Source organism: Chelmon rostratus, chromosome 17, assembly GCF_017976325.1.
Source record: "Chelmon rostratus isolate fCheRos1 chromosome 17, fCheRos1.pri, whole genome shotgun sequence".
Classification (NCBI taxonomy): Eukaryota; Metazoa; Chordata; class Actinopteri; order Chaetodontiformes; family Chaetodontidae; genus Chelmon; species Chelmon rostratus.
The window spans coordinates 16,484,299-16,612,762 of record NC_055674.1 but is presented as its reverse complement, the minus strand read 5'-3'; the positions used below and the strand labels follow the sequence as shown (position 1 = coordinate 16,612,762).

The window sequence follows — 128,464 nt, the reverse complement described above, 5'->3', positions numbered from 1 at the left end:
ACACACACACACACAGACACACACGTTGGTGGTTAAAATGTGAGCAGGAGGATGACAAAACTGTAGTGTTGTAAAAAAGTGAGTCACAAGAGGGCGGAAAACTAGATGACTGTATGGTTACAGCACTGCACTTGGTAGAGAGGGAGCACGCACACACACACACACACACACACATAAACATAAACATGAACATGTTTGCACACATGAAAAGTAACACACGCAGCAATCCATGCCAGACCAGGATATGGGTGGGCATGTGAGGGAGGCGGATGATTGGCTGATAACAACTCTCTAGCTACTAATGGAGGGGGGCAGAGGATGCCAGGCTAACATCTATTCCACTGTGGGCATCCCAGACCTCCCACTGACACCCAGAACAATAGCGTGTGTAAGCGTGTGTGTGTGCGTGCGTGTGTGTGTGTGTGGTCTTGTTTTTCCAGCGGAAGCCCACTCACAGCGTGGGGTCCGACAACTTTAAGGGGACCAAAATGCTGGATGCCATAATGTCAATAATTGAATTTTAAGGTGAAGAGTTGGAAATGAATGGAAGCCTATGTAATGCACAACACTGTGTGTGTGTGTGTGTGTGTGTGTGTGTGTGAATAAACAACCACAGATGTAAGATATTGTTATATGAATCTGAAAACTTCAAACAGCTTGATCTCCTTGGATAATTGCTGCTCATGCTGGTTGTTCCTTACCTTCATTGCTCCATCTTTCCTCCACCTTCCTTTGATCCACCCTTAAGCTTCTCCAACAGCAGTTAGCGCTGAAGTCAGGCAGGTCGGAAGTTCAGCTCTATGTGCTCAGAAAAATTGCCGAAAGTCAAGCATCTGAAATGATCTTGCAGATTATCAAAAGGTATCTTAGACATCTATATATGCATCTTAATGTATTGCAGTGTCACTTCTCACTTATTGTAACTTCAGTGCTGAGAAACTCCAGTGGCTTAATTGGCTGCTTTGAAATGCACTTCAGGCAAAGCGGTGTCAAGTCTTGGTTCAAGTTTTCATCCGTTTTGATTGACGTCAGTGTAATTGAGCAGCTCGTGGGTCAGAAAAACAAACTCGTCCTCTGCAGATGTTTATGAGAGCCATTTCTTTTCAAACTCCCATCCAAACAAACTGCAGCCTTCTGCTCTGCTGCGTCCTGTTATCCCACTTTCTCCACCGTGCATAGCTTCACCTCTGGCATCAGAAGAAGTGGAAGATTAGGGCTGCACACACATGCACGCACACGCACATACACACAGACATGCGTTCCCCCCTGAATCCAATGCTATAATGTTGGACTGTGGTTGGAGGGAGTTTTGCCATCAGGCAGCCTGAAGTTACTCTGCAGATGCTTTGATGCACAACAGTGGGGGGTCTGCTTATGATGTGGAAGTATGTTACTATTTGCTCACACACACACACACAGGGAAATGCGTGCATGCATAAATATACACAAAAAGTGAACAGGGATTTATCGTGAAACACAGGAGTGCACAAATACACATAACTCCTGCAGGGGACAGAGAGTTAAGTCTTCACATGCTGTGTACGCTCAAGGAAGCGTTTCTTTTTAGCAAAGAAAAATCATCCGGAAACGTAGTAAAGTAGATTGTTTTATGATGGTCATGTCTCTCCTGTAATGCATCACCACAGCATGCATTTAGCAGCTGTCCTGTAGCTTTCAGTCATATTACTTCATCTACATCAATCACATCATGGACCTGTAGGTGCAGAGCGCTATAACGACCTATGAGAAATGGGCAAACGCCAGCTGCTGATGAGCACCATGACTGAAAGCTCCAGAATGTCTAACCCTCTAAATACCAAATGCGTTGCTGGTCTTTGCTCATGACGGAGACGTATACTGTATCTTTTCTGATCAGACGCCACTATCAACAGGACGACGTGACCATGGTTACAATAATAACCACTTTAACAACTACACGGTTACAGTTAGGAAACGACCACAATTATGGTGAAAAGATAAAAACCCTGACCCCGTTGCACCTCTATCATAATCTCTCCTGACTTCCTCACATGCTCCCGTTGGAGAGGGGTCATAACTCCCACGGCTGTCAGCGGACTTGAATGCATCATATTTGTGTTCTGGGGGTTTGCTGAGGTGACTCTCGTCTTTCTTGGGAGGCCGTTCGTGGTGAGTTTGTTTGCGAACACTCAACATTCTTTAATTTCTGCTTCCTTTGTCCAACAATTCTGAATATGACAATCAGTATGAAGAATTTTAAGGTAGCCCGCCAAACTACTGATGCGAAAGCCCCCTGCAGTCACAAAGCAAACAGCTATGTGACCGGGTGCAGAGCTGCTGCTGTTCGTGATTAGAAGCGACAGTCTTTTGAAAGCTCAGGTTATTTCAGACTGCGCATCATGACACCTCCATGGCGGATGAGAATGTGAAATTAGTGGGGTGGGGGGCGAAGAACATCTGCCGAGTGAAGCTGCGTCCTTTCAAGCTGTATGAAAAAACACACAGGAGCAGAAGAAAGGGGGTCTGACAGAGAAATGGCAGCATGGAGGGAGGAGAAGGGAGCTGAGCACAATACAGTACAACATGTATACTTAGCAAGATCCTCAAGGTCAACGCAGGCTCGCTCCAGATGACACATAATGCTAAATCTGGACCGCTCTAATGGAAACCTGCTGTGATGAAATGTTCACACACACACACACACACACACACTCAGTGAAGTGGCAGGATTCAGCTCCAGCTGCGTGTACGGACAAAAATGCTGACAGCAGCTGTCAGAGACACATGTGGATGAGTAAAACATGGCTGCAAGCACACGGACACACGCACAAACTATGAGACACACAAGCATGCACGCGTCTTCTTGTATTTGTTGCATTGTTGATAACAGCCAGTGGAGGCCTTCAAAGTGACGACTGAGGTCTTGCAGCAACATTGCAATTTAGCACTGGATGCCATGATAACACACTGTGGTCATGAAGAAGAGCTTATTCATTGAATTTCAGTGCATTGAAAGAGGTCACAGTCACTGCAGGGGTAACAAAAAAGAGTCAATCAAATTTATAATGTGCGGCAGCTGATGTGTCCTCGCTCTCATCCATATCAATCAGGTGCATCCCTTACAATCAGGCCTATGTGTTTCTTAATTAGCTTAATTAGCTGAACCACCACACTGGGCTGCAGGCTTCATTTGACCGCGGCGTGACTCAAGTGACAAAAGGGAGCAGCCAAATGCCACATGCTGACACAAGCATCACTGATGGCAGACATCGTTTCATTATGCGACCATCTATAACAAAGCTCTAACTTTAACAACGATCTAATGTGTAACGTGAGAGGTGTCACCTGCAGCGATGAAGCCACAGGGAACGCTCACCTGACTCTGCAGCTCGGCTCGGCTCTACGAAGCATTTTAGCATCCTTCTCTCTCGTCTTTGTGACTTCATTGTGTTTGACTCTCACTGCTGCCATTGATATCCTCTTCACCTGCAGCATGCAGCAATCTGACACCATCAGCTACAAGCTGGTGAACGCAGTCGAACATTTAGCAGCTAAACAACCAGATATTTCCCTCAGGAGTTGGTGGAGATTAAAACAGAGCCAGTAAGAGAGTGAATATTGGGCCTGCGGTTCTCAGGTGGACGGGAACATGACTCTAATATTGCTCTGGTCCGGCTGGATGTGTAAATTAGCATCTCTTTCCTAACATTGATCCTAACTTATTGGGTGTTTACAGCCTCATGACCTGTGCCAAGTGCAAAAAAAAAAAAATCAGTCAGTAGGTTTAAGTTCCATAAATTTTGGCATCGTTCATCAAAAACAATGTAGTGAAATTGTACATTTTTTTACACTACATTTTGTGAGGCTTTGAACATCTCATGTTAGAGCAGCTGGTTCAACAGTCGGTATTGGTGCATTTATTTGCGAACAGCTTATTTTCTGCACACCAGTGAGGCTGGAAGGCTGTGACATCACCTCCAGAAGCAAACACGGATGCAAAAACAATCTAATCTATATCAGAACCGCTATCTACCTCCCCCCGCTGCAACGAGGAGGCCCCGACTGAAGAACGTGACGTTGCCTTAGGAATCCAACACACGAGGGGAACAAAGAAAAACGCAGCTCAGAAGAGCGGAGCGCAGAGAGATGAGATGTGAGTGCATTGAGGAGGAGTGAAGGGGGAATCAGGGGACAGGGGCGCATGTGTTGGAGCGTGCACATGCGTGTGCGTTTACTCCATTTCCACCTGGACCAGAGTTCGGCATTCGACAGGGAAGAAATATGGAAGCAGGAGACACTGAGAGAGAGAAGACAGAGAGTTGAGAACAGAAATAGCTGCGACCCATTATCATCACCTCTACCTGTCTGGCTGTCGCACCTCTAATTACTGCTGCCACACTGCTCCCAATGGCACACAATGAGGGAAGCGTGTGTGTGTGTGTGTGTGCATGTGTCTGTCCCTGTGTAGCTGTATTTGTGCATGCTATATATTAATGTACAGGATATGATTCCCCGCGTTTTTGTGCCTTTACAAGACAGTTTCTGCACGTTGAGTCGCTGTTGCAGTGCCTGTAATTCTTTTTGTGTGCTTGTCACCGTGTGCATGTGAGTGTGTGTGTGTGAGAGAGAGATTATACCTCTCCTGTTAGCCACCTGGAGAGAGGCAGCCTGGTGAGAGAAGCTTAAGGAGAATTTAATCCATGCCTTAATGTGACAGCAGCATTTTCTGTGAAACTACCGTCATTACTAAACTGTTGAGCCTTGGTGTTAGTGTGTGTGTGTGTCTGTGTTTTTAAGCAGGCCATGTACACACACACACACACACCCTTGAAAGCAGACATTCTGCAGGAAGATAGAGTAAGTGTGACTTCATGTGTCGTCTTAAGCACACTGTGAGCAGCCGATGTAGGTCAGGCGTATTGCTAACTGAGTCCCTGACTGTTCTCTGACTTATGCTTGAAACCAAATGCTACCAGGGGGATTATACAGAGACAGTGGCAGGCCACCCCCCACCCCCCCACACCGCCCACACACACACACACAAATGTGCATCACACAAGCACATAAAGGGCCTTTTGAATCTAGGTCAGCCAAGTGGTGGAGACAGTGCTGACCTTTACCGCACACAACACACATTACCTGACAAAAACTGCAGGTTTGAAGAAGACACACACACACGGGGGGTTAAAAAAAAAAGGTTTGTGTCTTTTACGTCTACCTCCAACCACGTGTGTGAAGATTTGCTGTCCTCCGGGGGTCTCCGTGTCCTCGCCATCAATCTCTCCTCCTGTCCCCACAGTGTAAACTGCAGAGGCGGCGTCGTATGGCCCCTGACAGCTTCCATACTTTCTCCCTCCGCTCAATAAAACTGCTGAACCTTTGCCACAGAGAGAGCAGAGGGAGAGGCAGACAGCTCTGCATCGGGCTCCCATCTGTTTGTGGTGGTGCAGTTTTTCTTCTGTCAGGTTTATATGTCTGCTCTCATAAGTGGGTATGTCCATCTGTACTTCTGCCATGTGTCTCTGGACTGAAAACCACCAGTACATATTTACCTGTGTACTGTATGTATTAGTTAGTATGTTTGAGTAATTTCCTTGCAGCGACCCTGCTCTCATAGAGGGGAACTGGACCACAGGAGGTTTAGGGCCTGTCGTGTAGCCCCGCATGGCTTTGGCTGCTGCTGTCCTCCTGGTGCCGCCATGTTTACAGCATCTTCTGTTGTAGTGAAGTGTATTTGTATGTGGCTGATGTGACCCCCCCACCCCCCACCCCCCCCCTGTTCCATCAGCTGCGTGGATATGAAGTGTGCGGTGCATGCTTTTTGGTGCTTGGCCTGCCGTCTCCCTCTTCTGTCTCCCACAGGTGCCAGGTGGGCGGCGTGCACGATCAGACCCGACCGTCCAGCTTTGAGGAGAGTTAATTTTGTTCTCTTCCATCCAGTCGGTTTGTCTCGCTCAGACATCTCATGCCTTTGGTGTTTTAATTCAGATTTTAGATATATATGCTATTTTTGGAATAAAATTCACCTTATTTTTGCCAATTTATGCCTCCTGCTTATTTTGGCTGTTGGAGAAGCCACAGAGTTGGGCGTATGCTCCATTAATGATAATACTAAGAGTTTAAGGGTTCCTCCTGCCCCTTAGCAGGAGCTGCTGCTGTCAGGTATGGAAGGCTATTCTCTGCACTAAGTACATACACTTGTTGAATGATCACCAGTAGCTGACAGAGCATTTGTGTAGTCGTATGCAGATATTAGTGTAATGCCTGACACTGTGACTCGAGCAGGCGCCTGAGACAGCCCAGGTGAAATAATGGCTCGCTCTGTGTAATGCTGAGCGTGCACTTTCTGTGTGAAAGCCCTGACAGAGGGTCAGAATACAGCAACCTTTCTGCCGCAGTTACTGTGCATACGATGTGAACCGGCTAGTGGCTTGTTTAAGAGCAAGTCCTGGACTCAAATTTAGATTCATCAGTTTGCAAAATGGGACTCACTGGATCTACAGTGCAACCATTGGTTGAGATGCTCTGCTTTATGTGAACCCCACCTCGTGGTTTATCATAAGAAATGCAATTTTTTTTCACATAGAAATCCTGCCTAGAGCAGTTCTACATGTCATCAAGATTTTAAAAAATTGGTGCAGACTTTATTAGTATATGCAGATATGCATTCCTCCAGCTCGAGCTCTCCTTTCAGGGCCACTGTTTTCTCTCCAGCCTATCTGTCATGTGACGACAGGTGAGAGCTCCACGATGTATGACGCAGATGCAGGTGCCTGCCATGACCTACAAAATTACTAGAAGCAGGAGGAGGCCAGGGGAAGAAAGAGTGGAAAACACTGTCAAATTACTACAGTGGACAGTGCGGTGGATGCTTTCACTCGCCTGTGTTACCTGAGACGCAGCAGACACATTACACCACCCTACAAGCAGGTGTGCTTTGTATGGGGATCCTAACTGAAACCCCGTGCCTCAATCTGCTATCTGCATCTCTTGCTGTCCACATTCTTCCTGTCTGCATCGACAAACATCTTCCCTGATTCCACAGAGCACGGCAGCTTTTGAACGAACACAGAAGCCAAACAGCGGCGTGATAAGAGTTTCTGTTTTACCCGCAGTCTGCCCACATGCTCTGAAAACCCTCCAACACCATCAGTGAGTCAGTTTTTTTTCCCCTGTATTCTCAGGCAAGCATATTAGCAGGCATTTGCGATATTCCCAAAGAGTGGAGATCAAGGCAGAAGGGCTTATCCACCTCCTGTTCGGCAAACCACACATTTCCCATAACGACCGCAAGATCTTATTTAAATCTTATTCTCTCCCTGATCTCTTCTTCCATCCACAGGCCAAAGTTGTGCATCCTACCAACAGGGCAGCTAGCTGTATAGCTGAAGCAGTCAGCAATATTCGTGCATTAAAAACTGCACATATGTGGAGCCGTTCCATCCCCTCTCCTTTACTTTTATCCCTCCCCCAGTCTCTCTCCGTTCCTCTCTGTCCCTTAGCCTTCCGCATTTCAGTCATCCTCTCCTTTCCCTTCCCCCCCAGCCTAACTCTTCCTCATCCTGACTCCTCACATAAACCTGTTTCCACACACGGGCCCAAGAGGAGGCTGTTGCGGGAAGCGCTGCTCAGAGATTAGAAGCTGTGACTGAAACAATCAGAGCCACACGACGCAGACTTGGCTTGTTCTCAGCTCTCGTAAGAACTCACACGCTGACTTTGCAGCGGAAACAAAGTGGCACTAGCTGCCTGATGTAATGGCCTGTTACATTTTGCAGACTGTGCCTGCAAAACTAACACATGCAGTTATGAGCAAATGCAGTCTTATGATTAAATTGATGATGATGATGTAGTGGTGCACACAGTGTATTCCCCCCTCTGGGCAGGAAGATTTACTACATGACAGAGATTTGTATCACTGTACATCTTGCAGGGTGAGGCTAAGAGCATTCATGTTAGAATGTTTCATATTTGTTCCCTGACTTTTCCCTTTAATAGAGAACTCCACCAATACTGGATTGCACTACTTTATCATTGTTTGGCTCACGGCTGACAGTTAGATTCCTTTTTTTCTTTTTTTAAATAAAGACCAAAATCGTTGCTGCAGAACCAGAAATATTGGCTCTTTTATTCCACATGTTCTTCTTCCTTGTCAAAGCACCCACATTACCCACAAGCTCCCTTCTCTCTAACTCCGCACCTCAACGTACTTTTTATTTTCTAACTTGTCGTCTTCACACCCAGCCGACTCTGATTCAGGTCACATCACTCGAGGCGATCTATCAGATTTCGTGCAGCTCCCTCTGGAGCCACAAAAGCCTTTATACAACTTTTTCCCTCCAACTTTGATGTATAAAATCAGTGGAGTTCCCCTTTAAGGCAGATCCTCCTCTCAGGAGACACAAGTGCAGCCCGGAAACAGCACCGGGCCTGGGCACAATGCTCAGGATAACCTCAGAGAGCAAGGGTCCCTTCTCCTGCTGTGGCTCCGCAAGCCACGAGCTAACACACACAAAATCAAGCACACAAAAGCATTTTATTTTATTTACAGCACGTAAACAACACCTATGCAGCATTTTACTGTGGAAGTGTAGATAACTTTTATACAGCTGCTGTTGGGAAGATTAATTCTTAACAATCCATCATCACGGAAAATTACGATTAGTTTACATTACTATAGTTTCCTCTCTCGATGTGCCAGTATACCCACCCGCAGTACCAAAACACCACTGCACCACTGGATGATGCTAAAAGTACCAGTCTGGCTCATTCATCTTCATTATGATGTCAGTCATTATTCACGTCTTTACCTTTTATTCCCTCCTCCCTTCTTTCACTCTCTCTACACCCAGCATCCATTTTCTGTTTCTTCTTCTTCTACAAAAAAACTGCCTTTTCACACAGCGAACACCTGCGGAGTCCAACGCTTCCCCAACAACACACTGAGAGGATTTCACAAACGGGGGAGGTAATGTGGAAAATGGGCTACAAGCTGCAGCGATGACAGAGATGAGGAGAAGGTGACATCACAGTGCATAACTCTGCTTTGGGCTACAGCTTTTTCCCTAACAACAAGGAATGTTGACGATGTGCACGCACACACACAGATCAAAGCTTTTCCCTGCACCAACCACAGGTGGTTTAGCACGAGGTGATGCTTAGTATTGTGTTGACACTTGACGCATTTGTTCTCATTACACTGGATCCGCATGACAGCTCGCACATAGTTTTGTAAGTCTTCTTTAATGTCTGCACCAGCTATGAAACTGTCAGACGACACATTTTTCCCCAGCTCCTTAACTTCTCCTTTTTTTTCTTCCTGCACAACTGTAGATGATCACATGTGATGCTGAACAGATACGGCGTCGTCAAAAGTCTCGGCCACAGTGGCGTATTTAAATCCCTTTGTCGGAGATAAGACAGAATACTGTCGGCGCTGGGAAAGAACAGTTGGTTTGAGGAGGGAAAGAGAATTATCTGGACCGGAGTCATGACGCCTTGTTCAGCGCGGCGAAATCACTTATCAGGAAATTGAGTTATTGTTGAGAGGGAACTGAGACAGAATCTAATTAGAGACTGGGAAAATTTGAAGTTGTTCTCTATGCACAGAGACCTCTTGTAGACACACACACACACACAGGAAGTGACATTTTTTTGCTTCGTCAGCTTTTCTTGAACATGATGTGTGTCTGTGCTTGAGTCCTATAATGAGTCATCAGGTTTGTGAGGGCTGCGTGTATCATTCTCATCTAATTATAGGACATGGAGAATAAAAAATATGGCGACGCTCAGTTTGTACTGACTTAGTTTGGTCACCAGACTGAACAACAGATGCTCCATCTTTTTGTGAATGAGTTTCAGTTTATTGAAATTTCTCTCACCCGTGACACCCAGTGACAGCAGCTTCCTAACATGAGGAGAGCTGCAGCGCTTTGTTCACCTCTGCCTGCATGCTGTGGGCATACAGCAGAATCAGATCATGTTTTCAATTCATGCATTTAGGACGAGTTGTTAATTACAGTAATGCATCGTCATCATATCTGTCCTCAGTACAAAGGTCAACATGGGAGGCTGCAGATTTTGCTGTGAAAGAATAAGGCTGGAAATTGTTCTGTATCCCACAACCAAAAGACCAAAAGCAGTAATAAGCTGATCCTGCTTTACTAACAAGTATCAGGCAAACGTGATATAATGCAGAATTCCACTGTTGTCCATGAAGTATTAACAAGGCTCAGCTACAAGACTCAGTGTACAGCTACGCTGAGGCTTTGCTTTGAGCTCAATGCTAAATACAAAGTACAGCTGAGGCTGATGTGAATGTCATTAATTTGGCAAGACTCATGCTTGTGTGCTTGACCTGGTTATGCTGCTGCATGCAAAGTTACGGGATCACTAAAGTTGTTAGATTCCCTCTTGAGGGAGACATGAACGTGTGCACCACGTTTTATGTCAAATCCGTCCGAAAGTTGTCGACACACCAAATGTCTCCCTCGTGCTGCCGCTGGAGGAAAAGTCCGTAGGATTCATCCACTGGGAACCATGAATGTCCAACTTTTCAAAGGTTCGGTGTGCAAGTCGGGACAAAAGTGGCAGATCGACCAGCTGCCACTGCCATTCATAGATCCCCACATACACCGTCCTGTGTGATAGTCACCAGCGCACCATCGCCACAGCTGGAAACAGCCTCCAACACAGACACTATTTACTCCTGTTTAGGAGTTCATTACTATTTTTAAATGATACAATATACATTTTCTGTCTTAGGCTCGCTGTGTGCCAGAGACAGATTGGGAAAGTGAGAAAATATGAGAGATGGACTAATGCATTGTTGATTTTGGTCTTTTCTTGGGATTTGTTGGTAATAACAGAACTAAAGGAAATCTGCTGTGTCATCCTTTAAGACAAAATGTGCTGTAGCAATCTGCAAAACCTACTATAACAAATAATTACTAATAATTACCTAAATCTTCTTCTCTGTGCAATGTTCATATGCTTCTTCGTTATGCCATATAATGGCATCAAATTGATGGGCTCATGACTGAAAAGCCAAATTCGGGGCCACTGATAGATATCACAGATGTGTCTGTTTAATACATTTAATTGCATATTAAAACTTTTAACGGAAATTAAAACAAAATTAATTGGAGACTGATTTTATCAGATTTTTTAATCCTCAGTTTTGTGAGACAGAAACACCCTCCACAACTCATTGAGATCCCTTAGCTTTTATTTCCTGAAATAACATATATTACTTTGCCCCTTAGGGAGCCCTGAGAGACAAGAAAGTTAGAGTGATCCATTTTCTAAGTCTGATTTAAATTGTTTTATCTCATATGTGCATGACTTAAGAACTGGTGAATTTATTTAATCTGTTTTTGTCAGGATAATTTTTCAGTGTTTATTGTTGTAATACTCGTTTCAACCAGAAGAGGCTGAAGTGCAAAATTGATATTTTTATATGATTTTTATATTTTCATATTCTTAAGCGGTCCTTCAGCTGACAGCTGACAATAGAATCTCAGTAAAGACCAGCTTTGATCATAACATATTTCGAGCCAAAACAGAAGACAGGACAGTAACATTACATCGCTCGCTAACACGCAATACATGTACCTACCGTGTGTTTAGGGTGCATGGAGAAATTAAAACTGTGAGGAAACATGAATGCTCTAGTCCTGTTTAGAACATGTGGCAGGGGAGCACTTCAGCCCCTTCTGGCTGAAAAAAGTATTACAACAACAAACACTTTAAAAAACATGATCCTGAAATAACCAATAATAATGCAGTTGGTGTTGAGGGCAACAGGCCAGCCAAGGAGAGAAGCATGGAGCAGAAAGCTAGAGTTAAGTGGCCGAGGGCTAATGATAGCAAAGAGTGGGAGGCAGTTGATAGAGATTTATCAGTCATATTAAGCAGGCTTAGAGGAGATGTAGTGGAGAAATTGGATAAAATTGGAGATGTGATCTACTCCTATGGTCGAGAGAGATTTGGGGTGCTTGTCAAAAGGAAAGGCGAGAGGGTGCAGGTCGGCAAGTGTAGGCGGCAAAGAGAAATAGAGAAGTTAGTAAAGGAAAGGAGGCAGTTAAGAAAGCAGTGGAGGAAGGCGACAGAAGAAGAAAGGGAGGGAATTAAGGTGTTGCAGGAGGAACTGAGAAGCAGGTTAGCAGTACTCAGAAGGGCAGAACACCTTAGGGAGAAGAGAAAGAAGAAGGAACGTGCAAGGTCAGCATTTTTTAGGAACCCCTTTAATTTTGTGAAAGGCTTGTTTAATCAAGAAAAAGGAGGGCAACTTAAGGCAACGAAATCAGAGATTGAACAGTATTTGAAGTCGACGTATTCAGATTCAAAGGAGAATAGGAACATAGGTCTTCCACCTGACATGCCACCATTAGGGGAAGTGGAGCAGGAGATGGATGTGGGCCCACCTAGGTGGAGAGAAGTGGTGGAGGTGGTTAGGCGTGCAAAGGCTTCTTCGGCCCCAGGGCCTAATGGAGTCCCCTACCGTGTCTATAAGAGTGCACCTGGCATCTTAAGGACACTATGGAGATACCTGAGAATAGTTTGGGAGAAACAAAGTATTCCAAGAGCATGGCGCAGGGCAGGAGGTGTCTTCATCCCTAAGGAGAAGGAGTCATCGGACCTTAGCCAGTTTCGGATGATTTCTCTCCTAAATGTTGAGGGAAAGATTTTCTTTAGTATCGTAGCACAGAGGCTGGCTAAATACTTAGAAAGGAATGGTATGATAGATACGACAGTGCAAAAAGCAGGGATACCAGGATTTGCGGGATGCTTAGAGCATACTAGCATGATTTGGCATCAGATTCAGACAGCTAAGAGGGAGAAAAGAGACTTGAATGTTGTATTTTTAGATCTGGCTAATGCGTTTGGGTCAGTGCCACATAACCTTATTTGGAGTTCCTTTGACTACTTTAAAGTGCCGGAGATAGTTGTTAACTTGGTGAAAGCATATTTCCAAGACATCAGACTGTGTGCAAGTATCGCAGAGCTCACAACAGGCTGGCAAAGATTGGAGGTTGGTATTATGGCAGGATGTACAGTGTCCCCGCTAGCTTTCACAATGGCTATGGAGGTAATTATTAGGGCTTCCAAGTGGGTCGTAGGTGGAGAGAGACGGCAGAATGGAATGCGTCTTCCACCAATTAGGGCTTATATGGATGATATGACACTGCTAACTTCAACAGTGCCATGTACAAGGAGGTTGTTAGATAAAGTCAATCAGAATCTCAAGTGGGCTAGTATGAAGATTAAGCCTAGTAAGTCAAGGAGTATTTCAATATACAGAGGGAAAGTAAGTGATAGAAAGTTTGCTATAGATGGTGAGGAAATCCCAACAATTAGGGAGAAATCAGTTAAGAGTCTAGGACGGTGGTACAATGTGGACCTGAATGATGTTGAACAGGTTGTGCAATTTAGAAAGGATGTTGCAGAAGGGCTGGAGAGAATAGATAATTCAGGGCTCCCAGGAAAACTGAGGTTGTGGTGCTTGCAGTTTGGCTTGTATCCTAGGTTAATGTGGCCAATGTCAGTATATGAAGTCCCATTATCTGTAGCAGAGAGAATGGAAAGGCTAGTTAGCTCTTATATTAGAAAATGGTTGGGTGCTCCCAGGTGCTTAAGCAATGTAGCTTTGTATGGGAAAGGAATGCTTCAGCTGCCAGTATCCAGTCTAACAGAGGAGTTTAAATGCACTAAGGTTAGGACAGAACTTTTATTATCTGGGAGTAAGGACATGTTAGTTAGCAATGTGGTTCCGAATCCTTCTGGGGGGAGGAAATGGAACCCAAGGGCAGCAGTGCAGGAGGCAGAGGCAGCTCTTAGGCATGCAGAAATAGTAGGAAATGTTCAATTTGGCCGGGGAGGCTTGGGGCTTGGCCCAGGCAAACCAGTGTGGAATAAAGCAGGTCTAAAGGAGAAAAGAAAGCTTGTAGTGGAACAGGTGCGTAGGCAGGAGGAGTTGTTAAGAGGGGCAAAAGCAGTTGGTCAAGCCAAACAGGGACAATGGTTGAATTGGGAAGGTGTTGAGAAGAGGAAACTTAGTTGGAGGGACCTGTGGAATATGGAGGAAGGCCGTATTAAATTTCTGATAGGGGCGACATACGATGTGTTGCCAACCCCGCAGAACCTAAGTCTCTGGGTACAGGGCGATCAATCGTGCCCACTCTGCTCAGGTACAGCAAGTTTAAAGCACATTTTGTCAGGTTGTAGAATTAGCTTATCACAAGGCCGGTATACATGGCGGCATAATCAGGTGCTGAGAAGCTTAGCCGCAGGCATTGAGGAGAGAAGGAAGCAGGTGAATTCTGGAAGTTCTAGAAAGGAGAGGTTAGATGTGCAGTTTGTTCGAGAGGGGGAGAAAAATAGAGCTGCTAAGTCAGGGAGAAAGCAGGGAGGTGGCTGCCTGGTAGGGGCTGATGATTGGCAAATGCAGGTCGACTTGGCAGGACAGCTAGTTGTGCCCCAGGAAATAGTTTATAGTAATCTGAGGCCAGACATTGTCTTATGGTCCATGAGTAAAAAGACTGTGTATTTTATTGAGTTAACAGTCCCTTGGGAAAATTCAGTGGAGGCAGCTTATGAAAGGAAGAAGACTAAGTATGCAGATTTAAAGACAGAATCTGAGCAGAGGGGATGGAAGACCAGGGTCTGTCCGGTTGAAGTGGGGTGTAGAGGTTTTGTTGCAGGGTCAGCTGTTTCACTGTTGAGGGAGCTGGGAGTGCATGGGCAAAATTTAAGAAAGACAGTGAGGGAGATGTCAGATGAGGCTGCTAGGTCTAGTCAGTGGATATGGATCAGGAGAAATAATAGTAGTTGGGGGGTGAAATAGGGACAGTGGGGGGGCAGGCAGAGGACATGCATGCCTAACCCGGCAAGAGAAGAGGTTAAAGTCTGAACAAGACACCTCTCCTCTGCTCTGCTTTCCCCGCCCCATCTTCTCGCTCTGCCAATAGGAAGAGAACCAGGAAGTTTAGATAAGGTGGGGGTGTGGCCAGCTAGAGTCTCTCTTTGGGACCATGCGGCCTGTTCAGGTGAGTTTGCGTGGTAAGACACAGAGTTGGCTTGTTTTTTGATCTTTTTGGTTGTTTTCCTGTTTTGTCTGCTTCTTGAAGGAAATGTTAGGGTTTGTTTTCCTGCTCTGTTTGCTTTTTGAAGGAAATGGTAGGGTTTGCTGCTTCTTGAAGGAAATGTTAGAAGAGGCTGTTAAATCTAGTCTGTGGTTTAGGCCTCCACCTTCAGCACCTTCTAAATTTTCCACCCCCTACCCGAACAAGGGTCTGTATCCAATCCCTACTTTCATCTTTTGACTCTACCTCTTTATTTTCTATCCCCTACCCGAACCAGGGTTTGTATTCCCACCCCGCTTTTTCTTGGTGCAGTTGGTGAGAGGCAGGGGTAGATGATGGTTGTGTGGCAATCGGCAGTTACATGTGGCATCTAGGCCTGTGGTAGCATTGTAGCAGCTAACAATAGCTAAAGCGGTGAGAGTATGATAGTATCTTAGCAGTTAGTATTGGTAGCTAGCAATTAACATTAACAGTATAGGTGAATCTAGCGTTATTGTCTTCTTCTGTTCCTCTTAGCAGGTAGCGGTTAGCACATAACATTAGCTAAATGGTAGCATCGGAACTGTATTGTCTTCTTCTGTTCTTCCTAGCGGTTAGCAGTAGCATTAGCAATAGTTAAATGGTAGCATCGGTACTGGCCACTACCTGGAGCATCTCTGGGTCAGTTGAACGTGGCGGTGCTGTTTGGATTGTGTAGGAGCAGTGTGAACTGGCACTAGGGGGGGTGACTCTGGGACGCCGGAGTTCACTGCCTAACCTCCTGGAGGTGTAGTGGGACTAAGTAGGCGAAACACTGTTGAAGGGAGGTTTCCACCTGATGACCCCCAGAGACGTGTTAGGAATCACTGCTCTTTGGCAGGTATAGAGGCAGATTAGAGCTCCAAGGTTCTTCACTGAGAATGAATCCTCTTTTTGAGCACAAGTATCTTGTGTTTAAATTAACTAATAATAATAATAATAATACTAATAATAATCTGTTTCACAGGTAGAAATAGCAACGCAGATTTGAAATAAAATTAAAGAACTTAAAAACATTATTCTGGGAAAACATTTTCAAGCCTGTTCTTAATAATAAAACAACTGAGATCAGACTTGAAAATGAATGTTGATTTTTTTTTTCTCACTTGCCTCTCAGGGCTTCCGTACTTTGCCCTGTTGAATAATACGGAGATTTTAATGGGTTTACCTCTTCAGCACATAAGGCGCATCAGAAACATCGGGGAGCCGGCGCAGTGCTGTGTGTATAGTTTTCCTGCACACGATTGATTTCCAATACATGTGTCAGCAGAGAGGGGGATTTGTGCAAGCACAGAGTCAGGCCTACCACAGATACCTACAGCAGAGCGTGTCAGTGCAGAGCTGGCAGTGATGCTGCAAATTAGCACGCGACGCCGTTTTGATCTCTGCGGAGAGATTTAGCGTCCCAAGTGACCACGTGCAAAGACTCTCCGTGGGAGATTGTTTGCGGGTTATTCTCCAAACGCCGCGCTGGATCGTCAGCAGTTCGCAGCGCTCGCTCAAATATTTTCTTAGATGCTACTTCCTGCTTCCATGGTGCCTTGTTGTTTGAGTAAACCAAGTGTTGCCTCAAATGCATTTTCCTCTCTCTCTCTCTCTCTCTCTGTCCTCCACTCGATCCTCCTGCTTGTTATCCTGATTACTGCCACAGCATCCAAATATTGCAAATACTGGCCTGAAAACTGCCGCTGCTGCCATGCTATCAATTAGGGAGGTTGGGGAGGCCTACGAGGAAAGAGATGGGTGGAGAAAAACAGGATCCATCAGCAAACCGCAGTATTACACACTCTCTGATTAATGTGAAAACATACATGTGACAGATTGCCATGAGTGTGACAGGACATGTTCCCGTGTTAAGCCTTTTTTCTCTGTTCGCTGCCGGTTAGACGCTGTTGAATGTTACAGGAGGCCGTTCACACTGACAGATGGCTGAATGTGCTTCAAATATCCTCAATTTCTGCTACGCTCCGTTGATGGCACGAAGCGCTTTTAAAATCTCCTGACAGCAGAGTAAATGACCACCCTCCGTACTCTTGCATGTATTCCTAACAAAACAGCACATTTAAATGGCGCCTGTCAAACAGAACGCCGCCTCTCCTCGTTTCGCAGCTTCGCTCCTCCACAGCGTGTCTTTGCTCACGTTAATGAAACGCCATGTTTTTCAGGCTGTTTACTGACATGTGGTAATGGGCTTGTGAGCGGGGATGCTGTTGTATCTCTGCTAAGTAGGCGAATCAGCAACGGCGTGACAACGTCCATCCTCTCCATCCTCATGTTAAGGAAGTGCGATGATTCCAAAAATGTTAACGCACAGCGTCTCAGGCCAGGCGCTGTGTGACTGGTGGGTTTTGCACCTTTTTGTTGCCTCTTCCCCCGTCGCCTTCAGCAGCCTCTCAGACCATCTGACATAATCCTCTTCCACTCAACAGTTGTGGAGCTGAGTGACTCACAAAGCAGACATTTAATTCAGGGCCTGACTTAAAAGGGCTGTACAGGGTCAGAAGTTCAGTAGTAATGTGTCATCAGTGAGTGACTCTCAATTATTAAACTGCACCTTTAATTAGCAAACACACACTCAGTGGCCACTTTTACCTCCACCTCTATTTATAATGTTCAGTTTCTGGCCACATTGTTTGAAATTTGTGAATCAAAATTAGATGTTTAGCACTGAGGTCATAATTAAAATTAAATTGCTGTGACCTTAATTATTGTTCTCATGACACACGTTTTTTTTTAATCTGTAGAGGGAAACTCACTATAAATGAGTCAACATTAGTCGACATAATCTCACTTTCTCACCTTAAACTGCAACGAGACAAAATTGTTACAGGAAGGAATTGAAGAAAAATGAAGATCCATCCCATCAGCATATTTTTGTGTTCCCGCAGTGATGAGAGACAATGCCCCACTTTCAACTTCTTTCAATTGGTCGCTCTTCATTTCTTCGAGTGTCTCATGCCACACGGCCGGCGCTGTGATTAACATTTCCCCATAACAGACACAAAGTGAAATGCAAATGGCATGGCGGTTGAATCAATGCACATCGAGAGCAGTAAAAACTGAACACACATTCCCGCCCGCACACACACACACACACACACACACACACATTCCTCCTGCATATGCCAATGCGGCACACAGAATGAGAAAATGCTGACACAGCGCGTGGTAGGGGGGAAGCGTGGTAATGGGGCAGTGGGGCCGAGTGTAGAGCGACGAGAAAACACTGATCAAAGCTATTAGCATCAGTGTGACCCCATTGGCTGCCATGACGACAAGCTGAGCTTGCACCGACCACAGCTCTGCAACAGCATGGACAAAGGGCAGGAAGGAACGGCGGTGTGTGATTACAACCGGTTAACATGTGGCCACAGCACGCTTCTCAAAGTCTACACATCAAGAAGCTCATGCTAATGTACAGAACATGCTACTTTAAATGAGTTTAGTGTGATGTGACATACATTTATCAGTATTCAGTAATTATTTAATCCCTTCAATGTCATTAAGACAGAAAACATTCAAATTTAAAGATATTGTTTGATTTCTTTGACCAACAAGCCAACCTGCAAAGGTGTCCAGTTTTCAATGAGATAAAACAATAAATTGCAGGATCACATTTCAGACTATAGAACCAACGAATGTTTGGACTCTTTTTCTTGAATATATAAATATAAAATATTGATATGCACCCACGCTTCCATCAGTGCTAAGCTGCAGTTTCTGAGGCGTCTTGTCTTGAACTAAAACAGTGGATGAGTGAGACGATGAGTCAGTGAATCACCAAAGTTACTGGTCTCATCCCACAAGGAGTCAATCCGATACAAAGGCTAAAGAGTCTAAGTGTTGAGTTCACGCGCTTCGGCTGATTTCACCCTCCCATGGGCCACCTGTGTATCGTGGCCAATAAGAGGAAACAAGGAAAAGATAGAGAGAGCGAGGAAGAATTGTGTGGTGTGTCAGAGAGATGAGTCGGTGTGTTTTGTGTGAGAGGGAGAGGAGGCAGAGAGAGAGAAAGACGGGAGAGGTACAACGCAGACGTTCTATATTTAGCAGAGGAGCTATTGTTTCCTGGCTGGGGGGAAATGGGAAAGGCGGATTGCTTGCCAAACTGAGCTTTCTGAGTAAACCTATCCCAAGTGCACAATTGCTCAGTCATGCACATGCAAATCCACATACAGATGCACCGGACCCCCCTCCACACACACACACACACATACAGTATATACTCTATATTCTACAGTATGTGTGTGCACTCCTCTCTCATCATCTCACTCCCAAGAAATGTCCTCCAGCTCGTGGCTGGAGCTCATCACATTATTATGATCATTATTCAGGAGCTGACCTTATCATGCTGTGATTTATTGCTGATGCCAGTACAGTATTATTACCGTCCCCTCCGATCTCTCGAATACGCCGGCCTGGCACCTCTCTGCATCTTTTCAGCCTTATTTAATGAGGATTCAGAGACTGCATATAAACAACACTGTAGAAGATGATTGCAGAAGGCGTGTGTGTGTTTGTCTGTAACACATATATGTATTCACACATTGACGGAGGCACGTTCGCATGTATGCTGTCACAAGCACACATTCGTTTCGATGAATTTCAACCTAATCATACATTCTCAAAAATCGGCTGACATTAGTTTTTTGTGTCTTTTAAATCTTGTTTCAGGGAACATGAATGTCTAAACCAAATTTCATGACATGACAACCAATTCTGCTAGGAGTTGAGACATCTCGCTGAAACCCATAAATGCTGGTGGAGCTTGCAGTCAAGGGACCACCAAAGCCATTAACATTCATCATCTGGGGAACATGAATGTCTGCACACAAACTCAACATCAGTTATTTCCTAGATCATTGTTGGTGTTGAAATAAGCACTTTTAAACGTTTATCCTCATGGTTAAAAGAAATTTAGTTGACCCATCCATCCAGCCCGACATCCTCCCTATGTGGACTATGTGGCCCTGTAACATCACACCACTTCCTCCTTTGTTCCCCGTGGACAAGAGCTTCCTACCTGGAAGTGACCAGCCTGTTTTTATTGATCAAGACTGACACTGACACCCCTAACGTTTCCATCTCCCCCTCCAGCCAGCAGATGACAAGAGAGCATCACATTATGACCCACAACGGCAACAGAAAATTAAGTTGGTTGTGAGAAAAATATCATATAATACGTGACATATCATACATCGGCTGGAGTTTGCTCAAGCTTGATGCTTCAAGTCGGTGTCGACCTTTCCAGTATTTAACCATGACCCCAATTTTTTTATTTCTTATTAACCGAGTGCCTTGAGTTGCCTGCAAATAACCATAAAAATATGCTTTCATGCTATGAGCGGATGGAGAAAATACATTTCCTTCAGAGAAAGTGTGTGAAAGCAGAAATAAATGGCATTTTATTTAGAATATGATGCTGAAGGGACCAGTCGAGCAGCAGCTGTTGGCTTCTGCTGCAGTGCTTCCTGACATTAGCAGCATCCTGGATGTTAGCCTGTGTGCTGTCTTAGACCTGGATGTGCAGCATCTCTGGATCCGGAAGCGGCCTCTGAGATCGATGCCCTGCAGTTTTCCCCCGACGTGTGCTGCTGCTAAACGAGCAAAAAGTGGAAGTTGTGTAAAAGATGTAGCGGTGCTGCACATGCGGTGTCATTAGCATTGATCAGGGGCCGCTGCAGTCGATGGCTGGGTGGGTGGCAGCTGGGCGAGGGTGAGCACCGCCCATGACTCCACACAGTCAGCCGGAAGAATCGATGGTCAGCCCCGGCCTGGTGTTGCATAACACGAGAGACGGAGATGACCCCAAGCAACTGCTCCCGCATCAGCGTCGCGTCTTAAAGTGGCGCTCCCGAGTCGGCTGATGAGGCGGTGAGTGGCAGCTGAGCCTCGTTAACGCTGCTGCATTTGTGTTTCTTCTCAGGAATTTGAGAATCCAGGAGCGAGGGAGCGCTGTCAGCCATTACTCTGCTTTACTGACAGGTTAATGAATGCATGGGAGAAAGCCTGTTGAGTTCTTACAAACCGACTGTGATTTGTGAAGGAAAAATAAACAAAAAACTGCCAGCTTTTCACTTTCTCCAAAAGTCAGCAGAGAGTTGCAGCGCGAGGAATTAAAAGCTACAATCCTGCAACTCCATGCCTCGGGGCGGGAGGTGTATTGTTAGTCCTGATGCTCAGTTTGGTGAGTTCACAACCCAACACTCGTCTCTCATCTTGATGAGCTATCTACCTCGAAACAATACGTAGCCCGAGGCTGAGGCTGCGTGTGGAGAAGCTGTTGGTGTATTTTTTTTTTTTAAAAAAGCAATCAATTCTAATTTGAACAGGGCTCGAACAAGCTCCAAAACAACTTTAATGGTTTGATTTCTATCTTTTTCGCTTAAAGATTTCATTTGATGTATTTATACATAACTAAAAAGAATAAAAGAAGAGAAGATAAAACCTTGAATTTAGTACGTTTGAGAAGTGAGTTTACAAAAGATTTCACGCAAAATAAATAAAGATCATATGAACTTGAGCAGATGAGAAAGAAAACCCAGATAACAAGAGTTTCTAGTTCGTATTCATCATCTAATTAATCTCAGAAAGCTCGATACCTCATCCTCTTCCCTTTACATTGTCCCGGTTGCCATGGAGACGGCTGTGCCGTTACTTGAGGGCCACCAATCATAGGCATAGGCATGAAGGGCAGAGGGTGCGCGGCGTCTTCAGGTTGAGTCAGGAAGAGAGGAATAAAACAGAACATGACGACAGATTCAACTCTCCGACCCCAACGTGGACGATGCTTCAGCCGCTTCTTCCTCTGCGGGGCCGAGCGGGGCCAGAGAGAATAATCATCAAGAAACATGCAAAAAAAAAAAAAAAGTTAGCATGGCTGAGGCAGCAAGGAGAGCTAACGGCAAGGAGCGAAGGGTAATGAATTGTACAGTAAGCGGGCCTTGAAATGACCCACACAGTGTGACAGATGTCACTGCTGCTGCTATAAACAAACGTTAGAGGCTGTCAGGAGTGTTTTTTTTCCTTATGTTTGTGATGACAAACAGGAGTTTCACACTATATTACCATAACTGCATTGTAGAGCAAATCAGCAGAGCGTGGAGCGTTGTGTCAGCCTGAGATGTGAACTTCCAGTTTTTCTGTAAGTTTCTCAGTCTCTTGCGCTTCCTCTGGCAGTACTTTCTGACTGATGGCAGAAAATCAATCTCCACCCGTCGAGTGTGAAGCCTGGTATTTCTGCACTGAATCTTTAAGACAAAGGAGACATTAATTCATGCGAGGCAGCGCGGAGCTCGAACAGCTACGTTTGATGGATTTATTTTAAAGACATGAAAATGTGTTGTACATGACTTCACTGAATTATCGCCCGATGTACCTTGAAAAAGTCCATTTCAGCACAAAGAAAATTTGGTGTGGCAATCTCATCGATATCACTTCCTTTTTCCTGCTCTGTCAAAGTTTCATCACGTATGTCCAACAGTCGGTCCTTGAATACTGCAGCTGGCAGCATCCCTCGATGAATGCAAATGTTGGTTGATCCACCACTTTGGTGCTGAATAGGTGTCTCTAACTATTGGATGGATTACCATGAAATTATGCATTCATGATCCCCAGATGACTAATCCTAATGACTTTGTTGGTGCCTTGACTGGTCCTCTAGTCATGCAGTTTGGTTAAGACATTCGTGTTCCCCTGAGGATGAATTATTTTGGCATCCCTTGAATTTTAATTTATTATCTGTCATGTCTCATCAGATTTGTTAATGTGTTTTGTTCACGAGCGTCATGTCTTGTCTTGCACTTCCTGTTTTATTGTGAAACCTAACTCTCCTCTCGTTTCAGGCCCTTGACTTCCCGGTGTGTTTCCCCGCCTGTCTGATTGTCTACCCCGCCCTAATTGTCTCCACCTGTTCCTTGTTACCTCGTCTATATATAGTCTGCGTCTCCCTTTGTCTTGTGCCAGATTGTCTCGTGCCTTGTCCTGTACTTGCCTTGCTCTCTAGCGTTCCATGATCCTTGTCCTCTGTGTCCCTGTAAGTCCAGTTATTAGTCTAGCTTGTACCTTTTGTTTGCTACTTTGTTATCAACTTTTTGTGATTAGTCCAGCCTTGAATCTTTTGTTTGTTACCTTGTTGTTGAGCCATTTTTGAGCCTTAGATAATTCCTGTTCTATTCCTAGTCAAGTTTATCCTTTATACCTGCTAAACGTCAGCATGTTAGCATTGTCATTGGGAGTGTGGTAGAATGCTGACATTAGCATGAAGCTCAAAGTGTAGTCGTGCTTTATGTAGCCGAACAGAGCAGTTAGCGGCTGTAGACTCCCCTTCACCATTATGTTCAGGATGTTGAAGGAGATTCAAGTGAGGGTTTTATAATTCACATGCAGGCTTTACTCCACCACCACCAGTCTCTTGGCTCTGGAGGATCCTTTCTCCTATGTTCATGAACATGCTTTGTACTCAGGGGGGTCTAAATGCACTCTTTCTTTGATGCTTACCAGAATCACTTATAAGTTTCATTTGATCTCCTTATTGATACACCTTTGTATGTCCAATCAATTCCCTATTGTTTTATATTGCAGGAGAATGAGAAAAGGAGGTGCTTTGTGATCAGAAACGGCACATTTCACCCACATTGTCTCTATGAGTCGCGCTCATCAGCATGAAGAAGCCCCACGATGCTCCTTCAAAGCGCTGTCCTCATAAGAATCTCATAAATTGAAGTGATTGAATTGGGCCCTATGCATCAATACCTCCCCAGCAGTGGGCTCCTCAATCATTTGTGTGTGTGAAAACCAAAGCAGGGACTGCTCTTCAAAACCAGCCGGTGTCCTGCGCACTGACCCATTCACGGCACGCACAGCGGCCAGGTTATGTTGGCCGTAAAGCAGCCGGCAGAAAGTGCTGGAGTGAGAGCATGGGAAATGAGATGGCTTTTAAAAATCAATGAGAATATCAAACAGCGCTCTGTTCGGCACTCCAGTCTTTAGAAAGAAATATTGAAAAACCCTTGAATCTCCGATAGCGTCTCCAGCTTTTCATAACCCTCGGGGTAGCCATTTGCGATGCTGTGTGGATAAACAGGAACAAAATTAGTGAGTCGCACAAATGTGTGACGCAGCTGCGAGTGCGGAGAGGGCTTGTACTGTAAACATCAGCGGGGGGGGGTTGCACTTCTGTCTCTTGGAGGTGCAGCAGAGATGATCCAGAGACAAACAGAATAGATGGAGAGCAAGAAAAACCGAGAGGGAGATTGATCTAAAGTTGGATTCAAGAAGCATTTAATTGCTAATTAATAGGATAATGTTTGGGCTGCAACAAACTGTAAAGCCTTATGGGACCTCTGCAGTGGCTCCTTATGGCGCTGCCTTTAAACTGCCTTTGGAACACTAATTAATTCACATCCTGCTGCTAATTAATTTGCCACGCTAATTAAACTGAAAGGCACCTTCTTTTCACCCAGTCTTCTCCGTCCCTTAGCTCCTCTCTTCTTTACAGTTTCTCCATGTTTGTGTTTCAGCCTCCCTCGATTCAACAGCTCATCCAACAAGCCGAACGCTTGCTTTCCCCACAGTGTCTTCACGGCTGACAGCTGATGCTATTATTGTGTTATATGCCCCCAGCTAAAAGTGAAACATCTTGCTATTTGTACCTTTAAATGGTTTCACCAACAGGGGGATTGTTAGCAGGATGTCAAATATAATCACTCTCTAAATCCCAACACCACACTCAGCCGATAGGATTCGAGCTCGCGTCTCCCACACAGACAATCGACAGCGGCGTACGCAGCAAATGGCTCCCGCAATTATGCAACACTTATTTTTCCTTAATGATGAAAAATGCTGCTAATCTCTGTCCTTAAAAACACAGCTGTTTCATAAGAAAACGTCTTCCGATGACTCACGACGTTCACGGCAATCCGTAATGTGCTTTACTTTCACGCCTGTAATTATTTTGTTGGGCATCATCTGCGGATGACTCGCTTTGAAACGTATCGGAGGCAGTGCACTGTGGTTGAACTGCAGGAAGGAAGAAAGACGGCAAGGCAGAAAGAAGAAACCTCTAAGAAAGCCGACTCCTCAGCCTTGCGCACTAAGCTTGATGCCCGGCTGCTGATTTGTTGTTGCGCCATACGTTGACTGATGAGTCACAAGACGGATGTATGGGGATCCGGTGTGATTCTGGTCTCACTTGGATGAGCTCAGCATGATTGTAGTTCCCCGTTTGCGCACTCCGGCCTCGTGACCCCACTGCAATAACTCAGTTATGGATATGTATTGCGTGTTAATTTGACCAAAGCTCTATATCCCCCCACATTCATTAAGGGAACTAATGTGCACAGCAGTGCATGACAGTTCAATCTCATATGAACTCACACCAACTGAACAGACGGCTTTCAAATAATTTATAACAAGTCATGCGTTGCAACATATAGTGAGTTATGTGTCGGTATCATTTAGTAATTGAAATGAACTCATTATATCTGCAATTGAGTCTACTTATTGATACACAATGAGCGGCCACACAGGTTTTCAAACAGCACACACATGCAGTAACCAGGGCCACCTTGGCCCTGTCTTAGCAGGTGGTTGAGGGTTTTAACCCCTGGTTTGGTCGTCTCAGGCCAGCCGCTTCTCATAGACAAACTGTTTGTTTGTGTTTTAAGTATCCTGTTTCACACAGCAAACAGGTTATTGTTCCTGATGTGTGGTAGCGACCTTACCAAATATCTCGCCATCCTGTGCTGAGGGACAGTAAAAGTAACTTTCAAGAAAAATTACTCTTTTTTTCCACTTTTTTGGGTCGAGGTTGGTGCAGACACTGTTTTAGACCAGAGTGTTTGCATTATAGGGGACTGGGGGGAGTAGTTCTCCTAAAGAAACCTGAGCTCCTCTGAAAACATCACATTTGATTTTGCGCGAATGTTACGTCGTCATCTGCAAAGGCAGGTGTTTAACAATGAAGACAACAACTGCCATGATCCCATGCCACTTCACAATGTCATCAGTTTACCTCTTTCACTGAGGTAAAGCATCTGAATAGTTCCATCAATTGTTTTATAATCAGCTTTCCTCCTGAGACACTGTTGCTCATGTTTATCCTTTGACCCCGGCAACACTGCTGTAGTCTGTTCACCCGTGTAACTGGAACAGCATCTCACATCTCCCAGAGGATGGCTGTAGTGCTTCCCTGTGCTTTAAATATCCATCCGCTTATATCAATAACAATTATGATGATGATTACGATGATGAAGGATTGTGCTGCAGTTCTCTCAGGCTATGATGTGATTATATTACCAACGACAGAGATAATGAAAGTCATACACTATTGATTACAGCTGAGATAAACCTTTAAAGTGGTGGTGTAAAATTTAAAGCCTCGCGCTTCGGAAGAGAGAAAGTGTGTGTGTGTGTGTGTGTGTGTGTGTGTGTGTGTGTGTGTGTGTGTGTGGATTTCAGTTTCTGTGTAAAGTATCATTCCAGGCAGTGCAATGACCTTGTAAGGGTCATTAATGATGGTATGGCTTGCGGGGTTAACTGGATGTAGAGTGACCAAAGAGTGTTTGTATGGAAATGTGTTCATGACCGTTTGCCTTTGAATTTCCTGCGAGCAAATCCTCCATAAAAGCAGACACAGACCATATTTAAACATTCACGGCATCGAGACACCTTAATAAACTCTCTATAGAAATGTCACATGGTGTGAGTGTGAAAACTGACTGAAGGTATGTGTGATCAGATAATGAGATCTGGTATTTAAAGATGTGTCGCACGTGCAATCTTGTGTTTATTTTTAAGTTTGACTTGATATCTGCACACAGCGTTCTGTCGCATTTCTGTTTTTTCGTTGTAATCCATCTCTTTTATCTTGATCTTGATCTTGTCAGATTCCCAGACAAACCATCCACCCGGGCTCATCTTTCCTCCATGCCATCTTGAATGTAATGAATTTCTAATGCGTGGTCTGATAGAAATTACATTCCAGTGTTTGCTTTCTTTGTCATGTGTCTGCACTGAAGTCCACTGGGAAACGTCAGGAAGGAGAGTCTGCCTGTGAAACATCTGCTTATGGACCACTACGAGGGACAGATGCGGCCCTCGGACTATTGTTTGTCTCTGGATATAATCCTTTAGGGGGGCTAAATCACACCAAACATCCAAATAGTTACTCCCATAGAGATATTCGTTTGTATTTTCCACTCCTCAAGGTAAAGGAAAACCTGGAAGACTTAAAATAAACTGCAACTGTGACGAGCCAGCCAAGATTAACTTAACTTGGGCGGAGGCCTGACGTGTTGCCAAGGATGGGGAATGATAGAGGGAGCTCACGGTGCTGTTTTGTCCCACACGGATTGGAGGGAATTAAGTAAATTAGAGTTTTTAAGATTAATTTGAACTTCTGCGTGAAGAACACCACCATCCTGAAGACTCTGACAGCCTTTTTTTTAGCTAAAAATGTAGCTGCGCATCAGGGATACAAAATAATAGCAACCAGTGTTGCTGTGGTGATATCAACAGGAGATATCTATCTATCTATTTATCTATCTTGTGGCATTAATCAGTCCTACCTGCATATATCCTGCTATAAACCGTAGTTTTGATGCCTCAGGGTTTATCAGGGATGTTTTTTTTTCCTGGTTGTGGGTAAATGGACTCGTATGTGTAACCTCATAGAGCTGCAGGTCTGGGGTCAGCTTGGAAACACCTGGTGCAGGTGTATTGTAGAGCAGGTCAGTCATAGATGATCACTGGTTCAGTCTCACAGTGATGTACTGAGCAACGCATCCACGCCCAAACAGTGAGTCCTCAAATCTGTTCACACTTTCTAAATGAAGAAGGCCTTGTTTGAGGTGCGCTGCCGTCATTTGGTTTGCAGTTGTAACGAACTTGTCTCTCGGCGAGATTTCGTCAGACGGATTGCGTGCAGGATAATTGGCTGTAAATGAAATCTAATGGTAGCGAACATCTATTTTCCTCTACTAGGAACGAGGATATTCTCTGGAGCTCACTGGAGAATCTCATTTTGATTTAGATTGTTTGTGATTGGTGGAGATAGATTTTGTGATGAACCAATTTCAGAAGAGCTTTGAAATTCGAAAGGGATAATGAGGTCACTGCAGTGGGCTTTGATGATGGCGAAGAAAACATGTCCGTCATTGTTCCCAGCTTCTGTGCAAAGCGAACTCTGGAGGCTTACAGCTTTGGAATATAAAAGAGAAAAGGAGACTACAGCTTGTAGGAGTTTAATTTAGTTAGCCCCAAAGTGGTTTTACTGTAAAAAGACTTCAAAGCTTGTGGGAGAAGAAGGAAAAAAGGTGCAGTTTGCTGTCAACATCAGGGATTTACGGGGACCACAAAATCACTTGTGGCTCCAATAAATCTCTGATGCATACAATGTGCCGCCACCCTGGACTTGTTATCTTTTGGAGTATCCTGGGTAAGTGCTCCTTTTAAGCCAATAAAAAGAGAAATCTCTTGGTTCAGTAGCTGAATTTGTTCGACTGGAGGAGTTGATAGTTGTGCTCTCACAGCACTCTGTCGGAGACTAAAAACGGCCTTTATCACTTGAACAATAAGAAACAGACATGCTTCATCTTCCGCTGCTCACTCACACCAGATGAATGCAAAGTTTGTAGCCCAAAACTGCTAATTCCACACATATGGTGGCTGAATCAGGACTGTCTGACTGCATTGTGAATGTCAGACTGCTCTGGGTGAGTATTTGAATAAATACAATGAATTATTTTTGGCTAATTTTGAATATTTGAGGTTTGAAATTATGAAATTAACCATTAAGCGTTCTCATAGAGTCCCTCCTCTCAAAAAGAAGAGGACTTAGCAAGTCTGGCATCGCCATAAGCCTCCTCGACTCCACTTTCCCTTTGAAGACGTTTAAAGAATCAAATTAAAGAGGAAGCTCTGACTTTGATACTGCCATCTCAGTGTGAACATTTTAGATTGCATCGGAAAAAATATCCTCCCGGAGGCAATTTGCTTTCCAATATATGTCACATATTTACACGCTATAAAATATACGGGATTCTCTCCAGTTTCCAGCCCTTCGTGAAAGCTTGAAGGTGCTCCTGGGCTCTTCGTGGCGTGGAGGTAACCCACAGCACAAGTAGGAATGTGTTTCTGTAAGTGTGATAAGATGATAAATATAGAGTTGTTGGATAAACAGCTCCAGGGAGAAGCACTGTGAGATGTGCGGTGATGTCATCTGCAGCACTGGACCAAATATGAGTCACCCGCAAGTTTAGGAGGCTCGCTGATGAAAACATCAGCCCTAAACTAGGCTAATCCACCGAAAGCCACAAATTCAAAGCAAGCACACACACACAATCATGCACGGACACATCAGTGGTGCCTGCAAAGATCATTTATAATGAGCAAGGCATTAATTAAGCAATACTACTATACATGTGCTCATACATATAGACCTCACAGTGTATAGCTCATCAAACATGTTAACGTAGGGCTTTACATCTTCATGCGTGTGTGTGTGTGCACGTACAGATCACTGAGTCTGCTGGATTTTACAAATCCGCTTTGTGTCACAAAACTTTAGCAGAAAGAGAGAGAAGGAGCGAGTGAGGGCGAGTGTTTCTGTACTGAGGTCCCTTTACTGCAACTCTACCTAGCTCTCCTCTTCTTTTTGTCCTTTTTATTTCAAGGCATACCCTGATGATCAGCGATAGATTACCGGAAAATCTACCGAGCAAATGCCCAGAAGCTCAAGTGGTCAGTGTGCCCCTATAGCAGAAAATCTGTCTGAGGTGACTGTTAGCATTTCTTGTTGGAAAGTCAAAGTCACAAAACTATGACAGACAGTCATAAAATGACGACAAAGACACACTCATAGCCAAAATGTGTTCTTGCTCTTAGGCAGAGGAGGTGGAGGGTTGTTTACATGTGTGTGCCAACAAAAAGATTAAAAAAAAAAAAAAAAACTCCAAAGAGATGCAAAATGACGAAACAGAAATGCAAAGCAATGCCAAAGAGATGCAATGACAACCAGAGTGCCTAAGAGGAAAAACTACAAAGAGACACGGAGCGACTACTAAAGATACAGAACAGGAGAATGATTATGAAGACAAGCAAAGGGACGACAGACAAAAAGTGAAAGAAAGAAATGCAAAAACTGTGACAGGAAGACCCACAAACGACGACAAAGACGAGCTGATGACCACATTTCTTGTTGCTCTTATGCAGGAGAGGTGACGGGCCGTTTGCATGTCTGTGCCCAGAGGCCCATTGTCTCATATTTCATCCACGCCTGACATTTGTGCAGATCCCTTCCTGCCTTATTGTTTTCCTGTATCACCCACACCACCTCCACCTCTCTTTGCTCACCTTTGGGTGACCTTTCTCTCTCTCTCTACATCTCTCTTCACTCTTCGCCTCTTTCTGAGGTTCCAGCGAGGACGGATCTCATCTCTGACTGGCTCATTGAGTTACTGCGGCTGTCTCTGTTGACACACACACAGACACACACAGTCCGTGGCTTTGCAGGGGACTGAGACTGCATCAGGATGAAACAGAGACAGACAGATAATAATGACACAGACCTCCCAGTGAGACGCAGTGGGATAATCCTCTGTTGAAGACTAATGACTGACTGCATGACTAGTTATCTAGCCTGGTGGCTGTTTGGGCGTTCGGTGCTCTGGTCAGCTGATTGGTAGCTCTCTGCCGACTCTCGCTGACGTCTGACTGATTTCATCCGTCTGTTATCTGTACCTGCTCGTCCCGTGCGAGGTTGCGTGAGGACGGAGCCTATCCCAGCACATGGACAGGTTGCCAGCTCGTTACGGCAGTGGTTTCCAGCCTTTTTCCTTAAAGAGACACCTTTTCTATCAGTGAGTGAACTGAGGACCCCTGACTAATTAATATATATATATATTTCATGGATATTTCATATTATATTCAATGGATAACAACTGATACATTTGGATGAATTCTGAACATTTAATTTCCTGTGAATATTACATCAGTTTTTTTGTAAAGTCTGTGAAATTCTACAGAATTTTTGGCAGTATATTTTTTCTTATAGTTCTTTGCAGTTTTTATTTTCTTATATACTGTGTATTTTTTTCACATATTTTTTCTCTTATATAGCCCTTGTATAAAATGTACATATATAGTCAGCTTTTATTTTGTATTCTGCATTTTTTATTTCCCTATTTCTGGATGCAGGATGAGGCTGATCAGCAGAGAGTGAAGGCTCAGTGATCGGGTCTTCACTGTGACCATAACTTATGACATTTTTTAAGATTATATCTTTAAAAAAAAACTAAACTTAAAAAAATGAGTGAAATTCTGAGATATAGGCCTAAAGTATATAGATATTTTTAAATTTTCCTTGTGACCCCAAGTGGGAGTCAGGACCCTCAGCTTGGGAACCAGTGTGTTACAGGGCAGCGCCAAGAAGAAAGCCACAAAGGCACAGGCAGAGCTTTCAGACTCAGCATCAAAAGCCGCCAGCCAGCCAGAAGATTTGAGCCTGTCGCTGTGAGGAGGCAGTACAAGCCCTGCGACCTGTCAGAACACTGCCTGCAGCGATATTTGCCATCTGCAACCAGTGTTTCTGTAGCTGCTTCACCACCAAGCACATTTCTCGGTGTCGTGTTCCTCAGACAGGAATAAGTTAGTTTGCTTATGTGTAAAAGATGCATTGAGGCCGTGATGAGCATCAGCTGACTGTGAGGAACATGTTGAGATTAATACAAACCAAAATGAAGCACGTTTATGTGACAGGCTCTTCTCATGGAGCCACTGCTGTTATCTTAAGTTATGTTCTCATTACCTCATGCTACGTTTAGTGGCTGAGCTAATTGATTTCTCCATCAACCACCTGACTTAGACAATAGTAGTTATTGCCTTCTTATTATTTGTGTCCATGTCTCAGTGATATGCGGCTTTCTGGTTCTCCTCTGTTGGGTTAGTTACTTACCTTTAGAGGTCAGCTGGGTTTGCATGGCAACACGCAGTCAGGTGATCCAAGAATCCACCTTGTTGGTCTTAAAGGTGCATTTGTGGCCAACCCACAGTGGTTCAGACCAATCAACTATGAGGAACTAGTTGCAGCTGCGGGCATAGTTTATGTGTGGCGACAGCAAGCGAAGCAGCTGCTTGTTGGAAAACAACAATGGCGGCTCCGAGAGAGATTAGCGGAGATGCTGCTATATGGGATCAAATATTTCAGAGTTGGAGAGCATTTCTTCACTGTAAGAAGAGCAAAGAACAACAATGAAGGTTTTTCTCAATGGACAAAGCATTTCACTCTTGACTCCTGACTGGCTTTGTCAAGAGTCCTGCCACAACGTTTATTGATCTGATTGGCTGAAGTTAGCCTGTGATAGACAGATGATTCATCCAGTGATCTGCCAAGTATTTTTTGAGAGTGCCTGCCCTTTTCCAAACAGTTTCCAAGGACTTCACAGATGGTTCTGTGGAACAAACCATCTGTGCATCAGGTTAGTTAATTACACGGCATGAATCCTCAGCCAGGATCCAAACTGGGGACGTTTTGGCCCATGGCCGTTAATATGAAGACCCCAGAGAAGAAGAGAAGAAATATGGACACATGAGCAGCATGCTGGGTCTATTTGTTAACCCGAATGAGCTGCAAACTAACGTGCTCTGAACGTGGCTGGTGACCTGAGACGAGGACCGGAGAGGGCTGCCGTCTTGAGGTAAATGATGTTGTCTACGTCCTTCCTTTCTACATCATGTTATGGCCGTTAGTAGCTGGTACAGCCAGCAGTAATCAAATCCCCACCACCGAACAATAAATCATTATAGCAGGACTACCTGTGTGTGACACAATCATTTACAGTACACGGTCTTACATCCTCTCTGGTTTAATGCATTGGCCTTCAAACCATGGAGGAATTTATCCATCTTTGCTCTGAATGGAAGAAGAAACAATTTAAAAACAAATCGAGTCCAGCATGCGGGGTGCTTGGGAGGAAAATTCCCTTCCAGATGAATGTGGAGCTGAGGCCACCAGCACAGCAGCTCGGCTAAAAAGCCGTGTTTTTCTGGGTGACAGGTGATCAGGGTAAAGTGTACGACCGGACACCTTTCTCCCATAAGTTAGCATGAAAGCAGAATGGATGGCTGTGCTCTGTCTTCAGGTGTTTTGACTGACTGAAAGTCTGGCTGACAGATGGAGCGTGCTGTTGGCCATCATCGGAGTAAATGGCTCTGTGGATAGCTGACTGACAAGACTGGATAGGCTGGTAAACAAATGGCGAGAAAGGCTCATCAATACTTAAATGCATTAGCAGCAGCCATTGATCTGCCCATGGGAGGGCAATTGGGGTAGACTTTCCCGTGGGGTAAAATATAAAGGAACATAATATGGAAATAGAAGATGATATGCTACATTCACAAAGTATAACACACACAAAGTCATGTATTCCAATAATAAACTGCAAAATCTACAACAGGAAATTCAAAACACCCAATAGATTTCTTTCTTTTTATATCAAACTGACCCACATTGTCTTACAGAGAGGTGAGAGCAGGGCTCTTCTTTCACAACAGGCCTTTTCTCTCTTTGTCTGACACGGGGAGCAGGCAGGGTGAGCTCTCTGTGTACTTTCTTTTGATTTAAGAGGAGGGAAAGACGAGAGCGTTACAAACAAAGAGGGATCACAGCGCAGAAAGTGCCACAGCCGGGAATAAGACCCAGCTGGCCCGCATGGGGGGGGGGGGGGGGGGGGGGTGCGACTCATCCACAAATGAAACTTATTTTAAGAGAGCTGCTGCGATGAGAGCCCAGGAACATCTTCAAACCTCCAGTGACGCAGCGTTACTTTCAAGAACTTTTTATTTTCGTCTTTAACCTTTCGGGTAATTTTGAACGGAGCTCTGCGCTCATGCTGGCTGGAATTCGACACTGGCAGACGTCGTCAGCTAAGTCCTACCAGGACATATAGAGCTCAGTGGGTTTTTACATATTTGGAAACAAACTCATTCATTTGTCGCTGAGAGTTACACGAGAAGGTCAACACCTCTCTCATATCCGTCCACTAAATGTGAAGCCAGCAGCAGGCGAGTTTTAGAAGTGCTGGATTTTGTTATGCTTGGGCAGAGCTAGGCTAGCTGTTTCCCTCTGTTTCCAGTCTTTGTGCTAAGCTAAGTTAACCTGCTGCTGGTTGTCGCTTCGTATTTATGGACAGATTAGTAAGTGTATTGGTATTCTGTTGTTGGTCTTCTCAATTCATTCTTCTCAAAAAGGTGAATAAGGATATTTCCTAAAATGTTGCATTATTCCTTTGATGCAGCGCCTATTATGCTCACATTATATGGATCAAATGACTGGTGGCGACGCTGCTGCTCACACTGAATGTAAACATGGATTCCTCGGCTGTTTTTGTCCACTGACAGTTCCAATAAAGTTTATTCAAACAAGAACAAACAGAAGCATTACTCTGTGCCCTTCTAAGACAATCACTCCTAATTACAGCGTAGGGCATGAACATTAAATTCCATCCCCTGAAAATCCGTCTTGATCCTCCTCTAAGGAACACAATAACTTTGTGTACGTGTGTGCATCTGTGTGTGCGTGTACGTGTCTGCGCGTGTGTGTGCCAGCTCAGAATCAATGGCAGGTATACGATGTCTGGCCGCTGCAGTCAAGGACGAGGTTGTGGGAGGGCACCACACACACTCGGGACAGCGAACGGGGCGGTGGTGATTCAAGGAAAAAAGAAAAACACTCCTACACCCGCAGACATCCATCAGCCCCGCAGATGTCATCACACTCTTTTATTTCAGCATAGCTTAATCACTTGATCTGCGTCATTTTCTCTTTGCCTTCATCTTCTCTCTGTATTTGTTCTTTCGGTACAGCTGTTACAATCGTTTTCAGACTTTCTCCTATATGACTCCATTTGTTTTCAAGGCCTGTCCCTTATTTCACTGTTTCCTCTCATGGCCTTGTCTGAGTTACCCTCACATGACACCATCCTTTTTCTCCATGCATCATCTCCACAATGACCTGATCTATACCGAGCGATAGTCAGAGAGTACAGGAATGACACAGGACACATGGAATTTGAGAGACGTGGGAGACAGCTTGATGGGAGGATGGGAGGATGAGGTGAGAGAGGGAGACAGGACAAAGTGAAGGTAAAGAGCGGATGTGGTTTGAAGTGGCAGCGGAGGCGGCAGGTGACTGAGATGAAGAGAAAGAATGAGGTTGGCTTTGAGTAAAAGTCGCCATGTTCATCCTCCTCTGAATTTTAGTGAAGGGTGAGCGGGAGAGGAAGTGGAGGTGAGAGGTGGAAGATGAGAAGACAAGTAGAGGAGAAAAGAAGGACGTGGAACAGAAGGAAAGAGATGGTAACACATGGAAGAGGAGAGGATGGAGGTGGAAAAAGCAAAGGAATGACAGGAGAGAGAACATCCTTTTATCGGTGTTGCTGGGATGTAACAGAAAGCTCTCTCGTAAAAATCCACAAAATACAGCCACCTGCTTTTAGATGGAACACAGTAAAAAGTGTCGAAATCAATAATGCTGACTTAAAATGTAAACAGATGGGAATACAACAAACATTGCAGCCTCTTCTCAGACTCAAAACTCAATTATTGTAACACTCACGCTGCTACAATCAGCAAATTTCACTGTTCACTCTGGTTTCAGCATCCTCTGTTACCCATAGTGGCTATAACCTAAAAACACAGAGGAGTAGATGTTCAATATTCAGATATTCAGCAAAGTCCGTGCACAAAACACTTCATCAGGAATGACCAGATTGCAGGATGAAGTGTCACTCATGCAGCACAGGTGGTCCTGATGACTTACACCAAAAACTGATGAGCTGAAGTTAGGGACCGTCTCAAAAGTGCTTGCAAAATGGACCGAGTGAGCTTTTCACATTTCAGACAATAGCCTTTTTTTTTCTTTTCAGACCGATGTAACGTGCATGTGAGCCTCCTCAGATTATTATGCACAACCTCAAGGCTGTAAAGAAAAATGCTGTGTGCTGCTTGATTTTTAAAAAAATCCATCTTATTAACAGTTATTCAACTGCAAATCACATTTTATTGTTGATATGTTTAAATGCACAGAGTGGAGAGGCTCGCTGAGTGGAACACGTTTGCCTGCATTTTGTAAGTGTGCATGTGTGTTTAAAACATTATGTAAAATATTATTATTCAGGCAAAATATGTTGTTTGTGTTTAATCTTAAACTTACAAGTATGAGGAGAGGGGCTGAACAATGTGGTGCTGCAGAGATAACCTGAGATTCGAAGCGTGTTCCCCAGATGTAAGAGAAGATGCTTGTTTGGTGCAGACCCCAGCAAAAATCACACCATCATAATTTTTAGGTTTTTTCAGCGAAAATGAAATGCAAAAATCACCCTTCCCAATAAAAACAACTCTAATGCATTCACAATATCCATTAAAATAACAGCAATCTGATTTTTTTGTTTGCAGTTCAGCTGTACTGAGGGGCGTGAGGACTTTTAATGCATTCTGATGTAGCCGCATATACACAGATATGTTAGTGACGTAAACAGCAGTGTGGATAGCCACAACAATGTGACCCATGTATGTAAGTGTTCTGTATGAGATGTGCAGGAGGAGGAGAGCGAAGAACACGACAGGAAACAGAGTGCTCGAAGACCACAGCCAAGCAGAGAGGCAGAGAGAAATGATTTAAGACAGATCCCCCTTTCAATCTGTACTCTCTGCCCTCCATCTCTCCCCTAGGACTCCTCCGCCCATTCCTTCTTTCTGCCTCTCAGTCCATCTCATCCCTCCTTCCTCCCCGCCTCACCCTTCGCTCCTATGTCTCTCTGCCTCTCTGAGCATTTAGAGGCAGCGTCCTGCGCATCTGATGCTAGTAAACCAATCTTAGTTCACCCCTACTTTGATTTCTTCTCCTAAATTAATGACCTGCTTTCCATTAGAGAAAATGTGCTGAGGACACTTTAATGTCAGAGCGCAGGAAGGAGGAGGATTAGCTGATTTGTGGCGCATCACGTAACCGTAGTGTGAAGCCAGGGGAGTGTGTGGTGGCATGCGCGTTTCTGTGCATTTTGAAAGTGCGCCTGTGTGTGTGTTTCCTTGACATAACTCCCGATGCACTTTGCCAAAGATTTTAAGCGAATTTAGGCCGACAGGGTTGGACAAGGTACAAACAGCAAGAGAAAATGAGCTGCGGGTACTTCCAGTAAGAACAACAACAACAACAAAAAAGACAGTGTGGATGAAATCCATGACGGTCTGTGGCGAGTGTGTGTGAGAGGAAAAAGAGTGAGGAGAAAAGAAAAAAAGATGTTAAAAAACATTAAAGAAAAGCTTTTAAGCAGCAAAAAAGTTTGCAAAAAATGAATATTTAAGATGAGTATAATGTTAGCCACTTTCAAACAGAATAAGATATTAAGCAGCGTTTCCTTTGCTGCCTCTTTTTCTCCTCGTTTTCTGATGATGCCCGGCTCATGGTCAGACCCAAAGGTACTACTTCTTCTCCTTCCTCCTCCTCGTCAAAATCTAGTTCACGTTCAACGTTAAGTCTGGGATATTCAATATTCATAACGTTTTGCCTCTCCAGCTCTCTCCTCTGTCTATTTCCTGGGAATTTTCTGCGGCTTTGACTCTTTCTCTCTGAACGCTGTTCCCTCTCTCTTTCTCTCCAGTTCTAATATGTCACTTTCCCTTGAGGTGGCTTTTCTTTTCCTTTTTTCCCCCCTCCTACCTGTCTGCACCTCTCTTCTTATCTATATCTCTCCCCCTCTCCCTCCCACTATCCCTCTGTCAGTTTCTATTCCACTTGCTTTCCCCATGTTTCTTAATCCCCCTCTCCTCCCTGCGATAATTCTTCTCCTCTTTCCCTCCCCTGCTCCTCTCTGTCAAACCCTTTCTCTCTTCTCTCTGGCAGCCGCTCCGCTGTCCTCCTCTCTCCTCCCCTCCCTCCCTCTCTTCCTGCCTCCCTCTTCCTCTCTGTTTATCTCGCCCTCGCTTCCCCCCTCCCTCTTTCCCTCCATCTCTTTCCTACATCAGCCCCTGTGGACTGCAGCACCACACATGTTCCAGGCGTGCTCGCACAAAGACGAGGATGTGCAGAGGTGTTAGCGCAGTAATTACGCACAGGCACAAACATGCGCCAAGCTAAACGCGCGTACGCACAGTACCGCACAGTACAAGCTGCCGCTCGGGCGGCACCAGTGCTCCCATTTGTTGGTCTGAAAGGCATTTTGGGGAGGGAAAGTAGCGCAGGAAGAAAAAAGAAAGAGAATCGGGGAAGGGATGAAAGGGGTGATGGATGAAAGCTCAATAATAATGGGAACGAAGGAGCAAGAAGGGAAAAAAGGGACCAGGGCTGAGTTTTGATAGTCGTGAGCCAGAACGAAGAAGAAGAAAAAAAAACGTGGGTCAAAACTGGGAGAGGAGAGTGTCAGTGACACATAATGAGAGCGAGAGGGGGAGAGTGAAAGGGAGAGCCAGCGAGCAGGAGCTGCGCTCATTTGCCCACAAAAGATACAAGCGAGAGAGAGAGAGAGAGAGAGGGAGGGGAAGAGTGAGCGAGAGAGGGAGGAGTGAGGCGGAGGGGGAGGAGTGAGAGAGAGAGCGTGTGAGACACTGTCATCCAGTCCTGCCAGAGAGCGGCGGCATCGCGCAGCGCGAGCATCAGCGGCAGACGGGACCCAGACGCACCGAGGCGGCGAGGAAATTACGGAATACACACTGATGAAGAGGAGACAACAACAGAGGGGGAGGATGGAATGAAAACAACAACAAAAAAAAATTCTCTTCCCACTTCTGTTTGGATCACCCCACAAGCAGAGCACCAGTGAAAACACATACATATGATATATATATAAAATTCCTATACATATATATCAAATTATGCCTGTTTTCAAAGAAGCTGCAGCCGGACACGGACTGAATTGACAGCAAAAATCTACTGCATGAAAAAAAAAATTGGGAGCTCATGTGCAACATTTGCCTAAAAACTGTCGCGCATTAACGCTTTTTGTCCATTTTGTTTTTGCTCAGTGTGGGGGGAAAAGACAAAAAAAAATTGCATAGATGCAAATGGGGAATTTGGAAAACTGGCAACTGAGTTGTTGAAGCAACAGCAAAGAGCTTCTGCTGCAGACAGTCCTGTATTTCCGAGGGGGCTTCTTTTGAAAACAGGATTTTTTTTTTTTTGATCTGCCCTCGGTGCCACGCGGCTGTTTGCCTGTCGCATCTCCACTTGTCTCTGTTTGTCCGAGTGGGCTGGGGGAGCACTATTCCAGCGAGGCTCGTGCAGGCAGAGGGCAGTCCGCGAGCTCTCTGACCTCCCACCCCCCCCGCGCTGATATTTCCTCAGCGATCGACCAAAGCCCGCGCGGCCCCCAGCTCGGGCTGAGAGGGGAAGGGTGAGGTAAGTTGTGGGAGAGAGAGAGAAGAGCCAAAGAAACAAAAATATATATCAAAGACAGGAGAGAGGGAGATTAAGATCAGAGGCATCACCAAAAACTGAGCCAAAAGCGGACCGAGGAAGGAGCGCCATCAAGGTGAAAGTCGCGCCACTCCGCGTTGGTCAAGTAACTCCATCACCTCTTTTTACAGCTTCTCCTGAGTCTTGGGTGCAGCAGCGCCAACACATTAAAATCAGGGACTCTGTATCACAACATCAGCCCTCCCCTCTTCCTCCCGCCCTCCCTCCCTCCTCCTCCTCCTCCTCTCTCCTCTTGTTCTTAGCACTTGTAGGGCAGGACTGAGCAGGCTGACAGAAAGAGCACCCAGCTGGTGTCCCGGGTCTGTTTCAGACCCTGGGATCCGCGGAGAGGAGGGGGTGTCAGCGGAGCAGCAACAGGAGCCCCCCCTCCCCCTGCACAGGACCGAAAAGCCTTCGGACTCCTTGTGTGTCGCTTAAAAGCTCCAGACACTGACAGAGCTCTGTCACCAGAGGGGATTTGAGCTATTTGTGAGTGTGTGCGTGTGTGTGTGTGAGAGATTGTGTGTGTGCGTGTGTGCGTGCGTGCATGATAGAAAGCGCGCCTCAGGTGCGAGGGGGACGCTTTTGGACTGTAATCATCACAGGATTTGAGCTTGACGAGAGCCTGGAGTAATGATTTAAAGAGTACTGAGCAGCTGCTGTTACCTGTTGGCTCTGAGAACAGGAAGGAGACATCCTGCGCAGTCTTTACAAAATAAAAGCCCAATATTCAACATCACTCATAAAGACATCAGGGAGTGAAAGAGCGCATCTGCACATCTACGCGTCAAAGCGAGGCAAGGTGGCGGTGAGAAGATGCCCACCACGAAAATAAAAAAGCTTCTTTCGATCGGTGACCCTGAGAGGAAGAGGAGGATGGACGCAAGTTAAGCTCCGAGAGGGAGAAGTGGAGGAGGCAGACAACTCTTCAAAGAAAGCCCTTTGACTCCGGTCAGAGTTTATCCAGGACATCACAGCTGATCGGACTCCTGCGATGAGCGCTAGACTTGTTCCCCACTCAGGAATATGAGTCCGCCTCCGGAGCGAGGAGCCTTTCATGTGACTGTCTGTGAGTTTTAGAGGAATCTGCCTTCTTGTCCCGAGCCCAGAGCTGTCCACTTTTCGCGGATTATTCATCCACTCACTGCTGGAGATGCCAGAGGCCGGTTCGTCCGCGCGCAACACGCCCTCCTGAACTGGACTCCCTCCAAGTCCCCAGATTTGGATTTGCCTACAACCGCCTCTGCTGTCTGCTGATGACACATGGCTTCTCTGTGAAAGGTGACACTTCCTGAATTTTGGAATATTTACACACACACACACACACACACACACACACACACACACACACACACACACACTTACACCTGTACTGTACGCTGCACGCTGATGTGTGAGTGCCCGCTCACTGGGGACTCATTCACTCCTGTTAGGAGCATGCTGAGATGGGAGATTGATTTCTTTCTCTCACTTGTTCCTCTGCCCCCTGACGATAGTTCAGCTTTCTCTAAGTGCGCGCAGTAACAGCTCCCACAGCACTAATTGAAGGCTCTCTATTGAATATAAGCTACACCCCCCCTCACTGATCAGTGAACAGCTCAGAGCTTCATTCACTAACTATAATTTAAAGCTGTGGACAAGAAAGATTTTTAACTTTCTTTTTCTTTGTTGTTGTTTTTATTTTTGTTTTAACCTAGGAGCTTTAATTAACATCAGCACCGAACCATCACAAGACATTGGAGTAAGTCCAAGATGGCCACCCCCATTCATCCACTCATGGTGAGCCTCTCGCTGGCCGTTCTCCTGGCTTTGACCTCTCTGGGCGGACTGAACTCTCGGTCAACAGGTCAGGCTTTGGCCCAGGTCTCCGCCAACAACCAGACCACAGAGCCCACTATGGTGCCAGAGGCCGCGCTGGCAACGCCCACACCGGATGCGGAAGACAAAACAGCTCCAACCAGCGGTAACCGCTGCTGGGGTTACTATGACGTCATGGGCCAGTGGGACCCGCCCTTCAACTGTAACGCAGGTATCTACCTGTTCTGTTGTGGTTCCTGTTTCTACCGCTTCTGCTGCCAGTTCAAAGTCCACAGTTTGGACCAGACTTCCTGTTCCAACTATGACACGCCCGTCTGGGCAAACACCGGGCGACCGGCGGCACCCGTCACGGAGGTCCACGAGGAGCCAGACCGGGACCGGACCCACATGATCGTGTATATTATCTGTGGAGTGGTGGCCATCATGGTGTTGGTGGGGATTTTCACCAAGCTCGGGCTGGAGAAGAGTCAGGGAGGACAGACTGACATGACCAACTCCAGGTGAGACAGGTGGATGGATGTTTGATGCTGGGCGGAGAAGGGAGGGATGATTGATGGGGAGATGATTGATAATGATGAGCAGTGAAATTGATGGATGATGTCACAAATAATTATCATGACACTGATGTGTTTAGTTTCACAAGATTTTGTCGAGTAGCTGAATGGATGGATGATCATTTCTGATCCGAGAAATCCTCTAAAAGTTTAGATCTATTCCAGACAATTCACATGTTTTTAGTCTGTCTATAACTGCCATTTTTCAGAGCTACAGATTGTTATTATATTAATATATTTCCCGGACTGCGTGGACTGGGAGAACCCATCTCAACCTCCATTCCTCTGGGAATTAAGGTCCCATCATTACAGCTCGAAAACTCCTGTGTGAGATACGAGGGCAAAAGATGATTAAGTGTATTCTACAACATTTGGTTCTTTGATAATAAATCAGAGGTATGAGCCTGACTGCGACTCCCAGGGTGCATTTTGGCAAAATGTATCCAATCACAGAGCTTTGAATCCGGTTTGTGTGTGAAAACTGCAGTCTCAATCTGCGGCTTTTATGAATTTACTTCTGGAGTCTGGTTTAATTTTGGATGAATTCAGGTACTGCCGTGCCGTGTTTTGCTCACAAATTCATCAACAAAATTTCTTTAATCTGCGGTCTTCTTCTCCATGGCAACAGTGGCCGAGGCCCACGGATCTTGTTGCATTTAAGAGCCGTCCGCCATCGCAGTACAATTACAGTAATTGCTGGTAGTCACAACATGACCATAATCAGCACATGAGCTGGGAGAATCCTGCATTTCTTTGGTGGGTCACATTAATGACTAAAGGAAAAAATCTGAATTGAAATACTTGCTTTGAAACTCAGAAACTGTCATGAATTACTCATTACTTGTAGAAAAAGTAATGACATTACTAACTACTCAACAACAATAGTAGTTAGTTACTTTACCCGTTACATTAGTCTCATTACTCATCCCAACGCAAGCCAACCCCAGCCCTGTCACATTTGGTCCGCACACACACAGTGTTTGCACATGTATGTGTATGTGTAAGTGTGTGTGAGTAATTAATTCCTGCATGTGTGATTGGACGTGTGTGTGTGTGTGTGTGTGCGTATCTCTGCATATGTGCGAGAGGGTCACCAGCTGGGTAATGAATCGAATGGCTGAATCGCAGCGAGGTGATAAGTGGTCTGTGTGAGAGAGGGGACCGGGTGGAGGTCGAGCAGCGGGATGGAGATTTAAAGGACGGATGTCAGGTGACGGTAAGGGCGGAGTTTGGGGGAAATCACAGCGCGGTTGTTCTGTGTTTTCTCTGTATTGGTGTAGCCGTTTCACATTGACGGCTGATTGATCGCTGTGACACAGCTATGACTGTGGCGATGCGCGGCCTCCAGTGAACAATGAGGAGAGAGAGGGGTGGTTTTTGGAAGGGTGGAATATTGAGCGGATCTGACTGGAGAGCAGCCAACGGCTTATTCTAGTGCAGAGAGCAGGGGTGTGTGTGTGTGTGTGTGTGTGTGTGTGTGTGTGTGGGAGGGGGGAGAGGAAGAGAGTGAGACAGCGTGTGTGTGCTGGGTGTGACCGGCCAGCCTATCGGGTGTTAGGAGTCGGGCCACGGGGGCTCCTTTACAATCCTGTCATTACCGGATCTCCTCCTCCAGGGGAGGATGAGAGGAGGAGGAAGAGGAAGAGGAGGATAGCGGCAGACATCAGCGCCCATTAATGTTATAGTGCACTGAGGCACCCATAACACAATGAAAGCTGGCAGCTCTCGGCACATTTCGCCCCCCCTGAATCAAACAGCTCAGTGCGAATTTCAATTCTTGAGTCAAGCGATTGTTTTGGAGATGTTCCTGAAATCTAGTTGTCCGTGTCGGCCGCGCGCAGGTCATTCTGTCAGAAGAGACGCCCGGCGTTTGTCTTGAAGTTTCTCAGAGTTGACATGTGTATGCCTCCAATCAGCAGAACAGATGTTGGCAAGCATCTGTCCCTCTGAAGAGTCCTGGAGCAAGACAATGAAACTCTGCTGGCTTGACCGCTCACTTTGACCTTCCTGGATGGAAACAGTTTTTTCCCCCAGTTTAAGTCAACGAGACAGAGACGATTATTACCCGTCCTCTTTAAAATCAAATAAACAGCTCACTGCAAGTCAAATGAATGGACGTGCAGACAGTAAGACAACTTTTATAAGATAAGATTTAAATAAGATTAGTTTTGCCACATAGGTGGGCTGGGTATGCAGACCTGAACCATTGAGGTGGCAGATCAGTTTTATCATGAGTATTTCCATCAGACGCTACTTTCGACTTGACTAAAATAATGTACTTTTTACAGCACAAAATTTATTTGACAGATATACAATCCTGATTCCCAAAAAGTTGGGACATAAATAAAAACAGAAGTCAATCATCTACAAACAAACTGTGTTTGTACCAGTTTTCCAAAGTGTTCCTGAGCCCATGTAGTAACATCCTTTATCCAGTCATGTGTTCACAAAGTGTTGAACCTCGCTCCATCCCTGCTTGTGAGCGACTGAGCCTTTCCAGGATGCTCCTTTCATACCCAATCATGATGCTATCACCTGTTACCAATCAACCTGTTTACCTGTGGAATGATCCAAACAGGTGTTTTTTCCAGTCTTTAGTTGCTCCTGTCCCAACATGTTTGAAACGTGTTGTTGCCATCAGATTCAGAATAAGCAGATATTTACAAAAATCAATGAAGTTGACGAGGTCAAACATTAAATATATTGTCTTTGTTGTGTTTTCAATTGAGTACATGTCTAAAAGGATGAGCAGGTTATTGCATTTTGTTTGATGTATGTTTTTCACAGTGTCCAAACTTTTTAGAATCAGGGTTGTAGTTATTAGTTACTCTGAGGACCATATTGTTATCAACTGAAGCTCCCATTACAAGGGTGGAGCTTAAAATTAGCACCACCCTGACCAGCTAAAACATTCAAATGCTGTTCGCACAGTTGTGCATCAGTAACAATGATGCCATGATATAAATGCCACTCCTACAGGGGTCATCTGCCGCATAATGAGTACTTTGAACATGTCAGTACTTTTTGTTGATGAATGCTTTGTGACGTACTCGTGAATAAGACTAGTTTCACACTGTGATACTGTCACGAGCTCAGTGTCTCTTGCACCACTGCATGAGGACCTGTTGCCTTTAAGACCAAACGGTTTTAAACTTCCTCAGTGTTGTCACAGAATTATGTTTTTGTGGTTTTCCTTCTGTTTGCCTTGCAGCAATTCATGTTTAGCATTAATACAAAAGGGGCACAGGCGCTGTGACACAAGCTGAATCAATGTGAATGTGGCCTTTTTTGTACTACCTCGGCACAGTCCCAATGAAGTGTCTCTTAACTCATAGGAAAGGACAGAAAAGAGGTCAGTGACAACCATGAAGCAGAAAAAGAAGATACAGGAAAAAACGAGTGTGTGAAATAAAAAGAAAGACGTGAAAGAACAGAGGGATGGAAGACGGCCACGTCGGGGAAACAGAGCGAATAGCGTTGCAGAGGTTGTTTTGCTGCCCTCTTGCCTCTCACAGTTGTTTACCTCACACCTGCTACAGCTGGTGCGCGGGAAGGCAGACACAACGACGCCGCCGTAGTGACCAGAGCCCAGTGATGAAGGAGCCTGTGAAAGGACAGTCTGCTGGAGCGTGAGGGAGGGAGGACGAGAGAGAGTCACACAGGAGAGAGGGAGGCGCTGATGAGTGAGGGGCTGAGCTGCTGTAATTCTGCTGATTGGCCATTGAGAGCTGTGGATGACCGTTTGGCTCTGTGGCCAGGCGGCATGCACAATGATCGTCTTTCACAACTCCTTAAAAAGATTTGAACTCTTCTGGGCTTGGTTTGACATGCTTGCGCTGCAATTTGTTTTTATTCTTAAACTTTTGTTTCCTTTAGGATTGGACTGTTGTTTAAACTGCTGTGGTGGCAGCGTGGCAGCCTTTCCTTTCGTTCTCAGCATTTCTTTTTGCTGCTCTTGTATTTCCTAACTAGAAAACCCATTTCCAGGTGACCTACAATATTCAGTTGCACAGGAGTTTGGTAATGCACATGTAATGGCAAATGCGTTCCACTTATGTACATTAACAGACAAATCGCTTTACAATCGGCCCACACAACTCTAGCACTCACACACACTCTTTCAAGAAAAACTAAATTATCTTAAACCACACTCCCTGAGAGTTAAGGCTTTTTAGAGACAGCACTTTGCACATAAAGTCAGTAAAAAGCCGTTTGTAAGTTCTTCTGAATAAAACAACCACCAAATGCCTAAAATGCAATATGACAGAAGAACTGCATCAAGTCTGAGACCCAAATTATGAAATATGAAGTAATGATTTTGGATTGTTTTCCCGTTGAAGACAAAAACACTGCGAGGCCTCTTTGTGTTTCTGTGCAGGATGGATGACACCCGGCGAAACTGTTTATCACATCTATTCATGAGCGTCGCATTTTAAAATTCATTCTCAGCCTGCATGCATTTGACAGCCAGACACTCTCACCCAGCTGTGAGCGAGGAAATGTTGTGGGTCTGTGTGTAAACATGTGTGTTTGTCTGTGTGTGTGTGTGTGGCCATGTATTTCTCATGCTGTGGGTCATAAATCTGTTTATACAGTGCAAATCCCTGCAAATGTAAATCATGAAATTTTAGGAAGAAGACTTTGGTTAAGGTTATATGTCTATGCAATGTCCCCAAAAGTGATGGAAACACAACTGTGTGTGTGTGTGTGAGTGTGTGTGTGTGCACGCGTGCACTCAATGAATGAATCCAGCCACAAAGCTGTTATGGTGGTAATGTGCTGAAACCTTAGGTCAGGCAATCACAACAGGCAGCAGTGCAATGATGTATAGCATAAAACACACATGCACACACACACACACACACACACACACACACAGACCTCTCATTATAACTGTACAGTGCCCCCCGTGCCCCCACCACTGCGCTGCTTCTCACCTCCCAAGCGGCTGTTTGTGTTTTTGTTTTGCTCTCAGTCTGTCTGCTGCTGCATCTGTCATGTGGAAACTGCTGCAAAGCAAGATGAAAAATGAATTTTATCCTTCTGATACGTGATTTAGCGGTGGAATTAATATGCCAAATCAAGCTATTTCAATTAACCACAGCTCCACTCGTGATATTATGGACTAAAGGTGAAGAGGCGATACAGAGGGAGCGAAACAGAACAGGACAAACAAGGGCCTTTCAAGTAATCGTGTGGTGCAGTAAACAGACTATCACCACAAATGTTTAAATTGGACATTTTGCATCACCAAATCTGTAGAAATCAGTACAGCTAACGTGCTGACAAGGTGCCTAAAAGCCTTGTTGTAAGACCACTATGCACACCGTGGCTGGAAAAATCAGCGCCAGCGCAATTAAGGTGTTGGCCAATAAATATTTGGCACATCAGTTTATTTAAAAATAAAAAAAAAATGTTTGTGCAGCATTACTCAGAGCACACCTACTGTTGCATTAAGCTATTTAGAGACAATGAAATAACACATACTCGCCAACAGCATAAATAATCTCATTGCCAGGCATGAATTACTGCCAGTGTTAGCAGGCGAAGAGTCAAGCGAGCGCAGCATGAGTAAACAGGTAGAGAATGAAAATCACCTCACCATTACACACAATTAAACAATAAAAACAGTGTAATATTTTACACAAAGAGATGTCCAACCACCACATGATGGCTGCAATGCAAATCCTTTTTTCTTTTTGCTTTCAGTGTTCACAGCAGTTGCCTTTACAAAGTACACACTGTTGCATTCAGTGTGCACACAACTGGGACATAGCGCTTGACCGTAACGTTGAGCTTTGCCCCTCTTGGTCATGCACCCGCTGCAGTCCGTAGCGTGAAATTTCAAGGAAAAAGAAAAAGTATGCGATTTAGAACAGGTGCCAAGACTTCGTGTGAGCCCCGCTGTCGGTGGCTCAGTCGATTCGACGCGTCCTCCGCGGCGCAGAGGACTGTGAGTCAGGACAGTCTGGAAAGCATGCTGGCTTGCATGCTGCGAAATGTGACCGGATGCAGCAGAGCATCGGCCGTTCTGTTCCTTTACTGTATTGTGTTCCATCAACAGTGCTTTCTATTTCCTTTATTGTTAAGCCGCAGTGGCGCTTTTCATCACCGCCTCTGACAGGTGTTTAGAGGCCAGAGATAAACGTGCTCACGACTCCCGCAACGGCTACAGCAGCAAACAGATGAATCCAATATTTTACAGCGAGATGCATCGTCCAAGTCAAGCTCTGTGTCTGTGAGGCCTGTGGCGGGGGGGATAAAGTGATGATGAGAAGTTTACTTTTTCATTGAGAAGAAAAGTTTTCAGGTCAAATGAGAGGGGGAAAAAAGAACAATTAAAATATCAAATAAGAAATACAGGAAATGACATAAAAGGAGATCAAACAATTCTTCAAATTGACTTTGTGCACCACAAAGAAACTCATCACTGATGTAAAACGTGGCTTCGGGCTCCGGTGCTGATTTCGCCGCCGCCGCCGTTAGAGCCGTTCTCACCTCGCATTAACAAGAGCTTGTGTTTTTTTTTCCAAAAGCAGCGGGGCTTGTTAAGCTCACACCCTCCTCCTCCTCTTCCTCCTCCTCCTCCTCCTCCTCCTCCACGCTTAATCTGGACCCAAAATAAACTCTTTGATGCTGCAGCAGTATGAAAAATAGATTCTGACCCTCCCAAAGTGCACAGCTAACTCAAATCAACAAGGAACTATAGTTTGCCTTTCATTAGCCTCCATGCAACGTGAACACTTCCCTGCTTCATGTAGATCTTAGGCAGCTGGACCCTAAAAGTGATTAAAACCCATATTTTGAACACTAAAACACACTTTGCTCTTAGCCGACAGCTGGCTTTCACGCACCAGCCAGAAGTTTTTAACACACTTGGAACTCCTACATCCAAATAAAGCCTTTAAAAGCTTTTAAGGTGTCAGGTCAGTGTGTTTTACACTAGTCTGTTTCATCCAAGCAATGCTTTTCTGCTCCAGCCGCTATATAGCTACCAGTTGCAGCCTTGACCTACAGATTGTTGTCACATATTTGACGGAATATAGTTGTCAGGAGCGGATATTGAACAAGAAACGAACGAATCCTTTTTATGTAATTTTATCTCGCTACTTCGTCCACCAGTTGTTGTGTATTGTACTCAGTGTCTACAGGCAGAGGTGTGTCTTTGCACCTGCATGTCCCACAGAGGCAGCTGTGTCGGTCGTGTAATGATTGTAACTCCACACCACGCCTCAGTGCAGCAGAGCCCGGTGAGACAGATTGCTGCAGAACCCTGAACCTCCTCAGCTCAACTGTTGCTGCAGTGGCTCCACAATGCACCGCTTTCTCTACTCCGTCTCAATTCCTCCCCCTTCTCCTCCCTTCGGTCTCCCCGTGCCTGATGCTGTATCCTGTTTTTCCACCTCATCTTCACCTCTCCTCTCACTCTCTTCTGGGGCCTCCGGCATAAAACATGGCTGCTGGATATCAGGCCAAAAAATGTGCATGATTCACAAAGAAAATGACATTCTGCTAGTTCATACATTGTGATCCCTCTGTGCACATTATAAACATTATTAAAGCAGCAAGACACGTTAAAAATAGCTAAGTTTACTTGTGCAGCATCTTTCACCAACAAGGCAATCACCAAAGAAATAAAAGCACTGAGAATAGATGTGAAAATAAAACAGAAGACGCACTCTCATCATGTTACAGCACAGTCAAAATCCTAAAAATACGAATCCTTGTGCTGAATGTACTCCATGCACTTTATTGTAAGAGTTGTGTGTCATCTCAAAAGCTCACTAGCATTTCGTCCCCCGATCATAGTTACATGCACAGCGATGTAAACCGATGGCTACTTGTGAGAGAGAGGATGATGAATAAGAAGGGATATGAGGCTTATGTCTGTCTACTTTCCACTTTACTGTGATTTTCTGAGTCAAAACTGTGCTGAATTGAGCAAATGGAAAGTTTTCTGGATTCAATTTGCAGAAAATTCATGCTGCAGGTTCCTGTGTTTAAAGAAAAGCCTGCACGAAGAAACTTCCAGGACAGTGAAAGCACCATTTTCACCGCAGACAATAAAAACATGTGTCTTTAACCTTTCCCACATCCCTCTGCTCATATTAAGATCCAGAAATGCAACAGCTCATCTTGCAGTTGTCTCCTCTCCGCTCTGCTTTGACTTTAATTTAGTTTCATGCCAAAAAATGAACAAACAAAAAAAGTCATGCCTCCTCTTCATCGTCCTACATCTTCTGTATATTTATAGTTTTCATCAAAGCCCACACGGCCAAATTACGAGTTATTTACAGGACGCTAAACGTGAGATGAGTAGCTAAAACAGCATAGTTCACAGGCAAAATATGGCTAAATGAAGAGCGATTGCTTCACAGTGAGATGTTTATTTTGAGCAGGGCTGTGGGCCGTTAACAAGGATCTCTGTCACTTTTGACTTTGTAATTTGGAGGCACAGTGGGAGGTTTTGTGGGAGGCTCCATTGTTAAAGTGCGTGAATATTTATTCCCCTTTATATTCGGTCTAACAACGCTTTTCTAGCTCCGGAGAGCGTGTTGACCGTGCGTGTGTGCGCGTCCGCGAGCCTCCCTGTGTTTGTGTGTGCAGTCGACACGGAGTTTGGGAACAGGCCGTCCAACGTGAGCTCCATTTTCACTCCAGTGATCCCGGTAATGGTCTTGTCCCAGTAGATTGACGCGGGCTCCAAGTCGCCCTGACAGAAAATCAACTGCTTACATGTAGCTGTTTGCTGGAGCGCGCACAGTAGCAAGCATTATCACTCTGTGTGTACTGTAGCTGGTCATCTCCCCTTCTCCTGCTCATCCAACTCACCACTGACTCCACTTTCACATCTATCTATCTATCTATCTATCTATCTATCTATCTATCTATCTATCTATCTATCTATCTATCTATCTATCTATCTACCTTTCTATCTATCTATCTATCTATCTATGTTTATTTCATCGCCGTCTCACCAATCTCAGCTATTATGCATATCCTCATTTCTTTGCAATTTGCCCTTCCACCTTCCATTTCCTTTTCATCTTTTAACATCTTTCCATCAGAGGAGGGATGATGACTGAAACATTTCAAAAAAGGCCCAAAGTTTGAAATGAAGTGCATGTGTGATGAAGTGAATGTGTGTTTTAGAATAAATCACTATTGGATGCTGAATTGACTCATAATTGTATGTTTATCATCATTAACGAATGATTTGTTAATAATTACTGTGCTTCTAATGGCTTGCGGAAACATTCAAGACTAACAAGCTCTTGAAGAAATTGGTCATAATTTGCTCAATAAATAGTCTAAATAAAGGAATATAAATGCATCCAAAGTGTCGAGGTTCACCCCAGTTTGCACGGATCCACTTCGCCCCCTGCTTGGGAATCCCATGATCCATCAAAGGGAACAGATTTTCGTAACTGATCGTTATTCTAAAGCCTGTCTTACTCTCTCATCCGTTCCCCATAGTAATTACCTAACACTTGTAATCTCGTTGTCGTATCTGCGCATCATGACAACACTGTTGCTAATGAGGAACAATGGGAAATACAGCTCTCACTAACCACACTGTACACAAAAAATTCTTAATAGGTTGTTTTTAATGGCAGACCTCAGCCGGTGTGTGTTGTTTTGTGTGTGTGTGTGTAGGTGTGAGTGTGTTTTTCTTCCTCTCTCTATCTTGCTCTCTCCTTTTTCTCCTTCTTGGCCCTTGCTACCTCGGTAATCGCCTCTCGGCCCTTATCTGGTAACGCCATCGCACCTACAGGAAAACTTAAACATAACACGGAGATTAAACAAGAGAAAGAGATCCATCCGTCTCCTCCACCATCCCTCCCTATCCCTTCATCTCTCCCCATCCCTTTTTTTTCCTAATCCAAAAAATAATTACCTGCTATCGCCCGAACCGTCGTACATCTTCCGCGTTGTGCAGCAGCAGAGATGAAACGAGTGTGGATGAGGGGGAAACTCAGACGGGGGAGCGGGATGGCAGAGCGAGGAGGAATTCACTTCTTTACTTTGCTCTCTACTTTCATCCCTTACCGTCGTCCTCGTTCATGTTCTGTTTGCTTTCGCTACTCGTGTGCTCGTCTCATTCCCCGTTGGTCTCTCTGTCTCTGTCTTCTTGTTCCTTTCCTCTCTCGATCCTCTCTTCTGTCTCGCTGCTCTCTCTCTCTCTCAAATCAGCCCCATTTCGTTTCCAAAGTTTTTGTTGGCAGAACATATGCTGCACGGTATGGAAGCAGGAAGGTAAATAGAGACTTTGATGCAGCCATCATCTCATAATCAAATGAATGGGTTTTCAACACTTTATTCATAGTGGTAGCATGTTGTCTAGGTGTGTACATTTCCCAGCATGGGCTGGTCTTCAAAGCTGCTCATCTCACCCTCGCTTTCTCACCAGCAGCGGCAAACACGCATTCACCACACACACAGTAACACACACACAAGCTCGCGACAGGCTGCAGAGCGCGGCGGCGATACACGTTGACAGCAGTTTCTCACCTGAGGGGTCAAAACGCTGGGTTATTTATCTTCCTCTCATACCAGCCAAACGTCAGGGAGAGAGGAGACAGAAAGAGAGGCTACTGAAAAAGTTGAGACCAGAGAGTCTCCTTGTTTCTCCAGCTGTTCTGTCCTCCTCTCCTGCAGCGTGATTCCGCCGGGCACGATGTGGCTGCCAGAGCTGATCGTGGCCATTTGAGGTCACGCTTGTGCTTCCACCGGAAGCGCTGCAGCACGTTTCGGAGGCTGCTCCCCACCGTCCTTCTGCTTAAAATACGCGCCTGGTCTATTTTTGCACAAACACTGAAAGAACTTATTGTACCGTAACTATCAGCCTTTCTGCTGTTGGTTCTGCAGTTAGTGTTGATATGGCTCTACAGTGCGAATCATTACACAAAGTGGCTAAAACGTAAAGATAAAATTAAAGTTTACTCTATTTTTTTGCTGTAGTACTTTTGAGGTACATTTACTTTCTTGAGTGTTTCCATTTTCTGCTACTTTATACTTCTGCCTCAATACAAATGTTATGAGGCAAATGTTATGCTTTTAGCTCCATAAATTTTATGAATGTAGTTACTTGTTTAGTTTCTAGATAAATAATGCAAAAAGTAATCAACAAGTAAAATATGATATTATTATATAAGACTTTACTGATCCCCAGGGGGATATTCTGCACATCCAGCAGTAAATTATATATGTTATAAATGTTAAATTATTTTTAAATGTGTGGATATATATATACACACACACACACACACAAATAATTTAAAGTTAGGCCCACAATTACTAGATGCAACATTTAAGTACACAATTATAATAAATATAATACACATTCTGAAAATGAGTACTTTACGTATGTACGTGTATTTTGATGCTAAAACCTTTGTGCTCTCATTAAAATCTTAAATGCATGAGTTTTCCTTGTGACAGAGTATTTCTACACTGTGGGATTAAGTAAAAGATCTGAGTACTTCTTCCACCAGTTGTTCATTATAAATATTGTAACTTTGCTTCAGTGGAAAATTTGTCCTTACTCATTCAGTGTCTCATTGCAAATGGGTCTAAATCACTACCCATAATCCTCAGCAGCCAGAGGAAGAAATAAAAGCCAGCAAGGAGGATGAATCGGTCTAATACCAAATTCAGATCACTTTGTTGCCGCAGTCAGAAACAAAACACTGAACCACAGCTGCAGAACTCGTCCAGAATTGGAAAGCAGAACTGAATTAATTGAAGCTGCTGAATGTATTAGAGTGACAGCGTCCCGCACAGCATCGTGGCTAGTTTCAGCCTGCATTTTAATCTTGTTTGCATGACAGATACAAGAGATTTGTTTTCCGTGTTTTAACAATGCTTGTGCTAAGAGGCTCGTCTCTGACTCGTGCCTGTAATGAGATAAAATTAGTAAAAGCCCTCTGATCTAACTTCCAGTAAAAAAATGTTAGTGTTCTGTTAAGTGACTTGTGCATTGTTATACCGTGTGGATCTGGTTTAGGCTGGATTTCCTTCATACGATATGTTGCTGGTGTTCCACGGCAGCTAATTGGGGTTTACTCTGTATGTTAGTGGCGTAACATGTCACATGATTGATGAGACTGCAGGGCTTCAGGCTCTACAGTTGATAGCACCACTATATCATTTTGTCTTCTGCTCGCCTCCCCTTAACCCCCAACCCCCCCCCCCCCCCCCCCCACACACACACACCTACTGACATGCTATTACAAATACACACACCGTATTCCACACAGTAGCATCTACAACAACAACAACAACAACAACAACACAGAGCTGTGCTTAATGTTTGCACATTCACCATCTCCAAATACAAGTTTTCTGTTTTACAAAAGGCAGCACTGAGGTCAAATCAGGCTGGGAGTGTGCAAGATGTTTTCAGGGAATAAACAAACATGTATCCCTCTCAGAAAAATAGAAATATGCACCTTTAAGAGTTTTGTTTATCACTGTAGTAGAGATACTTGTCTTTCATCTACTTCTACTTGAGCTCAAACCTATAACTCATTATGTCGTCTCCCTCTGCAGTTTACCAGCAACCAAATTTCTCCTGTCCTACTGATTTCACTGCGTTGTTGGTTGAAAACACATCATCTTAAATTTACTTCATATTGCATTTTCCTCTGGAACAGGGGTGACATGTCAGATGTGTCAGTTCAAGTATTTTATGGTATCAAAACGCATCACAAAGCCTGCGTGCATTACAGCAGCAGAGCATATCTCCACTATCTGTGTACTGAACAGGACTGTGTTTGTTCTTTGCACTCAGGATTAGTAACACATTGTCTGAGCTATAATGAAAATCAATCAGGATTCAGGCCCGCAATGCGTGATGACACTATTATAGTACACAAGAGCTACTGTGCTGCAGGAACTGTTGTACTGCCTCTACAGCCACCAGCAAGTGTTAGATTCAGTATGCTACCTGCATCTTTCGAAGTACTTTGGAAGCTTCCCACCAACACTGGAAACATGCCCGTTTTTTCTAATTCTCTGACTGTCAACCCTTTCCAGTTTTTGTTTTTATTATTTTTCAGCTGGCCAGAATGATGCCGATGCTGTGTCAAGTGCTGCCTTCACTGATCGCTTTTGTACACAAGTGAATCATACATGCACTCTTGTTGTGTCATAATTGCCGCAATTGCACCAAATGGTGAGACACTCATAGGTGTCTGTTGTTTTCTTTTTTAACACATATGTGAATGCAAATATCGCAACAGATTTAATATATAAAAAAGTGATTAAAACTCATACTCATAGCATCAAGATTGCTGTCAGTTTCAAAAAGTGCCATTAGTCGGAATATGAAATTGCACTGCACGCATGCACAAACACTCACATTTGGCAGCAGTTAGACAGTCGATATGTGCTTTCTAATTATACCAATGCTGCATCAACGTAACGAAATGTCAGTGTGACGCAACACTGACGCTGGCCCGGGGAACCATGTCACTGAGGGTGGAGGGAAAGAAAGAAAGAAAGAAAGATGGACGGACAAGGGAGCAAGAGAAGAATGAGAGAGGAAGAGAGATTTTGATGTCTTACCCTTGAGCTGGAGTGAAAACAATATAATACCTCCCACAGGCTTCTGTGAAATAACACAGACAATGGAAAATGACAGGGGAACTGATATTTCTCATCTCTACATGACAGCCATGATGGTCAAAATACAACTCACCTTATCCGTCCACTCCTCCCTCTCTCCAGTCATCTGTTTTTCAATCCATCACCTTCATCCCCATCTTCCCAGGCTTCCCCCTACCCCACATTAACTTAGCATGTCAGCACTGGAAAGCTGTGCTTTTGTTCAGTAATATTTAGTGTGTCAGTGACCATATCATGTTTGAAACACATACAGCATATGCCTGTCTAAGTGACCAAATGAAATACTTAAACCTGCTGCAAATGCAAGTAGCAAACTAAACCGATTAGAGAAACCGCCGTTTAACAAATCGCTGACAGACTGTTGCCCTCAGGCTGCTCTGAGAGCTGCAAACAGAGATATTAAATGCTGTTTGTACTGCAGATCCTGGCCTGCTAACATCCAAAAGGCCAACATTTGAGGACAGATGGGATGTACAAGGAATATAACCCGGGAGCATGTTGCGGACATAGTCGGGCTACAGTGTGTTACGACTTTTGAATGCTATTTCTAATATGACAGCACTAAAAATGACTTTGGAATTAAGAAGTCTTGTTTCATTTTCCAAGCTAAATTAATTAGTGAACAAGTTATTTGAATTAGTTTTGTTTGTATTAATAATTTATGTACAGACTGAATTACTTTGTTACTGAAGAAACTGCACAAATGTGAAGATGCTCAGGCAAGTGGTGCATCTCTCTCTATATACAGGCAATCATGACTCATATTGCAATATCTGTCAAATATTGCGATATTGGAATATCGCAATATTGCAAATGGTCAGCAGAAACCTGAATAGTGTCAGGCTGGGACTCAGATGCAGAGAGTTGAACACACAGATCTTTATTGAAAGTATTTTCACTCAAGATCCACTTCAATGAGTGTCAAATAAAAGGCTATATAATTAATCTAGGCCTATGGCTATATCTATGGCTAACAAGAAAATAACAGAAAATGCTCACGAAGAGGACAAACTAGAAAACACTGAGTAATGAAAATGACTAAGAACAAAAAAGCTCCAGAAGGAGGAAAACACTATGGACTAATACTACAAGGTAAACGAAGCTGATAAGGAAAACTACGAAATCAAAATAACTCTCTTAAACACGGAAGAACAAGAATAACAATGCTAAAACAGAAACAACAGAAAATCGCTCAAGCTAGAGGAAAACAATTCGGCTAAGGACTAATCTATGAAAATAAATCAGAAACTAAGATATCAAACTAGCATTATTATTATCATCTTTCAACAAACTATAATAACTATAATCAAAAATGTAACTAAGCTAGCTTGCAGCACTCTCATGTGGTCTTCTTAACTTGGCATTCTGCTAACTTTAAGAATTTTAGTGGCATTGGGACACACGTAGAAGGTTTAGGCATAGGATGGGTTCATTAAAGACCACTTGTGTGTCTTGGTGACGTGGGTCACAATAGACGGAGTCTGGGTGTCATAGTGTTGCGATAGACTATAAGTGATGCAGGGGGTGACCATGAACATGACAGCACTTTCTGCAAGTAATGGTATACAGCAATTAGCAGATGCAGTGATGATGAGCAGTGAACACAATGCAGTGACGATGTAGCCAATAGCAGATGCGGTGATGAAGTAGCAACTGACCGATGCAATGACAATGCAGCAATTAGCAGTATGCAGTGATGAGGTAGAAATTGAAAGACGTGATGATATGTAGCAATTACTGGCAACAAAATATGCCACTGTCAGCAATGACTAAATAATATATTAGAGAACCTACAGTATATAGCCTGCAATGACAAAAGCCTGTAAGATGTCAGCAAGATCTGAGTTCATTTAATAACCAGGATACATGAATGTATTCAGAGGTCACCTTGACTGGAAATAACAGGAGGAGTAGAGGAGGAGACGGCGAACAGCAGGATAGCAGAAAACCAAACATCATCACTGTATGAATATGATACCACTCACCAAAATAAAAATGAATATGAACAATTGCAGAAGCAATGGATGTGTAGTATTTGGCAGACTACATGAAGAGCAATTAGCAAACTAGTGACAGAACAATTAGCAGATGCAATGACTATGAAGCAATTAGCAGAATGCAACGAATATGAATTAATTAGCAGAGATCTAATATGCCCATTGACAGCAATGACTGGCTACTAAAATTAGGGTACATATGAGGCCTGCAAAGACCAGATGTATGTGAAATATCTGTCAGTCTGACTTAAAAAATACAACCGACTGTTGTTTGTGATTTGTGATGTTTAAAGATGAGGTCAGCAATGACCTGAACTGCTGAAGGAGTGCCGATGATCATGACTAGCTTGATGTCTGTAATGACCTTGACTAGTTGATGGCTGGTTTTTATGTTTCCAGCAAAGGAGAACACTTTGTTGAGACACCAATGGGTGGGAGGAACCCTTCCCTAGAAGGACTCAATTGCGATTCCGATTGCGACTCTGTGCATGTCTCTCACTTGTTACTCGAGCTGGTTGTAAAATAGAGCTGGGCTTCAAATTGAGGCCAGCGGAGGGAAAACAAGTCTAAATAACTCTTGCCGCAAGTCATAAATATATATGAAATGTATAAAGTGCTTCTATGCTTAATCACTAAACAATGCTTCTGTTTTTGACAAACACCCCAGAAAACTGATAAATAATGCAGCCTACACCGAAATGCATGATGAAGGTGACCACAACCCTGAACTCGATGGAGAAGACAGCTAGATGTTAACAATTGTGGTGATTTGAATCATATCGGTATCAGATTGAGCTGTGTCCGAAGAACACCAGCTCAGGTGTTTCATTGAGAATATGTTGTGTTTATGTATGTACAGCATGTATGATGTTATGTTTATTGTAGCCTAGTTTGAGGGCAACATAATGAACAGTGAAAGATTTCAGCTTCAATAGAAAAATAGACATTAATTAAAGGATAACTTTCGTTTTTTACAACCTGGACTTTATTTGTAGCATTAATTACGACCATTTAGACACCCCGACAACTTTGGTGGCATTTCCAGTGATACAGACATTTATTGACACATCCTCCTCTGTTGTCATCGATGAACATTGTCCACAAGAACACGACTAGTTACCGTCTACTCGTGGACGCGCAGCCGTTTGTTGTTGTTTGGCCAGCTGTTCCTCTCTCTGCCTCCGCGTCCTCCTTTCAACGAGCTCCTCGTCCGTGTACTCAGGCTCAAAACGGTAAGGACGTCCATCGTAAACAAAGTCATCGTCGACCACCTCAGAGTCGGAAAAATATTCATCCATTTTGTGAAAAATAACAGTCGCGAACTACAGCTAAACTAGCCGACCGCCGCAGAGTTAGCTGTGTTGTGGCTGGCTGCTCGCAGCGCGCAGCGCTCAAAAATGACGTCATCCACGTCAGAGGTAGTTGTCTAGAGACACTGGATGTTGATAACATGCCACCACGGGCTCAGAGGGGAATAGCACCAGCATATCACAACAAAATATTGGAATATGAACAAGTTTCGCCGCAGAATATGCGTTTATAGAGGCTACGCACGGGTGCCCCGATAACTTGCATTATACGGATATACGCGCCGCTCCTCTGGGGTGGGGCGGGGGCTAATTAATGCTACAAATAAAGTCCAGGTTGTAAAAAACGAAAGTTATCCTTTAAATACGACCATTTAGACACCCAGACAACTTTGGTGGCATTTGGAGTCGTTTTGAAGAAATTAGCCCCAGAGGAGCGTCCAGGTTCTAAAAAACAAAAGTTAGCCTTTAATACACATTTAAGTAATTTGATTAGTATAATTTTCATTATGCATTATTATCATGATTGTCTCTCTTAATTAAACTTATTAGAAATCTTTGCTTTCCTTTTAAAATTACCATCTACTGCAAGTGAAACACAAAGCACCAATGTATTATGAACCTATACCTTATGTCCTTATACCTGAGGACATTCTCTACTGTGATTATGGGGATGTTGGCAATGGTAACCACAATAAAAAAGATCCATTGATCACAATGGCTGCAAAAGAGTTACAAAAGACTGTTTCTCAATGGCTGATGCGAAACATGCACTCGGTTTAGGAAACAAAGTCACTTCATGTACACTGTGTGTTCCCGCTTTGTGAGAAATAAAAGCATTTATTGCTGCTAGACCCTGTGACCAATAAAACCAGCCTTGTCTCCTAGTGCTCAGCTGGACTGTTTAACCATACAGGGTCCTTACACTCCTTACGAAAGTGGAGCATGAAGACACAGAAACACGGTTACATAACACAAGACAAGAGAGGAGTGAGAGAGAGTGAGAGAGTTGGGGGAAAACAGAAAGCTTCAGAGGGAAAACAGGGAGCACAAAGATAAAGCAAAAATATACGAAGATGGGAGAGATTTTCATTTCTTGTTGATCTAGTCTTCAAATCAACGTTAATGACGACATTTTCTCTGATTGTCTGACACGACAGTTCTCTCTGTGCCTTAAGCTGGAGTCAAGACAGAAGGTGACAATGCTTTGTTACCAGGATCCCTAGTGAAGTGAATATACAATCAAACAGGTTGTGACTTGACAACACAGTTAATTCAGCTGAAGCATGAGAAAGCCAGAGGAAATGCACAATTGATGACATTTGCCAAGCGATGCTCTAAATTGGTCTAAATGACCAAATACTTCATTCGTCACTGCTTTTCAGAATGACCCATGTGAGTATTTTTTCTTAACACCACTAATTATACCACGACCGGGATGACTGAGCATCTTCATAGACTTAAACACAGGTCGCTTGAACAAATTATCATTACTATTGTTGCTGAGGTCCCCCTCTTCAGTTATTTACCTGAAATAACCACTATATATCCACAAAATGTGCCTCTTTACAGCTGAGGGCCACTTTAAAGGTAAAATTAACTGTTACCGTCCTACAATATTTAATGGAAACAATGAAACGATTGAGTCTGCGCTCCAGTGTCATATTCTCAGCCATCCGGATCTGTGTCTTCTTTAAGGAATCTAGCTTGTGTTTTCTGTCTGTGCAGATGCAAGCACATAGCAGGATGAAAGTGATGAAAGGTGCACTCAACCCAGATTTTTTTTCACTTATCACACAAAGCTGTAGGTGCACAATATGTATTTTTCACAGTTTAATTCTCACAGCAGCTGAATTGGGAACTCTGAGGAAGGCATGTGGTTCTGTTTTACTGTCCAGCATGCTGAAGTTGAACTATTTTTCCCTTCATTTACGTGTGATTTTTTTCATAACATCTCTTTATTCTTCGCATCTTTCCTCTCACGTCCTCTTTCAAAGCCATCTTTTATCCTGTGCGACCTTCTCTTGTACCTTGTCTATTCATTCCCTTGTTCATCAATCTATTCTTCTCGCCTCCATTTGGTGTGTTTATCAGTGTGGTCCACTGTGAAATGTACAGGGACATTGACATTCCAGCCACACGCTCCCTCTCCTCCCTACTTTTGTACAAATGAGTGTGATAAATCTCAAGAGAAGAGAATCACTATATATGCTGAATACGTACAGTAACATACAACGGCATAAAGGCAGCAGGCAGCAAACCAGATGTTCCGTTTTCAATTGGAAAACCTCATACAGTCACAACGTTTGATGACAAGAGTCATTATGCTAATTCCTGCCTAACCTCTTATTGAATTACAGTGGAGATCAATAGATACTCTGAAAGAATGCTCTTTAATTAAACATTTCTATTCATTTTCATCAGTTTGTATAAAATGGCCCATCTCTTGTTGAACATTGTACCAAAGTGAAGGCAATTTTTTTGACATCCCACAGCTCAAACAGAAATGGCTTTTTAAGATACAGTACTATGAATGCAACTGTCACATCCCCCCGTCTTTTGCTCGCTGATTTGTCTTTTTCCCTAACCCTCGTCTTTCATCCATCTCCGGCTGTGGAAGATGCTTTAAGAGAAAGGCAGGCACTTCCGCCCTGTTGACAGCCCTCCAACACTTCTATGAGCTCTCTAGGAAGTAAATCAGGGCAGCCAGCAGCCTGCATTACGCTCAAAACACTACAAATTGTCAGCAGGACGAAACTGTTGTTAGAGAATGTTGACACTGGGATTTGTAGTTTCTTAACTGTGCATTAACATTGTGCTTTTGAACATAGTTCACCACGATGGTACAACCTCTCACTCTGATCTCTCTCCTTTATGTGCACACGCATGTCATGCAGCCGCACACACAGTGCGAGATAAGATGTATATCACAGGTACCAAGATACATACTTTGTATGGATTACATCTCTTAAAGGCATTCTGTGGAGTTTCTGACTACCAGGAACACCGTGGATCATGACTGGGTCGATACTATCTCTGCATGAGAGTGAAATACTAACGATGCATGCACTTGCACATGGGATATGTGATACACAGTCCGCCCGTTTCACGCGGTTCCAGTGATCCAAAGTTGCTGGTGGTGACGTGCCAAGAAATGTATAACAATGTGCCAAGATGAAGAAGCAAGGATGCATGGATGTAAACGCTGTAGGTTTCAAATTCTTCCAAAAAATAGCTCTGAAAAGTATTATGCCTTTATTTGGCCTCATGGATGTGTTTGGTGATTAAACTCCACAGGGTGCATTTAATTTTTGTCAGCATGCGTGACAGTGTGTATATACATGTTTTTTTCATTTGTTAAAGACCTATTTAGTAATTTTTCTTTGTCCTATAAATTCACACATTATACTGTATATCATCGAAGATTTGAACCTGTGGATGAATGCTACAAATTTACAGTAGATTTAGCTAAAATAAGCTAAAATAGTTGTTATATTATTTATTGTAGTTAATTGTTTATTGATAGTGCTGGCATTCAATACAGACTAATTACCCAAAGTGGGGATAAACTGGCAGCAGACAAGCAGCAACATATTTTGAATTTTTTTGTGAGAGTGTGTGTGTCTGTGTGTGCTGTACTTACCTGTACCTTCATCAGTATGTGTGCAAGCATTAATTTACACATACACATAACCATTCAACATATATTAAACCCATTCCATGGTAGTTTGTCTGTCTCCCGCCATCCAGCTCTACCTTCTCTAAGTGATCACTATCCCAGCAGCTTAGCTCATGCTAATATCTCCACCCATTAAGGGGATGGATGGACCCTCTTTTCTCTGACAGCTACAGGAACATGTCTAAGACTTTCATGTGGGAGAGGTCAGTCAGTTTGTCTATGCAGGCAACATTTCACACATACTTTGATTTGAATGTTGAGAAAAATAATCTCAATTGAAGAAGCGAATTGGATTTTAAAGACTTGAGAAAGACTTTAACATCAGCTGCAAGAAGGAACAGATGAGATAATGAGGGAGGCACAGGAAAGAAGAAAATTAGTGATTCTTTAATCAAAACTTTTTTTAAAAAGACATCTATGTGATGCACTTTTATATCACTAATGTTTGTGTTTTTACAAAGCGTCCACACAATTTTCCACAATGCACAATCTTTGCTGTACACATCTAACCACTCCAAACGGAGACAACAGGTAAAACACTGTCAGCAACGACTCAAACTGTTTCTGTGAGATAGTGCAAGGGTGCAGAGTGCAAAGGTTACAATAGGGTTTAACAGATTATATACATGATGTATGTGGATATGTACACTACATGCACGTATACACAGTACATGCAGCATTTAGATTTATTTTATTACAATATTCATGCCCCAACTTATTCTCGTATCATTACTGTAAAGTCACAATAGAGTAACCTTCCTTCCTACAGACATGCAGATCAGCCACATATAGATAATTTACTGTTAAAATACAAACATGTTATTTTGGTTTCTAGCGACCTTCTGTCACCAGCACTGCATGCACACAGCTCAGGAACAACACATGTTGGTGTCTGTTTTCACACCTAATTGTAGGTAAATTCACCAGCTGACACAAAAACACAGAATATCCCTTTAGACGGCCATAAAAAGCATCAACACAAAGCAATAAGCCAGAAAGAGAAAGTGTGGTGGTGCAGGGGGTTTCTGAGAAGACGCTACAAGTGTGTGTGCTTATGCGCATGTGTCTGTGTGTGTGTGTGTGTGTAAGTGAATCAGAGGGCAGTTTGTCATGTTGCTGCTCCACAGCCCTGATCCAAGCTGACAGGTGAAGCTAAGCGCAGCTAAACAGCACACGTAACAGAGAGGAGGAGAGAGAGAGGGAGGGAGAGACAGAGAGAGGCAGAGAGAGAGAGGGGGAGAGAGAGAGAGAGGCGGTCAGGAGGCAGTGGAGATAAGGGGAGACCAATAGACAAAAAATAGAGAGAATGGGAGAGTGTGGGGGATGAGGAAAGAGGGATGGACATAAAATAAGTGTGAGAAATAGAGGGATGGGGAGATAGCGGTCCAAGTTAGAGAGCCATTAAAAAGAGAAAGGGGCAGACGAGAGAGGAAAACAAGCAGAGGCATGATGGGAAGAGAGAGAGCGAGTGAATTTGAGCAAAATAGAAAGCTTGGGAAAGGAAGGGACTGAGATTAACCGGTGAAAGAGATTGGTTAATTGGCATTTTATCAAAAGAGTGAACTGAGCAAGTTAATTTTTCATAACATCCCTCCATTAATCCATCCCACCCTGACGCCCTCCCTCTTTTCATGTCTCTGTCTTCCCCCTGGATTGGCTGTTTGTCAGATGGTGGACATGGGAACTGATTCGATTTTCTTTTTTTTAATCAGCATTTTTTTTTAATGAGACACATCATTTAAGAACATTAAAATCAGAGTGAATCGTGGTTATTGTCTGCTGAATTGCCTGCATATATGAAGTGACTGGGAAAAAAGACAGAAAAGGAGACCAGAGAGAGGCCAATGTGCCAAAGCAGTAAAAAGGCATGTTGCTAATGGGAATAGGAGGAAAAATGTTGAGCGAGAGAGAGAGAGAGAGAGAGAGAGAGAGAGCACCTGTTCAAAATAGATTTTTTTTTTCCTTTGTGCTCTTTGGAATTTCATCTTTGAAACCATTTTTAAAACTAGGACAAGTGAGGTAAAGGGATCTTATAAAAGCAAGGCAAGAGCAAACTAAACCCTTTTCTGGATCAGTGAAAATTTGTTAAATTGTTGAAAATGGTATCTTTCAGAATAAGAGGCGCGGGGAAGAAAAGACAAATGAAACCCGCCAAATATAAAGACAGTAAGAAGAGTTTTTGAGGATGAATGCAGACAGAGATCAAAAGTGAAATAGACCACTTCAACGCTACTGAGGAAGAAGTGATGCATAAAAGATGACGCCGACGAAGACAGAGGTTGCGAGAACGACTGTGTTGGAGGTACAGAGAAGGAAAGAGAGAGAGATAAAGAGGGAGGGATGTGTGTGAGTGTGTGTGTGTGGAATTAGAAGTAGTCAAGTCGGACAGGTTGATAGATTAGAGTCATTGATGTGACCCACCGTGTGGCTACGCTCTCCCACATGAAGCCAAGATCAGACTTACTGTACACCTGTGTGTAAGTGCATGTGTGGGTTTGATTTCATGACAAATGAGGAACAAGAATTGGCTGTGAGACTTGCTTATCCATTAGTATATTATACCGCACTGTCCGGGTGTCCTTGCTCTGTGTGTGTGTGTGTGTTAGTGTGTGTGTGCTGGTAAACCCGGTGACAAACTGCATATTGTGCCTAGCTTTGATGTCTGCGTACAAGGCTGAACTTTGAGTTGAATGCAGTGTGAAGGGAATATCTGTGCATGAGTGAATATGTGTTATGAGCTAAACACAGGTTGACTCCTGGCTCCCACTTCTGTTGCGCTGCATTGCAACGCTTTTTATAGCGTTGCTCGCTGTTGCATTACATTGCATTGCATCAAATTTATTGTACTGCGTCAAACAGATTAGCGCTGAGTTGTTTTGTTTCAACCGTGTGCGAGCCACACAGCTACAGTGATCAGACGAGGTGAAGTCAGTCGTTGGAGATTAGAGGCAACAAGAGAGGAAAAGTAAGACATATTGGTGTCATGGCCAATAACATGCAGGAGAGTGGCGTCATAAATTGTTGTTAAACGTCTGGTGTTAAGTTAAGAATGATTTCTCTGTATAAAGTACCTGGTCCAAAATTTGTTAAAGCAATGCAGCTTTAAAGCAGCGAAAATTAATACTTTAATAATAACGACTGATCATCGTGATGAACCCACAGAGAATCAACACTCTGTTTTAGCTGCTTTCAGCTCACTGTTCTGATTTTCTGTCTTAAAGCTTCATTGTTTTGGGTCTCTCACCGCTCGAATGATGTCGTTTTCGGCAACAACAGGCGGCTGTTTTTGGCAAAAATGCTTTAAAAACGCTACCCGCTCAACATGAAATGGTCGACAGACAAAATTAGCCGCTAGCAGGTGAACATAGTGGAGCTGCTGGCTGCTGAAACGCCAGGTATTTCCCTCTGGAATTAGAAAAACAGAACTAAAAGGAGAGTGAATATTAACTTATTTGATGAATGAATGCTAATGTTGCTACAAGTCTGTTGGGTGTGTAACTAGGTACCTGATAGCTAACAAGTGTTTGCTAACAAAAATCAATAACACTGTCGTGTCTTTTCGGTAAATATGACGGTGCAGCCATGAAACTGTTAGCTTAGCTTAGCACAAAGACTGAACACAGGAGCAAACAGCTAGCCTGACTCTTTTTAAAGTTAGCAAAATGCACCTGCGGGCACCTTTTAAACTCAGCAGTTACGTGATATCTAGTTTGTTTAATCTGACACATTGTGGTTTTATGGTCACCGTCGTCTCCGCTGGTTGCCTGGTAACCTCAGTCTAACTGGTAGTTAGATTTTATTACCTGTGGACAGAGTCAGGCTCGCTGTCTCCAGTCTTCATACAAAGCTAAGCTAACCAGCTGCTGCAAATTTTTGAACAAATCTGACATGAAGCAAAAACCGCAGGACCTTTAGATGTGTTCCCATGCTTCAGGCGTTCCTGGGTGTCTCATCAAGCTGTTTACATGGTCATTGATCGTTCACATTGCTGACTGACCAGCTGCATCCCCTTTGCCACAAACAGCACCCACCCTCCCACTCTGGGGAGACGCAGAGCCGCCACATCCCGCCGCTAATGTAAACCGCATCCAAAACAAGCAGAGTTAAGATTTGCCTCTCATCCATGCCTCCTGTAGTGTTGATGTTTTTTAATTGTTTGTCTGTGAGTATGACTCCCTGGCCGAATGACCGGCACACTGGCCATGCCCGTGCCATGCGTCCGTGCCTGCGGTTGTAATCCAAGGTCACTTAACTCCACAGTTCACACACCACGGACATTTACAAGAGCCTGTCACAGCGCGCTATGATGATAGAGTGTTGTGGCATTGCTAATTCATCAATGCTGCCCCGGCCGTGACACATTTACAGTATAAGGCATTTACAGGTTGTGTGTCTGGCCCAGGTGGGTGCGCCCTTAAAAGGCACAAAGGGGCGAATTGATCTCATTGTACATGTCTGAGGGATGTCTGATGGTTGGGATGCTGAATCAAATGGCAAAAACTCCAAACATTGGTCTCAACGCTCTCATGAATTATGGAAGACTTTCCAACAAATACAGTACAAGAAGCTTTAGAGCATGCTTGCAAGCCTGAATATTAATTATGAAAGAGACATAAAAAAAAATCCTAGTTTAAATGATGATAGGAGATGTTCACAGGCGCATTGTTTCTGATGGAGACCTATAATGGCTTCTGTAGTCTTTTCCAATGAGTGGCTGTTTAGACACTGATAGATATCAGATAAAATAGATCAATATTATTCTGTCTACCTCAGTGCAATGATGGACGATGGGGGGATCACAGCGTACTGAGTACCTGTATCAATAATGTCAAAGGCTTTTACAAAATGATAAATATTCTGCTGACAGTGTGTGTGCATGTGTGTCTCTGTGTGTATTCATGCGTGGGTTATGTGTGCGTCACACTGATGAATGCTTGAGAATAAATCCCTTGAGGAGAATGAATCTGTGTGTGTGTGTGTGTGTGTCTCTGTGCGTGTGTTTTGTTGTTTCTAAAATAAAGACGGCCCAAAAATAATGAGGCGGTGACTCAGAGGTTGACATATGGTATTTTCTGTGACATCATCTTTAGCATCGCCACGGCCTCAGCACTGAGAGCCTGCCAGCAACTGGTTCACGTGGCTCCCGGCATGCTGGCTGTGAGTTTGTTCATTTTATTGTGATTTTACTGCTCTACCCGGACATGCTGATGCCTTCGATCGATGCAGGAAAAGCTTGGGAATCAAATTCAACAAGGATCTGGATTGTCGTTACTGTAACAGTTTCAGGGATAACAAAATGGAGATTAATTACCTTCTCTTTATTACATTACATTATGGTAAAACAGCTTTTGTATAGAGACTTTTGAATCTTTGACTTTATTGCAGTCAAATTTTAGTCAGTGACATTTTAGTCTCATTTTTGTCATGCATTTTTAACCGTTATGTCCATTCTGAGGCTGCAGCTGCCGCCATCTTTGTTGCTAATGTTACCATGGTTACGGTTCTCATCTGTGGCGAGGTTTGTGGAATGGTTCCCGGACCAAAGTGCGTGCGTCACTGCCCTGCAGACTAAAACAGTATGTCCAGTCTCTCAGTATGTCCAGCTGTCTTTCCAAACTGCTACTTGAATATACAGTAGCTGCCCACTTTTTCTTTTGCTAGCACCTAGCGTGATCATAGCACATAGTAGTGGTAATGCTAGGTGAGCAGTTTAGTGCAGTATATTCACTCTCATTTTCGCCAAAATACTATTTACTGCTTTAGCTTGAGAGGAGAAGCTAAAGCAAAAACACAAAACATATAATAATTCTTCAGCAAACATCCAGGAAATGATTTAGATGGTCGACTGCCGACATGAATGTTAGCAATACGAAAGACAGCCAAGTGAGGTAACATTAAAGCTGCAGTGCAGGACTTTTACATATAGATGAATGCCCATTACATTCAAGGCCAGACGAGTTCATGCAATGATCACTGCCAAAATCGTAAATTGCTCCGTATTTCACAGCACACTGATCAGTTTGCCAGAGATGAAGGGGTGAAGCAACTGTAGCGATGGAGTATGGCGTCATAAGCACGCTGTCGGTGTTTGTGTAATTACTCTCAGTGCCAGAAGGGGGAGACAAAAGTTCTGCAATGCAGGTTTAACACACACATTTGGCAATGTTGCTTTAATGTTAGCCTACCCAGTTGTCCCAGTTGTTTTCCTTCACATGATCTTTTTTTTTTTGTGGAACTGCAAATTAATTTTGCCATAAATGTGTTACGTTTCCCTCCAATAGCCGCTAACGTTTGCTAGCATTACTGGCAGAAACAGAACGTTAGTGATTTCAAGGTGCTGCTGCTGCATTTTGTGCAACAAGTCAAGCAGCTAAATCAGCTTCTGAGGAAGAGATTGTTTTGGGCAGCAGAGGATGCCATTTTACTCATGAAGAGGCTAAACTGTCGTTCTACAGATGCATGCAGATCACTGAATAAGACTGTCAATTAAAACAATAATGAATACATTTTATCATTTATCCTAAATACTGCCTGACCTTAGTACATATTTTATGTGGTGAATCTGTGTTTGTAAATTCTGTAGCATCATTTTTTTCATGTTTTAGAATTCCGATGTGAGGTTACACACATGTAAACACACACTCATGTAAGTGGATGAGAGACTATGCATGAACACAAACAAGCCCTGGCATTGCAGGCAGTCAGCCATGCCAAGGGACATTATTTGGCAGCTGTCAGCTCTAATAGGAGTATAGCAGGGTGGGAGACAGATCCAGGCTCTGTACCAAGCCTACGAGGGTGCACTATCTGGCAGCAACAGCATATCTGCGTGTCTGATGCGTGCATGTGTGCACACACTCACGAGTAAGAGAATGTTTGTGTGTCAGAGGGACTGGTGTATCAGACCCCCTCTGAGATGCTGCATGCTACCACTTGTGCCACTGCAGTGTCCATTTAGCCTACTATCTATCTGGCCTTGTGTGTGTGTATGTGTGTGTGTCGACTCCCTCTGACAGCAGTGGCAGGATAAAGTGCAGTGAATTACTGATGAAGAGAGACTTCAAGTGTTGACTCTGTCATTTCATAACAGCACAAGACAAAGAGAAGGAGGGAGAGATAAAGAGATAAACTACAGCAAACACACGCACACGCTCACACACACACACACACACACACCATGCTACATATCTTTCTGCCTTCCCTCACTAACAAAGGCTTCATTTTTCATTCTAGTTCAAAACACCTATTTAGAGGCAACAATAACTATGAACTTCAACTTAATTTACATAACAATCGAACTCTTCAAAAAAGCTGCAGAGCTGCTCATTGCAACCAACATGACAGAGTCTGAAAATCCTACTTAATCGTATTATGAGTGAAGTATCTTCCTAAAAACAGAAAAACAAAACACTAAAGCACTGTTTGTAATTGTAAATAAGTACGTGAAAATCATATCATTTGGTCAAAAGGCCGTTATGAAGGCTTTTATTTGTTTATTTGTTTGTGTTTTGGGGTCTCTTTTCAAATTAGTAGTGAAATAAAGAGAGAAAACAGCCTCCGCATGGTCATAAACTTACCTCCACCCTCCTGCCTTGCTCATTCGCTCATTTTAAAATTCCCTTTTCCTGCCCCAGAGGATTTTTTTTTTGTGAAATCTTTGGTAACCACCACACACACACACACACACACACACCCAATTCCCACCCACTGTAGCCTCTCTAAATTACCACCCATGAGAATTAAAGGGTGAGTCACTCCTGTGTGGCATCAATTAACTCCCCCTAGGCACACACTGTAGGTAGGACACCAGCAGCTCTGTGCGTGTGCGCGTCTGAGCGAGCATCTTCCGTTCGGCGAACGCGCGCGAGCACGCTCCGTGCGTCCCTGTAGGTCGGTCGGGTGGCGCAACTGTAGGTGGCAAGCTGCATCACACGCCATTATCCAGCAGCAGTGTTTGAAAACAGCGGGGCTGCAGCTCCATGCTCAGTCCCATGCTAGGTTACAGGCCCCTGGAATCCACTGTGGGGGACCTTGTAAGATAAACTAACCTGCTGTGACAGTGAGGAGTGATTCAGCTACAAAATGCTGTGTGAGAGACCCAGGGGAGTAAATGTGTTTGTGTGCACTAGCGCGTGTTTGTTTGTGAACGTGTGTGTGTGTGTGCAGAACAATACTGAATGTCTTATTACAAGACCGTGGGGTGTTTTTCTCACTTTATTTTTAGCACGAAACACTCTCTGACAATTGAAAACAATAGTGCACATTTGGTTACACAATCAGGACCGGGCCACTGCAAGGTTGTGCTACGCTAACAAACACAAGCCGTACGGATGCTCTGATTTGGTTTCACAGCGTTTGACCGCATTGATATGCAATTTGACCATGAGATAAATATTTTGCCCTTTTCCTCAGGAGTAGTGCGGCAGGGCAAAAAGTGTTGGGCCACAAAAAGAGAAAAGCGTGTGTTTCCTCGACACTTGCAAATTAAATTCTATCGCAATCCGCTCGCTCAATTGACATTTGAGTTGCAGATTTTTATGCAGCTGAGCGAGTGAGCAAACAAGGGAGCAAGTGAGGGAATGACTTAATCATGCCGGACTCTTAATCTCCCTGTTTAGTTTTCTGCCATGTCGTAACAACAGAACAATAAGTGCTTACATGAGCTCATAAAGTGAGCCTTTAGCTGAGCTGCCGTTCGAGGGCACGTCTGAAGCCACAGTGGAGGGAATGGATAAAGTTTTCCTGTGAAACAAATAAATATACATGTGTCAGATGAGTTATTCTAAGAAAAACGTGTTTTCATTTTATCAATGCTATCTAATGTTCTATGAGACTGCATTAGTTTTAGTGCACAGTAACTAATAAACTATCAACTGTGTGTTAATGATGTGTATATCACGAAGGCTGTTGTGATTCTTAGCCAGGCTGGCAGCCTGACTCTTGGGGTGCCAGTGTTGGTCTGTCGGACGCTCGGTCCAGACTGAAATATCTCAACTGCTATCAATAGGATCGCCGTGACTTTTATGGCGTCCAGAGGATTAATCTCACCGACTTTGAAGATCCCCTGAGTTTTTCCCTCAGATCATGAAATCTGCTACAGTCATTCATGCTCCCCTGAGCTTGATTTGCAATAAACTTGGCGATCCCTTGACTTTTGATCTAGCGCAACCATAAGGCCAACATATCCATTTTTCTAATGCTTTGCCTTATGATTCCCATCTGCCTCAGCTGTACTTTGTGTCTAATGCTAAGTGGCTAATGTGAGGATGCTAACACGCGAAACTAAGACAGTGAGCATGGTAACAATGACACCTGCTTCACATAAACTCCCTTGTTGATAGAATTGCCATTACGACCATATTAGCGTGCAGATGTTAGCATTAGCTCAAAGCACCTCTCTGTCTACATAAAGCCTCACTGAGCCGTTAGCGTGGCTGCCGACTCATAGTCTTGTTAATGCAAAAAACCTCAACTCACGAAAAAGAAATCTTGGCTTCCAACATACCAAATTTGAGCTTTCTCACAGACATTATGTAGCAGTTCACCTCTCTTGGTGTAAAAGCTCCGATTCTCCAATCAGAAATACTTCTAATTCTGTAATAATGTATTTTAAAAAAGCAATTTCATCTTTCTCTTCTCAGTCTGTTTAGAATTAGAGGGCACAGCTTGATAAAGACTGTCACAGTCTAATCAAGTGCCACATGTTTCACCCCTCAGAAGGTTCATGCTGCGTGAATATCAGCGCAGTTTTCAGAGGCTAATTGTTTTTCCCAGAAACGTCTGAATGATCACTAATTGCGGCCGACTGAAAACATTCCACGACGGTACATGGTTGTCTCCGTTTGGTGCAGTTCCCACACATATTAAACTGCTTCACTGGAAAACACACACGCTTACACAGCTGGCTCACAGGGGCTTTGAAGTTGTCACTCTCCTCAGTTTGAACACCTCCATGGCTGCAGGTTTTTTGAAGTTTATATGTTTTCTCAAATCAAATTTCGGGGGACACTGGGAGTAGATTGTAGGGTTTTGTGTTGTCTTACTTTGCAATGTTTAGTCTCAGTCGGGACAAAGCTGAGCATGTGGTGCTGAGCCTGTCAGACCGCCTGGAGATGTTTCTTTGGAGTTTTCCAGAAGTTCCACCAAACCTCACGGGATGAAAACCCCTCTGTGGCGGATATTTACCGCCTTCTGCTGAATCGTTTCTGCACATGAGTTCTGTACAGGCTCTGTGCATCAGCCTTTATTCATTATTCAGCTCATATTGTGTCCTGCATTACAGGGAAAATCCATTTTTTGGTAATTTAATTGGAAATGAGGCTCATTGGGCCTTGCCTGGATGCAAACCTTATGAAATTGATTAACAATGTTCAATCTAGAAAACAGCACTGCTGTAACAACAGGGAATTTTCCACTTGAAGGAAGTTGACACAGCCTTAAAAACGCAGCCTTTTTAGTTGTACTGTATACAAATGAGAAAGAAAAAGTAATAGATCTGGGCAGGACCTGCTCCGTTGCTCTACTTACTTAAGTGACTGAGGCACAATGACTTCATGACTACATACATCATATATCACTGCAGCAGAATCCCTTCTCCACCAACCATAAAGTTTGGGGACTCACCAAAGGCAGATTTTTGGTTAAAACTGAAGCAACAGATGCAGACACATCCAGACTTTTTGTCCCTAGCATTTCCCATAATGCAACCAATAGCGTCATTTTGTCTGACCCATCCTGCCCGGTAAATGCTCTTTATCATGAGTAAACTTGCCTTTATGTGTCAAATTCCCCTCTAACTGGACCATAATGCCACTTTTCTGACTGCCTTGATGCTGTAAGATGTCTTAAACCTAAGTAAGTAATAATGTTAAATATCGGCATTAAAATATACAACACAGATTGTGATGCACGTCATCTCGAGGTTGCCTTAAAATCTTTGACATTCCCTCTTTAGAGAGCGAGGAGGATGCAGCTAATCAACAACACCCCGGCTTAAACAGCCTACATTCAAATCCACTGGGTTTGCAGCTCCTTGACACTTCACGCTTTTCAAAGAGTGGATTGGTTTAACCTATTAACATTTAAAAGAATAAGACAGCTTATGAAAATATATTCCTTCATAATTAAGAAGGCATCAGAATCAGGTTATTCTTTTTTCTTTTATTTCTGGTGCACAACAATAAACACGGTAAGAGAAAGGAAAAAGAAGAAGCACCAAACAAATGTGGTATGCACTGTATGCATTTTTGTGTGTGGGCCCACAGCATCCTGCATCCTCTATCCTCCCTCATATCTGTGCTAGAAATGTGTGTTGTTTGAAGTTGCTGCATGTCAACACTTACAGCTTCCACTCTTATCAGGAAAGAGCCAGATATCCCTCGGCATATAGACTGGGTGGATGCTATTCTGATCTGGGGTTTACACAGTGTTTGAATCAGTGCTTACACGGTGCAGATTTTGCTTTTTTATTTTCCACATTTAAGGCATTTAGCTATGCCTTTATCTCACACAACACAGTGGAAAAAGTTTAAGTTGCTTGATTATGAATTTATGAAAATTTATGTTTTTTGAGTGTGTGTGTGTGTGTGTGCAGAGGGCCTCTGATGGCTTCGTATCACTTTGTATCATTTCAAGAGTGCTAATAATGCAAGTTGGAATAGTTCATGTGACAGTTTCCTCAGGGAGGGGAAGGGAAACGAGGGAGGAAAGGCTGAGGATACTAAAGGGGGTGATGGAAAGAAGAGGGAGAAAATAGAAATTGGGCCAAAGGGTGAGAGGCCGAGAGGGTTGAGACAGGCCAGACGCGACGACAAGAGAGTGCAAGAGAGGCAGGATGAGAGGACCGAGAGGAGAGACCGACAGAGACAGAGGGCTGAGGAAGCGATACAGGGAGAGATAAAAGGCTTGTGGCGCCGAAAAGAGACGAAGAAGGGGGAGAGATAGCAGTAGGGGGGGAGAGTCAGACGCAGGAAGTTGAGAAGATAAGACAGACGGGATTAGAAGAGGCGAGACAGGAAGAGAAGATGTTTCCAGGGAGACAGAGGGTGTCGAGAACAACAAGTACTCAACAATAGCCCTCCTGAGCATCCTGGAGGGGACCAGAGGAAGAGACACGGAGACAAGATGCAGCTTCAGCTTGAGGACGAGGGGGGTGGACGAAGACTAATGAAGTAATGGAACGGCGGTGGACAGATATTGACGAGTAGAGAGAGAAATGGATTGGCTAGCAAGCAGAAAATGTAAAGAGCAGCTGAGATGCATGCGTGGTTACACTATGTGTGCTCCTGTGGCACCTGCTGCCCATGCTGTCCATCTTAAAGACACATTTTATGGGTATTCATTGTCCTGCGTCCACGATTTTGCAAGTAACTTAACGGCATCTTTTATTAGAAACTTTACTGCCTGCTTGGTAAATGTGTGCAGGTTTCAAACTCAGTCATAGCACAAGCATTTTGTTCTGAGAGCCAAACAACACACTACACAACTGTTTTCACCGGCGGGGTCGCACTCCTCATGACAAGGAAACAGGTTTTCATGTGTAAAATTGGTTGAGTTCCCCTTTAAGTAATTACATATAATACCATGATGGATTGGCATTGCTATGATGAAGTCACACAGCAGGCGCGAGACCAAGTGTCAAAAGTCATCACAACAACGTCAATATGTTATCGTATATCACGGCCAGGAGTGTGCCAATTTCCATTTAGTGCTCTTGCTATTTTCTCCCTCCGTTTGGGAAGAAAGAAACAAAAAATGAAACACAATCTTCACAATAGCACCTTGTACTTAGCGCCGAGCGCAAGTCCATTGTGTTGAATTGCATTATATTGTACAGGTGTTCGTGTTTTTATGCTCACTGCTCCCATGACCACAGGCGACCATTTAACAGCGGGCTAATAAAAAAGGCAGTTGCTCGACTGCATTTTAGAAGGTTTCAACAGTGAGATTAACGGTGAGGAAATATTTATGGGTCTCTTGATAGCGGCTCTCAGGTCACAGCTAATTTGTTGACTGTGTTGCTATAATTTCCTTGTCAATGGCGACATCTTGACGGCGAGCTTTCTCTTGTTTTTGGCGCTCCTTATGTGAAAGCGTATGAAACCAATTAAAGTCCCGGAGATCAACTGTGGAAACGGAATAAAACTTTTCATATGAGCAGACTGACAGCAGGAGCTGTTATTTTAGGTTCTGTTTTTTTTTCTCCACCTTTTTAAAAACAAACAGCGGCAGGAGCAAAATTGGTAGCTGACACTCTGAAAGGGCAAGTCATTTTGTTCAGTTTCCACCAGTGTAGTGAAGCAATTAAACTGCAATCACACATATGACAGTGAGCAGCTTTGTATGAGACACGCTTTGACACATCTATTGACTGAAACCAACACTTGTATATAAAAAAACACCCTCTTTCTCTGCCGTCTTGCACAGACTAGACAAGCAATGCCCAAATATTATGTTTTTTTTGTCAGTCTTTCCTCCCACAGTAGTGTAACATTAACTCAAGCAGGCCTTTATCAGCGACGCCATTTATTTCAACCATTTATCCACTGGCTAACTTTTGATTTATTCATTCATTAATTCATTTTGAGCTATCTGTTTACCATTTATTCGTCATTGTTAGCTAACCAGCTGTTTTATTAATTACTTTTACCTAACTAACACCGTAATTATGTCTTTTAATTATCTATTTTAACCATTTATCCATGCTTTTACCTATTTCACCTTTTAATCCATTATTTTTAGCTAACTATTTTGACGCCCTATCCCGTACTTTTAGCTAACTGACCCTTTATCCATGTCTTTTAGCTCTCTTTTAACCATTTATTCATTACTTTTAGCTCACTATTTCAATATTAATTCATTACTTTTAGCTCACTATTTCAACTGTTTATCCCAGTCTTATCTATTTTAGTCATTTTCCATTAGCTTTAGCTGTACTGTTTTTACCAATTTATCCATTACTTTAGACAGTTTACTTTAAGCTATTCCACCGTTCATCCATTCCTTTTTTTTTTTTTTAACAATTTCAACTATTTGTCTATTAGGTTTAGCAATGTTTTTCATTCGTTTCAGTTAGCTGTTTTTATTTTAGCTAGCTAGCTTTTAGCTTTAGACTCACTTCCTGTTTTTAAGTAGACTCAAATAAACAAACTACCGTCTGTCTGCTACAAAACTCAGTCCAAGTCCTTGTTTACAGCTGCGGGTTGTGTTTGGTCCTGAATAGTTAAATCTGCATGTTGGAAAGGCCTTTTCCTGCCTGTGTTCCAGTTTTGAGGAGGCATCAAAACTTGTTCAAAGGCATCAAACAATAAAAGATGGCAACAGGGGAAGTTGTTTTATATTTTATAAATGATTGATGCTCCCAGTTGGAAAACATCCAGAGACTCATCCTTTTCATCCTCAATTCCACTGTCTTGAATTTAATTCTGAGACTTTTCTGTTTGTTTTTATACAAACAATCTCTTTCAACCACAGGTAGAGCTATTAGGATGAAGGCTGTGGGTGTTTTTAATAAAGGATTGTAATATTATGTCCACGTGAGCGTTCGCAACTCTTTTCTATCTTCCTCAATCTGTCCAAACTCTTTCCCAGCACATCTCACGTACACTCTCCCATCGGTCCTCTTTGTTTCCTTTGTGTTGATGCTTGTGATTGCTGAAGTCAAGTTTTATGAGACATTTTGTTGGGTTTTGTGTCTCCTTTTCAGTTTGCATGCAGGCTGCTTTGATAAAGTGTCTAAATGCGTGTTTTGCTTCCTCCCGCCAGGACTCTGACGGAGCTTTTGAAGCAGCCAGGAGAGGCAGGAGTGGTGGATGGAACTGGGGTTCATCATCCGATAGGGACCAATGGCATCTCAGCCAGGGCGCTGCGCTCCAACAACGGTCAGTCCCCCATGTGTGTCTGTGTATCTGTATGGGTTTACATGCAAGCACCCTGAGCTGATGAGCGACAACAGAGGTTTTGCTGTTGCATCATATATCAACTCTAGCTCCAGCTAAAGAGGTCCAATTGAAGTAACATAGTCTTTTTATACTCTTATAAAGATCACTTAAACTACTAAAAGACATGTCTTAGAGTATTGGTAAGTCTTCCACGTCAGGTGACCTCATGTATCACTTCATCAAAACTGGTATTGCTATTTAAACCATTTCTTCATGCGTAACTTTTAGCAAACTATATTTCAATTGTTCATCCACTACTATTAGTGCACTGTTTCAACTGTAGAATTTTATCCACCCATTAACCATTTATCAAATGCTTTTAGATAAATTTCAGCAGTTTATCCATTAGCCCACTCTAAGCTACCATTTCAACTATTTATCCCTTATTTTAAGCTAACCGTTTATCCTTTACCTAGCTAACGATATTTCTTCAGTTTGTCCATTAAGTTGAACTATTTCAACTGTATAATTTTAGCTAATTATTAGCCATTTCTCAATTACTTTAGCTAACTATATATCAACACTTTATCCATTAGCCTACTTTAAGATAATGATTTCAACTGTTTATTCAAGATTTTAAGCTAACTATTTATCCATTATCTAGCCAACATTATTTCAGCAGTTTATACAGCAGCCTACTTTAAGATAACCATTTCACCTGTTCATTTCAACTGTTTATCACTTTAAGTTTAGCTATCTAATTTAACCATTTAGCCATAATTTTCAGCTAGAACTATTTAGAACTACTCTACCATTTTAGCCATTTATCCACCATATTTAGCTAAGTGTCTAGACTTTTCTGCTCACTTGCTAGTTTTCACACACTCTCAACATGTGGTGTTCAGGTGTTCCAGCTAAATCAATGTATGTTTTCGGATTAGTTGAACTACTCTGCGATCTTTCTGCAAGCTTCCTGAAAGCTGCAGAAGTAGGCTACCGCTCAGGGAACATGTAGGCACATCCCTGCCTGGGATCTTAGAGTGACCCTCCAATGCCGGGTTCAGACTACATGAAGCCCGATTTTGAGACGATTTTGTCATGGTCGTGAACAACAATTGGACGTCTTTTCCTGAGCGTTTACAGGTGCTCTCTCCAGAGGGGCAGTCAGGTAACAATGGCGAGGGGTTCACAAGACCGACAGCATCACACACAATGCTTCTGTCAGTTTGATTGACAGTTGCTTCACCCGCCTCCCTGATGACATCTGAACGTGATTTGGGGAATAAGACGTGCTGTCATTGGTTGTCTTGCTAGTCACCCGACCAAAACACAGCAAGGGTTTATGGCACTGGGGTGGTTAGATCTGACCCGGTGACCGACATCAAGGACAAAAAAATCATGTCGTCTGATCCCGGCATAAATCGAGAGCAATTCAGACAATTCAGAGGACTGGGACAAAGCCTTCACATCCACTGTGACACACCTTTATTTCCCCTAATGACACCACAAACAGATCACATCAGTGTTGAGCTTATGAGACAGTGAAGACTTCAATTCCACCTGAGAACAGCTTTCATTTTCACACACACGTTACAGACCCATTAAATGCACATTCATGTTTCTGCACCACGACTCTTCCCCTCGTACCCGCTTATAGTGACACCCTCACACACACACACACAAGTCTCACTCTCCATTGCTGTCTCTCTGTCTTACACATAAACACAAGCGCACATTTGTCGTCCACGGGCAAGAAAGCGCTGGGACAGACAGGTCATATTTAATTAAGATGTAATTAGCCGTGTTCCAGCTCCAGACCCACAGAGGGAACGCTGTGTGACCCATCTGTCTCCCTCTGTCCCTAAACGTTTTGACCACACACACACACACACACACACACACACATGCACATGCAAAAATAAAGTCGATGCTCAGTATCACCCCGTGCTTCTTCAGTGAATTGAGACTCAAATTTGTTAGCATATTTCTTGAGGGCTCATTTGTGACAAGAGCGATGGCACTCTTTAAAGGACGAAGGTCTGCCTCACAATTTGGCCCTCCTCATCAGGCGCAGCAGGAAAAATGCGAGCTATCCTTTGCTCCAGCTATTTTCAAGTACCCAGACTGACTTGTATTACTGCGTGCTACTCAAGGTAAATGTCTTTATTGCAATCGGCTTAGGTCGATATCTGGTTACTCACCAAAGCACGCATAAAGCTACATAATATCAATAAACATGACTCACTAAAGAGAGCGACCTTATGGAACATGCAATCACAGATCCGAACCATATGATCGGGTTCATGTATAAATCAGTGTGGTGTAAAGTTTTCTCCTGACACGTGCAGCATTTATCCACACGTACAGGCTGCAGGAACATGCTGAGGCTCCTCGCCTTTACTTTCATCCTCCCACAATTGCAATAAACAAGTTTTTGGCCTCTTTTTCACCCCGTATTGTGCTTATTAGCACTCAGCTTTCTTCTGTCTGCTTTCCCTTGGTCGTTCCATTTCTTTATTCCCCTGCCATTAAATCCTCCTTTTACACCCTCTGCTTTCTCACACTGCTTTGTCTTGGTATCTTTCTGTATCTTGTCTTCAAAGCCTGAATCAATTCAGTGTTTCAGCAGCACGCACATGCACTGTCAGTACATACTATACAGTATATAGTGTGGTAGTTTTTTCAGCACTTTTGTTGGTCTTAATATTTATTGTGTGTGATATATATTATGTTTGATTATTCCTTTAAATCTGATGGATCAGGTGTTTTCATTTAAAAAAGGAGGTTTTTAATTAATATTTCTGTAGCTCTCAAGCTGTATAAGTATAACAAGTTGTGTTTATGATTAGTGCACTGGTGAATCATTGTTAGATGCAGCTTTTTCCTCTCTTCTTTCTGCCAACTTTAAGTGTGTGATTAGATGTAATGACACACAGAGGCTGTAAAAGTCCAGCACTTGGGTTACGCGAGAAGAAAGGAGGGTTATTTGCAAGTGTTATGCCACTCGAGGGAGCGAGGGAAGAATGAACGCTGTAGTTAGAAAGATAATAAAGAAGGCGAAAAAACAGAAGGAAGGGTGTGAGAGGTGTTAGAGGAGGGATAAACTGGGCAGACATATGGGGGACAGGGTGTGTGTGTGTTTGTAGTGCAGGGGCTGAATGGGGGTACGGGGCGATGACAGTCAGGGCGAAGGGATGAAGCCATCCTGATCCTGCTGTGTCAGCCGTCTACACATAATCACCTCTTAATTAAACACATTTAATCCTCCGGGCCACTTAGACATAGAGAGAGGAAGCCAGAGAGAGACTGAGAGGACAAACAGAGAGATTCAGGGAGAGTGAAAGAGACATGCAGGGAGGGAGAGAGGACGGAAGACAGATGTAAACGTAGATGAAATGTTTGGCACTCCGCAGGTCAGGCTAAAAGAACGTTTACGAGGAGGTTGATGGTTGCATAAAACTGTCCTCCCGTTCAGGAGGAAAAACTGTCCTCCCGTTCAGTTTTAGGGCTCGTCCAAAACACTTATAGGCAGCGTGAAAAATTACGTGTCACCACCACTCCAATGCAGATAGAAACACACAGAATGCGACATTTGTGCACCCATTTCTGATAACTTTATTGCCTTCCCATGCAGATGCAGATGAACTGATTATATCGGAAACAATGGAAACACGCTAAAAACTGTCAAATTTGCCGCAAGGGAACAATCTAGAGCAAACATTAGTTGCTATTCTTATCGCTATACAAATATACTAAAAAAAATTCTGTTTCGTGATTCGCAATAGGCTGTAGCTGCCCAAGTTAGACTGCAGCGAGAAGCATGAGTGCAGCTGATTAGGATGAAAATACACCGAACAAGTTCTGAGCCCTTTCCCTAATGAAGACAGCTGCCAAATCCCCATGTTTCCTCTCTGACAAAAGAATGATCTCCTTATCTGCCTTCCACTTCCTCTCCTGTGCTCAATTCCAAGGCAGATATTTACCTAATACAATTTGAGAGATAAAGTAAGGGATAAAAGTGGCGAAATGTTAAGTCTAAGGCTGGCATATTTGACAGAAAGGGAGGAAAGAGAGAAACACGGAGAGGAAAAGTATTGAGGTCAGGCGACAGCTACAATGACTGAATCTGTGAAGGAAGGAACAGGAAGATAAGAGGTTTTATGTGGCTGCAGAAGACAGCTGGTATGATGGAGAGAAACAGGGTTGACAGGGCGCAGTGACTGAAGAAAGTCAATGAACAAGGTAACGGGGAGCGGAGAGAGACAGGAGGGAGGAGGTGAGGTTAAAAGATACATGCCTTAACAATGGCATCACTGAGGTGTGGAAATGGGAGGGCGCGAGAGGGGGAGGGATGGTGGAGGTAAAAAAAGAAGGAGACGAAGGGGTTGAAAGGCAGATGATGATGACAAAGAGCGGGTGGGCGTGACGCCGTGTCCAGTGTACAATGAGGAAAAGAGGGAGGAACTGGATCAAAACAGAGCGAGTGCGGGAGGGGGCTAAAAGAGTGATAGAAAAAGGTGGAGAAAAGAAAGAAACAGAGAGGGTGAGGCAGGAGGGATGGACGGAGATGGAGATAGAGAGAATAGATAGAAGAGACAACATGCTGCTAGCTGCGAGGGGGACAGCTGGTCAGCTGCTGCTCTGTTCTGTTCTGGTGTGGAGAGCTGCCCTGAGGACAGTCACCCCGCTCTGCACACACACACACACACACACACACACACAAACTTGCTAATCCATGTATGAACACAGCCACATGCACATATGCATAAGATTGCATACATATATAGTATACAAACACACAACACAGACGGGGGGCTGCACCCTTGCACGCACATTTTGCGGTGTTTTACTGTACAGACAGGGAGCAGAGATTTGTGAGGCTTCTTTCAGAAGTATGAAAGAAAAATAAATGAACGATGGGTGAGATAGAGGTAAATATTTAAAAGGATGATGGGAAGAATGGGCAGATCGAAGGAAACGGTAGAGAGAAAAAAATCTCCACAAACTAGAGCGGAGCACTGGAAATCAGAGAGAGTGAAAAAAAAAACCATAAGGGGCAAATAAGTGAGACAGTGAACAATTATCTAGAAGTGAGTGAGAGGGTATCAGGCAATGGGATGTAAATAAGAATGCGTGGCAGGGGAGGAGGAGCGAGGGGAGAACAGATGGCAGGGAAGAAGAGCGGGATGGAGGGAAGGAGGACGGAAAGCTGGGAACGCAAGAGCGCTCCCCGATCACTTACAGCCGACGTGAGCTACGCAAACATTGCCTCTGATTGCAGCCCTGAGTGCAGCTCACAGGTTAGAGCAGAGCTCGGCCTTCCTGTCAGCTGATTTCAGCACAGCCCAGACTCTGCTCGGGAAGCTTTCCCTCAGCTGGAAACTTGCAAAAAACTTCCAATTAATACATTAAAAAAGGCTGGAAACCTCAAAGCCGTTAACCTCAAAAACGATCTCCAGAAGAGGAATCTGTTATCATATGTGATAATTAAAACTGAAATCATATTGTTGAGGCCTGTAGCTGTCATTGAGGACACAGGTATGTTTTTTGTAAGGGAGAAGTTTGCGCTTGTATTAAAACAAACAATGTATATGTACACAGTGGATATTTCAGACACTCATTCCAGTATTTTTTGAGCCATCAGCGCTCAAATTTGGCTCACATTGAAATATCTCAACAACTATTGGATGGATTTTCATCTAATTTTGTTCATTCATGGTGCCCAGATGATAAATCCGGATGACTGTGATGATCCTCTGACTTTTATAGAACCACCATGATGTTCACACTTGAACAGACATACACACACACACACACAACTAATAATACTCTCATCAGCCTCAGCTATGCTTGTTTTGTATGGTGCTCATTTGCAAATGTTAGCATGCAAGCATGCTAAACTATACATGAACATTAACATAAACATCATACCTGTTAAATGTCAGCATGTTAGCGTTAGCGTGATGTTAACATTTAGCCCAAAGCCACACTTTTCCTATAAGCACAGCCTGTCCGAGGTGCTAGCGTGGCTACAGACTTGCATCTTGTTTGAGCTCCATACAAAATCTATTAAAAGCTTAAAGCTGCGCTGTCTCTCTTGAGCATAAACATAGAGAAACGTCACTGACCCGCTGTAATGACGCCATTAGCTGAATTATTTGCGAGCTACATAACTCTATTGTTACACATGAACCTTTAACGTGATAAAATCCGACATGAGATTTGATTATTGTACCACTGATTCAATTACCCATATAAACATGTGCCCTAGTTGTTATCCTCATCTCCATTTAAAACGCTTTGAATAATGATGCATTGGACTGTCTCAGTAATGCACATGCACACATGCAATGCTCCACTCAGCAGCTCTCCGAGGTAACCTTCAAACAAACGATGCCCCTCTGTTACAGATGGAAAAGACTTCAGTGGGGTATATCTGAGCTGGGCGGACTCTTCTTCTCCACTGGAGGTCTCTTCTGAGATAGGAACGGATTTGCATTTGTGGGGCATAATTTGCATGTTGCTGGCCTGCGAGAGAGGGAAAGGCAGGCAGACAGCGAGAAATATAAACATCAGAGTGAGAGTGGGAGGAAGGGAGGTTGAGATGGAAGGAGGGAACATTAAAAGAGGTAGAGCAGGAGGAAAAAGGGGAGAGACAAAGAGAGAGGGGGAGAAAAGGAGCGAGTGTTTGATGCAGAGAGAGGGGGAGAGCAAGAGACGGTGGAGGAGTGAGATACGATCAGTGTGACATTGAAATCAAAACAAGGAAATGAGTATCATGGGAGCCTGCAGGACGGGTGTTAAGTGAAAAGAAGCACTATAGGCAGGGGGCTGATGTGTGTATGTGTGTGTGTTAGCATCTGTGTGAGAGTGTGTTTGTTTACATCTGCGTGCCCTTGATTTCGGTGGATCGTCACTACAGTGCCACATGGGGCCAGTGCCAATTATACCCGCGCTGAGCTCGTCAGCGACACACCACCAGAGAGGCGGCGAGGGAAGCGAGTGAGACACAGCAAACATGGTTCAAGAATATGCGATTATATGTGTGTATGTTCATACAAGCATGAAATCACGCACCCATGCATGAACACACTGTACAGTCGGTACACCAGGTGGCCGACTTGTCTTCCAATCCAGTTACGTTCTTGCCGTTATGTCTGAATGACTGACAGGTCCGCCAATCTGTTCGCCGCTTTATGGGAATGCCTTATTCTAATTAGCGTCTGACGGGATGCGCATGTGAACCACAGCTGTCTGATCCTGACCCCGCCGGCCTCGTGATGGCCATTCTGGCCTTCGACCGACCCTCAACTGCCGGCCTCGTACGGCAGGTTTTAATATTGCACAGCAGAACACATTTTATTGGATCGCAGGAATGTGCTTAACCAGACTTGGCAGCTGTGATACATCAACACATATGCCACAGTGTGCGTACGCCTTAATGTAGCTGTAAACAAGTAGCTGCCACCATGGCTAAGTGTTGAAGCCGGTGCTGAGGAGTGATTGCTGTATTTGCTGTGTACAAATTGACAGGAAAATCCACAACTTATACAGATGGCAACTGATTTTAGATATTGTAGACTCACAGTTGCTCCTCTGAAAGTATCTAAATGATCATTTCGTATGTAAAAATTTTTATACGACACTGGTCAACTCATGGTGGACTGATGATCAATGCTATTGACGTCGGTGATGCCCTGAACCCCTGCGTTTGGCCAAAAACCTGCAAAACTGATGACATTCCCATTCAACTGCACTTTGTGAAAATTGCTAATTAGCGAATGTTAGCATGCTAACACAAGGCTGTGAACGTGGTAAAAATTAATAACTGCTAAACATTAGCATATTAGCGCTGTATTTGTAAGCATGTTAGCATGCTGAAGTTAGCATTTAGCTCAAAGTACAGCCTCACAGGTACAGAGACTGTGGACTATAGATTTATGCTGCTGGTTTCTGCAGCTTTGTCCCATTTTTCTGTTTTTACCTGAACGTCTTTATTGTAAATGTCATCCAAAAATATGTTTACTTTTATGTGTTGACTGACTGTGAGACAGGAAGTTATTTTACACACCAGCTGATGGGATTTTTTGACAGGTAAAAAATGGGCTGCAGCATTGCAAAGCTGCGTATTTCTGGTTGGCTATATTAGCCGCTAAACCGATTCCATGTCTTTAAAAGCTCAAATATATCACCCTTATTCAACATCCTGTTTTCTTCATCTTCCTCCAAGTCTCGGTTTCCCTCCTCCTTCCATCTTCCCCCTCATTATATGACTCTAAATGTTGTGGATCTTTGTGTCTTCTTTCCTGCTTTTTCCTGTTTGACTCTTGAGTTTCTTCCTCTGGCTCTTTGTTTCTTTCTCTCGACCTTCACATGAGCCTCGCAGTAATCTATTATTGGTCTGACTTGGAGAAGAGAAATGTGACTCCGCATTTTCCTTCCTCCCTACGTCAACTTCTAGCTCCTGTCTCTCTTTCTCCCCCTTCAGGCCAAACCATCTGTAGCTCACCCTCCACCCAAACTATACCGACACAGCCAAAACAACCGAAAGTCCAAAAACACCCAAAATAAAGCTAATTTTATTAAATTTCTCAGTTACGTGTTTGTCTGAGTTGCAGATACTTTCATGAAAAACTTTTGGTGATTTTCACACCACTGAAAAGTCTCTTTTTGTCGATCATCATCTCTCCAATTTGGGTGAGTCTGTGATGCCCACCTTGAATGTTAAGTGTCAGAGGTGATATTTTTTCACTCTCTGACTCATTTAGGCAGGCGAGGATTGAATTCATGAAGCCCTCACACTGCTAGACCGAGCTATCCCCACTGATCTTTAGGGTGGGTAAATCAGGTGTAAGTCAGGCTGATAATCCTCTTGTACTTTGCTAGCTTTACTCTCCCGCTATCTCTTTTCCCGTCTCAGTCTTCCTCTTTCCAGTTCCCTCTCATTAGCCGCCAATCTTCTCTCATCCCCCTCTCTGCTCACTGCCCTGCTTCCCTCAAGGTCTCTCTCTCTCTCTCTCTCTCTCTGTGTCATCACTCTGTCCCCTCCTCGTCTATCTCCCGTCCTCTCGCTTTCTTCCTTTCTTTCTCTCTCTAAATCATCGCCGGAGTGTCTGCAGACTGAACTGTCTGATCCCTCGTTTTCTGACTGAACTCTAAAGTCACCCAACAGTGATCACAGAGCTACAGTAAATAGACCTGATGTTCCTTTTGGTGTTTTAAGCAGTTCAAGAGTTGAATTGCACTGTTGAAAAGTTGAAAAGCAAACTTTTGAGGTCACAGGGACAACAAACCAAGAAGAAAATACAGCGTTGAGAGCCGGAGATAAACAAAGATAAAAGCACAAACAGTTAAAATATTGAGTTGGTTGAAAACAAAAGCTCATATTTCACCTCATGTCATGTGGAGATATAAGACACCTACACAGGATGACACAAGTAAAAAGAAAACGTGGCATCATATAGTACTAGAAAACAAACCAGAAAGAGAAAACATGCAAATGCAGAAAATAACATGATTCAAGGAGCAAGCGTTGGTGCGGCTTCTGTTTATTCTGGTTCTGTGAAGATCTGTCGCCGCCGCTGAAAGTCAACCAACTCACAGAGGAGTAATATTCAGAATAGGCTTATTAATAAACCAGGGCAACGGCAGATTACAGCTGCAGCGAGCCGCCAAAACAATGGCCGAGTCCGACAAACAGAGCGACGCAGTCAGACAGACGGAAGCCAAAGGCAGAGGGTCGCCGGTTTGACTGGAAATATTCGTTGATCAGCAGCAGGCTGTACTCATGGGTGCAGACTTCCATGTCAGCACATGGGAATGCTAAAAACTGAGTGAGGGGCCGACAGGGAGGTATTTTACAGATTCATTTATTTTTCTGCCTTTTCCACCAGTCCTGCACCTTTTAAATCCAACCCATGCAGTGATTGTTGAGGTGTTTCAGTCTGGACCACAGTCTCTGACCCACTGATGGAGTAACATTGCCACCCACACCTCCAGCGAGGCTAACAATTAACACATGGTGGGCATTTTATAGGCTGCCTCCAGTATTCTTTGACAAAGACATTTGACAATTGAGCTACTTTTGGACAACAAAAGACAGGATCAGTGTCTAGTATCAGTATCTATTTATATATTCCTGGCAGTGTGGTGCAGACTGTGCTGGGCTTGGAGGGTGTCTGGACTCACAACCCCAGTATTTCTAAAATCCTGGCTCTGGCCTTAATCCGGCTTGTTTGCTATCCTACTGTGTCCTGCAAAGCTCTCAGGAAACCCATGCTTGTATTCATTTATTTTTTTTTTTATCTAATAGTATCCGTGAAGACTCCAGCCCACCGAAATACACAGATGTACAAAAACCTTCCTGGACGTGGTCACAGCTGACTATTTTCTACAGATTGATCTTGTTCATACAAATGAACGTATAGATTTAGGAGATTTAGTTCTGCTTTGTCAACGCTCATCTCACGGGGATCTCTGTGCTCTCATTAGGGTGAAGTTAATACACTCGGACCCCTGCAGCTGCTGTGGAGGACATGTGTTCATAATGTATACATTGTACACGAGGGACAGCAGAGCGTCTTCAGGCTTATCCGTGCTGTTATTCACATGCGTGCATGAAGGTGCTTGTGTGTGTGTGTGTTTGTTTGCATGCTTGTGTGTGTGCATGCATTGATCCAGTACAATGCGGGGGATATTTTCTCTCTGTCGTTTGAAGGACACCAGACCCCACTCTGCACCCACGCGCCAGGCAGCCACACACACACACACAAAGCAAAGACAACCATCGAGGACAGCGTGGACGGATGACTCAGAAATTGCAGCTCAATAGAGACAAATGATGGCACACACTGGCAAGACATTGTCATTGTGTACTGTCTTGATGCGTGGGGGCACACGAGTGTGCGTGTTTATTTATATGTGTGTATTGAAGATGTCAAGAGAGGCTGAGGGAGGCGTTGCTGTGTCTGTCACCTCCTCTGCCTCCAGCCATCCCGAGGGTCAGCATTATGGATTGGCACATTTTTACACATTTGACCTTAAAAAAAATAGTTGTGTGTTTGTGAGCGAGTGAGCGGAAACACGGGCAGCCATGTGATTGTATTTCTGTTGATTTGGTTTGTTTTTTCCTGCGTGTGTCTGTATCCATGAGATATACAGGAAGTTCACCAAGCTTTTCCATGAATATAGTAGTAAGTAAAAGAGTCACCAGTCTGTTGTTCTTGTTAGGATGTCTTATGACACATTGAAAAGGATGTTTAAACCGTGAGATTAAACAGATGGTGAGAATGAGGAAAATGTTTTTTTTCCTACTGTGCATGCATGCAAAAGCACTTAGCAGCCCTGTATGTGCCGGCAGAGGGTGGATGTACAAAGAGCAATAAGTGGAGAGGCAGTTCAAAGGAAGAGTATGGATTTCCACGGATGTGAGGAGCGTGTGATTGTGTGTGTACATGCGAGTGTGTGTGTCTGTTGGGTGCTGATATGAGCCACTGCTGAGGTGGAGTGTGTGGCTATACATTAAATGGCCTGGATTATCCTCCACTGCTGCGGGCTCCCTGATAGTATTACTGTTATGGAGCGTCAGGGAGGGATCGGGCTCCATTTTGGCTCTGTTATTCTGTCATAATGAGGCATAACCCCTCTCATAGAGGACTCAATGGTTTCCTAGTTAATGCATCAGGCCAACGGTAGCACTTGTGCTGACTACCAGGGAGTGAGATGACGGAAGGGGGAGTGCGTTCGAGAGCGAGAGCATGGAGGACACGAAATCTGCCAGGAAAAAACAGCCTGATCCCTACGAGTTGAATGTAATTTTCCCAAAGTAAAATAGTTATTTTGACCCAATTTCACAATTGCATTGTTAGCTACACAGAACAATGTTCTTATGACGTTCTAAACTGCAGACTTAGAGTTGATTGTAATGTTTCCCTAATGTAAGAATAACACTAACAGAAGGGTTTCCACCCATGGGTGCTGGGCAAAGTTAACCCATCATTGCCTTGCTGCCATATTGTGCCAAGTTTGAAGAGATTTTTCATGTGTAAAATAAATGATATAAAAAACATTTTACAGACTATGAAACACAAAAGCGTGCTTAGTTATGATTCTGACGAGATGGTGATGCAGCTTTCGAGGTTTGTTCTGTCTGATGTGCCATGCAGCCGGATGATTTTCTCTGCTCTACGCCGCTCTGAGAGTCTGTACATGTGTTCTGTCATGTTCGACGAGAGTAATTTCACATAATCAAACCAGCAATCTCGTACAAGCCCAATCCTACGATTACAAGCTTGGAGATGATAATCAGATGAAAGCAAAGCGTCTTCTGGAAACCTTGTATCTCCGTGACAGGACTACAGAGAAAACATTGCTTTTTTTTTTTTTTTTTCCACTCCCTTTTCCTTCGATTTTACGCCGTGCATCATTTGGCTGCCACGAAGCGTTCTGTCAGCGGCTGGACAATGAAATGTTTAGGAAGATTAATGTTTGCCAGGTTTTTACAGGATATGACTGACTGATAAGCACAATTTCACAAGCGAAACCAACAATAAGCAACAGAGGAGGAAGTGCCTTTGATAACGATATCTCTGTCTGTGATGGTTGCTCCCGCCGTGAGCTTAAATTGATGTAGTTATCACGAAAGAAACAGAGGCTTCGCTGGGCTCTGCATGGCAGCCCCGTGTGTGTGTGTGTGTGGTGTGTGTGTGTGTGTGTGTGTGTGTGTGTGTGTGTGTGTGTGGCTAAGCTAAGCCAAATGATGCTGCAACATATCAGATTGAAATCAGTCTCACGTCGGAAAGCCAGAACTCTTGGAAAGCAGCATGGGAGTCTTTGGCACACACACACACACACACACACACACACACACACAAACACACACAGAAGAACAAGGAACCACAAAGAGCAGCACACACCTTAAGAATCCAAAAAACACAAACTGCATGCACACATGTGAGCACTGCACATCAAAACGACAACACACGTAAATGACACACGCACACACACACAAACACTCTCTCTCTGGTTTTATCTCTCTCTCCAGTGTGCACGCTCACACACGCGCGCCCACACACAATGCCACATCACATCACGTCATTTCAGAGAGCGTGTTTAACCTAATCACACTCAACCATGCGTGATCCTCAGAGGGGGAGTCAGGTCTGTTATGACAGTCGATGTGCTGTGTGACGGCCACGGGGTTTAGAGAGCACCGACCAGCAGCAGCCTGCTGTTAATGCACACACACATACACACACACACACACGCATTGGCTTGAAACACATGACAAAGACCTGTGCAGGAGGACAGGAGAGGCGGACATGTGGACAGACACGGAAGGAAGCCAACCAGACAGGACTGCAAGGCAGAATGAGCGACTAATTTTATGGTTCATTTCCATATCGCTAACCTGCGAGCGGACACACATCGGGGCTTTTCCTCCTACGTCCGATCACATTTGTCCCGTGGAACCTCACGGTTTCAGTGGTGTCTGTGATTCAGTGTTTACCTGTGGTGAGACGGGAACCTAATGCATGAGCCGGAGAGTCATGTTAAGCATGCTGAGAATGAATATGGTTATCTCTGGAAATATTTGAAAACAGATACCGACAGAGGCATGAAGCCTCCTTTAATCTGCCCTACAAAACCAAAATGCCGTAACTACACGTTTGGTCAAACTGAGTTAAGGCCAGAATCTGACTTTTCGACGTCTTACCTTACCATATACGTAACGTGTCATATTTTTTTGGAGGGGACAGTAACTTAGACCATAAAATAGATAAATATTCAAAAAATTCTGCTAAAAGCTAACTAGCCTATCTCAGCAGAGGAGCAGCAAGTTGAATTCCCATGATATGAAGTGCTTAAGACACAAATGGACGCTGCCTCAAATGGACCAGAAACCTGAGTGTAGAGTGCTGCTAGGTGTTTATTTAGGTTTGAAGTAAGATCTGTGGCGATGATTAATAATCAGTATAAAAATTGAAGGCTTTACGAGGCGTATATCTGTTACACAGATTAGTTTGAAGAGCCTTCAAACTCCAAAGCCGTCCTCCCACTGTGTCTGTGGTTACTGCTGTCTGCCTTTACAAGTCAGTATTAACCAGATGGGTTCAGCAGTGTCATAGATACTACAATAGTTACATCAATCACAGGGACTAACAGACACAGACCTTCACCATGCATGTGTGTGTGTGTGCTTGTATGTGTGTGACAAGGTGAGATTGTCACATAACAAAGTGAAGCCATACACCACTGCCAGTATGCTGCTGTGCAAGTGACAGTTATCATTTGTCTAACAGCAGCGGAAGGATAGAAGTGCTCTCTTTGTCACACACGCACACACACACACACACACACACACATATTTTTTGTTATCATAAAGAACAAGTATCTCTCTTAATTGAATCATTAAGCCACGTATATTCACTTAATCCCACGTTGGATTTCATTCAAACGTCTCCTACCCGCTGACTTTTTCACGCTGCTCATCCTCGTCCTGACGCTCTCACCATATGTGACAGCACACTGCTGCAAACCCAGCCTGCCGGTAACCAATCTGCAACACAAGGACGAATCGGCTCATCATTTACACCTCACATCAAACCGCGATCTGCATCTGGATGCTATCTGGATAATAAACAGCTCGACAGCGTCCTTGTAGCCACACCTGGAAATTATACGCATATATATATTGTAATGTGGCCATTCTGTCCCTGCTGTGACTGATTCTCATTCTTTACTCTTGAATCCAGATGACTGCGGGACGTGGCAGGTGCTTTAACACGAGCTAACATGGCAGAGATGGTGTCACTGCTTTACCTTCTCACTTATTCCTGCTCCACCATCTGCTCCGAAACACAGCGTGATGGTCTTTTTCTATAGTGCTGTGTTTCTTATCCCATACGCCACCGTCAGTCATCGGGTTGTTTGTCAGCTCCAGAGACAAGATGTCCAAGCAGATGTTGCCATTGCGAGGCTGCTACCTGTGGTGATGACATTTAATCAGACTTCAAGAATAGATGGACATTAATCACACAGTCAAATTTCCTAATATAACAGAAATTTATATGGGGATTTATGAGCAAATACTAATGACATCTGCATCAGCCTCAGCTGCACTTTGTGTTTAGTGCAACAATGGAAGTAGCAAATGTTAGCATGCGAACACCCCAAACCAGATGGTGACCACAGTAAACATTATACCTGCTAAAAATCAGCACGTTGGCATTGTCATTCTGAGCGTGTTGCCATGCTAGCACTAGCATTTAGCGCAAAGCAGCTTCACAGAGCCGTAAACACGGCTGTAAACTCACTGAAATCCCACTGCATAACTACAAATACTGGACAATTTAACAACATACACTTACTAGAATGAACAATATATGTCCTGGCACTTTCTCTGTGTTCGCTGAAAACGGGAAACTCAGTGTCATTTTTGTCATCGGCTGACATCAGAAAGTGCTTCATGTCATACTGGGCCTTTTTTGGTGGACACAAAATCAATTTCTGGAAGCGCTCCACTTCCATGAAATTACAATGTGCACTGTTCATATTCTGAGCACTTTGCGGTCAAATCTGGTGTCATTTCCCGTTAAAGAAAGATAACGTTTTGGAAGGGACGCCACCTGGAAACACAAGCTTAGAAGAGGAAGTTGAACTCTGTACTGACCTACCGCAGTCGCACAGAAGCAAACTGCCACTGTTGCTGCTGGAACACTGACAAAGGATTTGTTAACTTTTCATAACGCGACCATATTTAATGTGCACTGAGGCGTTCCCGCTTGTGCGTGTGCGGCAGGAAAGAGTGGGAAGTAGAAAGAAAAAGGCGATAAATAAATCACAAAAAGACAGATGACGAGATAGAGAGAGAATGCACAGTGTGGGGCGGAAGAGGTTGCAAAATATGACAGCGAGATAACACCGAGGTGGCGAGAAAGAAAGGAGATGCCGAGGAATAGTAAGAGAATGAGATAATCAGACAGACAGAGGAGAAAGACCAACAGGGGAAAACACTTCCCCAGTGACACTGCGCTATTGATCTTAGCTTGTTGCTTAGAGATAGTTTCTCCGAGATCAGGCTGAGCGCTGACACGGCCATCACAATGCATTATGGGAGATCAAAGGGAGGCCAGCGTTGGCCACCATGCCATGCAGGAGCTGACGCCTGGGAGGGGAGGAGAGAGCCGGGGAAAGAGAGGAGAAAACGGAGGAGGAGAAGGAAACGCGCAGGAACAGGATTTTCAATCACGGCCTGTCAGTCGCTGTGGCATCTCAATCGTTCACCATCGCGCAGGAGAGGCGCAGGGGAAAGAGGATTAGAGGTGGAGAGGGGAAAGGCAACGAACAAGAGAGGGGGAAGAAAACTGGAGCGTGAGAGAAGAAGTGATGGCTAAGGTGCCAAAAATAAAGAGATTCTGGAGAGGAAGCGCAGTGTGACAGCAGTGTGTGCGCACATAGACATATGTCTTTGTATGTGTGTGTGACAGATGGAGGCAATGGGGTGACGATGAGGTGAGAAACACGGTGGGACTCAAGGGGGGGGGCTTGAAAGAAAAAGTGAGATGGATGCGAGGGAGGAAAGACTGCAGTTGGATCCAATAAGGAGTAGCATGTCTGTGCGTGGGCGTGGGAGTATAAACCTCTCCAAAACACTCTTCTTCTGCTCTCATTTACTTCCTGCGTTCTGCCTTCGGTTTGTCCGTCTCTCCACCCGGTGTGTGAAATGTCACTGGACAGCTTACATGTGGCGGCTGCAGAGCGAGAGAAATGTCAAGCCTGGAAAAACCACTGACGTATCCCACTACGTCTGCATATGTGTGCCCCATCGGCCGTTATATAAGTCACGCTGCTCCGAGACTCGAGGCGTGTCGGCGTGCAGCATGTGCATATGTGAACAAACAGTATCATGCTAGTGACATATGACCTTCATGTTATAGTTAATTGAGCTATTTAATTTGTACTGTCTGTCTCTCATCCGCTGTTGCAGACTGATCTGGCACATCAAGCGTTAGCTTTAAGGGTTAGCATTAGGGCTAGGGGTTGGATTACGAGCTACGAAGGAGATTAGAATAGCATTGAATTAAGTCCAACATTAGTTTTAATTTTGTATTTAGGCTTAGCATTGAGATCAGACCCAGGATTGTATCAGTGTTAAAGAAGCAGCAAAGGCACTTTTGAAATCAGTCAGAAGTTCATGTTGTAATGCAAGTATCGTGCCACAAACCTTTGTGTGTGTGTGTCCCTGATCTTACCGCAGCCATGTGGAGAGCGTTTTATAACGCACCCCGAGGTGGTACACTTCACCCAGCCCGTCTCCATCAATAACAGGCTGAATCATATGTTACAAATGTCACAGCCCTGACCTTGGCATATGAAGTCACAGCTCTTCCTGATCAACTCTGTTCTGAAAGGTGTGTCTGAAGCAGCAAAAGCAAAGTGCTGGACGAGCCGGTTTCAGCGTTTGCAAAAAGGTCAACCACGTCAGGCACAGGTCAACGAGCTCAGAGGTGTCCTCCGCTGTTTGGAGTGTGTCGACATGGTTCAAGCTAACACAATACCTGATTAAAGACCTTTTTCTTATGCTGTGCAGATGCTGCATTAACTGAGAGGCTTACTGAGGCACTAGAGTGGAACAAAACCATTGTTCATGCAATTAATTACACCTGCGCCTGTCCTGCATGATGAGAAAACAACAAAATCTGCTGTGAAGAGGGTCTATTAATGGCTTCAGTGGGCCTTCAGTGTTTAGATAAAAGGCAGTAAATCCAACTGAAATCTGTTGTGCCATAGACAATAAGAACATGGCCATCAAGAAGATGTTTTCACAAGGTGTGTGTGTGTGTGTGTGTGTGTGTGTGTGTGTGTGTGTACGGGTTTATTGAAACCAACAAACAAACAATTCAATTCTGCACATTTCAGCCTAGCATGCAAACTGTGCTGTGATTCACTTGAAGTGAGAACATAAAAGCAAGGATTTTGTATTGTCTTAGTCTGTATCCTTGCCCTGTCTTGTTTGTATTTTTGTAAGTTTCCCATTGCGTGTTGTCTTTGTCTAGGTTTTGTTACTTCCTGTTTTATTTTGAAGGTGCATGTTATGTGTTTTTGGTTTTCTTTACTTCCTGTGTTTTCCCTTCCATGTGATTGTCAGATTGTTTCCACCTGTGTGTCATTAGTGTTCCCTCCTTTGTGTATTTAAGTCCGTGTCTTTCCCCCAGTCTTTGTCGGGTCGTTGTCTGTGTAACCTTGCTGTCTGCGTTCTTCACCATAGTCATAGTTCTAACCATAGTCCCTTAGTGAGTGTTTGTCATGTTTCATTTAAGTGTTTCTTGTTGCCTTTGTTCCTGTCCGTGTTTCTGTTCAGGTTTGATTTGTTCCTTGTTTCGACTTTGTCTTTTAGTTGCCAAAGTTCTGGTTTGTTTATCGCCTTGTTCTTGTCTTTGTTCATGTCTTGTTTTATGTAGAGTCTTCGTCCTTAGTGTTGTCTGCGTTTCCCTCGTTAGTTTATGTTCCATGCCATGTTCTTTTCATAGTGTTATTTGTTTGTAACATTATAATTTAGCTTCTGTTTTCTTGTCATAGTTATAGTTTAGCCGATTTATTCTCCTCGTTTAAGAGCGATTTTCTGTTTATTTACTTTTGTTATTTAGATTCTTCTTCCTCCATTTGCTTGGAGGGTATTTTGAGTTGTTAGTTTTTCATATCAAGTTCTTTAGTTGGTCAGCTCCGTTTTTCACACCTTTGTGTTTTCCTCCTTCGGGAGCGTTTTAGTCTGTTTGGTTTTCTTTTTCCTTTACCCACGCCACTGCCTTAGTTTGTTCCAAGTCTTGTCTTAGTCTGAAGCCCGGTTGATTCCGGTGTTTATTGTGTTGTCCCAGTCTTGTCTCTAGCTCTGTGTTGCTTGTTTGTGTTTGCCCAGTGTTTCCCAGTGTCGCCCTCATGTTATGTGTAATCCCTTGACCCTAGTGTGTCTCAGTTTCCTGAGTTTTGGTGTTCCTTGGTGTCCCTTATTGAATAAATGCGTTATATTATTTCTGCGTCCTTGAGTCTGCATCTGGGTTCAACCCATAGATCTCCTTCATAGATTTCCCCTTAGTCCCCCCTCCTTGACACATTCCTGTTATGTAACTTATTGTGGGTCAACGTTGACTTGAACAGCAGTTTTCTGGGTGAAAGTCCTGTGTTTGTTTGACTCATCCGCCCACCACACCTTCCTCCATGTATGGACTTTCTTGCACTTTACACTACCCCACCTGGCTTCCTCCTTTTGCTCCCTTCATAATTTCAAGAGGTCGCCACCTTACAACAAATGTAAATATGGGTTTTAAAATACTTATTGCGAAGTCGAGTAGTTGGTATTTTTGCCAGTGAGGACGGGCTCCACGTACGCCGGTCTTTTTTAAAACAGGGTTTTATCCCATTGACACAAGCACTGTTGAAACCCACCTCCACCTTTTATGATATGTCTGAATACATCTGAAAAACGCCTGTGTACGTGTGAACTCGACATGATTTGATGCCATTTCTTCCTGTAATTTCAAATGGTATGAAGACCAGAGGATATTAGTGAGGAAGGTTAATTACTGTGAACACAGAGCGTCACACAGGTTACACAGCAGACCTCTGTCCACGTGTCCCAGGAGAGGCAGCTTCAGACTGTGCCATGTCAGTCTGTGTGATGGCTGCATGGTGAATCATAGTGCTGTGATGTACCATTGTTCAAACCATTGTTTTGGTTTGAGTGTTTTAACTTTAGCGTATTTCTCTCACCCCTGTAATCTTTTGTTGCACAGTGTAAAGGAACCTAAAGCGGTGACTGCGTGACAGTGAGCCAGCATGCTCGATGAGAGGACACTGAAACTGAAGCAGCTGTACGAGCTTCAGCCATCATAAAACACATTATTCACACCGTTGCTTCTCCTGCTGTGACATTTAAACATGTCTTGAAAATGGCCTTTGTGGATGTGTTTATTAGGCAAGACTTACTTTGATTTGTTATTGTGAAGCTTGACAACCTTTACATCAACAACATCTGAACATCTGGGAAGTGGCGTGTTAGTCCAGATTAGCATCAAGGCTACAATCCACAAGCCAAATCCATCCATCCACCACACAACAACGCAGTACTGCACAAAGAGCCACCGAGCGGCAACCTGAGCAGAGGCCCGATCAGCAAGAGTGACTGAAAGCACCTGTGAGAGTCTTCAGGGCCTTTAAATAATGAATGGAATCATAAGTGCAGAGGAATCTGGTCTTTTTAAGAATGGGGGAGTCATTCATAAAACTGAGAGCAAACCATCTCGGCAGGCTGGATTATTTTTAGTCTGCTGGCCTACATTTCACTCCACGGTGATGACGGCGCATGGAGAGAGGGGACGTGTGATTATTCGGACCTTTGCGTCCTCTCACCATCTCTTCATCTCTCTGTCTGTCTCCTCTTCCTCTCCCTCTCTGAGGGGGGCAGACAGAGGATCCAGCTGCCACAGTATGACAGAATCCACAAATCACTGCCTTGGGGGAGCAAAAAGTGGGGTAAAGACAGAGGTGGGGAGGAGGAGGAGGAGGGCCTAGAAACTGACTATATGAGCAAAACTGGAATCTAATTGGATGTCAGAGCGGCTGGAATGAAAGTTCTGCGTTTTCGAACTTTCTGCAGTGACGAGAGGATGAGCGAGAGAGGAGATGACGATTCTGAAAACATGCGTACAGCATTAAAATAGCTGGCAGATTGTTCCTCTGTGAGACGAGACCGCTGCCGCATGCAGTAATGTAGTTTCCTCCTCCTTTCTCACCCCATCAGTTTCTCTTTCAAAGCCATCTGCTCCCTCTGTTTCTCTTCACGAGGCGCCCTCCTCTCTCTTTATCTCTCTCATGCCATCACACCTCTGCAACACCGACCTTCCCTCTCTCCTCCCTCTGCTTTGCTCTTTGCCGCTCTCCATCATTTCCTCCCACTTCTTCCTCCGTCCTCTCCTCCCTTTGTTCCTCCCCCGCTGTGGGGTATATAGCAGCCAATTAGCAGTCTGTGCAGGACATGCTAACACCCCTCACCCACACCCCAACCCTACAATCCGACTCCCCTTCTCCCAGGTGGCCTTGGCAGCGCTGACCCAGTCCACCATGTTAATCGGGTATCAGTCAGGACATACCAAGATGGAAGCACAAAGAGGGAGGTTTGGAGGTGGTGGTGGGGGGAGTTGTTGGGATGGAAGGTGCTTTGAAGGTCAAACATAGGCATGCACAAGCACACACACACACAGTCAGTCAGTCTAAGAGTGCGCCTGTGGAGCATCAATCACTGTTAGACATTGTGGGTGGGCACACTTGCAAGAGATTCACGCTTTATGAAACATGGAGAGGAGCTGGCTCCTGATCCGACACGACAAAGGAGTCGCGGATTGTGTGTGTGTGTGTGTGTGTGTGTGTGTGTGTGTGTTTGTGTGTGTGTGGTGTGTGGGTTCATGAATGACCACACAGCATGCGTGTGACCGAATCCAAGTCGTGTGTGTCTGTGTGCGGTCCTCACGGGACGTCCACGTGACGGAGGTGTTTGTGTTTGTTGCTTCTAAAGGATGTGGCGGAGGAGTAAAACCCGAGCATGAAAAGGAGCTCATTCAAGCGCACAGCGTTTCTCACAGCAGCGGCTGCTTTCTGTTTTATTCATAACATAGTAAACTGAAGAAGTTTTTATTCTGCATTCCTCTGCGGGTGCGCCCTCGCTTCGAATTCATCTCCTTCACCACCGGTCACACACGGATCCTTTGGCCGGACAGTTATTCTGCAATAAATTGGCAAAAAAAAAGAAAAAATGGCATTCTGGATTTCATTGAACATACTTGTGATACGCATTATGTAATGTTGTCATTAGTTCTCTCAAATTACCATAGCATGGGGTTTAGCCCGACAGATAGCTTTGAAGGAATAGTTAGATTGATAGCACTCTCATGTCTGTGCAGTAAATCTGAAACTGGAACCAGCAGCAGGTTAGCTTAGCTTAGCACAAAGACCGAAAGCGAAGGGAACCAGTTGGCCTGACTCTGACAAAATCCGCCTGAAAGCAACATCAACACATTATATTTTCTTTATTTAATCTGTGCAAAAGCCAGAGTAAACCAGAGGAAGTTACTGCTCCCAGCCCAGAGAGAGTGAGCTTCAGAGGTGCTGTTGTTACCTTTGCTCTAGCTGTTTCCCTTTGTTTCCAGTCTTTGCACTGAGCTAAGATCACTAGCTGCTGGCTTCATAATTATCTTTCAGACGTGAGAGTGGCAGCAATTTTCAACTCTCAGCAAGTAGCATCCCAAAATGTTGAACTATTATTATTGTTAATATAATACCATTCATAATAATAATTATTATTATTATTATTGAGGTGGAGGCAGATTTCTCTGATACAAATACTAAAATCTGAGCATACAAGAAGTAGAAGTAATCCAGAGAACAATGGGAAATATTATGATTAAAGCTGACAGTATGTATTGATTGATATTATCATCGATATTGGTCTGACCATTCAGCCTGCGGCTGTGAGCTGTATAATATTGAAGGTCTTGAAAATAAAGCTGGTTTCTCTGCGGCACATTAAAAAATAACCTTGAGAGTTCAAATGAAAAGAGGCAGCAGAAATTGCTTTTGTGTTTTAGCTCTTGATGCCTGAGTGTGTGTCATTATTCAGCCTCGGCTCAATCAGTCCACGTCACCATCTGCCCATGCAAACTGACAAAGGAAAACATCTTCGGAAAGCTGCAGACTTTTACCTCAGCGTTTGACTGCAGATCTTTGCACAACCACTCAAATATTACAAATTAGAAATGACAAAGTAGCTTAAATGTGTCAGGCTAACACGCTTGCTGCACTGCTGCTTCATTTTCCTGCACTTCTGAGGGTAAATGCTGGAGAAACATGCAGAACAGATGCAGGGCGTGTTGCTGGCTAGATGGCTTGACACTGCTGATTTCCTCTGCGGGCGATTTAAAAAGCTCTTCACATGATTTAGCACCATGCAGCGTTTTTTTTCTTTTGTTACTTACATGGGTACAGCTCTACAAGCCTGCATGAGCTTCTTTTTCAACCATAGATTCGCAGTTAATATTCTTGATCAGTCGCCCCTTGCCAAGTGTTGTAATGGGAGCCGTTGAGTGAAGGACAGCGCCGGCTGGCTGCTGGGTTTTTATGGTGCTGGATGAGGTCAGTGAGCTGAGCGGTTCCACCGCCGCCGCCGCTGCTGCTGCCTGGAGAATATGGATGAGATCATTCCTACACATCCACACATAGATGGACTGAACCGTGCACGAAGAAGGGCTCAGACGCACCTGAATGCTATAAATGCTTGCTGAAGGAGTTTGGTCACACACACACACACACACACACGTACACACACACAGGGGAATTACCATGATGAGGTATGTGCCTGTGTGGTTAGAGGGAGTAGAAAGGCGCATCGCCTCTACAATCACATTACAGGCTTGCCACAATTAGTCAGGGAGGACCAGCACAGCGTAGAGCGGAGTGTAGGCCGAGACGACAAAGACACACACAAACAGACGAGCAAATATTTATATATGTACACACAACTGCAAACTAAGACTTGCTCGTGCCTACAAAAAACACACACACACGCGCAAGTGTGTATGTGAGGTGCATGAGATATGAAGGCAGTTACATGTTAGCTACGCTGGACTTGCAGTTGGGTTGCAGCTAACAATTATTTTCATTATTGATTAGTCTGTCCTTTATATTTAAGATTGATTAATGGTTTTAAAAAATGAAAAAAAATGCCAATTTATGTGTTTAGAGAGTCCAATGGGACGTCTTCAAAGATCTGGCTTTCTCTGACAACAGTCTAAAACCAAATACGTTCGATTCTCAATGATATCAAACAAAAAAAGCAGCATTTTTCCTTAATAAGCGACTTGAGGCATCCGTGTGTGTGTGGTCGTGCGTGCTCGCATCTGCGCATGTGGAACCTTCTTGATGGTTGTCCAACAAATGGGGAGCATCCCGCTTAAAAATGGCACACACACACACACACACACACACACACACACACACACACACACACACACACACACACACACACACACTCACACATTATTGTGTATCACTGTCATCAAGTATTATACATCAAATTACACCGCAAGAGACTGGAGCCACTTCAGTAAGCGACAGTGACACTGAGGGGGGGGCGGCTCTTGTGTAATAATAGACTTGTAGCATGTACACCATCCACAGACACACTTCCACTCCTTTCTCCCCTCTGTATTGCTTTCACATCGCTCTGCAGCTCCAATTCCTCATCACAAACTGTATAAGTCAGCCACGATTTCCTCTCTCTCTTTCTTTTTCACTTATTCTTGACTCTCACTGGTCTGCATCCTAATTATTTCTCTCTCTGAGTGAACAGCAAATTTATTAAGACACTTCGTCACATCCCTTCCTCTCTGTCTTCCCCCCCTCCAGAACCCTCGCTCTATGTCCTCTTAGCTCTCTCTCTTCTTCTTTACCTCTTCTCTTCTTCTTTCACTCATCCTTTATCACGTTCCTTTGGCTGCATCAAAGGTCTCTTCAGTAATATTTCATAGAGAAACTAATATGCATAGCCCGTGCCCTTTCTTCCTGTCTGGATGCATACATAAATAATTGAGTCAATGCTTGATACTCTTCTTTCACACAACCTGGCAATGATTGGAAGGTGAGAGTGTGTGTCCAGATGTCATATTGTGTGTGTGTGTGTGTGTTCTCACTGACCTTGACTGCTTTTCAAGTAATATCCGCCTGCTGTGTTTACAGCACATCAGACATCCAGATTTGATATTTTCTGTCTTTGTCTTCACTCTATAACAACGTGTCGCTGCTGATAACCATCGGGTATTCATGATTTCCACCTTTCAAACAATAAGGAATAACCATAAAAAGAAATATAGTATTTATAAGGATACTAATACAGACACTAATGATGCACCTTTTTTTATTATTCTCACCTGCTGGATGGTGCCCTGTCTGCAGCTAATGAAACGGGTTAAACTGTTTTTATGGCCCTTTGACAGCACTTAAAGCGATGAAAGAGGCACGGCCCCCGCGGTGACAGAAACATGCAAGAAATTAGATTTAATGGACAATATGTATCAATTAATTTTTTTCCCTCACCTCCTTTATGGGTACAACATTAGCCCCCGGCTACGACTTAAATGGGTTTATAGATGGGGAGAAATACGCTTTAAATCTCTCGTGTCTGGCCTAACATTGGTCGTGATTTATAGTCCTGTACCAAAGATCGCTGAACAATAAGCAGCACAGTTCGGCCCTTTGTGAGACGATGTTCCATCACTAGTGTCTTTGTTTGTGTTTCTGGAAAAACACGTGAGATCACAGGTGGTGCACATGAGAAACATTCATGTGTGCTTTTAAGGGAAATTGAGTGTAAGATACAGGCCACCTCGATTCAGGTTCAGTTTAACATTGATTCACGCTGTTGCATGTTACAATCCAGTGTGGAAGGGTTCATTTCTACTGAAGGGAGTGAAAACGTCAATGATTTGGAAACCTGGAGAAAAAGTGAAAAAAGAAAGCGGCTTTAATGACGCTGTTGAGGTTGAAACCGTGTGAAGCCCTCGCTGTGCCACGCCACAAGATTAGATCATGAGATATTTGTGTTTGTGCAGGTCACCGCCGGCTCGCGCCGTTAATCTAACGAAAACGACTTTAGTGAAAAGTAAATCCAGTGCAGTCAGAATAAGGAACAGCATGTGTGACTGGGAGTGGTTCGACCCTCTCGGAGCGAGCCGCCGAGTTGAGTCTCAGAGATTTGCGAGTGTAAAGTGAAGCCCCGGGGGCTGCTTGGCCTCTGTGATGAAAGGGCATGTTCGACACTCAGAGGAGCTCAATAATTCACGAGCTCTCTAAGAACAGGAGGAAGGAGCGCACCTGTACGCGCCCGCCGTTAGCGACGCGCACACACGTACGGACGCAAACAAAAACACACACAAACACAGATCGGCTGGTAGTAATTAATTAATTCTGCAGGTGGAGTGGATGGGAGTACTGCATGACTGAGGAGCTCCACCCTTCACAGAGATTTAGAAGAGCAGAGCTGCAACTGCCTTTTAGAAAATTAAATGGCCGACAGAGAGAGCGTCTCTAAGGGAAGACAAGTTTCTTACAGTCTTTGAAATTCAGCTTGTTTAGAGACTGCCTGGGGAGTTTTGTAAATACATGTCTGCCGAGGTGTTTCACAGTTTAACTGTGTGTCTGCATACGTAGAAGGAATAAGTCAAGGGAAAAGACTTGATACTTGGTCTTCGAGACATTTCAACACTCTTCTACTGAGAGTTGCACACACCTTAACCCTAAAGGTCTCCTTAATGTCACTTGTCAGTTAACTAATATCAGCTGAATTACGGCCAATCGCTGTGAAATGTGTCTGCGACGACTACAGGAGGATTTAGAGTGCATTGAGTCATTGGCCAACAACACATGCTCCAACTCTGACATGCAGAGTAAATGTCGTGACAAACAACATTTACTCTTGTTTTTTGCATTTGTTTGACACCTTAGTGACCAGAAGGTGCTGCAGAAAAATGAATTGGTGCGCCTCTCACAATAGTTAACCAGCTACTGTGGCTGGTAAGCTCTTCTAGTACGATGTGAGTTTGTATGTCTCGTTCAGCAAAGGACCTCCATGATCACAACCACTGATGGACTGAAATAATCGAATGATTTTGTTGATTTGGGTCCCAAACGTTGCTGCCGACCAGGCTAAACAAGGTCGCACCAAGACTTCACGAATGTCACAGACGTAATTCTGAGGCACAAAAGACCGACAAAGGTTGCTGATTCTTTTCTATCAGTCATCAAATGACCCTCACTTGACCTCTGTCATGTACCAAACTCTGATCTGGAGCCTGAAGTGATTGTTTTTTTTTTTTCCATGAAAGATTAATTCTGCCAAATTAGCTGAATGTATGAGACCCAGATTGAGTCCTGTTGCGTAACGAGGGTTTCTTTTCCTCTCCAAAATTCTGCAGCTGTTAGAGGGAGCTGGAGATGATTATGCAACACAAACACACACACGCACGCACACAGTCGGGTACACACACACACACACACACACAGATCACACATGTATCATTGCACACAGCAAGTTGCAAGATTGCACAAAAACACAGATATACGAGAAGAGACACACACACAGAGCATCGTCAGTAATCGTCTGTGGGTTAGCGAGTGAGTTTTAGATGACTGTGCAGTACAATTACCTCTCCTGAATAATTGAATCCTCAGAAGTTAAGAAGCGGAGGCCAGGGGTTTGCTTTGTTGTTCCTTGAAGAACAGTTATTGGAGGGAGGGGGGTAATGGTGACGTCGAGGGGGGAGGGGGGACTTCAGACAACTGCCAGAGTTAAAGACGCTCTTTGTAGATAATGGAAAAAAGGAATGTTACATAACACATATGGAAGCACAGACAGCACACACCCTCGTTCACGCACACACCGACAAGCACTAATTACCACAAACACACATTCTGACTGCAAACAACACAGAGCTGTGTGTGTGTGTGTGTGTGTGTGTGTGTGTGTGTGTGTGTGTGTGTGTGTGTGTGTGTGTGTGTGTGTGTGTGTGTGTAAACAAACACAACATTCTCCTGTATTTGCAGCACAGTTTTAAAGTGATGCCTGACAGGTTAACCAGCCAGACCGGATACATGAGATTTAGATGAACAACGATCTGCTGCGCTGCTATCGGTTTATTTTTTAGGGAGGCTGGAACGAGCTGAGGAAAGAAAAGACAGAAGCAAGGCAAAGGAGGGAGAGGGGGACGTAAAACAAGAACATGGAATGAAGAAAATGAAGAGACTAGATGACATGAACGTCTCTTCCTGTGTCTTGTGTCACTCTTTACCGCCGAAACTGTCCAGTAAAGTGAAAGGGCTGGTGGATTGAGGGTGGTGTTGTGGTGCTGTCCGTGGTGCTGAAAAGAGACTCGTGCTCTCAGAGGGACACTTGGTGGCTCTGTCCGTGGTGCTGAAACCGGCTTCTGCACATTCTGGGAGAGGATGAAAGCCAGGAGGGACAATCCCAGCTCGTTTCTGTCCTCTTTCTCTCTCTCTTTCATCCATCTCCCGGCTGTTCATCTGTCACTGCCTCTCCCCTGTCATCACGCCTCATCTGCATTTACTCCTCCATCTTTCAGGAGATTTATTCACAACATTTACACAGACTACAGTAATCTGAGTTTATCTGACTTTATTCTTCTTCAATAAATGTGGTAATGTTTCACTAATCAATGTTTGTATATTATCAATGGAACAAATGATGCTGAGGATGCTCTAATTGTTTTAGGGCCTGCAGTTGTACTGTTTTGTTTCACTGCCCACTCTTCCCACCCTGATTCCCAAAAATGTCGGGACAACGTGTAGAGCAGAAATAAAACAGAACGTGATAGTTTGGTAATCCTTTTTGACACAAGCTGTTGTGTGTAAACACAGTTTGTTTGCAAATGATTGCATTCTGTTGTCATTTATGTTTCACACAGGGAATCAGGGTGGTGTTATCCATGTTTCCAGTCGCAGCAGCTTCAGCACAAAGCACTCAGATAAACCCAACCTAGATGAAAAGCAGACCCAGTTAGCAGCTAGCTGCTGAATAAAGTGGCCCACAGATATTTTCCTCTGGATCCTGTTGCAACTAGGACAGAGTTAAAAAGACAGTAAATACTGTACATCCATCAGGTGGCCAGAAATATGACTACAAATAAATGCTGGTGTTGCTTTTTGTCTGTGATCACATAAGTACTGTGGACCTGTTTGTGTTGAGGTCCTCATTAAATATTGTTTACATGAGAATTGTCTTTCAGAGTAGTTCAGAGCTTCAGTGGGGTTAAAATGCAACACTGCGAATGTATTGTGAGTCATTTTATGGCTTCTGAGCTTAAAAATTAGATCATGCTGACTTTTACTAGATGACTTCATAGTCTCTCAGTACACCTTCAGCTGCAGTTGCCTTCATTCTGTTCATCCTTACATCCTTCCTTCATCTACCTTTTAAAAGGCCACATCTATGCCCATGTTTATTTCCAGTCCAGTATGTGTGTGTGTGTGTGTGTGTGTGTGTGTGTGTGTGTGGATGTATAGCGGTCCACTGCGTTATGTATATTGCTGAGCAGACAGGCAGTCAAAGTTCAATGCATCCAGTGTGTGGGTTAAAGGCAGATTATAATGGCGTTGTCCTGGGATAAGCCCTCATTTACCCTGCAAATAGAGTGTGTAAGAGGGGAAAGGAAGGGGTGGGGGAGGGCAGAGAGACTTCCAGAGTCAGTGCACTGAAATGACTCCATCTACTCCATTTAACACACACAAACAAGAGTGGAAGAAAGGAAGAAAGTAAAAGAGAAGCATGGAACGAGCCGACGAGCTGCAGCTCCTCTTTCCCGTCATTTCATCATCGTCTTTATGTGCCTGTTAGCATTACAAAGTTGAAAATTCTGGCAACGCTGCCACTAAAGACAACCAACAAGACAACGAGTCAAAATTTATGGCATCGCCGCATGTTAAATGTAGGAATCCAGTCATGAAAACTGTTGAACTTCTGTCGTACCGGCTGCTACAGCGCAAACACAGCGCAGCGCAAAGATACTGCAACACCGAGATTTAAAACACTTTTCATGCTCTTCCCCACGCCCATCCGCTTTAATTAGAGTGAAGAGAAAGAGATAAAGAATTTAAGAAACTAAAGGTGGGTGAGTGCTCCCCACACGTTGCTTCTTTCTTTGCAAGACAACAGACGGCCTGTCTCGCACTCACCGAGACAGAAGCAAAGAGGAAGAGTTACAGGAAGGAGCAGGTGACTGAGACAGGAAGGAGGATGGAGGGACAGTTACACGAGCAGGAAGAGGCGTACGACAGGAGATGCAAGCGAGGGAAACTGGGTGATACGGAGATAGACGACGTGACTGAGGTACAGATAAAAAAAAGACACATGGAGAGGGAACAGTGAGCAGGAAGAAGCTCTGCAATCTGCTCGTACTCCATAGATGCATTTGCGTGACTTAGCGGGACTACAGCACAATACACTGTACAACACCTCAAACGAATGCCGTGTATCTTCTCCAGCACAGCTATTAATGAAGGAGGCCCATATGTCGCACACATGCTACCCCTGCAAGCTTTAACATGCAACGAATACGCGGTTACCTAACACATTCCTGCTGCGTGTTGTATTTTCTTTACACCATGTAGCAGCAGCAACTAAAAATAAAATGGTTAAATAAAACTGAATATATTTCAGTATCATAAAAATCCAAAGCATGTAGCAAGCTTTGCTTCTTTGTTAGTTTCTTCCGCTTTGGAGTTTTGCATAGATCAAACCAACAATATATGTTAATTAGTGTGTTTTAGAGGTGAACTGCTTCCCCCTGTTTCCAGTCTTTTGCAATGCTAAGCTAACCAGCTAACCTTCTTTGTATTTAGCGTACAGCCATGACAGTGGCCTGGATTTTCTCAGCTGACTCTTAGCAAAGAGGAAATGAGCTTATTTCCCCAAATGTTGAACTATTCCTTTAAAGCAAAACAATGTGCTACAAACTGTAGTTCTCAGAGTTCTGAGACGACGCCGGTTGCATGCGGAGAGCGAGGACACATGTATGATTTCGTAGCTTCTGCTCAGTCCCTTAAACAGCCGGCGCACGACTTTACGAGCATGTATTCTTTCTCGCATGCTCGTATAGAAAATGTGCACGATCAAAAGACAGTTTTCCAGCATTCGCCGTAAAGTAAACTTCCCCTTCATGGCCTCCTCTGACCTGTCCTGTCCTCTCAGTCCTTGTTTTCTTCTTCCCTTCCTTCTCTCACACACTTACATGAGATGATGTGACATACACGCCGCTCGGCTGTTCATGCAGCGTGCCCTAGAGTGCGCTCGTTTCGGGCTGCGTGGCGAGCGGGACTCAAACTCTTCTCCCCTGCTACTTTCATGCACTATGCATTAAACAACACAGCACCCTCCTGTCTCTCTCCCTGCCTGCTACCCACGCCACTGCCTCCGCCTTGCATCTATTTTCCTTTCTTCCCCTTTCTGTCGCTCTCTCTCGCTCTGTGTGACAGTAGTCATGTCAGAGTAAGGCTGGCTGGAGCACTTGCAGCAGTCTGCCTCTTTGATGTGGAGCCCTGCTGAATTAGGCCATCACTCAGTGGTGCTCTGCTGCCTGCCTGCACAGACACACTAGTCACACACACACACGCAAACACAAACAGTACGCTTGCAAGCACACACATGCAAACAAAAACAAATGCATGCTGGTCGGAGAGCATGCACATGCAGAACAAAGAATAAATGCTGGGTGTGCACACACAAGCCATGCAGGTCTCACAATACCTTGAATAATATGCACTAAACACTTCTATCTCTCTCCCTCTCTCTCTAACACACACACACACACACAAACACGCACATTGTGAATTACATTCATATACTGTAAGTCCTCATTTCCTTCTCCGCTTCTCTTTAATAAACATAAATTTGAATTCTTATGAGTGCTTCTCCTCTGAGGCCTCCATACTATAGTACATCAAAGACCGCGCACACACTCATGAACGCACACGCCGGGAAAATGTAGGACATTCAGAGAGAATTTATTCAAGAATACAGAATACAGGAAAGAATTTATTCCCTTTCAATCTGCTCTCTCTATTGCGCTCTTACAATGCGGCCGTGAGAATAGCAGCAAAGCGACTGAGGCAGGGAGCCACATAAAAACAGGCTGGTGACCTGACATTTCATGAAATGAACATGACGTCTTAAAATGGAAAGATATACTCCGCTCACAGGCCGAAATTCAATTCAGTTGCAAAAAGATGAGACGGGAGGAGGTTCAAACTCTGAAGTTCAGTTCTCAAATCATATCTCACAGCCCCGACGGAGGCGATTGTGTTCATAGAAAATGTTGCATTTAACTAAAACCAAAACATTAAAGCTGCTGTGTCATCAGTATTTTCACATCAACGATTGATAAAATAATAATGTGAAAGGTGACAAATCACCCAGCTCTGCCATCCCTCTCATTTCTGCTGAGCTTTTTAGCATTTTTTTTTTAGCTTTCAGCTCATTGTTTCCACTCTCTGGCCCGCTGCTTTACTGTTTTGGTTTAGCAGTGCTGTCAGTGTTGGGCAGCAGAAAAAGCTCACTGCTCGCTAACTGCTCAACTACAAGCAGCAGACAGACAGCGTCAGCAACTAGCTGGTGTCCATAGTGGAGCATTTAGCAGCTAAAGAGGTACATATTTCAGTGTGTCGAGCTGACATTCATCAGGTGGCCAGAGGCACGACTTCAAATACATGACATGTTGCTCTGTGTCTGCTTGATGTGTAAATAAGCCACTTTAACACATGTTTTTCCAGCCCTAAATCAGCACGCCGTATGTTTCTGAGCTCATATACCCTCCTGGATCATTAATAGAGACAAAGTCTTTTCACTTTTCATCATAAGCCACCTTGCTTTCATTTGTCTACTATTTGACGTTAAGAAAAAAGAAATAACCTCAAACATCTCTTCCATGTCCCTTATTAGCATGACTGTCATTAAGTACAGTACAGCAGGTTGAATGATTAAATAAAAAGAGAGAACATGAAAACATGTGCTGTGCACACTACATTTCTCTCTCTCTCTCCCTCTCTCTCTCTCTCCCTCTCCCCCTCACCCTCTCTCTCTGCTCTCTGGTGGCCAGGAACAGCCCTGTGGTCAAACTGGAGACCGGCCAGGGATCTTTCCATCAATTAGTTGATTTTTTTCCCTCGTCTATCTCTGCCTTCAACCCTCTCTCTCTCACTCCATCTTTCTGGTCTTCATTCCATCTCTCTCTCTGTGTGTGTGTGTGTGTCTCATTATTTCCACTGTTGTTGGCTTGCTAGAAGAACGCTTGAGAACATGGCATCCGAATATAGGACACTTAAAGAGCAAAAGCTATTTCTTCAAATGCTGCTCTTAAGTAATCACTCAGAAGATCCTAAAAACCTACTTTATCAGGCGCTTGGAGGCAACTTTTAATATGATGTTTTTGCTTGTTTATGTGGGCGCTGATTGAAGGTGGTGCACCTTTAAACTTGAGTAGATGAATGAGTGAGGAGAGCAGGTGGTGCCGGCGGTTCACATAAGACCACATTTCACACACGCGCGCATTAAATCGCAACACACAGTGGTGCCTCCCTGCACTCCACGTCGCGCACGGCGTGTCATCACTGCATATCAATTACACGGGAAAGTGAAGATCTATTTCTAATTCAATCAGTCAGCGGCGGTGTCACATCCCTCGCTCTCCGGCTTCCTCCCCGCCTCTCCCGCTCTCTCCGCCTCGTTCTCGTCTTTCCCCCTCGCTTCATTCTCACTGATGCGTCTCAGTCATCACGGGGCTGGTGGACGCGGGTGTCAGGCTCGTGTGTACATGTACGCATGTGTGTGCGTGAGAGTGTGTGTGTGTGTGTGTGTGTGCTTCCAACCCTGTGGGAAACAGTTTAAGTTTTAGACTTTTAAAGCGATGGCATTTCTGAGGAGTGAGGTAATCCTGGCCTGACCTTGTTTCCTCAGAGGGCCAGGAGGGTTTTACAGTTAAAGGGGCCCTGTGGGATATTTTCAGAGCGGTGTAGCATTCTTAAATAAATCACTTTCCCTTGTTTATGTGACAAAATGAGACCATGGAGACTGTTTGGAAGCTCTGATTGTGTTTCCTAAAATTAGGATCTTTAAATTTAGGATCATTTTCTTGAAACTGTCACTTCTTAAGCCTGCGTTAATCAGTTTAGCAGCAGTTGGTGACCATTAGTCTAATACTCACTCGTCTTTAAGTTCTGTATTATAAACTACTGAGAAAACTCTCTGGCTCTTTAGCTGCTAAATGTTCATCAGCTCGTTGCTGCGTCTGGCTGTTGCACGGTGCTGGGCAGGTGGCGTGCAGCAGATTTTTAGAGGTTTTTTTCACTGCTAGAAACGATTTTGATGAGAGCAGCGTGACACATAAACGTTGTAAAAGTAAAACAATGAGCCGAATGATGCTAAAGAAGCTCAGTATGGCTAAGGGGAACTGCAATCAGGTGATAACTCCGTCACTAAAAACGCCTTTCAAGCTACGCGTTGTAATGTGAGCAGTTTCTGCTGCAGAGATAGTGTCTTTTCCACCTCAGTGCAGGTCACATCAGTGTTGGACTCAGCTTCCTCCTGTTTTTATCATCAAATTGCCAATACCGCACAAGTGCCATATACATACACACATGGGATCACATGATCGATAGCAAAATGACTAGAATTACCAGGATATCGGCAGATTATCAAAACCAGACCCACAGTGCGCCAAAACACACAAATATGAGCATCAATCACTGGGACAAACTATTAGAACTGCAGTATTGACATGCAGCCGCAGCATAATAATTCAGTCAGAGATGCTTATGTCGAGGCACTAACCACTTATAGCATACGGTTCCATCACTTTGATGGAAAAAGGGTCTGGGGTTTGAGGAAGCTCTCAAAGAACTCAATTTTAGTAAATAACACCAAAGCACCTTAGGAGGAGGGTGTGGTGGTGGCATGAGTGTATCAGCAGAGTAAGTGTAAGAAGCTGCAAAACACCTGTCTACCTACAGCTAATATGATATCACACCGAATATGATTGGAGGTTATTAGTCAGCTGACAAGCTATTGCTTGTGAAGCATGAATGAAACTGATTGTATTTGTGTGTCCGTCAGAACGTAAGGAGCCATATACGCTTTACGCTATAGGTTTGTGAACGTGTTTGTCACTTTGCTTGCCAGCTGCTCGGCCCACATTAGGGAACGCCTGCCTCTGTGCTGGGCACCCTGCGCGTCTAATGGCTTCATGAATATATTTGTTATTCTAAGCAGAAACATTATGTAATGAGGGCTGACAGAAATGCGCAGATGGTTATCGAGCCTCAGCTAATCATTAGAGCCATTCTCCCAAAATGAGCTCAACCAGCATCTTATGTCTGGATACAGTGTACAAACAGTGTGTTTAAATGAGAAAAACAGAAATGTCAATCAGGCCTAAAAAGGCCACGATGTAGCAGAGCTACAGAGGACTCTCAATTGTGTGATATTGTGGCTTCCTCTTGAGAATATTCTATCTGATGGAAACATACACTGGTTTGCATTTTCCTGGACTGACACTGCAGAAATGTGTTAAATTGTGCATTACATTGAAATGGAAACCTTCTCTCTCCGTCTGTCTCTCGCTCCCTCAGATCATAACCACTTGAACAACGCAGCCTTGTCTCCCCTGGGTCCGGCCATGGCCTTGTCTCACCCTCATAACAACCTGGGAATTGGCTTCAACAAGTACACCTCGCTCAAGGCCGTAGGTGAGTGGGATTACACACACACACACACACACAGACACAGTCATACTGACAGCATAGAGACACACAACTTTACAGCTACATGTATGCATGTTCAAACATTTAATAATGGATGAAACTAGTGATGTGAATGTTAACGAGACAGACACAGCACACATGCTTAATGTACAGAGGTCAGTGAGGCCTGCTGCTGTGCGGTATAGACAAACATGAATCGGGATGATGAAAAATACTGAATGTTGCCGTATTGATGCACACACTGAGTGGGAAAGTGCTTAAAGGAGCACAAGCACCCATTAGGATAATGAAATAGTTATGAGTCTGACTCTCATCCAATCACAAGAGCCATGTTTGAGTGCTGCCACTCACGGGAAACGCAACCTTTCAACAACGTTTGTGCCACGACTGTGAATGTGTTGCTGGGATCTAATATTAAAAAGAAAATACAGTTTTTGAGAAAGTGAGGCAGAATGATGCCGTCTATCACCATGATGCATAAAACAATGCTGCAACTCAAAATGGACCGCGACAGGGGCAGACTGGAGTTTGATGCATACATGAACGAACCTGTTCTTTGCTGATTTGGCGGAAAAAGCTCTTAGTGAAGCTCTTCTTTGTGAACAGCATGAATACTAGGCTGGAATCAAGCCAATGTAAACTCTAATTCTGTTCTCTGTAGCTAAATATCACAATGTTAATGAATTGGTGTATAGACACTCCAGGGAATATCAAACTGGTGTTGGCTTGTTTGAATAATATATAAGATAATAAGACCTGCAGTGTCTCTCCTTCACACATTGCGGGTGAAGCAGCCCGTCACTGAAGGAGCTGTCAGGTTTGCTGTGCTGTTGGTTTCCCCTGCATTGATCTGGAGGCGGTTCCACCGGCACCAGTCCAACAATCCGTGGGTCAGTTCTCTGTGGTCTGCGTCGACCCCATCTGTGATGAAGCCGACGACTGCAGAGTCTGCACGTGTACAGCGTGGAGGGTGAAGAGGAAGGAAGCCAGGACTGTTCCTTGTGGGACTCCCGTGCGGACAACCATGTTGGACTCACAGTCCTGTATCCTCACATACTGTGGTTGGCTGATGAGGCAGTCCATGATCCGTGCTGTGAGGTGGTGGTCCACCCCGTGCTTGTCCTTCAGAAGCTTGGTCTGTATGGTATTGAACACACAGGGGCTGCAGACGATGGGGGCTGCCGCATGGAGGACTGGACAAAGAGGAGGGCAGATAACTGATCAGATCCAGATCATTCACCAACTTTTGGTGCCCCACAGGCTGAGAGTTGGATTTTTCCCTGTTCCTTCCTGCAGCCTGCAGGTAACACTGGGTTTCTCCCCAGGTAGAACCGCCATGTAACAGAGTGTTATCATGGCTGCACTCCCGGGACACCATTATAAGCATTGTGAAAACCACTACAAAGACCAGCACAAACTTTTCAGTTCAGTGTCCATAGTACGGGGACAAATTAAAAAAGTAATTGCACATATAAAACAAACTAAACAAACAAACTAAGTTAAGGAAATGCTCAATAACAAGTAAAGCTTCTGTAACAGGCTGCCACTCATGCTGCGCCATCTTGTTTGTGTGTCTCTCTTTTTTTAAGTCTAACTTTTTTTCCCTTTTCCTAAATAATTTTTCAGTCAAAGAAATACCAGTCAAGCTATTCATTTGAAGCTTGGCTTTTATCTGTTTCTGTAAATGAACTCTTTTAGAAGAGCAGAAGCCTTGTTGAATTTATACCAAGGCACAGTGAGGCTGTTCTGACCAAACACCTGTGTTGTTCTTTCCCTTTAATTCGGTCCATCAGTTAGAATCATACATAACGTCCTGTTATGACAGGCATTAGGATCATTGCTGGCTCACAGTCATGAAAAGAACATTGTCTGTTGTTTGTTATGTGCGGGTTCGTCATCTGCCTAAAGCTCAGCTGCAATAATGCTGACAGTTATTGACAGGTTGCCTTTCTGTTAATAGTAACCATGAATCAGCTGTGGAAAAAAGTTACGACGATGGCATAAATTCACTGCTGCTGATGGTGACGTAACTCATAACGGGCTGGTAACTCAACTTGTTCACAATTTAAAACAAGGGATGAAACACAGACTCACACACACACAAACACACAGAATGAGTTAGGCGTTGGTGGGTGGAGAGTGACAGTAGTTTGGACAGCAGTAGTTTGAAGCGACTGGTTCAGGCCTCAAGCTTGTCCTCTGGCCTCTCTCTCTCTTTCTCAGACACAGAAACACACTCAGACTAAGAAAATAGACAAACACGTCCAAGCCACCACACACACACACACACACACACACACACACACACACACAGTATACTTTTTCCTTCTGCACAGGCGTAAAAATGTACATAGGACCCAGTCACACACACACACATACCATCTATCATCTGATCACTGCAGACAGACAAGGACACAGTGACAATGATGAGCAGCGACAGCTTGACACATGTACATGCAGTGTTCATTGACACAATATGCAAAGATAGACAGGGCTGCCCATCGTAGCTGCGGAGTTTCAGACACATAATGTGAAGAGCATCCAAAGGGACATCCAGAGTTTTTAAGTTCCAAGCCATAATGGCCGCTTGTTAAGCCCATACTTTTAGTGATTCATCGAGAGCTGAAGTGTAACTCAGTGAGGCCATTGTTGGGCTACAGTAGAGCTCTAGTATGACACACAATAGAAGACTTGTGAAAACTCTAGTGATGCAATTTGAGACTTTACGCAACAACGGTTGAAGGGACAGCTACAGCATTTGATGGCGTCCATGCTTCACGGAGCGGCGGTCAGTCGCTCTCACGTTACACACTACGCAGCCAACACCTCCTCCAGTCGTCGCTCCCCCATCGTCCGTTCACAGGAAAGAGAAAATCTCGTCTCGTTATTCTGCTCAGTGAGTGAGAAACAAAGGCGGCTCGCAGCCAACCACTCAGCGACGAGCGTCAGTCATCGGCCACGTTCCGCCGAAAACCAGCTCCGAACAGCAAATCCCTCACACGCTGAGGTGCACCGCTCATTCCTCCCCTCTCTCTCAACGTCCGGGTGTTCAGCCACTGTGTCACGACACGCACAATGTAAACATTTCACTGCAATATGCATCAAACATGAATGTTAAAATTGATGTATTTCTTTTAGCAGCACTCTTCTAAGTGTGAAAAAAAGGACTAGTCAAGGGCTTAAGGGCTAAAGGGGGGACATGTCCCACTTTCCAAAATCCTGTTTTTGTCCCTTCACTTTTTTAGTTTCCAATTAATTTTCTCTCTAAAATCTTTCTTAACAGCGTCCTCTGATATTCCAGTGGAAAAAAACGGGCTGATCGTCACGTTGATACACTCAGCAGTAAGCTTAACCAGCAGCTACAGCAAGAGCTTGGGGGAGTGTTTTTGCCCCGAGCTTTGGCCACACACAGTCTGCCCTATTTGCTTGCTGGTGGTTGTTGGGGCATGCTTACAGACTGCAGACACCAGGCTGAAATAAGCCCTGAGCTACATCCTCTGCATCGCTCTGAGTGAAAATGATAATGATTTAGTCACATTGCTATTTATTACCTATTATCTTTTATGCACTCACAAAGGGAGACACATAAACGTACACACAGTCCAATCATATTTTCACACATGCTTATCAGCTCTCTCGCTGGGCAATAAACAAGCCACCGGGTCCGGAGATCCTGGCTGCGCGGACAAAGTCATGGCTAGGACACACAACAGTTTGGATGGGATAGCCGAGCGTTTGCCAGGTGTAGCAGCAGGTATCTGGACCAAGCTTTGAAATCTTTCTATATACGCTGGAACTAAATGCAGCGGTTCACAACTTGGTTTGTTTTCTAAAACATCTCGTGCAAAGCAAGACAAAAGAGGTACAAACAGAGAAAGGGAAGCACAAAACGAATAACGGACAGAAGAGAGGGAGGGTGCATCAGGTCAAAGAGGTCGGGACTCTGTGACAGCGAACCTGTGCCAGGTGTAGCAGCAGGACCCTGGCACAAGCAGCTCTGATATATCTATCTTAATTAAAGGAGGACAGGTGGACTGGCAGTGAGAAGAAGGGGGATAAAGATGCTAAAGGTTATAGAGTGAGAAAGTGAGAGGACAGAGACAGAAAGAACAAGCAGAATGTCAGAGCAAGACGAGGGAGAGATAAACTGGGTAGGAAGCATTTAGAAATATTACCAAGTGCTTTATGTGTGATCCATCGAGCTCAGCACAGGTGAGCTTCCAGGGAGTGTCAGGTTTCAAGGAAAGAGAAAAGACGACATGAGACAGGAGGTGGAGGGATGTTCTCCAAGAGGGTGTGAGAGACTGTTTGCCAGGACACTAGGACTCCAAGTTCTGGGCCAAGACTGCCTGAAGTCTTTAATTAAAGTCTAATGATCCAACAGCCTGAGCACTATTTGAAGACACTGTAGAAAAATGGTTTAAATGCATATTTTGATCTTTATACTGCAAGGTGATGAAAGACAGCATTTAAAAAGAGCCTTTTTTAATACCTTTTTAGAGTTAAGTCAGCATCTTAACGAACACAATGCATTGATTGTCATTTGTTTGTTTTTTGTCGAGGAACTGACATGGAAACAAGGTCAGTAGACGCACAAACGATGATGATGAGGCTCACATGCTTTAGGGGAAAAAAAAAACACCTCTAGACTCACTTTGGCTGTGTGGTTGGTAGCATGACCTTCAGGTCACGTAATGGGTGAAATAAGTTTTGGTATATTTTTATGACTGCGTGTGCTGGAGTGAGCTCAGATTCCCCAAAAGATGACTTTGAAGATGAAGGAGCCACTGGTTCAAAGTTTTATTTTATGTTTGGCACTTCAGGATAGGGTTTCTTTACCAGCAATGATCAGTGGAGTACCTGTGCAGACTAATGAGGAAAAGATTCTGCACTAGTATTTTTATTATTAGTTGAAACCGTCTGACTTGAAATGATTGTACAGGAACAAGTGAGCTTGTTTGTCTTGGAAGATGTGATGTGCTGCTGCAGGGAATTTGCCTGTTAGCAGCTTCTTTGTTTGAATAACCTCCTAAACTCTGTTGGACCTTCCTGAGGTTCCACACTTTAAAGATGTTTGTGCGGCCAAGCATTGCTCAGAACCCGTAGAACACTATTTCAGATTCTGATGGCGATCCCAAAGTTTAGCATCAGATGTGTCAGTCTGAATTATTTGTGAATATTGCAATTTGAGGCAGAGGTGCAGCTCTGAGAACATGGCATCTGGGGCTTTAAATATTTTATTCAGTGTAAGACATCATATAGCTTCAAGCTGTTACAGAACACACTGTCATGGAAAAAATGGGGGTAAGAGGAGAATAAGAATTCTGATGACCATATGTACTGTATCTGAGGTGGCCTGTGTGTTGTACACAGCTACTTAGTAAAGTCAGAAAGGGGCACCTTCAAGCCAAGCGAAGTTCTGAAATTGGCATACAGAAAATACTTATGTGTTAAGTCAAAATATGGTCTAAACTTACATATAGCATTAAATGTATTATATGTAAATGATGGGCCACTTGCCAACAGAAACATCAGAACATGTAAATTATTTGCTAAATAATTGTGTTTTAGGTCTTAGGTCATTGTGGTGTGTGTTAATATGCGTTGCACTGAGCAGGTTCTCTCGGAATAACTGCTCTAACATAATGAAATGGCATTAAAAATAGAGCAAATAGAATACAGTGAGTTGTCAAACTCTGTTACCCTTTGGAGGACCCAGCTTATGCAGTTATAATGTGGTGGCCCAGATTGGGCCCACAGGCCTTGCTTTAGGCTGCTGCTGGATAGAGAGCAGAAGCTGATGTTGTTGAAAAGTACGAAATAAATGAAATACAGATGGAAAGAACGGAAAACAGAGAGAGAGAGAGAACGAGCAGATGGAGAGTCTGTGAAATGGAGAGGAAGGCACATAATCCAGTCACAGAGGACCCTGCTGTCAGGTGCTCCTGCTGGCTACATGTGTGGAAACACTCAAATGGGCAGCAACTGCAGTTGTTGTGGGGAGGAAGAGTGTGTTTAATTCATTGTTTCTGTGCCGTCCCAGATTTTCCCGCCATGTCCAGAGATTTGAACCAATTTTCTCTGGAATCAGCTTCAGCTGCAGTGTACAACACCAAAAAGAGAGATGCGGTGTCCGCAATCAACACGAGGCAGTTCCTGCAAAAACGGCGCAGAACACATCTATGCACATACGCATTGTTAAAACCCGGGGCTTGTACAGCACTCTGCATATTAAACCTGCAGCCTGTCTATCTGTGGCAATACTGCTGACGTCCGGTGAGCGTCTTCACGGCTTCGTGGCGAACAGGCAGCTGCTAAAAGCTGCCAAAACCTTGTGATGCACTTTACTGCAAAGATGCGTGCGAATCAAGGGGCTTAGTCCCCTTTTGGATGTGCAGAGAATGTATGGAAATGTGTTCTTTGTTGCCCGGTGCCCGGCACACATGCAGCTGTGCACACATAACACATACAGGAATATATGAATCCACTGACACAAAGTGCACACAGACGCACAAATACACACTAATCCTCAACACGTTCATCCTTATCTTCAAAGCAGTTTCTCTATTCATTCTCTTCAGTCTTAGTCATCAATATTGTGACACAATAATCAGTGCTTTATAGAGCACAAAAAAGCCTCCTAAATCTCTGTTTTGTGGACAATTAAAGTGAATCATTAAAGTGTCTTTATCTTTTCCTCCTCTTCTTCATTCTGTGTGAAACGTTGACCAATTATGGCACAAAAGCTCTTCTCAGTTCAAAGAGTGACTGAACAGCAGGCTGGAAAGCAGCGTTCGTTTGGCTGTGGTCAGAGGTGTGCTGCTCAGTCGGACCACACCCAACAGTGATGTCACAGTGTACTGACGTAGCTGCGGGAAGGTGTAGTAAAACCACCACACGAGCTTTAGCTGCCAGATGGTTGCCCTTCATAAGACTGAACTCAAGGTTCCAGTTGGTTTCCTCGGGTGTGCAGCTTGGTGCTTTTTCTTCCATTGCTCACTGCAATATTTAAAACTGATCCCATGACCTCGTCTAAACTTTGCGACCGAGCAGCACTAACCTTGTGACCAGTGTTGGTGTTTTGACAGTATCTACAAATACAACAAATTTACTTTTCAGATCATATAACGCACTAACAATTAATTAAGTGTGAATGGGCCCATTACTCGTTACTTTTGACTTGTGTGAAATCAGTGGACAGCTGCAGACAAACAGCCGATTCCCCAGATTTTCTGTTTGATGATCTTTCATCACTCGACCTTATGATGGCGTAAGAGAGTTCAAGCAACGTGAACTTGCTTTTATTAAGGTGATTTTCCCATTTTTATTCAAAACTGAAGAAACTATAAACTACTGTAGCAAAGGTCAGTTAACATGTAGCATAGCCTAACATGGATCTTCTATCAAATCTTACTGTCTAACCATGACTATACAAGTGTATCTAACAGGTAGGAATACCAGTTGTTGCTGCCCTCTGTTGTTTAGGAGTGTTAACAACTCTTAACACTCCAGTTATAATGGGTTCAAGTTTAGATAAACTGTACTGCACCAACACTAAAATAATATGTGTGCATTAATGAGAGAATTGAAGCAGATATTTAAAGGTAATGCAAAAGTTACTTTCCCTAGTAACTTATTATTGTTATATACAGTAATTGGAAAAGTAATTAATTAGTAAATACTGCCCATGACAAATAAGCTGCAGCTCCTTTGGCTGCTTCCCAAAAAAAGCCAACTGAAAGCTTTTAATGTGAAGCAGCAGCAGTAGGATGTTTTAAATAAATGATAAATACATTTAATGGCTGTAGCAGAAAAATGCTGATTATCATATTCTCAAAATCAAGGTTTTATTTCATGAAAATTTTAAGGACTATAACTTTAAAGACTCCAGCAAAATTCTATGGCGCCATGTAAATTCATGGGATGCTAAATAAAATGCCCTCTTGCACCATCTTTTCGGTTTGCATTTAGATCTGTGTAAGGTCCTCGACCTCGGTCCTGGCATTGGAAATAGTTCAAAACATTTAGCATCTTACATTAATAAACCAGTTGTTGCATCAGTAAACCAATATTTAAACTGTAAACAACTATTAAAATGGTTGTAGTGACACCGGTTGTAGAGAAAAGCAGGGTTTTATTTAAATCTTTGGAGCAGCTTGGAGAATTGAAGTGAGGGAGTGGATGATTAACGGTGACTTCCTCAACAGATGCGTTTGAGGCGCCCTGGAGTTACACAGTGGACCCACGTTTGAAGCTTTCAATAAGCAATTAGTCGACTGTGATAGCACCGGACAGTTTCCTGACACGTGTGAGTGTGAGACAGCTCCTTCAGGTGTTTTCTGAAAATATAAATATGAGAAAATGTTCTCAGTTGCCTTGGCTAGAATAAATGATTAGAAATTAATGGAGAGAAAGATTAAAGGGAGAGAGGAAAAAACAGGGCTCAGCCTCTCTGCATTTCTCACAACTACAGTAGATAAAGTCTGCAGTCTGCTTCCTGTTTGCCGCTCAATATTGTCCAAAGGCTCTCCTTGCAAACAGATAATCATGCATATGCAAGGAAACCAATCGTGCATGTTAGTCGGTGAGGCTCCTGAAACGGCAAGCACAAAGCTCAGAGCTCGAGCAGTCCAGTGGTCCAAATATACAGCACCCCAAATACGCTTTGAGATGATGCATTTTCTGAGTCGCATTAATGTTTCACAAGACCTTGAATTTCCTGTGAACCCAGTGTGTGCCTCTCTCTGTCACACACGCATGCATTAACGCCCACTAATGGTCGGCAACATTCATTACAGCGAATGAAATTCAACCGGTCGTACGTCCTCTGAGCAGGCTGTTGACACAATCTTATTGTGACGTCCCTGTTTGGAGTGTAATCACGATAAGATCAAACACACAAACAGATAAAGAACAAAGACAAATGTGTTTGCCTTAACATGCAGTACAAGCTGATAGCAGCTGCCTCCTGTTATGTTAAGATGAAGACAGATGCTGAACGATACCAGTGGAAGAGTCGTTCATGACGATAAGGGCAACAGAATGAGGGAGAAAGACAACAAAATATCTTTTTCTCAGCCTCTTATTTCTCTCCAGGAAAAAAAAAGGACCAATAAAACGGGGCTAAGCAACAACAAGGTTGTTAGTGTCTTTAGGGCAGCGTGTGTGTGTGTGTGTGTGTGTGTGTGTGTGTGTGTGTGTGATGGGGGGTGTAGCGGTGATGACCGAACAGCAGAGTCGACTTCCACTCAGGGAACTCGCCCTAATCTGACTCGACACGCTGAACCCACTCTATTTTTACTCCCTACAAATCTCCCGCTTTGCCCGACACTCACTCATCCTGCTTTTTCCCTTCATACGTGGGTTATTTTCCTGACCCCCCTCCCTCTGTTTGTTTCTCTCTGGTGCTGTTGGTATTTTTAACTCCATGGTCAGACAGTTCAAAGCTGTAATACATAAATATTGTACTAACACTCACATCTTCATGGACACACACATGCTGCACACCCTGCAGGATTCGTCGTCTTTGCCTTGGCTTAGTTTTTATGTGCTCACCTGACAGATATGACAGATTTGTCTGGAATGTGAGTGTGCGTACGTAGATATGCCACATGTGTAGTGATGTGATGCATCTGTGTAAATTCAGGGTCAGAATGGAGCTTCTCCATTGGCTCTTTTGTCATTGCTGAGTCAAACTAACCTTCTCGAATCTTCAATTTAACCATGTCTCTGCCTTTGTTTCCGTCTCTCATCCAGACACCGCTGCAAGAGACTACTACAAGAGCTACCCAATGGTAGATTACACCCACCGCCAGTCCCCTCCCACTTTCCAGCCAATCAACTTCCACCCCAAGGACAAGCCCTTCCTCCCGCCGCCCGACATCCACGCGCCACTGGCCATCACCATCAACGCCTCCCAGATCCCCAAGCCTAAGATCTCCAAGACCAACACCCACCCGCTCACGTCCAGCTCGGCCTTCAAAGCCTGGGACCCCAGTAAGAGCCACATCCAGCACCCGGTGGCCTCCCACATGGGCCTCCAGGGGCAGCCGCACCACCCCATCCAGCAGCAGCAGCACCAGCCGCTGCACCAGCAGAACAGCCGGCGCCAGGCCTACTCCAACAAGAGGCAGTTCAGCATCGAGACGCTGCCCGAGCTCTTCTCACAGCCGCTCGGCTACGGCCACTCGCCGCACATGCACCCGAAGCACAAGGGACTGCCCACCAACAGCAAGACAGAGGTCACTGTGTGAACATGGGGGTGAGCGGTTGAACACACAGAAGAGGAAACCAAGTGGAGTTGCAAGCAACTTTAAAGGAAATGCTCAGATATCTTTTATATCCACAGCCGTGACGGCGAGAGCGGAGCAAGCAAATATCGTGTATAATCTGAATTTTTTTAACTCTCATCATTGTTGACAACAGTAATAATAATGTGAGTGATATTTCTGTACTTTTAAGACCACTGGATCAAAACAGCAGCAGCAGAGAAGCTGTGAAGGTGGTGGATTGGCAGGTGTCGGCTGTGACTCTTTGAACCCGGCGGCTCTTCTAAATAATTGAGTGGCCTCTCAGTGTGTTGGCACAGCTCTCTCCTCCTTCTCCTCTCGACCCCCTCACACCTCACTCTGCACCGCTCTGTGGAAGCGCACCACCAGGCGCAAATGCCCCCAAAAATCCCACACACTAACCCACAAACCACCCCGGACGGACTCTACCCGCTTTTTCGGAGACTGTCAAAGAGGCTGGTTGGGGAGTGCTTCCCCTAAGACTTTGGCTCCCCATCAGCAGAAACAATGCCATTGTGTTGTCAGCTCCCATTGCCCTCTGGCCCCTCCGGAGAGTGAGATATCAGCCTGGCAATTCATACCAGGGAGGAGGGTGGTGGTGGGGGAGAGGGGGTTGGTTATTCATCTCATTCCAGGGGCAAATGAGATGAGAAGGATCACACACACACACACACACACACACACACACTACACACTTGTCAAAAACTACAGAAGGTTCCCAGCAGTGTCAGAGACCACAGGCACCCCCCTCCCAACTGACACACAAACAGACGCACTCATCCTCAGAAACTGGGGAAGTGAAATAGCGAGCTCTCTTGTCGGCATTTGTAACGGTTTGTTGAGCTGCTCGTTTCAGTCACCGTCTTCTGTGTTGCTGTTTACCTCTAAAGAAAACCTGGCATGTGTGGCGATGCCGAGAAAAACAGCAAAAGAGTCCGTGTAACCAGAAAGGTCATTACAAGGTCACTGCCCCGAAGGCGTTTCTCTCATATCGGTGCAGGCATTTGGTCGTACCAGGACATGAAATGATTTGATATACTGCATGCACGTCCTCTGGGATCCACTTCATAAGACGTGATTTCATTATCAAACACTAATGACCGACATCATTGAGTGTTTCTCGGTGTGGGGAGAAAAAGCACCGATGCATTCCAGGAACACCTTTTCCCAGCATGGCCATTCCTGCATGCGTTCACTGCTGCAATGTTAACACAATACGAGACTGAAACCACTCGCCAGCGCTTTGCGATTTGACTTCGCTTCCTGTAGATGAAGTGCTTTAGCATCCACAGAGGAATGACTGCTCGCATTTAAACAAAATCCATGTAGTTCCTGCTTTGAATGCATTCAGACACTGTGAACACACTTTTGTTTGGCATGAAAACGGTCAAAACTCGTTTGCATTACTAAGTTACGTGTTGTGATTGCTTTTTTCGGGAATGTAAGGTTGCAATTTAAGTCATGACATTACAATGACCAATATCAGTATTGCTCCATTACTTTGACAATTTGGGAGCTGACTTTCTCTTAAAGGGAGTTTAATGGAGGGTTGATATCAGTTCTGCTGCGGGAGCTGCCAAAAGAGAAGAACCGTACCTCTCACTGACTTTTGGCAACTCTAAGTTGTCTTATTTAAATGCTGCCTCTTGCTAACATTAGCCACTGGTAAGCCCACCAAAATCTGGTATATTCAACCTGATGTATTGCCTGATAGAGTAGTGACCACAGGAACATAACCAGTTTCCTGAGGTACGATGTCTTTCTGGACAGTATTTTTCATCTTCCTTATCTGTGTCTGGTTCCAATTAATACGGTCATCCATCAAAGTGAAACGACTCGCAGTTACCCTCCTAATAGTCAGGATAATCCATCATTGCATTTAGCTTTTTGAGCTTCCTTAGATGACAGTTTAGCTGGTTAGGTGAGCTATCAAGTCGCCCCTAAATGATTCAAGTCAAAATCATGTTTGTCTGGAAAGCTGTAGGAGGCTTGCACAGCTAACACTGATATACGCTGTTTTATACAGTGAAGATGGTGAGTGCAAAGTTAGCACGACCGAGCTTCACAACAGCCATGTTCATGGGGAATACACCAGGTTCAAATATACCGGAATGTCACTTAAAGGCACCTTTGACACAGCTGGGCTGGGTGACAAAAGTGACGAGCAATGCAACTTTTTTGAGTAATATACAACATTTGTTGATGGCTTCAGTCTAGAAGCTCAGTATTACCTTTAAAAGATCTCCACGCCACATGCTCTCACCTTCTCCTCCACAGCACAGAACAGTCCAGCAGCCAATCTGATCGAATTCACTTTCATTTGTCATCACGAGGACGGCAGCTACGCCGCAGTGCATATGCCCGACACATGGTATAGCACATCAGACAGGTGGTGGAACCTAATCAAACAGCAGCGTTTACCAGAGTCACACACTATTTAGCACTTTATCTCACTCCCTCTCTCTTCCTGTCGCTCCCCTTCTCTTTTTCTGCTCCCTAGCAGACTGTCATCTTCCCCCCTCCGACCTCCCTCTGCGCATCCGAGTCCATGGAAGGGCTGAGCGATGATTACCAAGCGCTTGTCTGGTGTTTGGTACCCAGTGCTCCAAGCTGTTGTGAACCATGATATCCTCTTAGCATGTGTGTGTGTGTGTGTGTGTGTGGGGAGAGAACTATAATTAATAACAGAGCGGGGCAGACTCCAGATTTACTCCCTGATACACTCACAAACACACACAAACTAGCATCCACACACAGAGGCGAGGACGTGTATGATCAGATGCTTTGCAACATATTCCTCACATCTGGAGATTTGCAGGCGATTTTATGTAAAAGCGATCTTAATTTCTGGACTCCGTGGATTTTTCTTCCGAGCAAGAGATGTCATTCAGCCAAACTCCCCAATTTGCATCTCAATTTTATGGAGCTGCGAGTGTACACAAATAAAACGAGCGGCGGAGTAAAACTTTAACGAGAGAGAATAAATTAGCAATATAATGCTTGTTTGTAATGCTGCAGTGGTTTCTCTACTTTACCTCTCCAAGATGTGGAAAACCTGTGAGGCGAGCTGTTGGAGCGGCGCTCGAAGCTGCTGGCATGCTTTTGTAATAAGGGATCAGCAGAGAACGGGGATCATGAATACAAAAGCATCGGCGGGATATGCATGGTGTGAATATGCATCAAACACATCTGCGCTTACGCTCTCGCCAGCGCTGCACGGTATGTAATGTACCGTGTTCCAGCAGGTTTCTTCTTCCACGGCTCCCCTGTCTCTTTGACTTTTATTCCCACGAGGTGCCACGCTTTAAGTGGGTCACTTCATAAGAGAAAAGTTTTCTGGCCTCTAAAAGCCCTACCAAAATATTCTGTGGGGTCTGTCCTTAATCACTCGGAATGCATTAGAGGTTGAGAACAAACGAGGAATGACAGCGAGTAAACAAGCAATATGCGTCAGTAAAGCAATAAGCGCCCAACCGTCCTCACCCTCTCCTTATCTCAGTCTGTCTGCCTATCTGTAGCCCTCCTCTGAGTTTAGGGGTGGGTGCTAATGAGGGTGCGGGTGTTAAAACCAAAGGGAGGGCCGAGCAAACGAATTGGCTCTGCAGAGGGTTTGGGAGCAGATGAAGGAGATGAGACAGGAAAAGGAAATGGGGTTGCATGGACACAGCTGATATGGCGATGGTTGTTTTTCATTCCGCTTTGCCTGGGTCCTTTAAAAACAGTCATTCTGGGTTTTATCTCTATGATGTACTCAAACGACCAGCTTTCCAAAGCTCTGTGTGACTGTAGCTGAAAGGGGAAGCTGGTCTTTACTCTGAATCGCACAATTTCAACATTGTTATTGTCACGGTCGGGTTTTGGGAGGAGCAGGACCAACTCGTACCCCTGGTCAAACACAAAGGCAACACTGGCGCCAGGATTTACACTTAGAGAGTGGCGTCTACAGTAAGTCCTCCGGGACAAACAGAGCCTGAGGACAGGCTACCAGCAAACCTAACAAGACTGACAACTTCTTCTCAACTTTCCGCAGACTCTGTCGGCTGGCATGGCTCAAAACGATTGGCTCACAGAGTTTAAACGAGCGCCGTGAATGGCTGACTCTTGAATATCTTGTTGCTCTTTCGGAGATCCGCATCAGAGGTGCCACAATCACAAGACACAATCCCACCGATCTGCTGGAAAAGAAAAAGACTTTTTAGCGTTCATTTCGCTGCGGTCGGGCATCCTGGATCTGTGCATTTTTCCATCAGTGTTGGATGGACTTGGCCCCCTTCAGGCCAAGGCCCGCCTGAAAAAAACAGTCGCCAAAGCAGAATGAATTAGGCTGAAAACGCCTCTGTTGAGCCGCAGTTTTGCCTCCATTGTGGACAATGTAAAACATGCACAAGCATACATGCACAGACACACAAAACAAGTCACAAGAGCCACAGAGCCGAAACGCTAATTATATCTTCCGTACAGCGTCCACGAGTTCGTGGTACGAAACAGGACCAAAAGCCTCGAATCGGGAGAAACTGAGTACACCTAACTGATGCTCAAACATCCCAAACAGTGAGAATGCTGAGACTGTTTCGGATCATCAGCTTAGAGTGCATTTACTCAATCTCTCCTGATCAATGACAGACTATGGCGTCACTCGCTCGTCTCAGAGCTAACTGACTGTTGTTTGTAAAACTTCCTCTCTATAAAAGAAACAATGCAAGTATTCTACCGCAGGTTATCTGAATGCAACCTGGTAGACATACTTGGGCTCCATGGTCCCTAGCAATATATAGATTATGGTGTATGGTTCAATTGTTTCTTTGTTTTCTGTCGGTTTGTTTTTTGTACTGTGTTTTTCTAGGATTAAGCTCCTGTCAAAAACAAACAAAAAAAAAGTTAATTTGACCAATGGAAAGTGCTTCCAGACTTTAGACTCATGGCTGCGCACCCTTCAGCCCGCCCCCCCCACTCACCTTCCTTTGCCACCAGAGGATGTCAAATGTTTGCGGCTTGTGATCTTTTGAGTTACATTGTACGGTATATACATGCACTCATGTATTTAATGTTAAAAGATATTGCATTGTATCCAAGTGCTTTGCCAACACATTAGCTGAACGGCGAAAGGGAGATTCAGTGATTTCTTGTACAGCTTTTGCATCTGCAAAAAATGAAAAAAAAAAAAAAAAATCATGCGTTGTTTCATGATAATTTGTAATAGGCAACAATAGGCTGCCTTGGATTGCGATGTACTACTTGTGTATATATGTATGCTGTACCACTTGTCTGCTGTGAAATTTGTTGACTACTCAGCTTATATAAGGGCTTTTTATAGATATAAAAGCAGACTGGGCAATCTGACGTCACTCTCTGTAACTCAAGACAAATTTCTCTAGAGGTTTTTTTTAGGGATGAAGGGATATGAACAGAATTTTCAT

At 44.1% G+C, this 128,464-nt stretch overlaps 1 protein-coding gene across 1 annotated transcript; it reads left to right on the top strand.

The window, feature by feature from the left end:
* Positions 1–35,127: 35,127 nt before the first annotated feature.
* Positions 35,128–123,011, top strand: LOC121620436 (protein shisa-8-like). Its single transcript, XM_041956475.1, has 5 exons — positions 35,128–35,193; positions 41,245–41,846; positions 77,276–77,391; positions 112,627–112,743; positions 122,515–123,011. The coding sequence occupies exons 1-5, from the start codon at positions 35,128–35,130 to the stop codon at positions 123,009–123,011; spliced, it is 1,398 nt and encodes a 465-aa protein (XP_041812409.1).
* Positions 123,012–128,464: the final 5,453 nt, after the last annotated feature.

What these genes read in the sequence shown, in the direction of transcription:
- LOC121620436 (XM_041956475.1), top strand. Translation starts at nt 35,128, where the DNA reads ATGACACAGGACACATGGAATTTGAGAGACGTGGGAGACAGCTTGATG. An exon ending in TGGGAGGATGGGAGGATGAG is followed by an intron (nt 35,194 to 41,244) that starts GTGAGAGAGGGA and finishes AATTAACATCAG; the next exon opens with CACCGAACCATCACAAGACA. An exon ending in CACCTCGCTCAAGGCCGTAG is followed by an intron (nt 112,744 to 122,514) that starts GTGAGTGGGATT and finishes TCTCTCATCCAG; the next exon opens with ACACCGCTGCAAGAGACTAC.